Source organism: Schistocerca americana, chromosome 3 (genome assembly GCF_021461395.2).
Source record: "Schistocerca americana isolate TAMUIC-IGC-003095 chromosome 3, iqSchAmer2.1, whole genome shotgun sequence".
Classification (NCBI taxonomy): Eukaryota; Metazoa; Arthropoda; class Insecta; order Orthoptera; family Acrididae; genus Schistocerca; species Schistocerca americana.
The window spans coordinates 670,896,604-671,040,782 of NC_060121.1; the positions used below are offsets into that span (position 1 = coordinate 670,896,604).

The window sequence follows — 144,179 nt, forward strand, 5'->3', positions numbered from 1 at the left end:
TGTGTATTCTTTGTCATTCTCCTAGGTGCCAGCAAGTGTATTAACCAGTTAAATAGCTCCTAGAAGTTCGGAGGAACTCTTGCAGGTTGAACTCGAGCACCCAAAAAGTGTCTTCGAACTGAATTTTATTTGCAGGACGTTGCACAGACATTGGTACGCGATTTAAAAAAAAAGAAAAAAAGAACGAGGGTGATATTTTCAACAGCATTGCTGTCTTACGTGGGAACGTTTTTCTCGAAGATAGGACAGATCCTTGAGAAACACAGTATGACAATCCTAATTCGTCCTCCCACGGCGACAACTACCCTACAAGGTTCTAGCAATAGTATGTGTCCCAGATTCCTAATGGGAGCTGTGGCATGTTCACTTGCAGGAAAGTCAACACCAACTATTTCTGAACGTTGTAGCGACCATCAACGGCACATATATTTGCTACAATCAAACATGTTATGTGTGAAGGAACATTGCACAGATATGTGCTACTTTATGGCTTACAGCCACTTGAAAATTTTCTTCTGTCTCTAATTTTTTCTTGGGTATATCAATGATCTTAGATCAGTAATATTATCATATGCCAAATTTCTTTTGCTTCCAGGAGATACAAACATTTCAATAACTAGCAAATCAAGTATAGTCTTAGAAAAATATGTTAATGAAATTTTCATGAGCATTAATAAGTGTTTCCTAACCAATTGTTTGTCACTAAACTTAAAAAAGAAACACATAACATGCAGTTCAGAAACTGTAACGGATTTCTCACCTGTACATGCCTAAAATATTGCGAAACACATACAGATGTTAGTCTGTCTTGCATTCTTGGGATTACAGCTTCATAATAAATTCGAGTTTAAGGTAAGAGGGCAAGAGAGAGACCTAAAGCAAGGTGGATTGACTCAACAGAGACGAGTTTATGAAAAATCTGGTCTGAAACAGAACAGTAGTAGAAGAAGGATTTTGGAACGACAGAGGACAGTGGAGAATTAACTTTAATGTCCCAGTCTGGTGTGATGCTGGATAAAGGAGAAACGAAGACGACGACGACGAATAAATTCAGCTGGTAAGAGCACATCACAGAACTGTTGAAGCGCCTATTTGCAATGCGAATGTCGTCAAACCTAGGTGATATGAAAATGACAATGCTAGCATACTATCCGTACTTTCATTTCACAACGTCGTACGAATTTGTTTTATTTATTTACAACATGCCGCAACTCAATATTTGTAATTCCAAATGCCTATGTACTGCGTGTGTGTGTTGTATGGTGGTGATAATAAGAGAAGGGAGAGGGTGAGACTCGGTACCGGCACATCAAAGGGGCCACCAAGCTTAATCTCACTATCCGATGGACGGATCACCGTCAACAGTGTCACATACGCTCAAATTCTGATGATCAGGATCTTTACTCCACCGCCTCTCCTCACCTTGCCGACCAAATAGTGGCAGCGAAAATTTTCCCACCACCAGGATTCTAACCAGCTTACCGCTTGGTCGAGTGTCACTGCACAAGCGTGAGTTAGCGGTCTTGGCCACCGAGATTGGTTTCAGGTGACTGTGTTTTTGGGGTAACACATAGAACCAAGCAAAAGTTTATGGGTCTAAAAAGGTGTAATAAAAATTATTTGTGGCGAGAATTCAAGAACATCCAGCAGGTGCCCTTTTCAGGAAACTAGAGACATTAACTACTACTTCCCAATTATTTATTCCTCAATGAAATTTGCCATTAAATTTTTTTCGTACCATCAGCTCCATCCACGGGATCAGTACTACAAATATGAAATATCTTCACAAAGATTTAAATTCACTTACTTTGGTCCAAAAAGGTGTCCGTTGTTCGGGAACGCACATTCTAAATAACTTGCTAGCGCCCATACAAAGTTTAACTGCTAATAAAGTTCATTTAAAGAGGCGACTAAAGGATATATTGGTGGTCAGCTCCTTCTGCTCCGCTCATGAATTTCGTAGTAGAACCAACTGACGTGTGTATGTCACTAATAACATCAAATAACTCGACTGTTAATACAACATGACTTTTGCACAATTCAGTGCAGTAATACGATCATTATAAATAAGTTACTTAAAAATAATTTTATGTTTGATGGTGCACGGCTACACTATCCTAAGAAATATCACATGCACCCGTGCATATTGAATATATACGTGTTTTATGACAAAACTGCTAATTCCCTTTTAGATTAAAATATGTTTAATTTTTTTGCTCATTCCACATCCATGAAATTACTTCACTTAGGGTCAGTGGAAGATAGATCAGCATATTCATTTTTCATTGTAAATATTTATTTGTAAATGCGAAAATCTTAGGTTAGGCTTTACCGTGCCTCAGTGTGTGTTGTGTTACGATTTTTTGGAGGAACTTGTTGCACTGTCTCCAATGGTCACAGGTTCCTTTCATTATCGAAACACATTACGAGTATACTGTCATATTTTGTAAACAAATATTTGTTAACGAAATTTAACATTATACATGTGATGTGCTCCGACAGTGAAAAGAACCTGTGACCTCTGGAGACAGTGCCATAAGTTCCTCCCAAAAATTGCAGCACAACACAAACGCACATACAAACACACACACACACACACACACACACATACACACACACACACACACAAACACACACACGCCATAATAACAAATGTAAATCGACCTAATGATGGAGGTTTAAGCCTTTGAAACAGGTCGTGAAGATGAATATTTATTGTGTATTCTTTTTTTCTGATGTTTAGTGTTCTTGAGGATCTCATTATAATAGGTTTACTGGAACGAAACTTACATGTGATCTAATCTTAGCTCCCACATCATAGTTCTATGAGACTGTATTTACGGAAGCAGTGGAATTTCGATTAGCAGAGCATGTAATAAATCGTGAGAGGTAATTTAATTTCGACATGGAAAGGTGTCTGACACTTGCCAAAAATAGACTACAAAGAAGTAGCCAAGTATTGTCATCACCGACACATAACGTCATAACTGGACTATTTTAGTCAATTCTTGACCTGCCATAACGAGTGTGTATCTACTCGGTATTCGGAGGGGAGAATCAGTCTTCACGAGCATCTTGTTGGGAAGCGATGTCAAAATGACGTGTCTTCCGTAAAACTCGATGCGAGCATGGAACTCGATAGCAGTCAATAAAAGCTGCATCGAAGATTTATCACAGACACATCACTTTGGTGCAATTAGTTGTAACTGAATTTACCTTTCTGCAATTTTTTCCACATAGATATAGGAAACTTTGTAATTTGTAAGGTAGTCGAATTAAATAGGGTGATGCTGCGGGAATTAGATTAGGAAATGAGACGCTTAAAGTAGTAAACGAGTTTTGCTATTTGGGGAGCAAAATAACTGATAATGGTCGAAGTAGAGAGGATATCAAATGTAGACTGGCAATGGCAAGGAAAGCGTTTCTGAAGAAGAGAAATTAGTTGACATCGAGTATAGATTTAAGTGTCAGGAAGTCGTTTCTGAAAGTATCTGCAGCCATGTATGGAAGTGAAACGTGGACGGTAAACAGTTTGGACAAGAAGAGAATAGAAGCTTTCGAAATGTAGTGCTACAGAAGACTGCTGAAAATTAGATGGGTAGATCACATAACTAATGGGGAGGTACTGAACAGAAGTGGAGAGAAATTTGTGGCACAACTCTACTAGAAGAAGGGATCGGTTGGTAAGGCATATACTGAGGCATCAAGGGATCACCAATTTAGTATTGGAGGGCAGCGTGGAGGGTAACAATCGTAGAGGGATACCAAGAGATGAATACACTAAACAGATTCAGAAGGATGTAGGTAGCAGTAGATACTGGGAGATGAAGAAGCTTGCACAGGATAGAGTAGCATGGAGAGCTGCATCAAACTAGTCTCTGGACTGAAGACCACAACAACAAGGTAGTTTTAGTAAAAATGAAGTCTTGTTGAAAAATATTACTTAAATAACCCATATATACGAAAAATATGGCTGATTTTTGACAACCATTTTTTCGGTTACTACAGTATTTTCTGTTGTGGTCAGAGTAAGTATTTTTGAGAAGTTTTGAACGTTAAACGAATTGTCGAATCTCTTTGTAGGCTACGCTTACGTTCTTTGTTAAAGTTGAAACTACATATTTTGAATTACTGTACACTGATACGAAGTATAGTGCACTTAATACAGTAGTTTCTACCAAACGAACCAATAATTGTTGTTTCTTTCGTGTGTCCCTCCACACTTTTTCGAGCTGGGATATCCCGCGATCGTCAGCCGGCATTGAGTCACAGCATTGTTCAATAAATCTAAGGGTAACTTAAAACAAGAACAATACTTGTACTGTAGGTTCTGTGTTACACTGCAATCAGTACTTATTGAAAGTCTTAATATAGGTTTGCCTATACCGCACATTGTCTACTTAGGGTGTCAGAATTTAATTGCAAGCATATTTCTGTAATTTCGTGGTCCGTGATTTCTTGGGAATCGTCAGTGACAATGAATTTATCCATCTCGCTCGTATCCATGGACAGAGGCAGGGAGCGACGGGTGGACGGTGTGGAGGAAGCAAATTATGACGTATATCCAGTTTCCATGGGTATTAGAAACGTGTGCTTTCTCTTTTCTTTTCTTTTCCATTTAACCAGACTGAGCCAAAGCAACGCGAGGTGGGAAAGCTAGTTATTTATAAACCAAATCCCAAATTACAAACTCATCATGAGAACCCTCCTAATATTAGTATTTACAATATAGTGAGTTCTAGATGGGGGGTGGGGAGAAGAAAGAAGAGATTGGAATACATTCAATAAATAATGAATGAATTTGGAAGCCTCTGCTACTATGAGATGAAGAGTTTGGCACGGGGAAGAATTCATGTTGGACGACATGAAACCAATCAGAAGACGGATGGGAAAAGTAACCTCCTGATTTGAAGTGTTACACCTATCATTGTAAATAGTAACAACTCAATACGGTACAGATTACGTTCCTGTTGCGGGTTGTTGAATAATATGTTGCGCTGGAAACGTGCAAGCCATGTCTGAGCTGTATTATGCAAAGTGATTAGGAACTAATGTGTGGTGCTGTATCGTCTCAGACATCATGGACTTTGAAGAAGGAAGAAAGAACAGAGCTTTCTGGCTATGACAAGGTCATAGAAATCCTACAAGTACATCCCTGGGGAGAGAATTAGACGTGGTGTTATCAAAGGAACTATTCCTGTATTAGCTGTAAGCGATCTAGCGAAATCAAAGGAAATCTAAGTGTGGATTGCTGAACCCAGATCCATCTTAATGTGAGCACAATGCTTAAACCATTTCTCCAGTTTCGTCTGCTGCCTACAATGGATTATTCTGGATACTCCAAACTGCCCGCCTTGGAAAGCAACCAATACAACAGAGAGTTGAAGCACGTGAAATCGAAAGCTTGATTAAACACATTTAGTGAGAGAGGTTGGAGGAGGAGATGGGTGGAGAGATGGGGAGGAGAAAATAAAAAGGGAAAGGAAAGAAGAGATGGACAAAACAACGACATTGCTTATCAACATGTCCCAATAATTATGCGAGTTTCTTCCCCCTGACAGTTCCACAACTGAACCTGCCAAATGAGTCAGCGATTTCTTCACGATGCCTCTGATAGGCATCTAATGGATGAAATATAGGCATGCATAAGAGCTACCCAGAATAACAGTGCGCTGCAACTCATGAGAAACGTGTTGTATTCTGTGCTGCAACGTCTAGAGTTTTAGTTTGTAAGTATCGCCAAATATTAATTTGGTCTTCTAAGTTTTCTTTGTACGTTTAATAAAACATTTATTAAAAATCAAGTACACCGTATTTTTCACTGATTTCTCAGTTATGTCACAATTTTCGGGATTATCAGTGACTGATACAGCCTGTAGGTCATTTGTAATTGTCTTAGTGGTATTTTGCTAAGCTATGTTTTTGTATCTCCTAATCAGTGTTTTCTTTTTCGTTTGTGTCACAGGGAAGACACGAGGTTCAGCAAGTGCATGATGTACAACGTGACTGGCGCAGGTGACTTCACCAATGCTTCAACTGTTCCGTGCCAGCAAGGCTGGGATTACGACGACACGTGGTACACGCTGACAGCTGCGTCACAGATGAACTGGGTCTGTGATCAAAGTCACGTCGTCAGTAACGTCCTATTCTACGCACAGATTATCGGAGCCATACTGGGGTTATTCGTCGGATACATAGGCGACTTGTAAGAAAGTACTCACACTATAGTATATCTAAGGTAGCAGAAAAATTGTAGGATCACATACTTCTATTGAATGGGAAAAATTCAATGCTTTCTGACGGACATAAAGGACGAGCCAAAAACATTCGTCGATAACTGGAATAGAGAGGTTATGATTAAAATATGTTGTTACTCTAGTTCTTTTTCGACTGTAATACTGCTACGGTCAAAATCTGTCTTCACCTTATCCACAGGATAGATTTCGCTTGAATGAGTGATACAGATGACGTACTCTGATTTTTTGGTAAAGAATTGAATACTGAAGGAGTCTGTAATAACCTAACTATGAAACTGAATATTGTAATTCAACAGACTGTGTGGAACAAATTAAGGAATGACGTTGGAGGTTCCACACAACCATCTTGACAGTTAAATATTCACCGATGTGTTGGCAAGGAGTTCATGTTGACTCTATTAAAATTTTGAAATAATCAGATATTTTAATTGCAAAGTCCTATGAATAACTTAGATGACCAAGTCAAAACTTAAAAAGGCTAACACTAAAAACGAAGTCAACACCGCAGAGAGAAATCAGATTCACTGTTAGAGACTGCACGAAGCTGATCAACAGCAGAAAATTATAATTATATAGTTTATTTAGGTGTTTCAGTCAGAATATAAAAGTAAATGCTACGACTAACACAAGAATTAAATTTTCAGTTCCTGTTATTTTTTGCTATAGAATTTATTGATGTCCATACTTTTGTTGTTTGTCTATTCCACACTAACGAAAAAACTCATGATAGTGACAAAAACTAGCTCGTATGATAACAATACGACGCTGTCACAAAGCCACAAAGAGATTACCAAAAATGATCATGTCCATCGAAGGCTACGTTCGTGAATCTATAACCATGTAGTTGCTGTTGTTGTGGTCTTCAACCTGAAGATTAGTACGATGTAGATCTCCATGCTATTCTATTCTGTGCAAGCCTCTTCATATCCGAATGACTACTGCAACCTACATCCTTCTGAATCTGCTTACCGTATTCATCTCTTGATCTCTCTCTCTCTGTCTCTCTCTCTCTCTCTATGATTTTTAGGCCCCATACTTCGCTCCAATACTGAATTAGTGAGCCTTTGATATCTCATATGTGTCCTCGATTTGTGCTACAAATTTCTTGTGTCTCCAAGTCTATTCAATACCTTCTCATTAGTTACATGATCTACCCATTTAATATTTAGCATTCTTTTGTAGCATCACATTTCAAAACGCTCTACTGTCTACACTGTTTACTTTTCATATTTCAGTTCCAAACATGGATACATTCCAGACAAATAAATTCAAAAAAGAGTTCCTAACGCTTAAATCTATATTCGATGTTAAATTCCTTTCCTTCACAAAGTTCTTTTGCTATCCTAATAGCAAAACTCATCTACTACAAGTGTCTCGTTTTCTAAACTAATTCCCTCAGCATTACCTGGTTGAATTCGACTACATTTCGTTATCGTTGTATTACGTTTGTAGATGTAAATCTTGTATCCTCCTTTCAAGAGAGTGTCCATTCCGTTGAACAGTTCGTGCAACAGTTCATGCTCTTCGACTCTTGTGTCTGCAGTATGGTTTCTGTACAAGTTGTATGTAGCTATTGTCTTCCTACGTTGCCCCTGATACCTTCACAATATCAAAGAGATCATTCTGGTCGAGGCTGTCAAAGGCTTTCTCTGAATCTACAAATGCTACAAACGGAAGTTTACCTTTCCTTAATCTATCTTCTAAGATAAGTCTTAGGGTCAGTATTGCATCGCATGTTCTTACATTTCTCCGCAATCTAATCTGGCCTTACCCGTGGTCGGCTTCTACCAGTTTCTGCATTCGTCTGTAAAGATTTCATGCCAGCATTTTGCAACCATCACTTATTAAACTAGTAGTTCAATAATTTTCACACCTGTCAGTACCTGCTTTCTTCTTGAAGTCTGAGGATATTTGACTTATCCCATACACCTTGCACACCAGACGGAAGAATTTTTCCATGGTGCTCCCCTAAGGCTGTCAAGGCTATCAGTACACAAAATTCATTTATAATGTTGTCTTGCGATCAGTGACAGACATTAAAAACAGTTGAACATAGCAAAAGCTAGACAGCTAAGGCGCACATTAATGAGCGATCGGTTTCAACATGTGCTATGCAGAATCCAAGGACGCAAGAGAACAGTGGTCCACCCAGAACACAACACGGTTGACGATACACCGTGTATATTAGGTATCATCATATCAGGCACTCACCCAAATTGAAAAGTGCGCGGCTCTGTGATCTGTTGCTACTGCCTGGTGCCACAATTTACTGTTTGGTCACATACGATCACTTTGAACAGGAAAAGTCTCTGTGACGGTCATCCAGCTCCAGCACCTGACCAAAATGGAGTAACTCCCGACAAGATAGCTCACTTTCTTCTATGAAAAAGAGTGAAAAGAGTAAAAATCCAGTTCAATATGAGTAATGAGTAATTAAGTAAACGTCGTCGCCACTCCATACAGTACTGAAGCGTTAAGAAGATCGATCCACAGTTGAAGGAACACAAAGATGCTGTCTTGAATGGTACCATTACTGAACAAATAAAGCAGCTTGGTCCTGCAGACCTAAAATGGATTGTGTTATTATTGAGCTGTTATATTAATATCACGCACATCCCGAAACTCTGGGGAAAGCCAAGGTGGTAGCCCTACTAAAACTAAGAAAAGAACCTACAAATCCTCAAAACTTCAGGCCTGTGTCACTTCCGTGTCAATTCTGCAAAACACTTGCAAGAACAGTTCTTGATAGAATTACTGGCACAACAGAGGCGCAAATCATTCTAGAACAAGAAGAAGTTATGCCTGGTAAATCATGTTATCGCCAAATACTCAATCTCACCCAATACCTGTAGGATGACTTTGAACGAAAGCAGGTAACTGACGTTGCTGATGCAGATCTTCTGGCTGCCTATAATGCTATCAATCACCAACATCTGTTCATTAAGTTTCATAACATGGTTAAGGACTTGCGAATGACAAAATTAGTGGAATGTCACCTTCAAAATAGATGTTTTCATGTGACGCTACAGGAGAGGAATAGCTGCTGGAGAAGGCAAAAGAGTGGTCTGCTCCAAGACAGTGTCCTGTCACCAGTTTGATACAACATCTATATAACAGTTTATGCAAGTCGATGACACTATCGTGACCGTACAATTAAAAATATTAAAGAAAGTGGAAGGGAGTTTAATGCAGACACTCTATGACTTAGCCGTCTAGTACAGAGAAAATATCCTCAAGAAAAATCACTGTAAAACTTATGTGCGTGCGTTCTATCTTAGAAATAAAAGTGATGTGGCAGACCGAGGAGTTCAACGGTGGCGCCTCGTCGGTAGATTTGCGTAACCAGCTTGGCGAGAGTCCGACATTGCGGAGGCACAGTGGAAACGTTAGGGGTAAAGTATGTGCGAGGGACAGTACCACCCAAAAACTTAACAGCACGAAATGCGAAGCTCAGCCTCAATTCTCAGAACATCGGCTTTCCCACTTTGTTTCTCTCCAGCATAGTATGCAACCCTACACACAGCAAAGTCTATAGCAGAAAAAAGTCGCGGCACCAAATAGTAGTCGTGCAACATAAACGAAAGTTGGTAGCCGTGTTTCTACAGCTGAAAGATGATGTCTATTCAGAGTTTGCGCCTGTCGCATAAGAGTGTCGCTAGTAGCGCCACTACGAGATTGAAGATCAGGGTTGCTTTAAGTACACGCTGTAACGACCATAAGCGTTAGTTACCTGTGAGACTGGAAGTTGTGAGTTGACGTTAGTCAAGAATGTCTTTATGGTGACGAGGAAGACATTAACAACACTTCACTGAAGTTGAACGAGGTCGTGTAATAGGGTTACGAGAAACTGGAGGTTCCTTCTGTGATACTGCGGAGACTCAGCCGGAATGTAGCAACTACAAATGATTGATGGTAGTAGCGATCATGAGTACGTACGGTCACAAGAAGACTGGGCGCCAGATGGCAACATAGCACTGCAGACAGGGAAGACTATCGTGACGCATTGCCTTGCATCTGCAGCAGCAACCTTAGCAGAAGTTGGCAACCCAGTGACACAACGAACTCTTACAAACCGGTTACTTCAAGAAGAGCTCCGAGACAGACCCATTGTAGCGCGCATTCCACTGACCGCCATTTGAGATTTCAGTAGTTTCAAGCGAGAACTTGCTGGAGGACAGGGGGTAGGTCTATTGTGTTTTCTGATGAAAGCTGGTTCCTCGTCGGAGCCAGTGATCGCCGTGTGTTGGTTAGAAGGAAACCAGGTGAAAGGCTACAACCAACCTGTCTGCGCACTGGACGTACATCTGGAGCTGTGTTCTGGGATGGGATTTCGTGTCACAGCAGGAGCGCTCTCGTGGCTGCTCCACGCACTGTGACTGCAAATTTGTACGTCAGTCCAGTGATTCAACCCGTTGCGCTGCCATTCATGAACAGCTTTCCAGGGGGTGTTTTCCAACAGGATAAGGCTCGTCCAGATACGCTGTTGTAACCCAACATTCTCTACAGAGTATCGACGTATTTCCATGGCCTGCTCGATCATCAGACGATAATCGGACGGCACTCCAGCGTCATTCAAAAACAGAATTAACCGTCCCTGTGTTGATCAAGTATAACAGGCCTTTAATTCCATCCCACAGATATTCGATACCTACACAATACAATGCATGCACATTTGTATGCTTCCCTTCATCATTCTGACGGTTACACCTGTTATGTACTAGCATTTCAAATTTTCATTAGCTCATCTCATGCGTACATTAACCTATGATCTTGCAATGGTAGTCATCTAAACATGACACTTAGACAAATATGTTCCCGAAATTTCATTACTCTATACTAATATTTTTTTGGTGCTGCGATTTTTTTATGTCGGTGTATTCCGTGGCAGTTAATGAGACAGTGTGCGTAGTGTCTGGCTGCCCGCGTGCAATACGTCGAGAAAAGTTATGGAAAAACTGTATTAGACGCATATAAAGCCTAAAGAATAACTGGCTGCTGGGAATCATCTATCGTTTCTGACATGGAGGCCGCTTAAGCGCTGAAGAACTGGCATCACACAGTGCAATAACATCCAGCAAAAATTGGGATTTGAAGAGTGAAACTCATTGGAGTGTGGTGCAATACAATATCATCAACATCTAATGATATGCACAAAAGCAGGCAAACCTTGCACAGTGAGAGACCTTATCATAGCAAATGACAAAGCTATCGACGTGGCTGAGTATTGGACACGTGCAGTAAAGTTTCTGATATACACACATAAAGTAAATAAGTAAATTATTTTCTGGTGTTAGTTTATTCTCTGTAATTAGAACCATGTGTCGTAGGTGCATTTGAATAACGAGCTCCCTAGTTAACTTTGTTAACTTCCACAGAGCACGTGAGAGATTCGTAAAAAACAGTTCTCTGAAACCGAAAGTTGGGTAAGATAAAATTGTTCTCATTTATCACTCTGGACGCACAAGTGGTAGAGCCCGCGAAAGGCAAAGGTCCCGAGTTCGAGTCTCGGTCCGGCACACAGTTTTAATCTGCCAGGAAGTTTCATTCGGTACACATGATGCAAGGTGACTGACGTTTTCGAACTACAGTTCCTACCAACCATCCAGTATATTTAGTAGTCTATTTTGTGTCAGTCTAAAGGTCAATAAGAAATTTGAAAGTGGATCTTCCTGCACTACAGTGTGATATTAGTATTATTAGTATCATTTGTGTATCTCTTCTACAAAGATACTAGGCATGTCTTGGTATTACAGTTTAAGAACAACACAAATACAGACATTTACAGATTTACAGCTCCAGAATGACAAGGGTGGGACAGGTCGTCGGCTATGACCATGACATCCTGGAATTTGCCTGTAGCGATTTAGGTAAAGCACGGAAAACCTCAATTCTGATTGCTGGATGATGATTCCTTTAACCTCCTTTGATAATTTATTGCACAGTTTTACTCCTTGATAAAAAATGCTGTTTTCAGTTTTATATTAGTTTTTCTTAGTATATGCAAGTACAATCTTGTTCCACAGCCATACACTGAGCTGTTTGTACAGTAATTATAAATGTTATTTTTGATGTGTACAGCCAATTAGTAAATATATTTTAATGGTGCACTTAACATCCCCAGTGTTTTGAACAGATCTTTACAATGTGCTCGACTTCTATTTTCGATTATTATTCTTATGGCCCTTATCTGCAGTTCGAAAACTGTGTTCATATTTTATGCATTTGTTCCATAGAAAACAATGCCATAGCTCAGGATTGAGTCTACATACGAACAGAATGTATCTAAAAGACATTGGTTGTTCTACATTGATGACATGGCTCAAAGGGGATAACATGCTCATGACATCCTGTTTTCAGGTATCTTTGTGTGTTCACACTACTTTAATTGACAATCAGCACTGATTTATAAATTCTGCATTTGTTATAACCTATGGAGATGCCATATAAATTTAATTTAACAATTTCGTATTTCCTCAATAAACACAATGGATGGAATTTGCTTTCTTTCTGTTCAATGTCATCTTATTGCATAGTGGTCAATTGTAAAAAGTTTTGAAGATTTAATTTGCTTTCTCTGCAAGAAGTTCTCTTATTTTCTAAGTGGCTATGATATTTTTATCATCAACCCAGAGAATTTTTTTATCATGACTAACGCTACTGGGAATGTCATTGACGTGTAACAGAAATACTATTGGTTCTAAAACGCTACCCCAAGGAAGTCCTATAGTAATGTGTTGTGTCTTTGATACACGCTTTACTAAAAATTTAGATTTATTTCAGGTATGTGTTATCTCTACTCTTTATACACTATCTGCTTTTTGCGATCAGTATCAGTGAGTAGGTACCCTCTTAGTTCTAACACTTCTGGATTATTTAGTGGAATCTTATGGTCAACAGTATCAAAAGCCTTAACCAGATCTAAAAATATGCATGTGACACACTCATCTTTGTTGGCAGCATCAGGTACCACTTTTGTGAATTTCATCGCTTTAGAAACCAAACTGTGGTTTACTTAAAAGGTTGTATTTATTCAAGCAGTTCATTAATCTGTCTTTGAAAATTGATTCCATTAGTTTTGGGAGTGGTAACAGTGGAGAAATTGGGTGGTAATCATCTATGTCTTCCCCATGGTCTTTCTTTAACAGGGGTAACACTCTGCCTGTTTTAAATACTCCGGAAATTCCTAGTGTGAAGGATTCGTTTGTTATGTTAAGGGAGCTTGTGTACTCTATGTATTCTTTCAGTACACATATTGGTACTTCTTCTGAGCCTATTCACATTTCATTTTTTAATTATTATGTAATGTTACTGATTTCATGCTCTGTGAAAGGTAGTAACATCATAGTAATTAGTGTATAATTATTTACAGGTGTTACACTCAGTTTGGGAGATTTTTGATGTATCTTCTCTGCAATCCTTGAAAAATACTCATTTACACTGCCAGGTGGCGTGAATGATTTATTGCTTTTTAATATGTTATTATGTCTTTGTTTTTCTCTCTCTGTTTCCTTTTTATGACAGAACATTCTGCTTTGCCTTCCCTTTATTCTCTGCAGTGTGTATTATTCTGTCATTAAACGCCTTGTTTGCAGCAATCAGCGCCTTCCTATAAATCTTTCTGCACCTATGATAGAAACTTAAGAACTATCGCTCATTATTACTCTTTTTCTTGAAATGAGGACCCACTTGTTTTTGTGAGACATTGATGCTGATGAGGATAGTGTCAGAAGTGTCTTTTCAAAGTTCAATTTAATAATATTGAGAATTCAGAGAATTTCACATTTATTTTGGTTTCTCTGTTCTCTTCATACCAGCTATTAGTTTCATGTATGACTTTTTGTTTATACCTTCACTCAAAATTATGTTGACTTTTGTACTTGAGACTCTATCTAAAACCTCTGTTGAGTTGTTAAAACAGTGTCCACACTACCACTGGCAGATCAGTATATACACAAAAGGATTCATTTCGTGGTGTTTCAGGCTCTATTAATTAAATAGCTGATAGTTCAATACGTTTGTCTTCACTTACTGTACTAAGGTCATATCTCGATCTGAACTGTGTTGCCTTTCTGATATAAATGCATGATCATCTGTCTTTAGAAGTAGTCACACAGTGAGAGTTTGCTCTTTCATACAGTGACAGTGCTACATGTTGGATTTCTGCGTCTCTACACCAATGCTCAGTGACAACGAACTACTGTGCCGTTCGAAGACTGGAGTTCAGTTTCCCCATCCCTGTGCAGTTCTCCAATCAAGATTTCTTGTAATTAAGAAGAGCTACAATATTTAAAAGGTGATTAATGTCTTGTAAAGCTTGACTTCTTTGTCTTGTGTGTACAGTTTTGGCCGCAGACCACAAATAATTCTCTGTGTGGCAGCCATAGTGGCAAGCAGATTAGTGCTGGTGTTGACACCCTCAGTGATGGTACTGTTTATCTTGGCGCAATCTTTGGCGGCAGGCGTGACTGGGCCGTTCTTTGAGTCGGCAGCATCCATAGGTAAGTCACCAATGACCATCCAACTGTACTGCAGCACTTATTATTACATGCTAATCTATAATAATTGTTGCACTCAAATATTATGACTTACAGCTCACAGTTTCTTATGCTGTCAGCGGTGTGGTGTGTTCCTTTAAAATGAAATACATGCATGCTAAACTTTTACCATTCATTACTGAGACTTCAAATTAAATTCTATTCAGTACCAGAATTGTATTTTCGTTTCCCATGTTACTGCCATTACGCCTCGCTTGTTTTTTGTAGTGGTTTTCATTCCAAGGAGTCGTCTGAGGCAACTCTTCATGCATCTCTATCCTGTGCAAGGCTGTTCGTCTCTAAATGAGAGTTACAACCCACATCATTTTGAATCTACTTACTCTAATCATCTCTTGGTCTCCCTCTACGGTTTTTACGTCCCCACGCTTCCTTCAATACTAAACTGGTGATTCTTTGATGTCTCAGAATATGTCCTAATAACCTATCCCCTCTTGTATTTAAGTTATATCACAGTTTTCGTTTCTCCCCAATCCTACTCGGTACCTCCTCATTAGTTACGCGATCTATCCATCTAATCTTCAGCATACTTCTGTACCACCACAATTCAAAAGATTCTGTTCTCTTCTTATATAAACTGTGTATCGTCCAAGAATTACTTCAGTACTTTGCTACACTCCAGAAAAATGCTTCTAGAAGAGACTTCTTAACATTTAAATCTATATTCGATATTAACAAATTTCTCTTTTTCGGAAACGATTTCCTTGACATTGCGAGTCTACATTTCATATTCCCTCTATTTTGGATATTGTCAGTTATTTTACCGTCCAAACAGCAAAACCCTTTTACTACTTAAAGTGTCTCGTTTTCTAATCTAATTTCCTCAGTATCGACTGATTTAAATCGACTAAATTCCGTTACCCTTGTTTAGCTTTCGCTGATGTGCATCTTATTTTTTCTTTTGCGATACTGTCTGTTCCACTCGTCTTTCAAGCCATTTGCTGTCTCTGAGAGAATTATAATGTCTCTGGCAAATCTCCAAGTTTTCCTTTCTTCGCCTGATTTTAATTCCTTCTCCAGATTTTGCTTTAGTTTCCTCTGCAGGCTGCTCAATCTAAATATTGAATAAGATCAGCGATAGGCAACAACTCTGTCACTTCTTTCTCAACCAATGGTTCCCTTTCATGCTCCTCAACTCAACTCAACTGTCATCTAGTTTCTGCACAATTTGTAAATAATCTTTCACTCCCAGTGTTTTACGTCTGCTACCTTAAGAATTTCAAAGAGTGTATTCTCATCAAAATTATCAAAAGCTTTCCTAAGTCTACAGATGGTATAAACGTCGGTTTCAATTTTCCTAACCTGTTTTCCAACAGAAGCCGTAGCGTCAGTATTGCCTTATACGTTCGTACATTTTTCCGGGATCCAAACCATTCTACCCTGAGATCATATTGTGGAAATAATTCGTGTTAGTATTTCACAACCATGATTTCATAAACTGATAATTTGCCATTTCTTTTAGTACTCAGCAGATGCTTGCTTTGAAATTGAAATTAACTCTCTATAAAGCTATCGATAAGTACTTCTCACAGGAGAAGAGAAAATGGGTTATGCATGGCTGTGTGAGTAGCCGCCATCTTGTTGCGCAAGGCGGGTGACCTTGAACGGGACTTAGTCGCTAGCGAGGCAGCAGCGGAGGATCGCGCAAAGTTTTAAATAGGCGCGATCCGCTGCTAGAGAGAGTTTCTGGTGCTACAGACAACGCAGGAGGAATTGGCGAGGAAATGGCAAAGATATTCGCACAACAGCAGAAAGATTTTGAAGCTATCATAGAAACTAATAAGAAACTCTAAACTAGTGAGTAAGTGTGAAAATTATAATGTTGTGTAGTGGAGTACAACAAAAAGCTAGATTAACTAAAGGTATAGCAATTCACATAAATAGAAAACAGAGGTCATAAAAATAGAAAGAGAAACCTTAACTCTGACAGCAGTTTATGCACTGGCGAAAGAAAACATTTAGGAGTCAGTTACTTTTTATTACACTCTACAAAAAATTAAGGATCAATGTAGTCAAGGAGATCAAGTTATTCTATTTGGTGACCCTAATGCAAATGCAGGAAGCAATCCTATACCAAATGTTGTGGGCTATACAGAGAAGCAACTTGTAATCAGAAAGAGCAGTTACTTAGAGATTTTTCTAGTTGTAATGATTTAAAAATAACTAATAAAGTACATTTTCAAAAATTTTTTATTCACAATTGTACTTGGATCAGTAGAGAATAAAGATCAGTTACAGATTATGTAGAGATGGACAGAAGAATACTAGGACAAGTAAAAGATACAGTAGTATACAGATCTTTTGACATAGATGCTTATCTCTATCTTGTGATGTGTCAAATTGACACTTTTACTAAATGAAAATCTGTTACTACACAGAAGCAAAAAGAGGTCTGTAAAGTATATTTGCTTCAGTATGAACAAATTAATGGCGTACATCAGAAAAGATGTATAACATTTAGCTACCCTGGAAACCACTGAAGAAGATGAAGGGTATCTGTCGTTGAAAGACCTGGTTGTGGATCGGTGGTCGTGATGCAGGTGGCCATAAAAATGAGGTATCAATTAACATGGAAGATGGTAAGACGGTATTTGGATATGGATGATAGCAAAACCTTTGATATTTAAATGAACTGAGCTGCCTAATCTGCATATTTACAATAACTGAATAAATATTAAATAAATAACTTGGCACAACACCTACCAGTAGGCTGTAAATAGAAGTTTGCGAGGGAATACGTACGCATGTGCTCTGGTAAAAATTTCACGTTTATTGAAGAACAGCTGAACAAACTAATAAACTAAACAACTAATAAATGGTAGCTGGTTGCTGTTATTCATAGCATACACGGCTGAGTTACAAAGTTAGATTTACAACTGAGTCTTGAAGACCCAAGCATTTATAGTTAATAATTAATTATGGAAACGTCAAAGGAATATTTCAATAGTGACATTCACGCACATACACACATATAATAGATATTTAGGAAAAATATAAGAATAATGTACAACTTCACCAGCATGTCACAGTGATTGGCAAACGGTCGTTGCCTTGGCTTGAGTGCACGAAGCAAGAGAACAAGAATTCATCGATAAGAATAAACTGTAATAGTTGCCCCATAGAAGAAATTCTTGGAAGTTTTACCCAGAGAATCAGTAACTGTGATGTGTAACAAGTCTCACAGTCGTCAAAAAAAAAAAAAAAAAAAAAATATGCATGAAATGCGTGGTAAAATTCAGAATAGCTGACCAAATTGGACAGAATACATTACTGTGAGTCACAATCTGCAAACTTAAAGCTCTCAGATCCGTACTTAACACGTGCTGAGACAACGAAGACATGCAGAAACTGGAATCCGAGCTGAAATCGAAATTAGCGATGTTTCAGAAATCTGTTCAATTACACTATACACTTGGGATCACCAACGAACTAAATCAGACTGAACCGAGAAGATACATCACGGCCCAACATGTTTAACAGAGGCAGAGCAGAACAATGGTTAACACGCATGGCCAAGTGTAACGTTCCGAAATTAACCAGAAAAATTCCGTATAACGCTCAACATGCAATGAGCGATGAGGGCAAGCAGTTAATTTTGACTGGAGCGGAAATCTACAAAAATGAGATAATGAATTAATTATGAATGGGCACACTCGCACTTAGTCAGTGTCACCCGTCTCGCGTCTCCCGGAACACTGCCAAATGAACTATTTTGGAACACATGCATCCTGTTCCTCCGGAACCTACTGTGTGGTGCCAACCAGTACAAGAGCTTCACCCAAGGCGAACGGAAACTCTTTGCTACCTGGTACATGCTTTATAGGGTTGGTTATTCTGCCACAGTGGCAGAAAACTTTTACTATCACAAATCTAGGTACTGAAATTTACCTTGTGCACTCTCATTCATGCTTTCCATTCATCAGGTGAGAGGAGGAAAGGGTGTATATACTGACATGTATTGAATATGAGCGTGCAGCTCCGATGATTTCCAAAAATCTTATTAAAATGTAATGTGAAATGAAGGTAATGTACCTTGTGGCCACTATAGACACACTCAGCTGCTCTGTCTTTTTTATGTAGTTTACAGTTTGCGCCCAGAATTGATCCGCCAGAAGTCGTTACATTACGTTAAATGTTAAACAGAATGGTGAAGAGGCTCATGTAGAGACTCTTCAGAGAACAGATACATATTGAAAAAGCAATTAAAAATATTGGAAAAAGAGAATTGTGAAAGAAAAAGAGGTATCGCCAAAGTTGTGGATTACCAATTTGGACAGTAGAAATTGCAGGAAGAATACAAGGAAAATAACCAACACATAAAAAATATCATTCAAAGTCTACCGTCGAAAATAATCAAATCTATGAACAGAAAAGGAATTACCGAAATTGACAGTGAAGAGAACGCATAAGAAAAGATGGGATACATACAATTGTAATACAGAGCATAATTTTGGTGGCCATCAGCATATAGCATATAAAGCTTTCAAAACTTTATGTAAGATATAAAAGCATAAAATTCTACATCTACATCTACATACATACTCCGCAATCCACCATAAGGTGCGTGGCGGAGGGTAACTCGTACCACAACTAGCATCTTCTCTCCCTGTCCCACTCCCAAACAGAACGAGGGAAAAATGACTGCCTATATGCCTCTGTACGAGCCCTAACCTCTCTTATCTTACCTTTGTGGTCTTTCCGCGAAATGTAAGTTGGTGGTAGTAAAATTGCTCTGCAGTCAGCCCCAAATGCTGGTTCTCTAAATTTCCTCAGTAGCGATTCACGGAAAGAACGCCTCCTTTCTTCTAGAGACTCCCACCCAAGTTCTTGTGGAAAACATGTTCAATTGGCGAGATGCTGGCGTCAGACAGAGAGGAGTTTAATCAGTGTATTATCTGTAGGCCTACAGCTGAGGACTGTATCTATCGCTGTTTGACATCGATGTTCCCTACAGCCGCCTCCCCTTTATTGCTCGACAATTCCCCTGCAGCCCAGGTAATAGAGATCAATATACGCTACCCCAACTGATGGATATTGTTTCTCTGTTCTAAGTACACGTCAACAGTGTCGTGAATAAAAACCACCACTCCTAATCAACGACTGATAATGGAACATGTATACCGGGTTTTGTGAAAATTCATTGTCATAACATCACTACCGCAAAAACTGATCCCATAAGATTGCAGACGGGTGGCAGTTGCGGCTGTGTCCTCCTTGACGGACCATCATGAACTGACCATCTTAGAAACAGTCTTATCCTGCCCTCCATCACCCATCATCTCTGTCTCTCCTCACGGTGTGTAGGAATAAAGGCCTTTTCTATCTTTCTGTTGATGGTGCACAAAGAGATCCTTCTGGTGGCACTGGTATATTGTCTCCAGTCTGCAGAAATCACTCACAGATAGACAAAAGGCAAGAACATAATGATTCACCAACCTGTTAAATGCGTTTTTCGGAAAGACTGGACCGCTCTGAAACAACAACCGAAATTACGGAGAATTCTCCGAATCACTTTTTGAACGTCCACTGCTTGGAGAACAGGCAGTTGCCTCCACCGCCTCTGCCAGCCACAATCTCCACCCCACCATATCTGGAGGCGGAATTTTCAGTCAACTGCGGACTACCGCCCTTCTGCATGTGGATGAGCGACGCGCAGTCCACCTTGAGGTGACGGTCCAAGCAATGGTCCTTCGCCAATAGAAAAGGATGTAAAGCCAACTAAACAATACGAGATAAACGAGAGCTGCCCAAAGTACAGATTGTTTGTTCATGTAAAATGTAACAACAACGCACCGACCCACACGCCGCTCCCTGAACGAAGCACAGGTGCCTCCAGGGTCTACACACACACACACACACACACACACACACACACATACTGGACTGTCGCTCACTCTGCCCCCTAGCAAGCGCCACCCGTACTGAATCTGAAAACACTTCACTGTGACAATTGTAGTTAATGCCAATTCAACTCCTATAAGTGAGCATCTATTAAAAAGAAAACACAATCGTGACGTTAATAAATGTCTTCTTTCCACGAAAATAGGTGAGTCCATTTTCTTTTAGTTTTATGAGGAAAATTAATATAGTTTTTATGTTCAAGTCCAGGATACAATGCACGTCTCATTGTTTTGCGACGTCCAACGAAGTGAAAAAAAAAACCTACAGCACCACCGCCGATTACAGGTGTGCAGACTGCAGAGGCCTATACATGACGTCCGCTATTTTGCTGTGGAAACTAACAATCATTGCAGAATGTCCTCATTATTTCTAAATCGCCATCGGCGTAAAGAAAAAGCGAGAAATTAAAGAATGGTTCAAATGGCTCTGAGCACTATGGAACTTAACATCTGAGGTCATCAGTCCCCTAGAACTTAGAACTACTTAAACCTAACCAACCTAAAGACATTACACATACCCATGCCCCAGGCAGGATACGAACCTGCGACCTTAGCGGTCGCGCGCTTCCAGACTGAAGCGCCTAGAACCGCTCGGCCACATCGGCCGGCTGAGAAATTAAACTCCAAGGAAAAAACGTCTATGTTAAGCAATGTCTTTCAACCTGATTGACAAATTACACAACCTGAAAGCATCTCTCGCGTTCCAATCAGTGTCTGTAAGTAAACTGAAATGCAAGTGTGTATTACAAAAATTTCAGACATGTGAAACAACTTTATAGATTACAGCCTTTCACGTTATTTGCTCACATGTCGTAGAAAACACAATCATTTTAATTTTGACAACAACAAGTCATAATTCAAGAGAACGTTGGTGTTCTGTACACTATGGAAGGTCTTATTTTACCAGTGTGGTGCTATATCACACTGACGTTTACGAAACAAATCGTGAGAGCCTGTCTAGTAATAGAATCTCCTATAAGATTTTACTACAGCTCCCTGTTCCAGTGTATCAAAAGCAGGTACTGGCTGCATGCTTTCATTTGACATTTTCCCTTCATAACTCCCTTTCTGCTGACCTGTATGTAAAGTTTGTATCACACATCAGACAACCAATCGCAATAGCAGCAGGCTCTTGCATGCTGGTTTTGTAAGCAATTTGACCATCATAGCCTGTTTCGTGCAATCTACTCGTATGTTGGGAAAAACATTATCATTTCGAGGTTCCTAAATGAGCTATAATTCAAGTGGTGTATACTTTATAATTAGACATTGCGAAGTATGAAATAACATAGAACTTGTTGTAACACCTATTTTTAAAATGCAATCGTGACGAGAATAATAAAAACAGTCATAATTCCATGAGAATAGATACTGCTGATTTCTATTAGTTTTATGAGCAAAATCGATTCGTACATAGCCACGAGCAAGACTGAACCACCTGAAGATGTGGGACAGTTGCTCCGAGGAAATATTGTGGAATTTGCACAACGTGATCCGGCGGCAAACCCGCGAATACTATTTACAGAATCGATTCAGTTTTGAGAGAAGTACGAGGGTCACTCCAAAAGAAATGCACACTATTTTTGTAAAAATACAGTTTTCATTCTGCAAGTGTGAAAGTTTTACAGTGTGTAGATACATCCTTCCCGCTTGTTTTCAAACTTAGTTCAACCTGTTCCCGTTAGTGGCGCCGTCACAGCACGTCTTCAAGATGGTTGCTACACTTGACGTTCGTCAGGAGCAACGTGCTGTCATAGAATTCCTGTGCTGTGAAAACGAGACAGTGGAAAACATCCACAAGAGGTTGAAAACGGTGTATGGAGATGCTGCTGTCGATCGCAGTACAGGTAGTCGGTGGGCAAGCAGGTTACGTGATGAAAGCGGTTCCCAGGATGATGACAGTGGCTCACAAAGAAAGGAAAAGAAAAAAAAAAAGGTATGCAGTGAATTTTTGAAACAGTACGAGAATGCTGGAGATGAATTACTTGGAAGAATCGTAACAGGCGATGAAACATGGTTCAATGGTTCAAATGGCTCTGAGCAGTATGGGACTTAACTACTGTGGTCATCAGTCCCCTAGAACTTAGAACTACTTAAACCTAACTAACCTAAGAACATCACACACATCCATGCCTGAGGCAGGATTCGAACCTGCGACCGAAGCAGTCGCGCGGTTCCGGAACGCGCGCCTAGAACCGCTAGACACCGCTGCCGGCGATGAAACATGGCTCCATCATTTTTCACCAGAGACGAAGACGCAATCAATGGAGTGGCATCATACAAATTCACCCAAGAAAAAAATTCAAAACCACACCTTCTGCTCGAAAAGTTTTTTGATTCCGAAGGACTCTTGCTTGTGGACATCATGCCAAGTGGAACCACCATAAATTCTGATGCATATGTGAGGACACTGAAGAAACTTCAAGCTCGACTGAGTCGTGTTCGACCACATCGGCAAAAGCAGGATGTTTTGCTGTTGCACGACAATGCACGGCCACATGTCAGTCAAAAAACCATGGAAGCGATCACAAAACTCGGATGGACAACACTGAAACACCCGCCTTAAAGTCCTGACCTAGCGCCATGTGACTATCATCTCTTTGGAAAACTGAAAGACTCTCTTCGTGGAACTAGGTTTGAAGATGATGACTACCTTGTGCACGCTGCAAACAGTGGCTCCAACAGGTTGGTCCAGAATTTTACCGTGCGGGTATGCAGGCCGTGGCTCCGAGATGGCGTAAGGAAGTTGAGAGGGCTGGAAATTATGTGGAGAAATGAAAGTATTGTTCCTAAATGATGTATCTACACACTGTAAAACTTTCAAACATGTAGAATGAAAAATAGTGTGCATTTCTTTTGGAGTGACCCTCGTATATGCGTCCAAAGTTTAACCAGTTATCCCTCTCCTTGTAATACGACCTCCTATAAGATTTTACCGCATCTCTTTCTTATGATGTATAGAAAAACAAATACCATCTGCATGTTGACACAGAACATATTACATACCAAGAGTATGCTGGTGTACAATGCTGTAGTCATACACTGCTTGTATTTGTTACAGCTGAAAAACAAGGCATTAAACTGCTTATGAAGGAACAATACAGGAAGCTTCTCTTGTGATTGATAGTCTGTTGGAAAAAGCTTTACGCAGGTCTGTGCCAGTGACTTTGACCACTGGCCACCTTCTCTAGTGGAATGACATTACATATAAATGTGTCATTCCACTAGAGAAGGTGGCCAATGGTCAAAGTCACTGGCACAGACCTGCGTAAAGCTTCGTCCAACAGACTATCAGTCACAAGAGAAGCTACCTGTATTGTTCCTTCATAAGCAGTTTAATGCCTTGTTTTTCAGCTGTAACAAATACAAGCAGTGTATGACTACAGCTTTGTACACCAGCATACTCTTTGTTTTTCTATCATGAATTCGAGGACTGTGTCAGGTGCTAAACTGACATTAATATGTGTTGATCCATTGGCTCTCACAGAAAGCTTAACATTGCATGGTGTAAATTATACAGCTACTACAACACACAGGTTGTTAGAAATAAAACACAGAGGCGATGTTTCTCATTTTCAAAAATGTGGAAGGCATCGATGACAACATATGGAAACTAGAAGAATTTATAGTATTGTTGAGCATTTCCAACAGCTATCTGAAGTTGAAGACCTATACAGTTAATCTCTTCTCCTATAATGATGTGTAGCAGATGTCTCGGTGTTCTGTTTCAAAAAGCATTGTTTCCTCATTTTGCAGTCATGTACATGATTACTATTTCAGTGTTGACCATCGTTGAAACGTGCTATTCACAACACACATGAGGTAGCAGAAATAAAAAAGAATGCTGTTATCTTACTGGTGAAAAAGAAAATGTGGAGGGCATCAAAGCATATGGAAATAGGACAAGTGTGCAGGATTGAGGAATGCTTCCAAACAACTGTCTGAAGGTGATGACCTTTACATTTAATCCCATGTTTCACAGTGACAAGTAGCAGGTACACAGTGTTCTGTCAAGACTCTCTGCTTCTCAGCCAAGTGGTGTTAGTTAATCATTATGTGGTAATCAACAGAGTAGCAATGGATGGCGGGGATTCGAAAGACATCGTTGATATGGGATGATGCACTGTAACATGCACAGCAGTTGATAGCGCAATCAGTTTTAGCAAATTTTACCAGTTGTTCTGTAATTTGAACGCCAGACAATGACTCAGTGGACTGCTTCCCAGTTTCTTTATCGTCACTAAATCACCCCTCCACTACTTTGCATGTACCATATATTAGATTACTAATGCAGGTAGATGACTACGCCGTATGCTCTTTCAGTCAAATACATCACATATTAGATTGTGAATGCAGATTGACGACTGCGTATAATGTCAATTTGGTCATACACACCAGAGTATACCAGTTGTTCCGAAATTTCAGTGAGACAGCAGAGTGCTTCCTAGTGTCAGTATCATCGCTAAATCACCTCTCCACTATTCTGCAGTTACCACATACTAGATTGCGAGTGCAGATAGATGACTGTGCAGTGGATCCAGTCAGTCAGTCATATACTCCAAAGTACACCAGACAGTGTCCTACACTGATGCAATTACGTTATCTACATATTTCCAGCACATAAATCATAGTGCAGAATTTACTATTACGACTGGCGACTCACCCGTATGGATGGGCGTCACAGTGTATTTTCGCATTTGTAAGACAAAGTTGGAGATTGACAGATCCCTAACACATTGTCCTTGACCAATCCTCCCTGCAACATGGTCGACAATTTAATATGCACCTGACCAGAATCACAAGGGTTCTACAGCACGTGAAGGAACAGGGCGAGTTGTATCCGTAACTGCTTTTCAGTGAAGACTAGTCCGCACTAATCTTACCCACAGCACCCATGCAAATGCAAAAATTGTTCAAATGGCTCTAAGCACTATGGGACTTAACATCGGAGGTCATCAGTCCACTAGACTTAGAACTACTTAAACCTAATTAACCTAAGGAAATCACACACATCCATGCCCGAGGCAGAATTCGAACCTGCGAGCGCAGCAGCAGTGCGGTTCCCGACTGAACCGCCTAGAACCGCTCGATCACAGCGGCCGGACATGCAAATGCACAAGATCTTTCCAGATGTGTGCATTTCGTGGAGGGTGCACACTTATCAGTGTATAGTAGACATGGGAGTGTTGTGGTGATATAACAGGCTGTTAAGAAGAAAGGTGCATTTTATCCTAGATGGAGCTCCAGATAGGTGGAGTTTGAAACATTTCACGTAAATTAACTATGCTATCGACTCTGAATTATTATTCCACTGTCTAGAGTCACTACCAGGAAGGTACTGGCATTGGAGAATGATCGTAGATCATAAACACACACTCCTATGGCTACACAGTTCTGCAACTAAAAATGGTATATTGTTACAGCCATATGGTTTCTGAAGTATTAGTCATGAAGAATGCAACTCTCTTAATACTCTAATGTAGGATATATTTGTCAAACATCACAAATACAACCACCCTACAAGTTTCCTACCCCAGTTACTAACGTTTCAAACTTTAAAACTATAAAACTACTTCCTTCTACACTATTCTGGTGTCCTAGGAAGACATCCTCGATGTGTTCCACCAACTCGAGCTGCTTATAAACCAACTAGAAGGAAGTCAAGAGACTACTGTTCTGTCTATTAAGAAATTAATGGATTTTATACTTCTTTTTAAGTCATAAACGTACATACCTTCAATCACACTTTCCGCATCAGTCATGTCTGTTATTAGTCATAGTTCCGGTTTTGATGGTTGTGGCTATGTCTCACCAGGAAATAGGGAGAGGAAAAACCGACTGGATATTTTCGATAGCTGATATATTGAGACACCACCCACGCCCTGCTGCACGAAAATGCACACTGACAGAGTAACCACCACAATCAGTAGCCAACGGAGATGTATCTGTGTTATTGCTATTTACAGTAGCATCACCAGAGCTCTAATAGCATTCTTCTAGCACAACTAAGCCCTGGTCTGATGTTAGGTAATTTTGCTTACTTGTAGGATTATACGGCAATTCCGTCCTAAAACCACATCTTTCGAGTACACCATCCTCGACTGTTAAAGGTGATATACATGGTATCGGCCCACTCTCTACAGAACACTCCAGGGAATGGCATAAGTCTGATAAACGCCAGCACAACCCTGGGACAAAAAAAATTCCCACCAAAATTCGAAATTCCCGCCAAAACTAAAAGCTTCCTCCAAAATTCAAAATTCCCACCAGTAGAGTAGGTGGAGAAGTGTGAGGGAGAAGGGGGCACACAAGCAGACTGAGAAAAAACATGACGTCACCTGGGGTGTGGGTGGATAGGGGTAATTAATTGATTGATTTAATTAATTTGCATATCAATTTGATAACATAATTGGGGTGGTGCCCCAAACTCTATTATTACTGACAACTTGTGCCCTTTTCTCGACAGCTACATGTTCAATAATGACAGTTATCTTGTGAACCGAGTGTCTGGAGTAAGAAATTGCTGCTGGTAGTAATTAAAGAGGAAGCCGAAAGAGGGAAAAAAAAACGAAACATGCCCATCAACTTAAATCTGAGGCAAGCTGCATAAAAATAAAATTTAGAAAAGACTGCGGGAACTGTAAATCTCGCCAAAATAGTTAATTCGACCAGGCCAAAATTTTAATGAAAGTTGAAATTCTACGATTTAAAACAGCACTAAGTTAACATTCAGGTTTATGACTGTCTTCAATATTTTTTGTAGGAACTTCTACAAAGATCCTGATAGGATCATGTTCACATTACCATGCAATCACAAAGGAGGTCGTTTCAATTGCTGTAATATACCAGCACATTTCTTACTAACGCCAAACATGAAGTATTCGGAGTTCTAAACAAAAGTGAAGAGCATCGACCCATTCCACTGATGACACATGTTTCTTTGCTAAAGAGATGCCACCCAAGAACTGATAGCAGGAAGCCAACAGCAATGATAGTTAAGTATAACGTTCCAGTGAATAAATATTTGGAACAAGTGTGTGCAAAATTTTTTCCAATGCTGTTTGAATTCGGGAGACTGCTCTAAATGCTATTGCTTAACCAAATGGGTGGTGAAGGCTGTAAAGAACGCATAGGGGGCGATCACAAGAAAGAGAGGGTGAATCCCTGTAACTCAACAACCCTATGCTTTGATATGCAGCAGATTCGAGTCTTCCCAAAACTATCACTCAGTGAGGCATATTATTCACGTCCAATAAACTGTCACACTCTCTTTGCAACAGATTCAGATAATAAAAATTCAGACTTCTAAATTTGGACAGAAAATCAAGCTGGCAAAAGTTATGTTGAGGTTCTTTGTAATAATCTGGAAAAGTTTGAGTTCCCTATCGAGAACGACAGATTGAGGCTTTTTACAGATGTTTGTGGATGGGAAAATAAGAGTTCCCTTGTGGTACATGCTTTGAATTCTTTGTACTTAGGAAAGCTCTGCAACAGCCTATGAACATAACACTGTTTTTACAGTAAGAGACCGCTCCGTTCTTTCTGCTGACAAACTCTTTGGAGTTTTGGAGACACATCTTCGAAAAAAAAGTGAGAAACTGACACCCAAAAACTGCCATAGTATATATAAATTTGTAAGTTCAGTTCACGTTTTAGATGAGGTTTGGAGTGTGAGGGACTACAAAGCACTCAGTAAACATTTTAAAAACATGGACGGTGTCAATGATATCGAACGAATCGTGTTACAGAAGTGGGTCAACGATGAAAATGTCAGGGTCAAAATAAAAATGGAACCAACTTATCGCTGTAATGATTCATCCAAGATGTTCAGCTCCATTCCAAAAAGGGGAAAACAATGTGCTGTGTTGCTGAACCGTAAGTAATTTCACTGTGCAGTAGAATGAGTGAAGCAAAGAAGACTCATGTTAATAATTCACTTCATAAACGTTTTGGGGATGATAGGAACAGCATAGGAGATTTAGATTTCTTGCTAACATCATCGGTGCTGTTACTTTTGTAACTGGCAGTGGGAAAGATGTTTGTATGTCAGCTGGTAGTAGCTTGGAAGAAGGAGGACGACTATTCCAAATCTGAAGAGAAACCAACAGGATGGCCATTCTGAAGATTCTGTAAATCGAAATTTTTTACCAGAAAGACATTGTGAATTACTCGTGGATATAAAGTAATTAAAGTAAAAATATTTATTTGTAATAAAAAGGTTTTTAGAGTCAATTGGAAGCAAAAGGGACATTATGAACACGCTACAATCAGAATTTTTTGTGAAAACTTAAATTTTCTGTTAGCAGAAAATTTTGTTCTATAATAATAACAAAAATTAATGCTTGGATTTCCGTTTATATCATTAATCGTTTTTATTTGAATATTTTTCAAATTATTGGAAAAAAGACTATTTAGTCCAACACATTTTCATTAAATTTGAAGAAGACTCTCGCAAATTGTTGCAAATTGGCTTTGCTTTTTCATGTATCGAGAAGTAAGATACAAACACAACTACTTCACATTTCAAAACTTGTGAAAAATTTTCCAGGTTAGGAGTAATCAGTTGTTTGCTTCTTGAGTAAAATTTGTATTTTTATTGCATATAAAACCATTTTAAACGGCGCTACCGATGTACGAAAGGAGAATTAAATAAATGATTAAATCACACAGGGGTAAGCTTACTTGACTCAGCATATAAGTTTTATTCAAGAATTTGAAACACAATACCGAAAACCAAAGAAGAACGTTACCTGTCTTAAGAAGTGACGATCAATGACTGGTGCAATTTTTATTTCAAGGCAGCTTATTGAAAAACAGAGAGAGTTTAACAAAGACACTCATATTGCTTTTATTGATTTCGAGAAAGCCTTTGTTAATGTTATTAGAGAAAAGTAACAAGGACTAACGGAGTACAAATGATAGTTTACAACTAATGTAAGCCATCAAAAGTTTGTACATAAGTTGTTGTTGTTGTAGCCTTCAGTCCAGGGACTGGTCTGATGCAGCTCTCCATGCTGCTCTATCCTGTGCAAGCTTCTTCATCTCCCAGTACTTACTGTAACCTGCATTCTTCTGAATCTGCTTAGCGTGTTCATCTTTTGGTCTCCCTCTACGATTTTTGCCCTCCACTCTGACCTCCATTACTAAATTGGTGACCCGTTGATGCCTCAGAACATGTCCTTCGAACCGATCCCTTCTTCTAGTCAAGTTGTGCCATAAATTTCTCTTCTCCCCTATTCTATTCAATACCTCCTCATTAATTATGTGATCTACTGATCTAATCTTGAGCATTCTTCTGTAGCATCACATTTAGAAAGCTTCAATTCTCTTCTAGTCTAAACTATTTATCGTCCATGTTTCACTTCCATACATGGCTACACTCCATACAAATACTTTCAGAAACAACTTCCTGACACTTAAATCTATACTCGATGTTAACAAATTTCTGTTCTTCAGAAACGCTTTCGTAGCCATCGCCAGTCTACATTTTATATCCTCTCTACTTCGACCATCATCAGTTATTTTGGTCCCCAAACAGCAAAACTCCTTTACTACTTAAAGTGTCTCATTTCCTAGTCTAATTCCCTCAGCATCACCTGACTTAATTCGACTACATCTCATTATCCTCGTTTTGCTTTTGTTGATGTTCGTCTTATATCCACCTTTCAAGACACTGTCCATTCCGTTCAACTGCTCTTCCAAGTCCTTTGCTGTCTCTGGCAGAATTACAATGTCATCGGCAAACCTCAAAGTTTTTATTTCTTCTCCATGGATTTTAATTCCTACTGCGAATTTTTCTTTGTTTCCTTTACCGCTTTCTCAATAGGGAGATTGAATAACATCGGGGACAGGCTACAACCCTGTCTCACTCCCTTCCCAACCACTGCTTCCCTTTCATGTCCCTCGACTCTTATAACTGCCATCTGGTTTCTGTACAAATTGTAAATAGCCTTTCGCTCCATGTATTTTACTCCTGCCACCTTCAGAATTTGAAAGAGAGTATTCCAGTCAACATTTCCAAAGGCTTTCTCTAAGTCTACAAATGCTAGAAATGTAGGTTTGCCTTTCCTTAATCTGACTTCTAAGATAAGTCGTAAGGTCAGTTTTGCCTCACGTGCTGCAATATTTCCACGGAATCCAAACTGATCTTCCCCGAGGTCGGCCTTTACCGGATTTTCCATTCTTCTGTATTGATTTCGCGTTAATATTTTGCAGGCGTGAATTATTAAACCGAAATTTCGGTAGTTTTCACACCTGTTAACATCTGCTTTCTTTGGGATTGGAATTATTATATTCTTCTTGAAGTCTGAGGATATTTCGCATGTCTCGTACATCTTGCTCACCAGTTGGTAGAGTTTTGTCAGGACTGGATCTCCCAAAGCTATCAGTAGTTCTTATGGAATCCTGTCTACTTCTGGGGCCTTGTTTCGAATTAGGTCTTTCAGTACTCTGTCAAATTCTTCACGCAGTATCATATCGTCCATTTCTTCATTTTTCGTCCTCTTCCATTTCCACAATATAGCCCTCAAGCGCTTTCTCGTTGCATTAACCCATATATACTCCTTCCACATTTCTGCTTTCCCTTCTTTGCTTAGAAATGGTTTTCCATCGGAGCTCTTTATATTCATGCAAGTGGTTTTCTTTTGTCCAAAGATCTCTTCAATTTTCATGTAGACAGTACCTATCCTATCCCTAGTGATATAAGCCTCTACATCCTTACATTTGTCCTGTAGCCATTCCTGCTTAGCGATTTTGCGTTTCCTGTCGATCTCATTTTTGAGATGTTTGTATTCCTTTTTGCCTACTTCATTTAGTGCATTTTTATATTTTCTGCTATCATTAATTAATTTCAATATTTCTTCTGTTACCCAAGGATTTCTACTAGCCCTTGTCTTTTTACCTACTTGCTGCCTTCACTACTTCGTCCCTCAAAGCTACCCATTATTCTTCTACTGTATTTCTATCCCCCATTCCTATCAATCGTTCTCTTATGCTCTGCCTGAAACTCTGTACAACCTCTTGTTTAGTCGGTTTATCCAGGTTCCATCTCCTTAAATTCCCAACATTTTGCAGTATCTTCAGTTTTAGTGTACAGTTCATAACCGTTAGATTGTAGTAAGAGTCCACATCTGCCCCTGGAAATGTCTTACAATTTAAAACCTTGTGCCTAAATTGTTATATAATCTATCTAAAACCTTCCAGTATCTCCAGGATTCTTTCAAGTATACAACTTTCTTTCATGATTCTTGAACCAAGTATTAGCTATGATTACGTTATGCTCTGTGCCAAATTCTTCCAGGCGGCTTCCTCTTCCATTTCTTACCCCTAATCCATATTCACCTACTACGTTTCCTTCTCTTCCTTTTCCCACCATCGAATTCGAGTCACCCATGACTATTAAATTTTCGTCTTCCTTCACTATCTGAATAATTTCTTTTATCTCATCATACATTTCATCAAACTCTTCGTCATCATGTGGAGCTAGTTGGCATATAAACTTGTACTACTGTGGTAGTCGTGGGCTTCGTGTCTATCTTGGCCACAATAATGCGTTCACTATGCTGTTTGTAGTAGCTTAACCGCACTCCAATTTTTTTATTCATTATTAAATCTACTCCAGCATTACCCCTATTTGATTTTGTATTTATAACCCTGTATTCACCTGACCAGAAGTCTTGTTACTCCTGCCACCGAACTTCACTAAATCCCACTATATCTAAATTTAACCTGTCAATTTCCCTTTTTAAATTTTCTAACGTGCCCTATTAACGGATCTGACATTCCACTCTCCGGTCCGTAGAATGCCAGTTTTCTTTCTCCTGATAACGACATCCTCTTGAGTAGTCCCCGAACGGAGATCCGAATGGGGGACTATTTTACCTCCAGAATATTTTACCCAAGAGGATTTAACCATACAGTAAAGCTGCCTGCCCTCGGAAAAAATTACGGCTGTAGTTAGCAGCACAGCAAGGCCATTTTGATTCGTGTTACAATGCCAGATCAGTCAATCATCCAGACTGTTGCCCCTGCAATTACTGAAAAGATTGCTGTCCCTCTTATTGAACCACACGTTTGTCTGGCCTCTCAGATACCTCTCGGTTGTGGTTGCACCCACGGTACATCTATCTGTATGGCTGAGGCACGCAAGCCTCCCCACCAACGGCAAGTTCCATGATTCAACATCTTAGATATGAAAAGCATATATATAAACATTTAAAAATAAATAAAGCCCTAAAACAAGGATGTAAGTTATTTTCTACGCTGTTCAATATTTACACTGACGATGCTGTTTGTACATGGAATTCTAGGATAAAAGTTGGGGTGCAACTAAATAACTAGGTATAGATAAAATCACTCATGTATATTTATGACTTTACGCTGTTTTTTATGAGAATATGGGTTATGAAAAGGAATTTATGAACTAAATAAGATGTGTACAGAATATGTCTTTTAGGAAATCTAAGTCAATGACATTTTGTGAACCATATTCAGTCGGAACTAGGATAGTAGTCAATGACAACAACAAAAAATACAACTGCTAGAACTCTCCAAGCATCTTTGGTGTAAAATATCATAAAAATACGATGTTAATATGCAGAACGAGATGAATCGATTTGGCAATATCCATGGAACAATTAGTAAAAATTTATAGCATAGAACACAGAATGAAATGAAAAGCAACAGAATTTTTTTGAAAGAGTCACTTTCCTAACCATATTATATGGACGTTACTTGTAGTTATTAAATAAAAGAGAAGATAAATACGTAGTAGAAGTGATATTTCTTAGAGAAGCGAAAGGATGTGAAAGGATATATGAAATACGAAATGAAGGTATTATAAACTACTTGAAAATCTGGAAAGCGAAAAAAAAAATCGTGGATGAAAACAAAAAGAAATGGAATGCACATCTATAAGGAATAGATGCATAGAGACGACCACGTCTCGGAAGGAACTTTAAACCAAAAAGGAAAAATCCTGGCAGAGAAGAAACAAATGAGAACTGTAGTGCTACCTTGTTCCGACCAGTGTGGATTTTTAAAAAGATTTAGAATTAGAAGTAAAATGTTCGCAAAAGTAGGTCACATCACGATTACGACAGCAAGAGAATAATATAATCATGAAAATGTAAGCTTTAGAATTAATAATGAGATGAAGTAAAATTTTCCTGCTTCATTTAATATCTTAAATTGATTAAATTCTTGTTATCTCCATGAAACTAAAACAATATGCACAGACGTCGCTGTTGGAGTGCCGATAAGTTTGGAACCACAAAACCGCATTTTATGTAAGGTTTCAATGCAACTTGGTTGGTTGGTTTGGGGGATTCAAGGGACCAGACTGCGACGGTCTTCGGTCCCTTCAATGCAAGGAATGCATGATAATAGCAACAATGAACGGACTTCTTTAACATTATAAACTGCAGGATCGATGATGTACACTGACATTTGTAACGATGATGCCCTTATGGGAAGTGATTTGATCGTTGCGTCACCATAGAGATCTCTTCAAACTAATTAACAGGCTGGTTGGTTGGTTGGCTGGTTTGGGGAAGGAGACCAGACAGCGTGGTCATCGGTCTCATCGGATTAGGGAAGGATTGGGAAGGAAGTCGGCAGTGCCCTTTCAGAGGAACCATCCCGGCATTTGCCTGGTGTGATTTAGGGAAATCACGGAAAACCTAAATCAGGATGGCCGGACGCGGGATTGAACCGTCGTCCTCCCGAATGCGAGTCCAGTGTCTAACCACTGCGCCACCCCACTCGGTAATTAACAGGCTGGAAATACATGAAAGGTTTTGGATTAGTGGAGGTTGGTGCCGGTTACACTGCTTTCAATGAAATATAGAGCATTTTTAAAGATTTAGTTATTATTTCATTAGTAATTATGATGACAAAAAATACAGAATTTTATCATCTGGAAGATCTAACAGGAAGAAGAACAAGCTTTTGCATTTTGAAAGAATAGAAAAAAATGAACATTCCACACTTAGCTGAATATGCACAAGAGATAAACTTTCTGTACAGCAAATTAATTCTTTGATATTGAGCTACAGTGATTTCTTACATAACTGTAACAGATTATAATTGGCCTAATACGGAAACTGCAGAAGAAAGAGAAGAAGATGATTTTCGCATATACTGCATCAGTTTTTGAAATTTGTTCTTTCTTCATAATCCTCTCAGGTTCACGTTCATACACTTATTATCGTTTCATTTGTTGTAGCATGGCGAGATAAGGTGATTGCTATCGTTCATGGCTTTACATTCGCGTACTTATACCTTTCATCAAATCTTTCAGTGCCTCTACTGTTATCGTTAAAGTAGTTTATCACCCCCTTTGTATCTTTGGGGCTTAATTACTCGTCTCAACTAATGTCAGAGTTCTTACCCATAACATTTCATACGCTAATCACTGTAAGCCAGTTTCTCGCTGTCTTGCTGCATAGTGTGTTTTTCTCATTTAACTTCTTTGCTGTATACATCACTAATAAAACCCTAAACCTTTCAAAAGCAGCTTGATATAGTTTTAATTACTAATTCTTAAATACTTACCTAACATGTTGCAACCATGTTGTTGTTGTTATGATCTTCGGTCCGAAAACTGGCTTGCTGCGGCTCTCCACGCTTGTCTGTCCTGAGTTGGCCTCTTCATTTTTAAATAACTACAGCAACCCACATCAGTTTAAACCTGCTTATTGTATTCAGCTTAAGTTTTCCTTTACAATTTTTACCACACCCTCCCGCAGACTCATCTATTCATATCACAAGGGTATTTTCTTTTAGTCAGTCTGTAGCATAAATTACTTTTTTCCAGTTAGTTTCAGTACCGTTTACTCATCTAATCTTCAGTATCCTTCGGTAGCATCACATTTCAAAACTCTCTGTTCTTTTCCTTTCTGAACTGCTCATCGTCCACATTTCACTTCTGTACAACCACACTCCGAACAGATATCTTTAAGAAATACTTCCTAACACGAAGTTTTCACTAGGAATTAGCAAATTAGTCTTTCTCATAAATGTATGTCTTGAAATTGGCTACCTAACTTTTATATCCTCTCTCTTTGGCCATCATCATGTATTTCTCTGGCCGTATAATAGCACTCAGTTATGACTTCTAGTTTTTTATTTACTAATCTAATTCCCACGCCATCACCTATTTTAATTCGAGTGCATTACACTATACTTGTTTTAGTTTTGCCGATTTTCGTCTTATAATTTATTTTCATGGGACTATCCATTCCAACTAAATGTCTGTTCGAACTCTTTTACCGTCTGTGACAGAATTAGAGCCTCATCGACAGACTTCAAAGTGTTTATTTATTCTGACTGAACTTTAATTTCCTTTTCGTATTTCTCCTTGATTTCCTTAACTGCCTGCTCAATGTACACATTGAGTACCGTTGAAGTTAGTCTAGAAACATATCTCACTTCCTTGTCAGTTAGTGTTTACGTGTTACCACCTTCAACAGTCTGCTCCTCGTGCAAGTTGCAGATAGCGTTTCTCTCCCAGTATTTTATCACCGCTACTTTTAAAATTTCAGGGAGTGCAATTCAGTCACCATTGTCAAAAGGTTTCTATAAATTTACAAATGATATTGAAGTTGGATTGCCTTGGCAATACTGCATGCGGTTGATCATTGTGAATTCTGTTGTCGCAAATAATTACGTAAATAAGAGATTAGAAGCTATTTTAAATGTTTTTTATGTTATACATATAAGTGTCGTTACAGATGTGCAAAAGTTAGTGCTACGTTGACCAAGTTAAAACGGTATAAAGAGTATATTGTTCTTATCCTGCTTGCGAACATAGTTTTTGGCTTAATTTTAGCAGCGACTATTTTATGAAAAGAGTAACATAAGTTTTCTTTTCATCACAGTTATTTTCTATTGTGGTATCTCGTATTACAGCGTTAACCCCTTATAAGTCATGGTACAATAGTGTACTCTACGGTAGCAAATACTACAGTAGTGTGTACAATGGTGTACTCTACTGTACCGAAAGGCCTGACAGACATAATCTGTTTTAAACAAGTAGTACATTGTGGTGCCACGTCCTATATTGTATCAAAAACATTAATCAGCGCCGGCCGAAGTGGCCGTGCGGTTAAAGGCGCTGCAGTCTGGAACCGCAAGACCGCTACGGTCGCAGGTTCGAATCCTGCCTCGGGCATGGATGTTTGTGATGTCCTTAGGTTAGTTAGGTTTAACTAGTTCTATGTTCTAGGGGACTAATGACCTCGGCAGTTGAGTCCCATAGTGCTCAGAGCCATTTGAACCATTAATCAGACATGTGTGTTGAGTGTGAATGTTGCCCCAGATTAAATAGGCAGAGAGATTTTTGCAAAAGTTGTTGGTTATGGTTTCAATGTGAGGCTTGCAGCGGGAAAGATGTGGGGTCTGAGTTGGGTACTGTCAAGTGGGGGGTGGGGGGGGGGGGTGCCCCAGGGATCAGTGTTGGGGCCACTCCCTGTTCCTTATTTATATAAATGATATGCCCTTTAGTATTATGGGTAACTCTAAAATATTTCTGTTTGCTGATGACACTAGCTTGGTAGTAAAGGATGAGGTGTGCAACCTTGCCTCGGTTTCAAATAGTGCAGTACATGACCTAAGCTCATGGTTTGTAGAAAATAAACTAACGCTAAATCACAGTAAGATTCAGTTTTTACAGTTTCTAACACACAATTCAACAAAATATTTTAATATTTTTTTTGGGATCAAAAATTTGAAAACATCTCTCACACCGGCCTGATTTAGCTTCACTGATCAGGATAGTAAAAAACATGCGTATATTAAGGGAATTTTCATTCACAATGTAGTGAAATAGAAGTGGATAGTTCCTGTGAGTTATTATGGGTGGAGGTTACACTCAACAACCGAGCTAGGTTAATAATTGGCTCCTTTTACCGAACTCCAGACTCAGCAGCATTAGTGGCAGAACAACTGAGAGAAAATTTGGAATACATTTCACATAAATTTTCTCAGCATGTTATAGTCTTAGGTGGAGATTTCAATTTACCAGATATAGACTGGGACACTCAGATGTTTAGGACGGGTGGTAGGGACAGAGCATCGAGTGACATTATACTGAGTGCACTATCCGAAAATTACCTCGAGCAATTAAACAGAGAACCGACTCGTGAAGATAACATCTTGGACCTACTGATAACAAACAGACCCGAACTTTTCGACTCTGTATGTACAGAACAGGGAATCAGTGATCATAAGGCCGTTGCAGCATCCCTGAATATGGAAGTTAGTAGGAATATAAAAAAAGGGAAGAAGATTTATCTGTTTAGCAAGAGTAATAGAAGGCAGATTTCAGACTGCCTAACAGATCAAAACGAAAATTTTTGTTCCGACACTGACAATGTTGAGTGTTTATGGAAAAAGTTCAAGGCAATCGTAAAATGCGTTTTAGACAGGTACGTGCCGAGTAAAACTATGAGGGACGGGAAAAACCCACCGTGGTACAACAACAAAGTTAGGAAACTATTGCGAAAGCAAAGAGAGCTTCACTTTAAGTTTAAACGCAGCCAAAACCTCTCAGACAAACAGAAGCTAAACGATGTCAAAGTTAGCGTAAGGTGGGCTATGCGTGAAGCGTTCAGTGAATTCGAAAGTAAAATTCTATGTACCGACTTGACAGAAAATCCAAGGAAGTTCTGGTCTTACGTTAAATCAGTAAGTGGCTCGAAACAGCATATCCAGACACTCCGGGATGATGATGGCATTGAAACAGAGGATGACACGCGTAAAGCTGAAATACTAAACACCTTTTTCCAAAGCTGTTTCACAGAGGAAGACCGCACTGCAGTTCCTTCTCTAAATCCTCGCACAAACGAAAAAATGGCCGACATCGAAATAAGTGTCCAAGGAACAGAAAAGCAACTGGAATCACTCAACAGAGGTAAGTCCACTGGACCTGACGGGATATCAATTCGATTCTACACTGAGTACGCGAAAGAACTTGCCCCCCTTCTAACAGCCGTGTACCGCAAGTCTCTAGAGGAACGTAAGGTTCCAAATGATTGGAAAAGAGCACAGGTAGTCCCAGTCTTCAAGAAGGGTCGTCGAGCAGATGCGCAAAACTATAGACCTATATCTCTGACGTCGATCTGTTGTAGAATTTTAGAACATGTTTTTTGCTCGAGTATCATGTCGTTTTTGGAAACCCAGAATCTACTATGTAGGAATCAACATGGACTCCGGAAACAGCGATCGTGTGAGACCCAACTCACTTTATTTGTTCATGAGACCCAGAAAATATTAGATACAGGCCCCCAGGTAGATGCTATTTTTCTTGACTTCCGGAAGGCGTTCGATACAGTTCCGCACTGTCGCCTGATAAACAAAGTAAGAGCCTGTGTGGCTGGATTGAAGAGTTTTTAGCAAACAGAACACAGCATGTTGGTATCAATGGAGAGACGTCTACAGACGTTAAAGTAACCTCTGGCGTGCCACAGGGGAGTGTTATGGGACCATTGCTTTTCACAATATATATATAAATGACCTAGTAGATAGTGTCGGAAGTCCCATGCGGCTTTTCGCGAATGATGCTGTAGTATACAGAGAAGTTGCAGCATTAGAAAATTGTTGCGAAATGCAGGAAGATCTGCAGGGGATAGGCACTTGGTGCAGGGAGTGGCAACTGACCCTTAACATAGACAAATGTAATGTATTGCGAATACATAGAAAGAAGGATCCTTTATTGTATGATTATATGATAGCGGAACAAACACTGGTAGCAGTTACTTCTGTAAAATATCTGGGAGTATGCGTGCGGAACGATTTGAAGTGGAATGATCATATAAAATTAATTGTTGGTAAGGCGGGTACCAGGTTGAGATTCATTGGGAGAGTCCTTAGAAAATGCAGTCCATCAACGAAGGAGGTGGCTTACAATACACTCGTTCGACCTATACTTGAGTATTGCTCATCAGTGTGGGATCCGTACCAGATCGGGTTGACGGAGGAGATAGAGAAGATCCAAAGAAGAGCGGCGCGTTTCGTCACAGGGTTATTTGGTAACCGTGATAGCGTTACGGAGATGTTTAACAAACTCAAGTGGCAAACTCTGCAAGAGAAGCGCTCTGCATCGCGGTGTAGCTTGCTCGCCAGGTTTCGAGAGGGTGCGTTTCTGGATGAGGTATCGAATATATTGCTTCCCCCTACTTATACCTCCCGAGGAGATCACGAATGTAAAATTAGGTAGATTAGAGCGCGCATGGAGGCTTTCAGACAGTCGTTCTTCCCGCGAACCATACGCGACTGGAACAGGAAAGGGAGGTAATGACAGTGGCACGTAAAGTGCCCTCCGCCACACACCGTTGGGTGGCTTGCGGAGTATAAATGTAGATGTAGATGTGGATGAAAGCAGGCTTATCACATTCACACAGTTCAATACTGTTCTATCCTGATTAAATTGAGCTTAACTTAAATTCCATAAGGCAGTGAAGCAATTTCGAAGTCTCGGTGCGACGAATATTGTCAGTCAATCTCCTGAAAACATTTGTAATAATTATTAACTTTCGGTGATCACATGGGGAAGACCGGAGATCTGCTGGTAAGATCGTGTTAGCCTATTTTTTTGAAGTAATAAACTGGATATCTTGAGCATACAAAACGGCATGTTCGTCCAGTGTAAATCAGGCGATCCCCACTGATCCAGTGCTACACAGCGTAGTAAGCAGACACTGTCAATAATGATCAGTTAAATAATACGCGAACACACTTGCTTTGGTTTAGTTCATGTATTAAATTCCTTCTCATACAGAATCTCATCAAGATGGCGACTACCTCAACAATACATACATATACATCCTCCTTCTTTCACGGCTAATCCACAAGATCCTTCATTCTTTTCATAAGAGAAAACATAGATAGCAGAGAAGCTATTCCACGGAGTAAATGGACGCTCCAAGGAATAATAGGGCTTGAAACTACTTTGCATTGATAATCATCGTATACTAAAGGTTAGGAATCGGTAAGATAAGAAGAGATATTTCGAGATATGTACTGAGTTATATAATTTATAAAATTTCTGAAAATATCGCGGAGAGACCGCTTTTTAATTTCACAGAACGGGCATATGATTAGTGAAACTGAACAGTTCAAATATCTAGGTGTTCAGATAGATAGTAAGCTGTCGTGGAAAGCCCACGTTCAGGATCATGTTCAAAGACTTAATACTGCCGTTTTTACTATTCGAACGATATCAGAAGTGAGTGATCGTTCGACACGAAAGTTAGTCCGCTTATTTTCATTCGCTTATGTCGTATGGTATTGTATTTTGGGGTAACTCTTCCCATTCTGAAAGGATATTTCTTGCTCAGAAACGGGTGGTTCTTGCAATAAGTAGTGTAAGTTCACGAACGTCTTGTCGACCCTGTTCACGTGTCTTGGTATTTTGACATTGGCCTCTCAATATATATATTCCTTACTGTCATTTCTTGTTAACAATATTAGCTTATTCCCAAGAACAAGCAGCTTTCACTCGGTTAATACTCGGCAGAAATCAAACCCGCATTTGGATCGGACTTCCTTAACTCTTGTGCAAAAAGGTGTGCAGTACACTGCTGCATCCATTTTCAATAAGCTACCACTCGATTTCAAAAAACTTAGCAGTAATCCACGCGCTTTCAAATCGAAACTGAAGAGTTGCCTCATGGGTCACCCCGTCTATTCTGTCGAGGAATTCCTCGAAAAATTAAGCTGATTCTTATTGTATTGTTGACTGCGTTTACTTAAGCTTATGCCGGCCACGGTGGCCGAGCGGTTCTAGGCGCTTCAGTCCGGAACCGCGCGACCACTACGGTCGCAGGTTCGAATCCTGCCTCGGGCATGGATGTGTGTGATGTCCTTAGGTTTAAGTAGTTCTAAGTCTAGGGGACTGATGACCACAGATGTTAAGTCCCATAGTGCTCAGAACCATTTGAACTTAAGCTTATGGGCTGACTTTTTTCTGGTTCATACACATTTATTTTTATCTGGTATTCCATGACCTTGGAGATTTGCTCCTCAATTTGGTCCTACGGAACTTGACGTGTAAATAAAAATAAATAAAAAAATATCCTTGGAGGCCATGTCCACCCCTACATGCAGTTTGTTTTCCTCAGCACGCTTGATTGGAAGACCATGAGGATGAGTTTACCGTACTCCCCTGACCGTCTAACTCCGCGGATTTATACCCAATCGAGAATCTGTGGAACAACCTCGATCAGGTTGTACGCGTCATAGGTCCTTAGCCAAGAAGTCCAGTGCAGCAGACCGCCGCAATAGAGTAGGCATGGTTCCACATCCCTGTCTCTACCTTCCAGAAACGTATAGTCTCTTCCTCCACGTCCGCGTTGCAAAAGGTGATTACTCAGAATTTTGACAGGTGGTCACATTAATGTACATGGACCGTATATGTAGAAAGTGACCTACAAATGAAAGGCGAAACCAGAAAGACTCATCAGCCATCAAGTATTACTACGTTCACTCGTCAGGAACACTACAAAATTTCGTGCTACGAATGGTATTATGTGCTTCAAATGCAAGATAAGTTGCTGTGTGCGTACTAGCCACAGGCAGAAAATCTGGGTATGCACGAAACGTAATGGTAACTTAAGCCAAAAACCAACAAACGTAGTCGGCCGGTGTGGCCGTGCGGTTAAAGGCTCTTTAGTCTGGAACCGCTACGGTCGCAGGTTCGAATCCTGCCTCGGGCATGGATGTGTGTGATGTCCTTAGGTTAGTTAGGTTTAATTAGTTCTAAGTTCTAGGCGACTGATGACCTCAGAAGTTAAGTCGCATAGTGCTCAGAGCCATTTGAACCATTTTTGCCAACAAACGAAAATTGCACCAATGAGATCATTATTGTGTTAACTGATGAAGTCATCTATCTAAAACATAAATGTAAAGTGATAGTTAAGCAACAAGAAGATAGTGAAGTGAGACTGTATGGTATGTTTGACGTACAGAAGAAGAAAGTGAACACTGCATCAATTTAAAATACTGCTTGGTGAACTGAAGTTTCTAACAAATTCTGGAAAACTGTAAAATCCGGAATTAGGTGCAGCTATTGCAAAAAAGACTTCATTGTTCCTCTGGAACGTGGATCCCTTAGTGAAAAATGACAGGAAGTTTGCTCCGTAGCGGGTGACGACTGCAAGTACAGATCTCCAACTAACTGTCTAACGCTAAACAGCTACCTAAGCTGTCCACTAACTTAGAAAGAAATAGGACTGGCCTATTATATACCGTGATGATATGAGCAACAGTGTTGTAAAAAGCCCGAAATGTAATAATCACCATCAGAAACCAATTCTCGAAAAACACAGTACTGGGAGAGAGACCATCGAGAATATACTCAGAATATTCAGGATGATCTGATGCAGACTGATAAATATGTCAACACGGTGCAAGGGAATATAACGGCAAAGGAATCCATATACTTGGCAGCAGTCATGGTAGAGTCATTTTATAATTATTGCAGGAACCTCTGGGTAGAAGAAACAAAGTTATTGGTGTAATTAAGCTAAATGCTGAACTCAGTAACATTACAAGTGATATAAGCTCCTTTTTCATTTTCATTTTTTCAAGCTCCTTTGGGAAGGATGTTGATAAAGGAGACCATATAACAATAATAATAGTAGTTGAAGCTGCAACAACAGGTATAGAGCTGAGGAGATACTCCTATATCTAACATTGCTAAGAAAACAATACACACCAATATGAATGTAATTTCACTCTTTCTGTGTTTTGATAGGCTGTGGGTGGAACATTCCATGAAACGTGTTAATGAAGAGCTCAGCAGAGCTCTGTGGCAATCAGGCCAGTTACACTTTGAAGTTGATGCAATGTGTAGCGTTACTCATATTTTGGCGAGCTGATCAGCGGCCCAGTATTGGTACGAGGCAATATGAGTTCGGTGTACGGCTGAACGCTAGCGTGCCCAGGTCTCAGGGCGCGCCACAGCGGCTCCAGCTTTCGGCTAGGTTACGGGTACGATCGAGTCAAGATGCTTAGACAAGGAGCAGATGGTCAGAAATGGGGGAATGGGGGAAATCCCTAAGCTGGGAATCTGGACGGCTGATACTCGCATGGCCTTTGTGCAGGGGATGCCCCAAGAAATGTTGGAGTCCCAGACAGTCTTAGAGATGGCTAAGTTCTAGGACGATGAAGAAGGACAAATGTACCAATTTGAGGTAATGGTCCCTGTACCGGAAAGCAACGAATCGGAACTTATAGGTGAAAACCTTTCTTATTTTTCTAATAGTGGAATACATACACGGTCACTGTTGTTGCTGAGACTGTAGGGTAGGCAACATTCAGAGGTGGTAGTATGGACCGAAAAGCGCAGATGTGTTTCACAGTAGCTAAGTTGAACAATTGCCCATAGCTCATCAGGTACGCATTTTAGAGCCCATGTTTACTGGACAGTTTTTCCTTGTCTTGGGCCATACTAGGACGTTTGTAATATCATCACAGAATCACTCTGCATATAGATACGTTTGCAGGGGCAGGTGCCTATAACTTTGACTCCCTGTAGCGTCTCTGGAAGATGTTTCTGGACCTGGGTTCCTGTGTAAAACTTGATCTAATAAGTCCCCTCTACAACCTCCAGAAGTATGTAGCATGAATTGTGAGACACCCTGTAGCGTTATCACGAAGGCCAAAAATATGCTCTAGGCCAGCTAATTAAGAAGTCAAACAATAAAACAAGAACCCAATGGAAAATTATAAAATGTGAAACAAACAGGGAAGAAATATCAAAAGAGTCATGGGTATCATAGTTCATAGAAAGTAGGACAGAACACAATCTGAAAAGGACAGCCGCCTCTGAATTCGATAAATTTTTCTTCTCTATAGCGAAAAACATAGGAACCCAATACACTCAGCCTCCCTCAAAGCCATTAAACTACCTAATCTTAATCAACATACACCATCAGTGACGTTGCACCTGAAATCCATAGCACCCAATGAATTAATAAACGCCATCAGATCCCTAAAAAACCACCAACTCTTCTGGGTACGATGAAATACCTACCAGGGTACTAAATTATGTAGCGACTATATATATATATATATATATATATATATATATATATATATACGGGGGTCACTCCAAAAGAAACGCACACTATTTTTTTTAAAATCCATCTTTTATTCTACATGTTTGAAAGTTTTGCAGTGTGTAGATACATCCTTTAGTAACAATATTTTCATTTCTCGACATAATTTCCATCCCTCTCAACTGCCTTACGTCATCTTGGAACCAGCGCCTGTATACCCGCACGGTAAAATTCTGGACCAACCTGTTGGAGCCACTGTTTGGCGGCGTGCACAAGGTAGTCATCTTCAAACCTTGTTCAACGAAGAGCGCCTTTCAGTTTCCCAAAGAGATTATTGTCACATGGAGCCAGGTCAGGACTGCAAGGCGGGTGTTTCAGTGTCGTTCATCCGAGTTTTTTGATCGCTTCCATGGTTTTTTGACTGACATGTAGCCGTGCATTCCCGTGCAACAGCAAAACACCCTGCTTTTGCCAATGTGGTCGAACACGACTCAGTCGAGCTTGAAGTTGCATCAGAATTTATGGTGGTTCCACTTGACATGATGTCCACAATCAAGAGTCCTTCGGAATCGAAAAACACCGTAGCCGTAACTTTTCCACCAGGAGGGTTGGTTTTGGATTTTTTTCTTGGGTGAATTTGCATGATACCACTCCATTGATTGCCTCTTCGTCTCTGGTGAAAAATGATGGAGCCATGTTTCATAATCTGTCACAATTCTTCCAAGAAATTCATATCCACCATTCTCGTACTGTTCCAAAAGTTCGCTGCATGCCGTTTTCCTTGTTTCTTTGTGAGCCACTGTGAACATTCTGGGAACCCATCTGACACTAAACTTTTTTGACGCCAACACTTTCAGTATTCTGCAAACACTTCCTTCCCCTATCCGAACGTAGCGTGACAATTCGTTCACTGTGAAGCATCTGTCAGCAGTCACCAATTCGTTAACTTTTTGCACACTGTCTGGAGTGTGTGCAGTACGAGGCCTGCCGCTGCGAGGACAATCCTCAATATTGCCGTGCCCGCTTTCATCATGTAACCTACTTGCCCACCGACTATGTGTACTGCGATCGACAGCAGCATCTCCATATACCTTTTTCAACCTCTTGTGGATGTTTCCCACTGTCTCGTTTTCACAGCACAGGAATTCTATGATAGCACGTTGCTTCTGACGAACGTTAAATGTAGCAGCCATCTTGAAGACATGCTGTGACGGCGCGACGCACTTGAACAGGTTAACTAAGTTTGAAAACAAGCGGGAAGGATGTATCTACACACTGTAAAACTTTCACACATGCAGAATGAAAACTGTAGTTTTACAAAAATAGTGTGCATTTCTTTTGAAAAAATGCCTCTGAGCACTGTGGGACTTAACTTCTGTGATCATCAGTCCCCTAGAACTTAGAACTACTTAAACCTAACTAACCTAAGGACATCACACACATCCATGCCCGAGGCAGGATTCGAACCTGCGACCGTAGCAGTCCCGCGGTTCCGGACTGCGCGCCTAGAACCACTAGACCACCGCGGCCGGCTGCATTTCTTTTGAAGTGACCCTCGTATATAAATATCCCAGTTTGGCTCTGTTAAAAATATCCAAACTAATATTAATCTACCATGCCAACAAAGAAAAAAAAGGTAGAAAATTTGAAATTCTTTGGTTTGCATATTGATGAAAACTTAAAGTGGAAGAAAAAATGTAGTAGACCCGAGGAAAACGTTTAGGTTCGGCAACTTTTGCAATAAGCGTAACTGCCAATTTTGGGGATACAGAAATCAGTAATTTACATATTTTCCATATTTTCGTTCACAGGTGTCCTGTGGGATAATATTCTGGGGTAACTTCTCATTAGACGAAAATTATTCATTTCACAAAAGAAATTAAATATAGTTATGTATTTGATTCACTGTCATACATCTTGCAGGCATCTCTTTAAGCACCTGAGAATACTAAGCACAGCATCACAGTACATTTATTCACTTATGAAACTTTTTATGTGCGCTCGATCTGAGTTTGAGAGTAACAGAGATCTTCAGAAGTACAAGACTAAAAGGAAAAAGTATCACCGTTATCCTTTAATGAATGAAGCTTCTTGACAATCTACCCATGAAAATAAAATGACAGATAAAGAATGTGCTGCCAACTGTTAATTAAAGATGTTTCTCCAGAACTGCTTTGCGTGTTCCCAAATATTACCAGAGCCCAAACTTGTGTTCACTACAGCCGGCTTCTCCATTCCCACCTAAATAATTCGTTAATTCATGTCGCTACTTTTCAACCATGACTTATTAAACAGATAATTCGGCAGTATTCACACCTGTCAGCTCCTGCCGCTTTTAGAAGTAAGATCACTACTTTCGTCTTGATGCCTGAGGGTATTTCACCTCTCTCGTAATATATCATACGCAACAGGGTGAATATAATTTTCATGACTGGCTCTCTCAAGGATCTCCGTAACTCTGACATAATGTCGTACACTCCAAGAGACCTTTTCCAGGTAGTTCTTTAAGTGCTCTGTCAAATACTTCTTCCAGTATCATATCACTCATCTCACATTCATGTTATCGTCTCAGTTATCTGTAATAGTCTCTTCATTTTCTTAAGTTGATTTCCCTTGTATAGCCCTACTGTATGTTCTTTCCACCTCTCAGTTTCTCCTTCCTTGATTATTACTGGCTTGCCATCTGAGCTTTTGATATTTATGCAGCTGCTTCTCTTTTCTTCAAAGGCCTCTTTTATTTTCCTATTGTCGGCATGTATCTTTTCTCTAGTGATGCATTTTCCTGCAGTCTTAAAACCATCCACTAGCCATACATGCTTAGCTACTTTGCACTTTCGGCCAATTTCATTTTCTAGACGTCTGTACCCTCTTTCATGTGCTTCACCTGCAGCAGTGTTCGGTTCTTTTCCTGTCGTCGGGAATTCAGTAAATCCCGCGTTATCCAATTGTTTCTACTGGGTCCTGTCTGTTTACCAATTTAGGCCTCTCCTGTCCTCACATTTCATCTCTGAAAGCTACTCCTTCATCTTCAATTGTATTTCTTTGTCCTGTTCCAGTTACATGTTGCCTAACGCTGTCAAAAACCTCTGATTCCTCCAATATATTAGACTACTTAAAAGCCAAAGGTGTTACTTAGTAAATTAGGGAGTGATTTAAGCAAAGTACAAAACAGGAATGGTGTACCATCAATAAATTCAATGCACATCTATAAATTATGAAAAATTTTGACAACTAAAATACAAAGGAATGGTGTACCATAAATAAGTTCAATTCACATCTATAAATTATGAAAAATTTTAACAACTAAAATGCAAGGACGGAGAGGGAAAGTCCCACCATCGACAAGTTCATCGCAGCCACCAGAGGTCGCTTCCTTTCATGGCGCTCTGTCTTGCAGCCTTCAGTCGCCGGTGTACGGTGGACTAGTGCAGAAGGGCCGTACGTAGGCAGTCTCACCGTCTCCACACTAGACAATAAGCGTCGGAATCACTCTGGTTTCTGCATATCATAGTATCTCATTTGAACACACGACGAAGTATGCGATCACTCGAGAACTCCTCAAAAATGCTAGAAAACTCGTTCTGATTAGTTCGCACTGTCCATTTGAAACCTGTTCTGGAGAGGAAGTTTTGGTACTAAAGATTTCATTTTCCTCTAACAAGTCGAGAAATCTTAAATTAGTTGCTGTATGTATGTTGACATTTTGGCGCTCCTTTCTATGTTTCTTATAGTGTTTATTTTCGGCACTGTGTGTACAATAAGCTGCTTTATATTGGTGATTTGTGTGTTCTTCAAAACTTATTTTAAATCACAGTCTGTCTGACATACACTGATAAGCCGAAACGCTATGGCCACTGCACACCGCAACGTTGGATGCCACCTGGTGGCCGTGCGGAATGGCCGCGCGGTTTGAGGCGCCATGTGACGGATTGCGCGGCCCCTCCCGCCGGAGGTTCGAATCCACCCTTGGGTATGGGAGTGTGTGTTGTTCTTAGCATAAGTTAGTTTAACTTAGCTTAAGTAGTGTGTAACTCTATGGCCCTATGGCCTCAGCAGTTTGGTCCCTTAGGAATTCACATACATTTGAGCATCTGAGCCACCTGGTGGCGTTGTGGGCATATAAGCGGATCAGACACGGACGGGGGATCACCGTGACGAAGATGTGGGCTGCAAATTGGGAAAATTCATTGACACAAGCGACTTTGACAAAGGAGAGATTATTATTACGCAGAGTCTTGTGAACAAGTATCTCGAAAGCGGCGAAGCTGTCGAGGGTTCTCGTGGTTCTGTCGCAAGCATCTAGGGAAAGAGGTAGAGGGCCACTGAAACAAGGCAAGTGGAACTACCACTGGGCGCTAAATGGTTGGACGTCCACGACTCTTCACAGAACGCAGAGTTGGTGGCTTGTGTGCCCTACAAAGTTGGATAGATGGTGATCTGTGTCATCTCTGCCGAAAGAGCATAATGCTGGTGCCCGCACAAGCGTTTCAGAGTACAACGTTCATCGTACTTCGTTGAACCCCGCAGCAGACCATCCTTACGTGTTCACATGTTGTAATCTGAAAGTATTACCGAGTGAGGTGGCCCATTGGTTACCAAACTGGACTCGCATTCGGGAGGACGATAGTTCAAATCCCCGTTCGGCCATCCTGATTTAGGTTTTCCATGATTTCCCTAATTCGCTGCAGCAAATGCCGGGATGGTTCCTTTGAAAATGCACGGCCGCTTTCCTTCCCCAATGCTACGCGCGTTGCCGAAAATAAACGCTCCACATCAAACGTAGAATGGAACGTGAAAGTGCTGCATACAGCAACTAAAGGATGATTACGCGAAAAATTAGGGGAAATTGAAATCTTTGGTTGCAAAACGTTCTATCTGGAAGGAATTTTAAACGAAATGTGCGAATGTAGTCATGATAAGTATTTTAACATTTTTGAAGAGCTGGCCCAGTGATATGACACTTTTACATCGTGTGCTAAAATGTGGTACGATGATATGTTGAAACAAGAGTGATTCTGACGCTTAGTGCCTTGGGTGAAGAGAGGAAAAAGGCGAGACGGCTTTCGAACGATACTTCTGCACTACTCCACCATACATTGGCGACTGAAGGCAGCAAAGAGACACAGCGCGACGAAAGGAAGAGACCCCTGGTGGTTGCAATGAATTCATCAGTGGCGCAACGTTCTATTCCTGTCCTTCTGTACTTTGTATTGTAGTTGATAAATTTCTTCGTGCAATGAACTTACTGATTGTACAATATTCCTTTTTTTGTGCCTTACATGTAATTTGCTAACTTACTTCCTAAGTTATTGTGGGTAGGCTTTCATTATCATTTAGTAGCTTGCTCATTGGAATAATTGTTTTATTTTCTCAGCTAATCTGACGAAACTTCATTACTTTTAGTTGTTGAACTCGTTTATTGACATATGTCATTTTGCTAACACTTCCTGTGGGTATTTTGTTTAACTTTCTTGGTTCATCGGCGAAAAATGTTGTTATGTAGTTCTGTTTACAGTGGTGCCTTCTAACAGGTGTTCGGTTTGCTTTATCTTAATTAGCAGCAGTAGAGAACACACAATAGTTTTAATGACTCAGTACTGTTTGTACAACAGGTAATGTGTTATAATCTGTCATGATATTTATTGATATGTTGTCTGTCAGCTTCTTTTCCTTTTGTTTTATACATGTTGCAAGTATCTAGATCTTTTTATGAACAATGTTTTTTCTCTCTATTTTTGGTCCGTGGGAGATTACTACACAATCGAAACTGGTCATATCATTTTAGAGAAATAAAGTTTAAATTCAAAATTAAGATCGGTTTCCCATACTCTTGAACATATCAAGCCTTATGAAGAGGATATAATCAGAGTATCTAATTTCTACTTTTAATACTTAAATGAATCTGTGATGAGTCATCTGCAGTTTGAGTATTCCGAGAGCCGCATGAGACTTGAAAGCCTACACGAACAAGCGAATAAATATCAGCATGTTCACGGTATCGTACCTGTGTGGCCGGCGGAGATTGCGTTGTCCCATTATCGTAGGTGTAATGAAGTACACAATGTAAGGCAAATTGTAGTGTGTCCCTCAAAACTTTTCACCTAACTTCTGTGACGATTCACGGCTTAAAAATGACTAATTAATGACGCTTATTCAGTAGTTGAAAACTGATTTCATAATCGTTTGTTTTCAAGCATATCCTTGGTATCTTTCAGGAGTGGAGCTGACAGACATCCAACACCGGTCGTCAGTGAATCGCAACTCGTGGGTTGCAATGTGTTTGGGAGTAGTTGTTGCTGGTATGTTGGCCTGGATGTTCCGCAATTGGAACCATTTTCTTCTGTTCACTGCGTTTTGCTGTTGTCTCGTGCTTTTGTTTATCAGGTAAAACCCTAATGTCATGGGCATCTGCAATTTGCAGCTAACATTTATGCAACCTTTAATTTGTTTCTAACAAGTAAGGATAAACGTTCGTAGGATTTCTAAAATAATTAACTAATTCAACACATTAATTCGTAACTAGCGATTGATGAAAACTTAGTTGTATTTCTAGCAATCGTACGTGTAAATATGTGTATTTCTCAAGATTTCAGTGAAAAATAAGTAAGAGCTTCTAACAGAAGGAATGGGCTGCAAATATTTTTCAGTTTTTTAAAATTTCATATCAGTAGAGGATTTATCAACTTGTGCACTGCAAGGTAACAAAGCACTGATTGATCATGTTTTCAGAGGCATTGTTCAGACTGTGATTACTGTTAAATCACTGTTTTACCACAACAAGGTCAGGGTTTCATGCACTGTCAGTGACTTATCAAGTACCTCGCGTGATAAATAATTAAAAACTCGTTTCATTTATTAGTGGGCCTACCATCGTCGACTGAGCTAGAGAGTGTCTGTACCTTTTGGCGCAACTGTTGCGTTATCTGCCTTAGACCGCTACTTGTTGTTTCGTCAACTAACACTGTATCTGATTGTACTGACGTTGTAAAGAAGTTTTGGCCACACTAATTCCTACCTTTTAAATCCGTCTACAGTCCATCTGTACGTATCATACATGGTTGCGGATTAATATTCCTTTTTTCAAACCAGTGCACTGAGCAAGAATAAACGGCACTGTAAAAGGAAGTTAGATTTCAGTTTGCATACTCTCATAATAGTTTCATCTAACAGTGTTTGAACAGAGAATCAAATTAAATGAAAAATTTATTGCACATTAAATATTGATAATGACATAAAGTATTTTCCATAGTTAGTAACTAAATCACATTACGTTTTTCTTTACTGAAATTTCTGTCCGTAAAAAGTTAAAATACTTGTCGTTCGTCTCGCAGATTAATACAAAATATTCGTTAATCACTTACCGATATTCATTTCACGTCGTCCTACAAGTCGCCATTGCCACCTCTAAACGTTCATAGGAAAAAGCGTTTTCTCCTTGCGATTGCTCAAAGAGTCCGCCACTGGCTTTTAATACCTCTGGTTCCTGTGCTGTCCTGTGTTAGCAAATACAGTAATTGTCGTTCTATGTTGTTTCAGCGTTCACAGATCTCGTTGCTCCACCTCATACTTTCCATATTAGAAAAAAGAAAGCTTTAGAATTTTAATTGCGGGTTGGCATACACTCGTCATTCATTTCTCAGGAAAAATTAAATGGAACTAATTTTTACGCAATAATTACATATGTCAGGGCAAAGTATCGTCTGACAGATGGGGTCATTAGGAGAGGAGCACAAGCTCAGATTGAGCAAATATAGAATATGAAATCGTCTGTGTCCTTTCTTCAAGGTATTTGCCTTGAGCGACTGACGCAACCCTAGGAACACCTAAATTTTTATGTGTGATAATCAATTAATCTGAGCCGTGCTGGCCGCTGCTTATGCCTTGGTTTAAACCTTGACTGTTACTCTGCTTTTGGTTTCCCGTGGTTATTGCGGTTATGCCGTGGTTCTTCCTCTTTCTACGTGTGGCAGCAGTGGTGTGTATCGATATTCGCACCTTGTACTATCTTTGGTCTGGTGCTTAAAGTTTCCGGGTAACCGGTGTGTGGCAGTCGGTCGGTTGCTCAGCGAGGAAATATCCGCGCGGTGCAGTCGGCAGGGTTCACTGGCGGTCCCTACGTAGTGTCGGAGTGTGTGTGAGCTGTTCCGATTGCTACGAGGTTCGTGGCTCACCGACCCAGGACATTAAAGGTGAGTGGTGTGATTTAATTATCAAAGCCAGTTTGTTCACATTGTGCCGTTGGTTTTCATGGTTGGCTGTTGGGGGTATTCCCGTGAGCAACAGGCAGTGTTCGAGTTGGCGAAAGTTGGCCACCATCCAGTGAAGTTTAACTGTATTTTGGTTAGTTGAAGTATAAGTGCACCAGTGGTATTTTCTGCCTGGTGGCCGTTAGCGTTCTGGTTACCTGCCATGGCCGCTGACGTAAGACTCAGGCAGTATCCTTTCCTCACCATGCTGCTGCTGTCCTACATGTGTGTGTAGTTTCGACAGCTTATGCATACTTAGTTGTGGGCGGCTACGCCTTTTACGTTTTGGCATTGGAGTTCCTTGTGCACTCGTCTTGTCGGTGGGTCCGTTGACTGTCTCTCGGTTGGGTCGCCGGCGGATCGGATATAGTTGGGCCGACTACCTTACTGCCTACTGCTGCTGGCTGTACTGCCGTTTCTTCTTTGTGTTTGATTGTGTGTTTTAATGGCTCATAGCCGATGGTTTGAATTTGTATGCTTTTAGTTGGGTTTTAAATAATGGGCCTTCAGCTGTCTTAAAATTAAAATTCCTTACTTGCTAAGTCTTAGATTGTTTTGCCCTTCAGCTTCATTCAATATATTTTTATTCTGGATAAAGCTTTGGGACTTCTGCCTTTTGAAAATTTATTGTAGTTGTGTTTTTCAATCATGAGCCTTCAGCCGCCTTAAAATTTAAATTCCTTACTTGTTAAATGTTAGATTGTTTGGGCCTTCAGCCTCATTTGAAATATTATTTAAGGGTAAAACCTTGCGCTTTCTGCGTTTTGAAAATTTATTGTAGTTGTGTTTTAAATCATGAGCCTTTCAGCCATTTTAAAAATTAAAGAGGTTGTGCCCTTAAGCCATAAGATTGTGTGACATATTCAGTCGATAGTGAAGCTCGGTGATTTGCGCTGTAATGTTTGGACGACTAAATAAAGTTATACGTGTTCGAGTGCAACTGACAGGTGTTCATTTTTTGCCCCTTTCTACAAATCCAACTACCTGTTCTGTCCTGCAGATTTAACCAGGTGTTTCATAATCTATAAAAATGATAGTATCATAATTAAATTATATTATTAAGCTGTAACTGGCAAATCACAAGTTTTAACCATCGTTATGCGTTTGAAAATGTAACAGCATAATTGGGTTAAATGCTTCAGTTGAAGGAGCAAGAGGACATACAACGTGTTTCTGTGATGACGTTGCAAGTTTTCAAGGATGACGCAGAAAATCTGACGTATCATTTGACGATAACGAACCCTGGTCTGGAAACGAATGAATCAGAAGTTCCGAAGATAAACGTCCTGAGGGATTACCCCTGTTAGTCATGTAGGAGCACCTACGAATCAATGTTCGTATGATGTAACAAACTGATTTATCATTTATGGGGATGATAACAATATACAGTAGACAAACTTGACCAAAATGTAGGCACAGAGCGAATGTGGTTTGGGATGAGGAATTCCGCTGACCCATATCAGATGGCTTGATCTTCGTACATATATGTGGCTCGACAACCGAGATTTAGTTTGGAACTGTATACTATGACGAGACTGGACGGTAGTTTGTCTTACACATGAATTGCCTGGATTGCTTACTATTTTGTGAAAACTGTCTTTCAAATAACATGATCCAAAAATAACACATATCAAAACAAAACTCTATCGTCCTAAATCCCACTGAATATGCCTTAAAATAAGAAAAGGCGCAACGCATTTGGGAGAAATAAATTAAATTCGCAGCAAGAAAAGGTGGTTTTATTTACAAAACAAATAAAGAGATGATAGTATTTATTACTACCACTTACTTTAATTTCGTAGTATCATTAATACTATGTGTGTCATAGGACTTTTGCCAGCAAACGCCAATGATTCTTATGGCAACAGTAGTTTTGATGATTGTGACTAAGATGGGATTCTGTTTCGCCTGCTAGGCGAAGACATAGCACAAGATGAGGAAGATAATATATCTCTTCCATTCATTCCAAAAAAGCGTAATGAGCAGCCAAGTGTAACCTTTTCATTCCCGAAACTCTTCCTCTAAGTAGTGAAAAATTGGCGTTCTTCTTTTCCTGAACCAAGGGTGCCAAATGATTTTCACCCATGGTCTCTCATCATATATATATATATATATATATATATATATATATATATATATATATATATATATATATGTCTTACGGTGGTGTTCTGAGAGCCACAAAGAAGCTGAAAATCCATTCGTATCTCATTAAGTTGTGCATTAGCTTCGAGAACCTGACAGAGGAAAAGCACTACATTACTGTGAGTGGTTTTTGCGTTTTATTCTCAACAGCGCTCGGTTGTTGAATGCGTTTTAGATTCTGATGACGCATAATCTCATCTAAGTGTCTATTTAAACAGTCACCTCACGTTTTGCATGCTGCGTGAGTTCTTTGGTGGACACATTATTTCACGTGGCGTATGGCCGCCTAGATCCTCAGATCTATCTCTCCGCCAAGTTCTTTCTTTGGAAGCATCTGAAGGATAACGTCTATAAGAACAAGCATCACACAGTCAACCAACTGAAGCACAATATCGAAGACAGATACTCCGCATGAGTGTAGCGACCATCCGAAAAGTATCAGCTAAAGAAGAAATGTGTTGAAGCATGTATTGCAGCAAAAGGGGGATATTTCCAGCACATATTGCGAAAAATATATATTTTAAGTATATACGCTGTAAAGTTATTAATAAAGATTTGAATTTTTTGAATTTAGAGGTGCATAACTTCTGGCTCGCCCTGTATATCTCTGTAAGGCAAACAAACTGAGGTATATTATATAAGGCATCCAACTAACACGAAGGAGAATGCGCAAGTTAAAATGCATGTAAGTAACACAATGTTAACTAATAATAATCGCATGTGGCTCAATAAACGCACTTCGACGACTTGCGTGTTCTAATCTACTGCAGTTATCCAAATGAGAAACCGGGGACCTTTAATGTAAAATTCGAACCACGTAACGTTCTCGGTTTATTGACCAGGCTGATCGGCTCCTATAGTGGATGGTGGAACTGGGTGCATCGTGGTCAGGACTGCGGAACACCACTATCCAAGGCAAGGATTGCAGAGGAGTGGTGAGTGGATGCTTATTAGACTCCCAACGGTGGGACGTCATAGACAGTATTGGAAAAACATTCTAGTAAACGTGTCCCAGGAATTTTGCAAGCAAACGTCAATGACTCTTATGACATCAGTACTTTTGATGATTGTGACCAAGTTAGGATTCTGTTTCGCCTGTTAGGCGCCGACATAGCATAAAAGGAGGAAGAAAATATATCTATTCCATTCATTCCTAAAAAGCAAAATGAGCAGCCAAGTGTAAGCTTCTAGTAAAATCATTAGACGATCAATTCCAATTACAAAATGATCTAGAGAGAATTTCTGTATGGTGCGAAAAGTGGCAACTGCCACTAAACAAAGGGAAGTGTGAGGTCATCCACAGGGGTACTAAAAGAAATCCGATAAATTTTGGGTATACCATAAATCACACAAATCTAAGAGCTGTCAATTTGACTAAATACATAGGAATTACAATTACAAGCAACTTAAATTGGAAAGACCACATAGATAATATTGTGGGGAAGGCGAAACAAAGACTGCGCTTTGTTGGCAGAACACTTAGAAGATGCGACAAACCCACTGAAGAGACATCCTACATTACACTTGTCCGTCCTCTGCCGGAATATTGCTGAGCGGTGTGGGATCATTACCAGGTAGGATTGACGGAGGACACTGAAAAAGTGCAAAGAAGGGCAGCCCGTTACGTGTTATCAGGCAACAGAAGTGAGAGTGTCACTGATATGATACGCGAGTTGGGGTGGCAGTCACTGAAACAAAGGCGGTGTTCTTTGCGGCGAGATCTATTTACGAAATTTCAATCACCAACTTACTCTTCCGAATGCGAAAATATTTTGTTGACACCAACCTGCGTAGGGAGAAATGATCATCATAATAAAATAAGAGAAATCAGAGCTCGAACGGATGGCTTTAGGTGTTCCTTTTTCCCACGCGCCATTCGAGAATGGAATGGTAGAAAAGTAGCATAAAAATGGTTCGATGAACCCTCTGCCAGGCACTTAAGTGTGAATTGCAGAGTAACCATGTAGATGTAGATGTATTACTCAAAGTATATCCAAGATGTCGCTGTTCCAGAATGCCAGCAACCACGGGACATACACAGTGCACGCCCTGTTGCAGAAGGCGCTGCAATCAGTACGCGGCCTACGACCACGGTAGGCCTCCAAGTGGTGACGTCACCGGCAGTGCCAGGAGGATGGGAACAATGCGTCGAATGTGCTAAGCAAAGGCCGCCAACAACTCCGAGCGGGGTTGGATTAGGCATGCGAGATCACGCTGGTAACACCGCGCCGGAGCGGCAGCTCACAACAGCAGGGTCGTTCAAAGCAGAGCCAGGCAGCAAAAAGTTGTCACTCAAAGGCGAAAGGAGACTAGTGGCTGCACGTTCCCGGACGGGAACTAGAGACCTCCAGCGTGGGAGGCGGCAGCACTTGAAACAGGTGCTTCAGGTGGCCCGTTGCTTGTAGAGCGATAAGTCCACAGCTAGCAAAGGGCAGCGTTCGGAGGTGGGTGGGTGGGGGGGGGGGCTGTTTGAACCATGTCGACTCGTAGACTGTTGACCTATGGACTGATGTAGGCCCCTCCTCGTCAGTGTTGACTTGCAGATTTCAATGACAGGTGTTAAATGGTTCTGGCCCAACCATTCTTTGATTCTGCATCGGTTCTGAGCATGTGAGCCACAAGAAGTCGATGTATCGCATGGGAGATAAACGGACCATCGACGCTGCAATGGTTTTGCCTTCCTGCTGCGTCATTGATATTTCCACTCTGGCTGCGTCTTGCGATGTAGTATTCGTCTGGTGTCGTAGCACAGTTCTTGTTGTTCCAGCAGGTAGCCCGCGATGCAGTAGCTTCTGATCAGCTCTGAGCTGGCACGTTTATGCGACCCCTTGCATTAGCCGAGAGAGATATCTTAATTTTTCTTTAGCCGTACCAAGGACATCATTTTACGGCGCAACTCCGTACATCGTTGTGAGAAGACTGGATTAAAGGCACACCGAAAATTTCCGCCATCTGACTGGGATTCAACCCATTCTTAAAACAAAAAGTAATTTCTCCTTCTCTGAAATCCTATATGTCTCTCTTTGTTATAAAAATGAAATTTACGCCTCTGTATAAAAGCGAACAATTCTTATATCTTGTCTGAATTGTATCACTTGTACAGAAGCTGAAGTTTCAGTTTTTTTTTTCTTTTTACTGCCTTCATTCTACTTCCAGTGTTGTCAATTGCATTTAAAATACAGGCAACATAATGAGTAATGCACTAATCATAATTACAAAATAAAAAGTATAGGGCTCAGCAATTTATAAGGTGGTCTTAATGTCTGAGATGTAGGAGTACCGAGCTCTTGCGTAGTTTCCAAACTTGTTTTGCTAATTTCATTTTATCTGCTGTTCACGACGTAATGTTGCTAGTTCACACTTCAGTTCCGTGAAACTCAGTGTATCTCACGCTACCACATAGTGTACAAATTGGCCCGTAAGCCACATTAACATACTACTTCTTTCAACAGGGTATCGCATTGAGGTTGGAGTTACAACTTCTTGTATCTGGTCCTATTGCGTTTCTGCCCTCAGTAGTGGCGCAAGATGCGTCACTCCTAGATTCTGCTTGCTTGGTGACATGTGAATCGTGTACAATTCTATCCTCGCCATTACATTTGGCGCAAATGAGCGAATCCGTAAAAAGGTTAGAGTCCAACTTTCTGCGCACTTTAATCGTTACATTGACAACTTTATACCATTCTGCCCTAACATCTGATGCAAGTTGATTGTTCTGGACGTTCTTAAATACTTCACGGAAACCGAAATGAGAGTATTTAGCTTCAATTCAGTTAGGGACAACTTTTATTAATACGGCAGTGTCAGATCTTCTTTGCGTTGCAAATTTTGTCTTCTTTTGTTACGTAGTTGTTTTCGAGTATGACGGTTCTGAGAAAGATGAGCACTGAATGTACAGGGTGACACTTACTGAACTGTAAGAAAACAAACATAAATTAGTTACAAACTACAGTGTGAACACACTTTATTCAACGTTTAGACATCGCTACAAATATTCGTGCTTATATTAAGTTATGTTCGATATGCCTACCACCACTGGCGATCATGTGGCGTGGACTAAAAGCGAAATTCTGCATGACCGGCTGATGTATCGGAATATCGACGCTGTCGATGACCTCCTGAATGGCTGTTTTCAGCTCAGCAATGGTTTTGCGGTTATTGCTCTACATCTTGTCTTTAATATAGCCCCCAAGTAGGAGTCGCATGTGTTCAGATCCGGAGAATTTGGCAGTCAATCATGAAAAATTGATTGTAAATCTGAGGATAAAAGAAGTGCTTTCCTTCATGGAAATTAAGGTCTAGAAATTTACATAAAGATTACAGGAGATTTTAATGTAGAATGAGGTACTGTAGGTAAGCTAGACATAACAGTTTTTGATTTAACCCTCGTAATACCAAGGGCAGGGGCGAGGACCGCATTTCGTGCCCAGCTTTTGAAAAAGTTCTAATATATGTTTTCATATTTTAAAACTTTGATAGAAATATTTATTCTTACATGAATTCTTGTACCAGATTCCAGTAATGTTTCAAATTTTTTTCGATTAAACTTAGTTCAGGAATTTGTGTCTTAGTAGTAGACATCAGTTTTCACAGTGAATGTCATATTCAATATTTTCAGGCTCAGAACATTACTTAGACATTAAAGTTTCTTTAAGAAGCATGTCGTGGCTGAAATTCAACAGCAGTTAACGAAATTCGCATCTGTAAAAAAAATTGTGGTAGTCGTAGACTAGTGAGTAGTACATGTTGTTGAAAGTTCATTGATGTTGCTAAGAGCGTGCTAAACTATACTTCCAGTACCTGGACTTTACTTGCACATCAGTATCTCCTTAAAAAGTATGTTGTTAATAGAAGTCAATAATAATCAACAAACAACTTTTTTTAGATTTTGTTTTATGGTGGGTATAAAGGAAGTTCCCCTCACCCCTCCCCCCCCCCCCATTTGGTAATGTGCATTATGAAAAGTGCGCCGGTATTGCTAGGAATAAAGTAAGATACAATACCTTGGAATTTAATGTTTGACACGTTTGTTACAGAGTAAGGTTTTGTTCAAAGTAGTGCTGATGGATGTCTATACAATTGTGGAAACTTAAATACTAAGTTTTATGTTATTTTAGGTAATGGGAAGATGAAAATTGAAGAATTAAAATCAGCTTTTAGAAGGTAACTTTAAAATCAAACATTTGGAATGGGAATTAAGACAGATAAGAGGGAGCATAAATTAATTTTAAGTCAGAAAACTTATTTGAAAAATCTGTTAAAGAGGTTTGGTATGAATGAATGCAATCAATAGAACTGAATTTTATAGAAGTGAAGGGTGATAAAAGATTGCATGAGGAAGTGCCTTACAGAGAATCTATAAGATGTTTGCTTTATGTAAATCAAAAAACATGGCCTGATTTAAGTTATGCTACCAATTACTTCAGTAGTTATCAAAGCAGTTCAAAGGCATCATATTGGTAAGGTTCACACAGAATACTGCGATACATAAACGCGAATGTAGATAATGGAATACTTTATAAAAAAGGAGACAACAACGAAACTAAAGTAGCTTATGGTGATGCTTATTGAGCCAGTAGTTCAGATAGAAAATCAACATCAGGTTATGCTATCAGGATGTTAGGTAATACTGTAAGTTGGGGAGCTAAACAACAAAGTATTGTAACATTGTTTTCTACAGAACGAAAAGTTTTATCACTTGCAACTTGTGTTGCACAATATATGTGATTTTAGAAGCTGGTTCAAGACCTAAAAACTTATAAAATCGAAAAAAACTGCAATTTATGAAGACAATTAAGCTTGTATTGTCTATCTTTGTAAATGGGATCATAATATATTTAAACACGTACATGTTAGGACCTATGTTTCAGAAGGAAAATAGACACAAAGTACGTTGCTACAGAAAATCAGTTAGCTGCCATTTTTACAAAATCCTTGCGCAAACAAACATTTGAAAACTTTCCACAACGATTTGGAATATAAAAAGTTTTCGACCAGCATTATATAGAATTTAGGTGGAGTAATGATCATCAGTTCTAAATCGAGCGCATTATGATCTCTTAGAAATGCATTAATGTTGATGTGAACAATCTTTAACACGTTCTACTTGGAGTATATGTTTACATATATGTTGTTGTAATGTTCATCAAATATTTTATGATTTCTTTATTTTATTCAGTGAACAAATCGGTTAAAAACAAATGTTTGGTTGCAACCGCACTCTGCTAACAGTTTACTCACAAGATCCTATTATTGGAATAGTTTTGTTGAATATGAAGCGGTAAAGGAGATTGAAGTGACAGTACATTTATCTTGTTGTTGTTGTTGTTGTCTTCAGTCTTGAGACTGGTTTCATGCAGCTCTCCACGCTACTCTATCCTGTGCAAGCTTCTTCATCTCTCAGTACCTAGTACAGCCTACATCCTTCTGAATCTGCTTAGTGTATTCATCTCTTGGTCTCCCTCTACGATTTTTACACTCCAGGCTGCCCTGCAATACTAGACTGTTGATCCCTCATGTCCCAGAACATGTCCTACCAACCGATCCCTTGTTCTTGTCAAGTTGTGCCACTAACTCCTCTTCTGCCCAATTCTGTTCAATACTTCCCCATTAGTTATGTGATCTACCCATCTAATCTTCAGCATTCTTCTGTAGCACCACATTTCGAAAGCTTCTATTCTCTTCTTGTCTAAACTATTTATCGTCCACGTTTCACTTCCATCCATGGCTACACTCCATACAAATACTCTCAGAAACGACTTCCTGACACTTAAATCTATACTCGATGTTAACAAATTTCTCTTCTTCAGAAACGCTTTCCTTGCCATTGCCAGTCTACATGTTATATCTTCTCTACTTCGACCATCATCAGTTATTTTGCTCCCCAAATAGCAAAACTCCTTTACTACTTGAAGTGTCACATTTCCTAATCTAATTCCCTCAGCATCACCCAACTTAATTCGACTATATTGCATGATCCTCGTTAAACTTTTGTTGATGTTCATCTTATACCCCCCTTTCAAGACACTGTCCATTCCGTTCAACTGCTCTTCCAAGTCCTTTGCTGTCTCTGACAGAATTACAATGTCATCAGCGAACCTAAAAGTTTTTTTTTGCTACAGAAGAATGCTGAAGATTAGATGAGTAGATCACATAACTAATGAGGAGTATTGAACAGATTGGGGAGAAGAGGTGTTTGTCGCACAACTTGACTACAAGAAGGGACCGGTTGGTAGGGCATGTTCTGAGGTATCAAGGGGTCACAAATTTAGCGTTGGAGGGCAGCGTGGAGGGTAAAAATCGTAGAGGGAGACTAAGAGATGAATACACTAGGCAGATTCAGAATGATGTAGGTTGCAGTAAGTACTGGAAGATGAAGAGGCTTCCACAGGATAGAGTAGCATGGAGAGCTGCATCAAACCAGTCTCAGGACTGAAGACCACAACAACAACAACATTTTGCAGCTGTGACTTATTAAACTGATAGTTCGGTAATTTTCACATCTGTCAACACCTGCTTTCTTTGGGATTGGAACTATTATATTCTTCTTGAAGTCTGAGGGTATTTCGCCTGTCTCGTACATCTTGCTCACCAGATTTTAGAGTTTTGTCAGGACTGGCTCTCCCAAGGCTGTCAGTAGCTCTAATGGAATGTTGTCTACTCCTGGGGCCTTGTTTCGACTAAGGTCTTTCAGTGCTCTGTCAAACTCTTCGTGCAGTATTGTATCTCCCATTTCATCTTCATCTGCATCCTCTTCCATTTCCATACTATTGTCCTCAAGTACATCGCCCTTGTATAGACCCTCTATATACTCCATCCACCTTTCTGCTTTCCCTTCTTTGCTTAGAACTGGGTTTCCATCTAAGCTCTTGATATTCATGCAAGTGGTTCTCTTTTCTCCAAAGGTCTCTTTAATTTTCCTGTAGGCAGTATCTATCTTACCCCTAGTGAGATAAGCCTCTACATCCTTACATTTTTCCTCTAGCCATCCCTGCATAGCCATTTTGCACTTCCTGTCTATATCATTTTTGAGACGTTTGTATTCCTTTTTGCCTGCTTCATTTACTGCATTTTTATATTTTCATCTTTCATCAATTAAATTTGATATTTCTTCTGTCACCCAAGGGTTTCCACTAGCCCTCGTCTTTTTACTTATTTGATCGTCTGCTACCTTCACTATTTCATCCCTCAAAGCTACCCACTCTTCTTCTACTGTACTTCTTTCCCCCATTCCTGTCAATTGTTCCCTTATGCTCTCCCTGAAACTCTGCATAACCTCTGGTTCTATCACTTTATCCAGGTCCCATCTCCTTAAAGTCCCACCTTTTTGCAGTTTCTTCAGTTTTAATCTACAGCTCATAGCAAATAGATTGTGGTCAGAGTCCACATCTGCCCCTGGAAATGTCTTATAATTTAAAACCTGATTCCTAAATCTCTATCTTACCATTATATAATCTATCTGATACCTTTTAGTATATTCGTGTGAAATTAAAGACAATACTGGTTGTCAAATATAACCGAAGCTTACATTTAGCCGCCAGCAACAATGAATTTAGAAGTAATAGAGAAATGAATATATAATTCGCTGCATTACAATTCGTTAACTCTGGTGAGGATTACCATCGTGATAAGCAACTGGCATTTACAAGAGTCAACAAGTTGTTATTAAATTAGATCTGAATATCTTAAGCTACATCGATCTGCTAATACATATCAGTAAAACATCTCTGTTCAGCTACTCTTTGCATAACAGTTACACCAAACATTGCTTGTCCACGTATTCTCTTTCAATAGCAAACAGCTAACGATCAGCATACATCAGATACAGCAGAACTTCTAGCATTTGGTTATTTATATGTATGTATTTTTTGTGTTCTTTGTCTTGTAAAGCCGTATGAAAGTGTATGAGTTTGTTGCGTTGCTCATCTCAGGCAAGCGTAAGAGGCAAGTTAGCTGCTAACTAAATGCTTAGATCTATGCAGTAGGATTTGAATGTTCTTGTATTAAGCAAAATCTGTCAAAAGGAACGTGGTACATCAAGTTTATTTTAGGTCACTTAGCTATTGTTGTGGAAATGTTGTGTGCCGAAGTATTATATATGTGTATGAACTTTTCGCAAGCTCTTATTCTCAGAGCCTTATGAACAGCGTGGAGAACGTATTTGTTACACATACATTTGTCAATTATAGTTGGAGATATCGTAGATTACGTCAGTGAGCTCAACTAACTTTTGTAGAACTGTCTTAACTAAAGCAAGTAGTCGCAGTTAGGGGTTCTATGAATCACAGAAGGCAGAGAAGAAGCTAGTCCAATTTTCATCTACAACTACATCGATACTCCGCAATGGACGTTACCATTCATGGTGATTTTCTTTCCTGTTCCACTCGAAAATAGAACGAGGGAGAAACTACTGTCTATATGCCTCCGTATGAGCCCTAATTTCTCGTATCTTGTCTTCATGGTCCTTATGCGCAATGTATTTTGGGGGTAACAGAATCGTTCTGTAGTCAGCCCATAATGCCACTTCTCTAATTTATCTCAATAGCTTTCCTCGAAAAGAACGTCGCCTTCGCTCCAGGGGTTCATATCTCAGCTTCCAAAGCATGTATGTAACACCTGCGTATTTTTGTAACCTACCGGATGTTTTCCTTTAATGAGACGTGGTAAGGATCCCAAACACTTGCGCAGTGCTCAAGAATAGGTAGTGATAGCATTGTATATCCATTCTTCTTTATAGATGAACGACACTGCCCTACAATTCTCCCAAGAAACCAAAGTCGACTATTCACCTTTCCTACCACAATCCTCACATGTTCGTTCCTTTCCATATCGCTTTTGCAACGTTACACCCACATTTAAACGACGTAACAGTGTCAAGTAGGACATTAATAATGCTGTTTCGAACATTATGGGTTTGTTTTACCTACTCATTAGCATTAACACACAATTTTATAAATTTTTGAACTAGGTGTCATTCGTCACACCAACGAGAAATTTTGAGTAAGTCATCTTGTATACTCCTACAGTCACTCAACGTCCATGACTTATTGTACATCACAACATCATCAGCAAACAACTGAAGATTGCTGCCCACCCTGTCCGCCAAATCATTTATGTATATAGTGAATAGTAGCGGTCCTATCGCATTTCCCTGGGACACTCCTGACGATACCCTAGTCTCTGATGAAAACTCGCCGTCGAGGACAACTGGCTTCTATAACTTGAGAAGTCTTCGATCCACTTACAAACAGTACCTTCACTCACATTCTGCAATGAGCACCGCGTAAAACGCTTTCCGGAAATCTAGAAACAATCTTCTTTATATTTAAAAAGGGAAATGGATAGGTTACAGTTAGATATAGTGGGAATTAATGAAGTTTGGTGGCAGGAGAAACAAGACTTCTGGTCAGGTGAATACATGATTACAAATACAAAATCAAATAGGCGTAATGCATGAGTAGGTCTAATAATGAATAAAAAATAGGACCACGGCTAAGCTACTACGAACAGTATAGTGAACGCATTATTGTAGCCACGATAGACACGAAGCCCACGCCTACCACAGCAGTACAAGTATATATGCCAACTAGCTCCGCAGATGGCGACGAGATTGAAGAACTGCGTGACGAGATTAAAGAAGTTATTCATATAGTGAAGGGAGACGAAAATTTAATAGTCACGGGGAACTGGAATTCGATATTAGGAAAAGGAATAGAAGAAAAAGTAAAAGGTGAATATGGAATGTGGGTAAGAAATGAAAGAGGAAGCCGCCTGGTACTATTTTGCACGGAGAATAAATTAATCATAGCTAATATTTGGTTTAAGAAAAAAATTGGAAATTTGTGGTAAGGCCTTATCGGACCAAACTGCTGTGGTCATCACTCCCTAAGCTTACACACTATTTAATCTAACTTAGACTAATTTACGCTAAGGACGACACACACACACCCATGACAGAGGGAGTCCTCGAATCTCCAACGGGGCGGTACGTGGTGATACTGACTACAGGAAAATTAAAGAGATCTTTGGACAAAAAAGAACCACTTTTATTACTGTCAAGAACTGGGATGGAAAACTACTTCTAAGAAGGAAACGAAGAAAGGTGGAAGGAGTATATAGAGGGTTTCTGCAACGGGAATGCACTCGAGGACAATATTATGGAAATGGAAGAGGACGTAAATGAAGATGAAATGATGGATATGTTATTGTGTGAAGAGTTTGGTAGAGCACTGAAAGACCTAAATCGAGACAGGGCACCGGGAGAAGACAACATTTCATTTGAACTACTGATAGCCTTGGGAGACCCAGTCCTGACAATAATCTACTATCTGGTGAGCAAGATGTATAAGACGGGTGAAACACCCTCATATTTCAAGAAGAGTATAATAATTCAAATCCCAAAGAAAGCAGGTGTTGACAGATGTGAAAATTGCCGAACTATCAGTTAAATAAGTCACGGTTGTAAAACACTAACACGAATTATTTACAGACAAATGGAAAATCTGGTAGAAGCTGACCTCCGGGAAGATCAGTTTTGATTTCGAAGAAATGTTGGAACACGTGAGGCAATACTGACCCTACGAATTATCTTAGAAGATAGATTAAGGAAAGGGAAACCTACGTTTCTAGCATTTGTAGACTTAGAGAAAGCTTTTGACAATGCTGACTGGAATACTCTCTTTGAAATTCTGAAGTTGGCAGGGGTCAAACATTGGGAGCGAAAGGCTATTTAGAAATTGTACGGAAACCACATGGCAGTTATAAGAGGCGAGGGGCATGAAAGGGAAGCGGTGGTTGGGAGGGGAGTAAGACAGAGTTGTAGCCTATCCCCGATGTTATTCAATCTGTATGGTGAGCAAGCAGTAAAAGAGTAAAGGAAACAAAAGAAAATTTGGAGTAGGAATTAAAATCCACGGTGAAGAAGCAAAAACTTTGACGTTAGCCAATGACATTGTAATATCTGTCGGAGACAGCAAAGGACCTGGAAAACCAGTTGAACGGAATGGACAGTGTCTTGAGAGGAGGATATAAGATGAATATCAACAAAAGCAAATAGAGGATAATGGAATGTAATCAAATTAATTCAGTTGATGCTGAGGGAATTAGTTTAGGAAATGAGACACTTAGAGCAGTAAATGAGTTCTGCTGTTTGGGAAGCAAACTAACTGATAATGGCTGAAATAGAGAGGATATAAAATGTAGAGTGGTAATGGCAAGGAAAGCATTTCTGAAAAAGAGAAATCTGTCATCATCGAGCATAAATTTAAGTGTCAGAAAGTCTTATCTGAAGGTATTTGTATGGAGCGTAGCCATGTATGGAAGTGAAACATGGAGTATAAATAATTTAGACAAGAAGAGACTGGAATCTTTCTAAATGTGGTGCTACAGAAGAATGCTGAAGATTAGATGGGTAGATCACGTAACTAATGTGGAGGTACTGAACAGAATTGGGGAGAAAAGAAATTTCTAGCACAACTTGACTAAAAGAAGTGATCGATTGGTAGGACATGTTCTGAGGCATCAAGGGATCACCAGCTTAGTATTGAAGGGCAGCATGGAGGGTAAAAATCTTACACGGAGACCAAGAGATGAATACACAAAACAGATTCATAAGGATGTAAGTTGCAGTAGTTACTTGGATATGAAGAAGCTTGCACAGAATAGAGGAGCATGGGAGCTGCATCAAACCAGTCTCTGGACTGAAGACCACCACAACAACAACAGTTACCAAGCAATCGTCGTACAGTTTCCATTGATATCCATGCCGCATGTGCAATTGCTCCGTCACGTTGAAATCAACTCTTGGCAGAAAACTGTTGCAGCTCATTCGCAACAAAACTTTCCATCATGGGAACATACCAAACAGACATTACATTTGTTGCGCGTGCATCATTATCTTCAGAAAGGTTGGGGCGTAAAAGCCACTCGATTACATGGCGCAGGATAAAGTAACCTTGCTCCTGTGCAATGGATGCTCGTGTAGCTAAAGTGGATGTTGCTGAGACGAACAGCAAAAATTCTCTCTATTGACAATGTCAGTGAGGTGGAAATGAACTTCGTCCAACATCCACATGTTGTTAATGGAACTGTCGTCGTGGTGCAAGCATTTTGTATACGCATTAGCGGATCGTTAGGATGAAGTTGCTGAATGATCTGCAACTTGTGAGGATGGAAGTTTAAATGCACTTTCATTATTCGCTGAATGCTCGAACGATGCAACTTTAGAGACTCAGTGTGTCTAACGGAGCGCTGTGCGCTTCTTACGAAAGCAGTCCGCACAAACTCGATATTGTCTCCTGTACAAGTGCATCTACATCTACATCTACATCTACATCCATACTCCGCAAGCCACCTGACGGTGTGTGGCGGAGGGTACCTTGAGTACCTCTATCGGTTCTCCCTTCTATTCCAGTCTCATATTGTTCGTGGAAAGAAGGATTGTCGGTATGCCTCTGTGTGGGCTCTAATCTCTCTGATTTTATCCTCATGGTCTCTTCGCGAGATATACGTAGGTGGGAGCAATATACTGCTTGACTCTTCGGTGAAGGTATGTTCTCGAAACTTCAACAAAAGCCCATACCGAGCTACTGAGCGTCTCTTCTGCAGAGTCTTCCACTGGAGTTTATCTATCATCTCCGTAACGCTTTTGCGATTACTAAATGATCCTGTAACGAAGCGCGCTGCTCTCCGTTGGATCTTCTCTATATCTTCTATCAACCCTATCTGGTACGGATCCCACACTGCTGAGCAGTATTCAAGCAGTGGGCGAACAAGCGTACTGTAAGCTACTTCCTTTGTTTTCGGATTGCATTTCCTTAGGATTCTTCCAATGAATCTCAGTCTGGCATCTGCTTTACCGACGATCAACATTATATGATCATTCCATTTTAAATCACTCCTAATGCGTACTCCCAGATAATTTATGGTATTAACTGCTTCCAGTTGCTGACCTGCTATTTTGTAGCTAAATGATAAAGGATCTATCTTTCTGTGTATTCGCAGCACATTACACTTGTCTACATTGAGATTCAATTGCCATTCCCTGCACCATGCGTCAATTCGCTGCAGATCCTCCTGCATTTCAGTACAATTTTCCATTGTTACAACCTCTCGATACACCACAGCATCATCCGCAAAAAGCCTCAGTGAACTTCCGATGTCATCCACAAGGTCATTTATGTATATTGTGAATAGCAACGGTCCTATGGCACTCCCCTGCGGCACACCTGAAATCACTCTTACTTAGGAAGACTTCTCTCCATTGAGAATGACATGCTGCGTCCTGTTATCTAGGAACTCCTCAATCCAATCACACAATTGGTCTGATAGTCCATATGCTCTTACTTTGTTCATTAAACGACTGTGGGGAACTGTATCGAACGCCTTGCGGAAGTCAAGAAACACAGCATCTACCCGTGTCTATGGTTCCGGATCTCTCTTCAGATGGCTTCTTCAGTGCTGAATCCGTTGCTTCAAAATTTCGGACGCAAGTGTTGATTGCATGCGATGAAGGAGCACTACCATGTGGTTGAAATAACGCCGAAATTCTCTACGGGCGTCCTCCAAACTTCCATTCTTGTTGTAGGCTATTAATGTAAAGGCACGCTGCACGCCATTCCATTGCTTCACGTTCACTGGTTGCTAAGTGGCAAGGCTGTGCGAGCAGCATTCTATTGGCATTCGGCGTCTCCTGCTTCGCAGCTCTGCCACAACACATTCCAAAATTCCCATTCTTTTGAGTCACTTGTACAAGAGGACTTAGACAAAATTTCTAGTTGGTGTGATGAACGGCACCTAGCTCTAAATGGAGAAAAATGTAGGTTAATGTGTATGAGCAAGAGAAACAAACCCGTAATGTTCGGACACAGCATTAGTATTGTCCTCTTTGATATAGTCACTTCCTTTAAATATCGGCGTGTGACGCTGCAAGTCGGTATGAGATGGGACGAGCATGTGAGGATTGTGGAAGGAAAGGCGACTGGTCGACTTCGGTTTGCTGGGAGAATTTTAGAAAGGTGTGCTTCTCCTGTAAAGGAGACCGCATATAAGACGCTGGTGCAACACGTTCTTGAGTGCTATTCGATTGTTTTGGCTACGTTCTAGGTCGTTTTAAAGGAAGACATGGAAGCTAGTTAGAGACTTGATTTGTTACCGGTAGATTCGAACAACACGCATGTGTTATGGACATGCTTCGGTACTTCAAATGGGAATCCCTGGAGGAAAGGCGACATTCTTTTAGAAAATCGGCATTGGAAGCTGACGTCACACCGATTCCACCGCTACCAACGTACATTTCACATAAGGACCACGAAGACAAAATGAGGACCACGAATACAAGATACCAGAAACTAGGGCTCATACACAGGCATACAGACAGTCGCTTTTCCCTCGGTTTTCCTGCCAGTGGAACTGGCAAGTAAACGATCGGTAGTGTTTCAGGGAATCCTCCACCTCACACCGTACGGTGGCTCTCGGAATACGCATATAAATGAAGATGAGAATGCTGTGTCGTCCGAACAAGACACAGCCAGGGCAAAAGCACCACAGGTGCGAAGTCATGAGCTGGTTCCAGTGTCATAGAGACTCGCCACTTGCGCGAGTTCCACCAGTGCCACAGGCGGCGCTGAGGATTCAGATATCGACTTCGCTTCGGCCAGTTGCAGGCCGAGTACAATCCGCCAATGACCGAATGACCACAGACAGAAGCCTCCTCGGAAGATAGAAGAGTAGCTCTCGCCTACTTGGTTTTAGATCATCGTCCAGGGCTGACTTATACAGGGAACGTCGTTTAGTGAACTCTTAGAAGTGAACAGACGGTTGTTGTAAATGGCATTTGCTATTTACTGTGAAGTTTGCCTACGATTACTTGCACTTAACTGTTGAGTGCCTTTTTTGTGTTATATTACAAGCATTGATGCAGATCTCATTATTCAAAAAGTCGCTAAGATAAGTGAACCTTTTTAACTAATTTGTGTGAAATTTTACTGATTTGTTGCAGAGATGTTACTAATTTATTGGACTGTTGTAGAACCTTCGTTCTCCTATCCTGTTACCTGACCCTGGGGCATAGGTGCGTGTTAGTGGCAGGGTGAAATTGTCTTAGCGGTGTACTGCACCAGAGGCCGTTTCACGAACACCCAATCTCGGCCTACCGTAACAACAGTGGTAACTTGGCCTCCACGGCAGTAGCAACAAAGGGTTAAAAAAATTGGCGATGAGGACTTTCAAATCTGGTGACGAAATTTACAAAACTGGCATCGAGGGTTTACAAAAAGTAGATGTAGACATAGATGTAAATGCTGCAGTACTGTGGTGGAGAGATATGAACGTGTACGTGGACTGTTGGCACATTCCTGCAAACTAACAAAAGATGAACGAAGTATTAACGAAATAGTTTTGTTTTTTAACTTGACAGTTAAAAATTTGTAGCTACTTCTCTTAGAATAACTAGCCACTGCTTCTAAATTACACTACTGGCCATTAAAATTGCTACACCAAGAAGAAATGGAGATGATAAACGGGTATTCATTGGACAAATATATTCTACTAGAACTGACATGTGATTACATTTTCAGGCGTTTTGGGTGCATATATGCTAATAAATCAGTAGCCAGAACAACCACCTCTGGCCCTAATAACGGCCTTGACACGCCTGGGCATTGACTCAAACAGAGCTTGAATGGCGTGTACAGGTACAGCTGCCCATGCAGCTTCAACACGATACCACAGTTCATCAAGAGTAGTGACTGGCGTATTGTGACGAGCCAATTGCTCGGCCACCATTGACCAGACGTTTTCAGTTGGTGAGAGATCTGGAGAATGTGCTGGCCAGGGAAGCAGTCGAACATTTTCTGCATCCAGAAAGGCCCGTACAGGACCTGCAACATGCGGTCGTGCATTATCCTGCTGAAATGTAGGGTTTCGCACGGATCGAATGGAGGGTAGAGCCACGGGACGTGACACGTCTGAAATGTAACGTCCACTGTTCAAAGTGGCGTCAATGCGAACAAGAGGTGACCGAGACATGTAACCACTGGCACCCTATACCATCACGCCAGGTGATACGCCAGTATGGCGATGACGAATACATGTTTCCAATGTGCGTTCACCGCGATGTCGCCATACACGTGTGCGACCATCATGATGCTGTAAACAGAACCTGGATTCATCCGAAAACATCACGTTTTGGCATTCCTGCACCCTGGTTCATCGCTGAGTACACCATCGCAGGCGCTCATGTCTGTGATGCAGCGTCAAGGATAACTGCAGCCATGGTCTCCGAGCTGATAGTCCATTCTGCTGCAAACGTCGTCGAACTGTTCGTGCAGATGGTTGTTGTCTTCCAAACGTCCCCATCTGTTGACTCTGGCATCAAGACATGGCTGCACGATCCGTTACATACATGCGGATAAGATGCCTTTCGATTCGACTGCTAGTGATACGAGGCCGTTGGGATCCAGCACGGCGTTCCGTATTACCCTCCGGAACCCACCGACTCCATATTCTGCTAAGAGTCATTGGATCTCGACCAACGCCAGCAGCAACGTCGCGATACGATAAACCGCAATCGCGATAGGCTGCAATCCGACCTTTACCAAAGTCGGAATCGTGATGGTACGCATTTCTCTTCCTTACACGAGGCATCACAACAACGTTTCACTAGGCCACGCCAGTCAACTGCTGTTTGTGTATGAGAAATCGGTTGGAAACTTTCCTCATGTTAGCACGTTGTAGGAGTCGCCACCGGCGCCAACCTTGTTTGTGAATGCTCTGAAAAGCTAATCATTTGCATTTTACAGCATCTTCTTCCTGTCGGTTAAATTTCGCGTCTGTAGCACGTCATCTTCGTGGTGTAGCAATTTTATTGGCCAGTAGTGTACTATTTGTGGGTAGCGTCTGCTTGTGCAGCACCGCTACACCACTTGGATTGCGAGGCGCACCCGCCACCGCAACTTTCCCGTTTCGTTCTCCTCTCCAGGTGGTTGCCGGAGTCCCCGCGCTGGCTGGCGTACAGGGGGCGTGAGCAGGAGGCGCTGAGCGTGCTGCGTCGGATCGCCACCACCAACGGCTCGACTGTGCCTCCGTTCACCGCACAGGTGCTGCGTAGGCTGGCCAGGACCAGCGGCGAGAGGAGGGGATTCCTCAGCATCTTCAGTAGTTGGAATTTTTTCAAAAATACCTCGATTCTACTTGTTTCCAGGTGACTGTCAAACCTAAACTCAATATCATCTCTTTAAAGCAGTTTGAATGTTGTGCTGTTTGAGACTCTCCAGACGTAATAACTACTTTATTGGTTCGCGACTGTCGTGTCGGATAATGTTGTGGAAGCTGTACAATACTTCAATGAGACAGCTGTTCGTCATTTTCAGGTGCTTACTGACGTGTTGCTGCAGTGGCTGGCCAGTATGTAGGCTGATTCATTAGAAAAGCCTAGGCGCCAAGAGGTGCGCTGTAACTTCAGAGTAAACGAATCATAGAGCACGGCGACATCCAGTGTCCCCTGCCGGAGAAACGGGCCACGGTTTTCGCATGCGCAGAGAGGGCGGACAAAGTGTTATCGCCGGTTAAGTGTGCTGACATCTAATCCCCGTTTGTGTTGATTCAGAGTCGTTCGTCTACAGCCGACGATGCCTTGTTAACGTTAGTGCTAGTTTCCAAGCCTTGCTGAGCTGAAATCCTGTGTCTCTATTATTCAGGTCGTTACTTACACATATTTCGACTGCGTCTTTAATGATGGAGTTCCAGTACGCGGAAGCAGAACAAAGAAACTATGTCCCTCCGTTGTTCGTGCTATGTCCCGTTTCAAGACAGTTTTCAGCAACAGCAGACTTTCGTGGTTGATCTAGTTTAGTGCGACATCTCTGTTCAGCGCGTCTATACGTAACACTGTGATACTTATGACCAATGTATGATTTCCACACCGGCACGGGATTTCATATATTCCTGATCTCCTTAGACCTACAATAGGTTGCCTTCAGCAGAATATAGCATTGTTTGTAGTCGCACTGGACGGCGGAAGACACATTTAATTTGATGCTTCTTCAACAGGCTACCAAACTTAAAAGTACCCGGCAGCAACATAGGGCAGAAAAACCGTCCTCGTGGAGTTCTCCGATTCTTCTTTCTGTTCTTGAGCTTTAGTGCGTGCAGGTTGAAATGTATTACGAATCTGTTTATGAGAGTACCCGTTTTCCACAAACAAAGAGCGAAGATGGATAAGCTCTGCTGATGAGCTCCCTCTAGCCCTATTAAGGAGAGTTCGTAACACGCCACTGCGTTGAGATAGGGGACGGCAGCTCGTATGTCGCAGTATAGGTCAGTGTCAGTTGGTATGAGACATACTGTGAATCCAGAAACCATCTTCTTTTTTGCGGATCAATACATCTAAGAACGAGACATCTCCATTTTTATACACTTCCAAGGTGAAGCAAATGCTCGGCTGAACGGATTTAAGCTGTCCCAGAAATGCAGGAAGCCTTGCTGCCCCATGTGGCCATAGTAAAAAGGTCTTGTCCACATATCTCCAGAAACATTTAGGTTTCAACATCGCAGACTGAAGTGTTCTTCCTCGAAGCCTTCTATACAGAGGTTAGCTACTATGGGAGACAAAGGACTACCCAGAGCAACACCGCCAGTATACCCAAACTATTGCTCCTTAGGTAAAAAATAAGTCGAGGTTAGCACATGTTTCAACAGATGTAAGATGTCCTCCTTCAACTAAGCTCCCGTAAGTTTTAATGAATCCACCACAGGTACTCGAATGAACAGTGAGACGATGTCGAAACTCGCCAATACATCTACTGGTTCGAGACGAAAAGTCTTCAGTCGCTCTATAAAGTTCGAATGTAAAGTTAACATTTTACTACCAAAGGGCTCAGAGGAGAAGGGAGATGTTTTGACAGGCAAGATGTTGGGGCTCCTATATTACTCACAATGGGGCGAAGCGGAACCCCTTCGTTATGGATCTTAAGGAACCCATAAAGTCATGGTGGAACTGGCGCTTGTACTCTTAAGCTCTTTCTAAGATGTTCAGGGAACTGGCTGGATTTGAGGAAGGCGGTTGCCTTCCGTTGTACTGCGTCAGTTGGATCCTTCCGGAAACGACGATACACGGAGTCCTGCAGTAAATACGTCCCTAGTGAAGTAAGACGTTTGCCGCAGACAAAATAACAATAGCGTTTCGCTTGTCAGCAGGTAATATCACTGTTTCTGTGTACTCTCTTAAGGAACGGAGAGCTCCCCTTTCTTCGGTGTCTAAGTTCTGCTTGGGTGTGGGAATCCTAGTTACGGCCCTGCAAGTCTCTCGCCTTATTTCTTCAGCAGTCTCACTGGGAAGTTTCAAGACATCTTGTTCAATGGAACTGATGAAACCCCTTGATAGGCGAAGTCTGTCACTACCAGCATCATATTCTCCGTCCCTATCAAGACTACTCCCTGCTCCATCTACTATCACTACCTGATTGTAAAATTCCTTTATAACTCCCTTACACTGTCAGTCACCTGAGCCAACCCTGCACTAGGCTTCACAATGCTAGTGACCTGGTACTCACTCCTGAACACTTCCTTCAACTGATGGCCCGCACCTCTACTGTGTGAACTACCTAACAGCAGAACCTTCTTCTTTCTGTAAGACTTTGCAAATGACCTAGGCCTCCTAACTGATGATGACTGCTGCATCTTTCCTACACCTTCAGCAACAAGAGGCTCGTCTCCACTCAACTCTGACAGTTGGTCAAATCTATTGCATATACGCAAAGTGCAACTGTCTCAATACCTCCTCCTCGTAGCTGCGTTCTTCCCAACTGCCAGTTCCCATTCCCCAGCGCCCTTCACCGTCCTGGACCTATCTAGTTCCTCCTTTGTGTATTGTAACTGCACCTGAAAGGCACCGATCTCACGCTCCTGCTCCACTGTCAACTTATTTCTGCTGCAGAGTCTGCATTTCCAGGAGAGGATCTCGATAGAACGCCCACTTGCTTCCCCATTGAATTCCACCCAACGAAAATCCCACACCGTAACCCACTACTTACAAACCTTCGACAGAACCCACACATCTCACTCATGGTAAAATTTTACAGTTACTAAAAAACTAAACGTCTACGTTACTCAAGTTCAGTTACACCAGTAGAACTATTTATAGCACTAACAACAGCGTTCTCGAAATTCTCTCTTTACTAAGAAAGCAAAAACTTTATTAATACTACTAAACCTCAGATAATACCAATACCAACAAAACTTCACAAAATTTACTAGCTAAAACGTAAAATTCAAGCGCCCACTGGAAAACTCTACGAAGTTAAAACAGTGAACGAAAATGTTACTGAAATATTTCTCTAGAAACAATAAGAAACGTCAGCTGAGAAGAACCGCACGAACTTTACTAAACAATTTTAATGCACAGTAAACTCTAAAGAATACAGCGAGCGAACTTTTATTTCTTCACAAACAGCACGAAACGCCGTTGAAACTATTAAATTTAATAACTGTATAACAGTGCACGAACAGCTTAGTCAGCACTTAGTTTTATAATCGCTACAGCTGCAACCGGACCCTCCGAAATGTAAACACACTACTTTGGCGTGAGTCAATAACACAGAAAAAAGACTGAGATTAACGAAAATTCACAAATGTATTACTTCTACAGCAAATATTAACACAAACAAACTTTAAAGTAAGCAATTGAAGACTAAAACTTTATAAAATATTGACGAGCAATTTCAACAGCAGTCCAGCAGACGTGACGTCACACCAGAGATCCGATATGAAATATGCACCCTGTCTTCTAGTAGGGTGTACGATACCCCAATTAAAGGATCCAACTATTTCCTATGGCCTGTGTCATTGTGTTATCTTGTTGCGTGGAACTGCTCCCATTTCAATGTATAGAGGAACATCATCTATTATTGTTAATACATCGTTTGAATAAGTGATGTATACAGACAATCGGTTGCGTAAAGTTTATTGTAACGAGCCTTCACCAGGTTCCAATACTGGTAGTGGTTTCTCCTCCAGAAGGAATACTCTTTTATAATGGCCTCGCTTTCACACTGTGTAATATTTGATTTATTTAAGACAGTTCAATGCATATTACACTGAAGTATTATTGCTTCAATTATATTATCCATACGATTAAGCGTTTATCACACTCTTAGCGCCCAGGAGGTGACGTGCTCTATCCACTGTTATACCAGTGATATACAACAGTAAACTGAAGTACATTGAATAAGAATGGTACTTGCATGACTTATTCGACGTTAAAATTAATAGCATACTATATGAGCTGAAACGCTCAAGCCAAAAGGCAGAAAACAGATTAAGCCCCCGGCCGGTGTGGCCGAGTGGTTCTAGGCGCTTCAGTCTGGAACCGCGCCATTGCTACGGTCGCAGGTTCGAATCCTGCCTCGGGCATGGATGTGTGTGATGTCCTTAGGTTAGTTAGGTTTAAGTATTTCTAAGTTCTTGGGGACTGATGACCTCAGATGTTAAGTCCCATAGTGCTCAGAGCCATTTGAACCATTTTTTTTTCTTTTAGATTAAGTCCCCTGTGATAAACGGCAAGAATTACACCACAGGTACAGCATATTACAAGAGCAGACATGGAGCTAAACGTGTGGCAAATACTTATAATGCCAAGTAAACGTAGGATAGAGCACTTCATCTCCTGGGCGCTAATAGTATGATATACGCTTAACCGTATGGATAATGTAATTGAAGTAATAATACTTCAGAGTATTATGCATTGAACTGTCATAAATAAATCAAATAGTACACAGTGTGAAAGCAAGGCCATTATGAAAGAGAACACAAAAGGAACAAAACATTTTTATAAAATACAATATGTAGCACAAAGTGAATAAAATGTTAACTAAAAAAATTTGTGCTGACGAAAAATAATAAAATGTGCAATAGTAGCACTTTAACAGGATACTGCAATGTACAAAAAAGAAAAATGTTCTTCATCCAAAACCTGTGTGACCAGAATAAAGTTCTGTCTAGCTTTTTATGCCCAAGGAAATGCAGAGTCCATTAAATAATGGGAAAAAAACTTTCCGAAATGGAAGTGAAGTGAAACGTAAGCCAAAACGTAAGACAGTTGCGAGCAACGGCTTAAAAAACATTGCAGAATTTTTTATTTCTCAACTGTGGTTGTTCATTTAAAATGAGACCATCTTTACTGACGATAAGTCTAAAAAAATCAAGTCCCTTCAAAATATCAGATTCCACCCTATCTTCTCTCTATTTAGAATTGTCGTTTCGTCTACTACTTTTGGGCAGTATCCCAATATTAACGAATGCTCCACGGCAGAAAAGTTATGAACATTGGTACCGTTCATTACTAACAGGTGATCATTGTACGTTATGTTAAACGTCCTACTGGTCTGTCCGACATAAAATACCAGACATGTACTATAAGCAATTTTGTAAACTCCTGACTACATAAAGGATCTTTTGCAGCTTTTAAATTGTGGATATAATTTTTTTGTAAAATGTTGTTGGTGGAGAAAGGAAGTTTGAATTCATTTTTGTTAACCAATAGACGCTGAATCCTATACTATGAGTTACCTAAGTAACGTACCCAAATATATTTTCCTTTATCAATATTCCCATTTCGACAGTTATCTAGTCACCCATTTATTAGTTCTCACTTTGAAAATTTTTTCCTCTTACGAGGGTTCATAACTGTTGTTACAGGCTACTTTTTAAATTAATTAATTTCTTTCTTCAGTTTAACTGATGATAAATGTATGACTGCAGACCGATGACTCGCTGAATGAAAGAACGTTGTCTTGTGGGACTGAGGATGACTTGAATCAGAAGGTACTATTAGATCGGTGCTTGTTGCTTTACAGAAAATTTCAGAAGTTATTCTATCATCTATTATGGTCAAAGTGACTTTCATTTTAGAACTTCCAAGTGAAACTAATTTTCCCATGAAGATTATTAAATGTTTCAAGGAGTTAGTCTACTTCATCGTTAGTTCCATTGTTAATAATCGAAATATCTTCCAAGTACCTAGAATAGCACTGAATGCCTAATTCTGTGGAAGCTTAACTTTTTTAAAAAAAAAAAACAGTTTGGTGATTTTATGAAAATATCTGCTAGAATACCCACTAACGGATTGCCCATTGCAAGGCCATTTGGTTGTTGAAACAGTTTTCCATGAAACTGGAAGTAATTGTATTTAATTACTACTTTTAGTAAATATATAAGATCTGTAATTTGTTCATCCATTAGACTACTTTTTTTTAAACACACAGATTTTTCTCCACAATTTCCGCAGCTGTTTGAATTGTTATATTGCAATTTAGTAATATCGAAAGACATTAATTTAGTCTCTTGTGTTCATTTCACATATGTGGTTTTATTCATCTAGACTTGACAACCAGCTACTGAACACTTATTTTGAAAAACGTAGGCTTTAAGTTTTTGATCCTTCCATGAGAAAACATGACTAATTCATGGCATCCACTGCTCGTAGAATTTACAGCCAGATGAACGGGCTGATCTATTTTATGAACCTTGAACTGAGAATGTAGCTTAGGAACCTGCAGATTCATGTTAATCGATTCTTTGAAAAGGTTTTAATAGGCGTTTGATGGCACCTGAGCACACCTAATTTCTTCATGTAAGACCCTCTTTCACTTCGAAAACATTATTTGGCTCAAAGTATTTTAAAGTTTTGGAGACATAGTCATCTCTACTGGCAATAACTACAGCATTGGCTTTATCAAATTTTGTTACACAGGCTTCATTTTGCTCATTTTAAGCATTAATATTTTTAATTACTTCCAAATCATTATTTCGTGAAAACAGACCATGAAATTAATTTTTACTAAAACTTTCACAAACATCATGAGCTATTCATATCCTGTTGAGAATTTTCCATTATGATTCTACCAGGTCCAGAGGTAGCAATCTTGAAGGTAGAAGTCATCTGGCATATGGCAGGCAGCACAACGCAGGGGCTGCATTATTGCTGATTCATGTAACTGAATCACATATGGGCTTGAAAGCCAGATTATTTATTACTGTCCATCTGAGGTAATAACTTATGTCTTTTGAGGACGACTGAATGTGTCAAAATGGCTCTGAGCACTATGGGACTTAACATCTATGGTCATCAGTCCCCTGGAACTTAGAACTACTTAAACCTAACTAACCTAAGGACAGCACACAACACCCAGCCATCACGAGGCAGAGAAAATCCCTGACCCCACCGGGAATCGAACCCGGGCGTGGGACTGAATGTGTCCTCAACTTCTGGAATGGCATTAATTTCCACACCTTGGTGTCACAACTGTGGCTTTCTGTGCTTCAGTTTGGTGCTTCATCTCAGTGAACCAGTGGGCCAGTGGACCAGTATGTGTTTTTGTAGAACATTTACAAGTTCTTGCGCCACCGTGCTGTGCTGTCAGAATGACGTCCTGGTCTCTCCTTCGTGGGGTGATGTTGCTGAATTAACGACGCTGGCTGCTCGCAACAGGGACGTGAAACAATAGCTTCTGGGTTATGCTAAATTATTTGCATTATTGCCTCTCTTTCAGTTTCTCATTCTGTTTGCTGCATGGCATACTGTCCTGGCTTAGTGGTGGCTGGAGAAAAGCTTAAGAGGAATTTTGCATGTGTGCAACAAAAATTGTCTGTAACGGCTATTATGTCACAGTAGTTACTCAGGACGTCGATTATACAGCGCTCTGGAACTGTGAACGTTTAGTAATATCTTGATTTCTTCATTACGTCCCTTAATCTTGCGTTTACTGCTAGAGCTAGTATTTTCTAGTTAGCGTTCATCAAGATTATCACCGTAGTGGATTCACTGGTTTTTGTTTCTTTCTTTGGGTGCTGTCCCGCGCCAACGCGGGGTCCGCCTTGTTATTAGGGATTTGGAAGGGTTAGTTGCAGAGGGTAGCCGGATGACCTTCCTGCCACCAACCCAAACCCCCCGGAATGTAAGTAATGTACCGCAGCTGTCTGCCTCTAGTGTAAGCCGTGAAATAGTGCGTACATGTTCAAATGTCTGTGAGTCGTGTAACCTATGCGGAATGTGGAGACCAGCCCGGTATTCACCTAGTGGGATGTGGAAAACCGCCTAAAAACCATATCTAGGATGGCCAGCACACTGGACCTCGTCGTTAATCCGCCAGGTGGATTCGATCCGGGACTGGCCAGCCTATCTGAGTCCAGGAAGCAGCGCATTAGCGCTCTCGGCTACTCTGGTGGGTGTGAAGGATTTAGTGGTTCTTGATGGGTATTTCTTGGATATGAATATGATAAGCTCCTCATGGTAGCTTGGGGGAAGCTGTTTAACATTTCATGCGTCATTTAATATGTTAATTAACTTTTCTTTCAATATGTCGTAATATGTTTGTTTTGGCCTTCTTTGCAAAGACTGGTTTGATACAGCTCTCCATAGTAGTCTGTCCTGTGGAAGTCCCAGCATCTACGCTTAACTCAAGCTTTGGTCGCAATATAACATTATTACCCTCTCTCACTTTATCTTCCAGTACCAAATTAACAATTCCGTAATGCCTCCTATCAACTGATCTCGTCTTTCACATCTACATGTCCATCTACATCAATACTCTCCAATACATCTTGCAGAATCGTTCTCCAGTCACCTTCAAATGCCAGTTCTCTAAATTTTCTCAACAATATTCTTCGAAAAGAACCTGACCTTCTCTCCAGGGATTTCCATTTGAGTTCTTGAAGCTTCTCCATAACACTTGCATGTTATTCAAACCTACCTCCTCTGAAATGATTCGATATGTTCCTTTAATCTGACGTGGTATGTTTCCCAAACACTCAAGCAGTACCGAAAAATAGGTCGCACTAGCGCCCTAAATGCAGTCTCGTGCCGGCCGGAGTGACCGTGCGGTTCTAGGCGCTACAGTCTGGAACCGAGCGACCGCTACGGTCGCAGGTTCGAATCCTGCCTCGGGCATGGATGTGTGTGATGTCCTTAGTTAGTTAGGTTTAATTAGTTCTAAGTTCTAGGCGACTGATGACCTCAGAGGTTAAGTCGCATAGTGCTCAGAGCCATTTTGCGGTCTCGTTTACAGATGAAACACGCTTTCCTAGAATGCTCCCAATAAACCGAAGTCGATTAATCATTTTTCCTAACACAATTCTCACATGCTCATTCCATTTCATATCTCTAGCAACCTTACGCCCAGACATTTAAAAAACGTTTCCATGTCAAGCAAGATGTATCTGAGCATTACAGGTTTGTTTTTCTTACTCATCCACATTAGCTTACATTTTTCTACATTTAGAGCTGGCTGCCATTCATCACACCAAATAGCAATTTTTATCTAACAAGTAAGTCGTTTTGTATCATCCTACAGTCACTCAACTTCGACACCTTACCTTACACCACAGCATCATCAGCAAGCAACTATAAATTGCTGCCCACTATATCCGCCAAATCATTTATGTATGCAGAGTATAATAGCGATCCTGTCGCACTACCGTGGGGCATTCCTGGGTATACTCGTGTCTCTGATGAACACTCGTCGAAGACAGCATACTGGGTTCTTCAACACACTCGCGTAGCTACTAACCTTATTTAACAGCCTGCAATGGGGCACCACGTCAGACACTTTCTGGCAATTTAGAAATATGGTCTCTGCCTGTTCTTCATCCATAGTTCGCAGTGTATCATGTGAGAAAAGGGCAAACTGAGTTTCGCACAAGCGATGCTTTCTAAAACCATGCTAATCTGTGGACATAAGCTGCTCGCTCTCAAGAAAATTTATTGTATTCGAATTGAAAATATGTTCAAGGATTCTGCAGAAAACTGATGTCAGGGGTTTTAGTGTTTCATTTTTCGGGTGCGGTTCTTTCTCCCTGCTTATACACAGGCGTCACCTACGCTTTTTCCCAGTCGCCCGGGACGTTGTACTGTCCCAGAAGTTCGTCTAGTCGTGCAATAATGTTTTTTTTCCCCTCCACAATTCGATTCAGTAACTAATTTGTTATTGGATCTACCCATCCAATCTTCAGCACCTTTGAAGCACCGTATTTCATAACCTTCTATCCTCACCTTGTGTGAACAGCTTATTGTTCACTTTCACACCTGTACAAGGCGCCGAGACAAATACTTACAGAGAAGACTTCACTTCCTATCACTGACATATTCATCTTTTTCAGAAAATATTTTCTTGGTACTTAACATTTTCCATTTTATATCCTCTCCGGTTACCATCAGTTATTTACTGCCCTAATAGCAAAACTCATTCACTACTTCTAGTATGATATGACAAATGCCACAAACGGAACACTATGGAACATTCTTTTAGCCAACATTAACCCTCGCCATATCAAGGAGAGGCGGGGAGAGGGGAGGGGGAGGTTATTTTATGCCCACATTTTGAAAATATTCTAATCTAGTCCCGTACTTTGTAATTTAAAATTTTGAAAAAGGTTATTGTGTTTAATCATTTCTTATAACAGATTCCGTAATTGTTATGAATTTTTTGGTAAAACGTAATCAAAAAATTTAAGTCGTAGTGCTGAATGAAATTTTTCACAGCTAACGTCACTATCATAACTTCAAGCTCAGACCCTTCTTACACATCTAAACATCGCTAAAAAGTATGTTGCGAATAAAACTCAACGACAATTAAAGAAATTTGTGTTCTTGAAAATGTTTGTACGATGATGATAATGTCCCTTTCCTCCCTGTGTGCACATAATGGGGAATGGGTTGGTGTTGTTAAGATCGTGGTTAAAGATATTTTCGATTTCAAGACCCTATTTACACGTCAGTACCTATGTATCAAAGGTTTTGTTAACAATGGAATTAGTTTATTTTTTAATTTTTTGTGGTGGGCACAAAGTCCTCCTGCCCACGGTGGTACGCGTTTTCCAAAAAGACGTTGGTATTGCTAGGGTTAAGTGACTACTTCGTGATCACGCACAATACTTCGCTTTCTTCCAACTGTGTTATTTATTTGAGTGTTGCTGATTAGCTTAGTCCTGTCTATTGAATCGTGTGTAAGTCCTGGAAGCAATGATCTTGTATTCAAAAACGTAGCGTCCATGTGGTGATCGAACTTGGGATCCAGTGGGATCATGAAAAGGGTGTATTAATAAAATAGTATTAGCTAGTCTAATTTAATTCGTGAAGAGAGGAAAGTAATCTAAAACTTCATTATTTTATTGCACTAGACTGTAAGTAATGATTGACCCGTCCGTTACCAGCCCAAAATTTTCCTGAGAAACCGGCTAATAATTTGAAGGATCAACCTACAAATAAACAATAATGTACTGAATAATCAAAAGTCTAAATTTATTGCTCGTAATATGACTAACTCTTTTGCATAAGATCTAGATCGCTGTTTACGTATATGCCACGTAAACCTGAACTTCTACTGCAGTGGGAGGTATATTTCGTAATCCAAAATCGCTAAAATTTCTCGTAATCCGGAAGTATTACGTTATACAACACCAGCATTGTTTTTGTGATACAACATCGACTGTAGTAGCAACAAGTCGTAAGCAGTAGAGGTACCTTATAACGACCCACACTCCTGCCTCGCTGCCTTTAGCTTCGCTCCCACTCCTAAATAAATCCAAACTTACTTTTTCTCAAATTGATCTCCCAGGTTATAAAATATTCCTTCAGGAATTTTACCCCACTGGTCGCTCAGAGTTGGATAATTTAATCTGTTGAACATTGCTGCTTCAATTTTCCTCCCACCGGCCAGTCACACTGGGCTTGTCAAAATAGACAGCGAACCTAGTGCTGGTGTCCCTCATGGACCTTTGGGTATTACAGATATATTGAGACTGTGGTGATTTTTGTTTCTTGTATCTTATGTCAGTGTTTGTGTTCTCATAGATATTTGGGTTTTACACATTTAGTTCAGCTGTTGTGATCTCGTCTGTTCCCGTATCTCTGAAATGCTGCTCAGCTATCTCTATCTGTTGTGCAGATGCTGTGGATCTACGACAGCCTCACAATTCGCACTTGCTTCAAAAAACGGTTTGGTGTCACAGAACTCTCTGAACGACTCAACACGTTTAGTCCAAGGCCTCTGTGGGATACGTCCGCCAGAGGCGTAACTCTAGAAACTACCGTTTATGTTATCTTGTTGAACTTGAACTCGCTTGCAATTTCTCCTCCTCTCAAGTACGATCGACCTTTGTGACGTGTTATACCGTATGCGATAAGACATAACATATGTTACTACACTGGGATGGACATGTTTAGACCTAGCGGAAGGTGCTTACTAGTGGGTGCTGTGATGACAGTGATATTCAGTGGACGTAGCTTTTGTCATTAAGTTGCATTTCTTCGATTGGACTCTGAGCTTTAGGTGTTTAATGCAGGTGTTTTATAGTAAAAGGAAAGAGCGTGATACTCACATTCTCTTAACAGTTACTTGACCTTTTGTGCTGCAGTTCCTAAAGCAAAGATCTTTCGTCGTGGCCTGTAGAAAATTGGATCGATAAGTTGTGCTGTCTTGCTCAGAGCCACGACATGAATGAGTCGAACGTGTCTCAGTTGTACTACGGTAGATCCCGTCTGAAAATGTCAATCTACAAGTAATCACCAAGCTACCGCAAGAATGAAATCAAATTATATCTTCATTCATTGAAATTTTGTGGAAAGCATGCCACTAATATTAAAAGTTGTAATAGTAGCAAAAGGAGACCCTGCCCTCTACTAGTTTAATCATCGTCATCTTTTGAAAGTTCTGGAATGTCTGGCTGTATACGTTTTGCCACATATTTTTTTTTTTTTTTGTCTCCGTTACACTATCGTTGATTACTTCCTTAGTTACAGATACGCAGGTCGTGCGTGATAGTAACATAGGTCGTCTGTGTGCAGGTCAATAGTCGCTCTGACGGTGTATTCTATGCTGCTGAGCGTGGGCATCCTCGACGTGCATCCCTTCATCACGGTGTCAGTACAGGGCGTGGCGCAGCTCTTGGCGATACTCGTGGTGCACTGCTACGTCTCTCGCATGGGCCGTCGCTGGTCCTCCGTGGCAGCCCTGCTGCTGTCTGGCTTCGTGAGTGCTGCCATAGTACTGCTTCTCTACGGTGAGCCATGTGTTATATTTTGTTGTGAAAGAGCGTTTATCACAGTGTCAGAATTTTTATATTTGAGGAAACAAGTATTTGGATTATTATTATTCCCGAACTGACGCAGACGAACAAAATTGTCGTCTCTGTTTCAGTCGTGCAGACATGGTTTATATATCGCCGAACCTAGTTACTTTCTTGAGGACATAAGGGTATTTCCTCTTAGTTTCTCCTCTCGCACTTAGATTTCCTTCAGTGTCTGTAATTGATTTCCATATATATTGTTTGGTGAGCTACTTCGGAAATGAACAACAATTAGGTGAAGTTGATGAAGTAAGATTTTATCTGAAACACTTTTTATTAATGAAGAGTGCAACTTCCGTTTATACATCGCATATATAAACGTACATCCTGAATATTTCTGTGTGCCACAACTACACTCTGAAATTACTGGAGAAGAGAGTAGCTACATTTACATCTTCACCAGGCTGTGGCTCACGCAGTAGTGACGTGTTTGGCCTTTTTATTTGCTGCGCTTTCTGAAAGATTTACTTTGAGTCAGAGATAAACTTTATGTTATTTCTTTAACACACTGACGCTGTTTCAGTATACGGTTGCAGTATTCATGTGCTGTACAGTAATCTATACTCTCATAGAATATAGAAGTACAGAAGAATATACAGTAACACGGTAGAGCAGGTATGCAATTGGAATTAGTGGCTAAATTCGACCTCGAACTTGTTTCGTTGGATTCCCACAGTCCACTTGATGATGCTGCCATTGGAAACCACCAATAGGCGGCACTGTAACCGGTGGCCATCTTCCTCTACTAGTTCAATATCTGGTGTCAAAATACCTTCCACAGCCTTCTCCTCCAATCATAGCCCACTATTTTATCGTCGATTAAAGTGAAACAGCCTATCACGACATACGCCAGAGCTGGCCGTCTTGTTCTCTGTACCCAACTCGGTGACGAATGAAATTGAATATTTGTACACCACCTGATGGAGGGCGCAATGTAATCTCAAATTAACTGTGTCTATATTTTCTGTATTATTTATCAAAATGTGTAAAGATATTCACAATACTGTTGTAAGTTACAGGTTATAGTGGACTTGACTCCTAAACACGACCGTAGGCTCGTTTCATTCCATATCTACAAAATGTATGCATTATGTTTCAGAAATATGTATTGACATTACTGGTGTATCCTGCACAAATTTTCACTTTGCTGTGGTGTGTATGGCAATACGTAATCTCCTATCTTCAAAATTGTACATATGTTCTCCTGCAGAGCTCGCGAGACTAGCACTTCGGGACGAAGGGATAATGCGAAGACTTAGCTTAGCCCCAGACTGAATTTTCAGTCTGCAGCGGACCGTGTACTGATGTGAAACTTCCTGGAAGATTAGTTTTAATCTTCCAGCAAGTATCAGAGCACATTTCACTGTAGAGTGCAAGTTCGGTCTGGAAACAATCCCCCAGACTATGCCATGTCTTCTCAGTGGTTCTAGTCCTGCAAGGTGAGATGGAAAACTTCTGTGAAGTTTGAAAGATAGAAGTTGAGATAATGATGGAAGTACATCTGTGAGGGTGAGTCGTGATTCGTGCTTGGATAGTTTCGTCGGTACAGCAATTACCCATGAACGACAAAGTTCTCAGATTCAAGTTGTGGTGTGGAATACAGTTTTAATCTACTAGCAAGTTTCTCTGCTGGTGTAGCTTACAGATTAAGATACATTCGATGCCCAAACCATTACTCTGGACTCAAACATTAAGTGCTAGAATGTTATTTTCACATCCAAACTGTCGTTATTATTGCTCTATACAGTACAAAACACATGCGGCTAAAATAACATGCTAATCAGCAAGGCAGTAATAGTTGATAGTTCCTCTTAGCGCGAAATGATGCTATGTTATTAGTAGTATAGAAAAAAAACTTCAATCACCTAAAGAAGCAGCATTTTAGGGAAAATACGCTAGAAAAGTGTAATTAACGTTACTGACTGCCTTATGAAGCTTCTTTTATAACTTTTTAGCTTGGGACTCCTTGAGGCTATGTTTCAATAGTGCTATAAATGTGAACGTTCGAGGAAGGCTGCGCCAGTATGGTGGAAAGGTTCTCTAAAATTTTTGCAGACTGCATTTGCTTTCCTTTACCCCATGAATTACTAGATAATACCGTGATATATAGGATCGTAGCTTCAGACGTCACATTTACCAATACTTCGGAACTACAAACAGTACTGAAAATGGCACGCTTTGTAGATATCTTTACTGCAGTGTATCACTTAATCAGCATCTTTCTGTAATTCGAAAAGCGCGACATACGATATGTTGCCTTAGATCAAAATGGGAACTGCTCGGTTTACTTCTGTCAAAGACATTCCACATTCTTTTAGCTGTGTTACTACGATTGACAACGTTACACAGAGAAGAGAGTTCGATCTCAGGCCACGAACGACAATTCGATTTTGCACCAAAATAAAAAAAAAACACTTTAAAGAAACTAAACATTGTTGTTGTTGTGGTCTTCAGTCCTGAAACTGGTTTTATGTAGCTCTTCATGCTACCCTATCCTGTGCAAGCTTCTTCATCTCCCAGTACTTACTGCAACCTACGTCCTTCTGAATCTGCTTAGTGTATTCACCTCTTGGTCTCCCTCTACGATTTTTACCCTCCACGCTGCCCTCCAATGCTAAATTTGTGATCCCATGATGCCTCACAACATGTCCCACCAACCGGTCCCTTCTTTTTGTCAATTTGTGCCACAAAGTCCTCTTCTACCCAATTCTATTCAATACTTCATCATTAGTTATGTGATCTACCCATCTAATCTTCAGCATTGTTCTGTAGCACCACATTTCGGAAGCTTCAATTCTCTTCTTGTCCAAACTATTTATCGTCCATGTTTCACTTCCATACATGGCTACACTCCATACAAATGCTTTCAGAACTATACATTATCTGTACTATTTTTCTATAACAGCACAAAACAAGAGTGGCTCACTTATTGACACTACTGATCTACGTTATGGGTTAAAGTTCACTTGTTGGGCACTGACGTAGGATATTCCACAGTGGAAACTACATGAAACTTCGACGACATAACAAACAGAGCAGTGGTTTTAAAATATTATTTTATTACATTCGCATAGATAAGAAACGAGGGCTGCGCTGGTTTTAACTACCCACTTTCAACCACATTTCAAAGTCAGCTAAACTTTACAGTGACAAGTAATAACTTTATTTTGAAGTATAAAACGTTTGTCATCTTCCGTTGATAATGCTAACTCCTCCTGTTGTACAATGGAAAAATGTATGCAACCTGTACCGAATTTCATATTCAACAGTCGATTCATCAACATTATTTCACATTACTTTGTCTAGGCGGAAATGAGGCTTACTATGCTTTCAGTTAACTTTCAACGAGTTATTAAAGTCAGTCAAACGTTATACGACCCCATGTTATGCTATTAACTTTATCTCGGAGTACAAAAAATTTGTTAGGAGAATTTCATGCGTTTGTAAAAACTTCCACAGCAATAATTTAGAGAAGCGTCTTGCCGAGAACCCCAGAAAATTCTGCTCCTGCGTAATATCACCAAATGTGTCGAAGGTTTCTGTCCAGTCGCTCGTCGTCAACTCTAGTGTGGTATTAGAAGTTAATAAAAGGAAAGATGAAGTCTTAAGTAGGCGTTTAAAAAAGCATTCAGGCAGGAGGGTCATATAGACAGACCATCGTTTGGCCGTCGCACAGATTTCCGTATCGAGGACATAGAAATAGCTATCCGTGGCGTTGAGATCTGAAAGAGTTGAAAGCAAATAGTTCACCACTTCTGGGCGAAATGCCAGTACGGTTTTACAGAGATTACGCTGCAGAATTGGCCCCTTATTTGGCTCACATTTATCGGAAATCTCTTGCCCAGCACCAAGTCCCAACTGACTGGAAAACAGCGAAGAGGATTCCTGTATGTAAGAAAGGTAAAAGGACGGACCTACAAAATTACAGGCCCATATCCTTGGTATGCCGTAGAATTCTTGAGGATTTTCTCACTCGAATATAATAAGCGTTTGGATTTAGATTCAAAAATGGTTCAAATGGCTCTGAGCACTATGGGACTTAACATCTGAGGTCATCAGTCCACCTAGAACTTAGAACTACTTAAACCTAACGAACCTAAGGACATCACACACATCCATGCCCGAGGCAGGATTCGGACCTGCGACCGTAGCGGTCGCGCGGTTACAGACTGTAGCGCCTAGAACCGCTCGGCCACATCGGCCGGCTTTGGCTTTCGAAAGCATTGCTTGTGCGAGACAGATTTACCTGTTCTCAGACGAAACCCTGCGAACAATGGATGAAGGGCAATAGGTTGATTACATATTCGTAGATTTCTGGAAAGGATTTGACCGGTGCCCCGTTGTAAACTGTTAACAGAGGTCCGAGCATATGGAATAGGCCCTCACATATGTTAACCTCTCGAACACTCCTTAAGTAACAGAATCCAGTAGTTGTCCTCGACGGTGAGTGTTCATCAGAGACAACGGCGTCGACACCAGTGCCCCAGGTAAGTGTAATTGTTCTCTATAGACGTGAACGATGTGATGGATACGGTAAGCAGTAATCTGCAACTGCTTGCTCATCGCACTGGAGAATGTGATAAAATGTCGTCGTAGTGTGACTGTAGTAGGATACAGGACGACTTAGACAGAAAGTCTGTTTGGTTTGATGAAAGGCTGCTTGCTCTAAATTTAGAAGAATGTAATTTAATGCTGATAAGGAGAAAAAACAATCCTGTGACGTTCGAATACAGTATTAGTGGCGTGCTGCTTCACACAGTCACGTCGATTAAATATCTAGGTGTAACGTTGCAGAGGAATATGAAAAGCAACGAGCACTTAATGATGGTAGCAGGGAAGGCGAATCGTCGACTTTGGATTATTGCGATAATCTTATGGAAGTGTAGCTCATATACAAAGGAGATCGCGTGTAGAACAGTTCTGCGATCCATTTTTGAGCACTGCTCGAGTGTTTGAGATCACCGCAAAGTCTGTGTAAAAGAAAGACATCCTATCAGTTCAGAAACGCGCTGTTAAATTTGTTACTGGTTGGTTCAATCAACACGCGAATCTCACGCGGATGCCTCGTGAACTCAAATCGGATTCCATGGAGGGAAGTCTACGTTCATTTCGTGAAACACTGTTGTCAAAGTTTAGAATGACAGCTAAACGATTCTACTGCGCCAGTTACGTTTTGCGTAAGGACCGGAAAGACAAGAGAAATTAGGCCTCATACGGAGGCATGTAGGCAGTAGTTTTTCCCTCGCTCCATTCGCAAGCGGAACAGGTAAAGAAACGAGTAGTAGTGGTACTAGGGAACCTCCGCCATGCGCCTTATGATGACTTGCGAAGTAGGTATGTATATGCAGACGCATATTTATCATCTACAGTTGATAATGCTAAGCTATGCTATTACACGGCCGCCACTACATGACACTTTGATCAAATAACATTATGTACAGTAGTTTTAACATCTAAATTTAACACACATTTGTGTAGATAAGATACTTTTAGCTAACAAATTTCAACTACTTTTTAAAACCAACCAAACATTGTAGTGAACCCCTGCTAGGGTATGAGCTTTACTTTGCAGTAAAAACGGTTGGCCATTTCCTGCTGACATTGCTGAATTAAGCTGTCTGAGACCCAGAACAAAGATCGGGATTAACTTTAGGAAAATACGTGGAAGGGTGACCCAACTTGATGCGTTATTTATGATTCCCAAACAAATTTTCTAATTTAATAACAAATCTATGACAAGCCAACTAACAGTTACCAAGATTCTTGCCAAATACATACAGATAGTCAAGGTTTTTAAATTAAAATCACGATGCATAAGGACATTTGCATTATACATAAAATTATAAAGGGTACTCTAAGAACATCTCAACTGTGCAATACAATGGTGGCCCGGTCACAAGCAGTTGATTAAATAAACATGCAGCGGCACTCTGCCCCCGCGACTAGCATCACAGCTGTGGGCTAATCTCACAACAGGGCTTGAATGTAAGTTCAACAGACTTTAAATAAAATGTACTGAAATGCATACATCTCCACTGGTTATTCCGGTCTTATGTAGGCAAGTTACGGTAAAAACAGAAGTAAACAGCTGTACTTCACCGATTGGCCACATGCGTGTTACGCATAAATCAAGTTAATTAGTTAAACTAAGTACCGGGCCCCATAAACACATTTAAAATGATAATGATAAATAAACCCTCTTTTCAAGCAATCAAGAAACTCAGTGATCAGTTTACCCAAAGTCTTTCATCACACGCCCACAATGACCTTACAATAATAGAAACAGTGAGTAAACTACTTCCTAACCTGGCGTCACCCCAACTGCAGCACGATATCAAAATAATGACAGTAAACTACTCAGCTTGAGTCTGAAGCGGGAGATCCACAGAAGCGCGTCTGACCCGCCAACATCTAGGCCTTGTGAGATGACGAGAAAGCCGCCGAAGATGAAGAAAAATGCGTCCATGCCTCCGGACCAACAGGACAGCAATGCGTCATCCGCTGCCGATACAAAGCTGTGAATATATACCAAACAACGAACAACAAACAAGTTTGACAGAAATTAACATACACAGCAATACTTTAACGGCCAATTAAAGATTGTTTTCAAGGAAACCATTAAAACTTCAGTATGGGAATGCGCCGGTCATAGCATTCCAAGTGGACCTTCCTAGAAATGACAAGAAACAATGTAGAAACTCATCATAAAAAAATATTACGTAATAATTCAAAGAAGATCAAATAAGTCAAAGTATACCTCTCCTTGACAGCTAAACTCATGGTAGCAACGATCAACGCAGCAGGAAAACGCCTGTCGCAACGCTCAACGGTTTCAGCTTAGGGACTAATTGACAATGAAATTTGGATACCCACAAAATGGTAGACCGTAGGTTAAAATGTACAACTATAACCCGAAAGGCTCATCAGCTCAGTAAGAGTGTGCAAATACGAATGCACACACACTCACATGACACACACGTGCATACCTTTAGGCTGAGTGCCAAATAAGATCTACAACAAACAGAAGTTACGATCAGTAGTATCAAATACTCAATGATAAACTATGGTTTCAAGTAACAGATTAAAATATCAAAGTACTAGCTTGTCGCTTACAGAAATCTCCAGAGTGACACACACTATCCCAAAAGAGGTCACTGAAAGGCATTATGGAACTGGATTTCTGGCCAGCTCACACCGGGGCAGAATTAACAGTCTTTAAGTACAGTACTTAATGAACAGTCTTCGTACACAATTTCGAATAAATGCCAAAGAGTTCAATAACTTTAGGACTCTAGGTAGGCGTCGGATAATACTGCCCTCCTGCTCGTAGCTGCTAACAAGTTGTCTTATACATCTCGGCGTATTTAGCACACGATGACTGACTGACGTTCTTCGTAATCAGGTTGCACACGATGAGCGCCTCTCCTCACCAGCTAGCTCATGGTAGCAACCGTTAACGCAGAAGGAAAACGTTGGCCGCAACGGTCAACGGTTTCAAGTCGCTGCAATCGCCAGGATGCCGAGCACTCAAGCACACCCGTCCTATTCCGTGTCCCACACACCACTCACTACCACTCATCCCCAGACGGAACACATCACCAAGGAAAGATGTTACGACGAGGGCCAGAATCGATGGAACAAATGGAGCCAGTAGGATCGCGCGCGCCTTCACAGCAGCCGCCTAGGCTCAGTGTCGCATAGTGCAAGCCGGCATCAATACACTTAGACACTCTCCTATAGAGTCCGACATACCACCCATTCTGTAATTAAAAATCTTGTAATTGTGACATAAAGCCATGCAGTAAGAATGCGACATGTTTATTCTACAATTGGAGCTCTTCCACATGAAACTGTCTATTCCTGCTCCATTTCGTTGTTCACAACACATTGCTCTTTTCTTGGCATTCTTGTAAACAGAAATCATCGTCTGATCTATAGTAGTGAGACATCTCTATTTTGTTAAAAATTCCAATAAAATTTTGCGTTAGATACAGATCCATCAAGACGAAGTTGTTGGAGTATCCCCAGGCAGTTCATCAGAAGAACTTACCACTTACATACGACCTGATGTATGTGCAGCCCTCAACACTGTAATAATAAAACTAAGACACATGTCAGTTTGAATATGTCAGCAAGTCTCAAATTGTAGGAGACGTTACTGACTAAGGATATACACAAATCTCAGCATAATCCCGCTCACGTCATATACATGCAGTGAGAAGAGAGCTGGAGGACAGGAGGGAGGCTGCAGTTAACATAAACCACAAAATTTTGTCGGAATTTTAAAAAAATGAGAAAGTCTCCCTGAGTTGGGTAAATGCAGTCACTTTCGCATTTGTTCAACAATTCCTCCTAAACCCCCTGATCGATTTAAACCAAATTTGGTACATTTACTATATAGTGTATGCAAAGTAATACTGTGAAGGTAAGAATCACCCACATCCCACATGGCCAGGAGAAGGGGTGAAAAAGTGTTAGTAATATCTGACATCAAAATGACGGCATGTTGTACTGGTAGTATCAGAATGTGTTCCACTGGACATGTGTGTGGACAGAGACAGCTGAGTAGAGAGAGGGGGATGCGGAACTGGATAGTGAGCGTAGGAAGATGAAATGGACACAGGAAGGGGAGAGAAGGAGATGGACAGATACAGGCAGAACTAGGATTTGGACATAGAGAGGTGGAAGGAGATGGACAGAGAGAGGGGGGATATCGACACAGTGAAGGAAATGTATGGACAGAGAGGTGGAGGATATGTGAACAGAGGGGGGAAGGAGAGTGAGGGGGAGGAGGGGGTGCACAGACAGAGAGAGAAAGGAGGGGATCAACAGAGAGGGAAAGACGAGCCGATAGACAGTGGCTGATGTCATGTACAGAGAGAGGGGGTGGAAGCAGAAGAGGAAGAGTGAGAGGAGGATACAGGTATACAGAGGATGGGGAAGGAGAATTAATGTTTAGAAAGGAAGAGGGGGATGAGGAGATGGACATAGAGAGGGGGAGGATGTGAAAATGGGTGAAGAGGTAGTGGAGAGAGCTAAGGGATACGGACACAGAGACAAAAAGGGGGAGCAGGAGGTGGGTAGGAAGTGTGGGTGGAGGAGGTAGACAGGGTGAGCAGGGGGAAGAAGGGTATAGACAGAGTGGGCGAAGGTTGTATGGACTGAGACTAGGGCGAGGAGGAGATGAACAGAGAAGGAGGTGTAGGACATGTGCAGAGAAAGGGGAAAGGTAGATAGAGAGAGGGGAGATAGGCAGAAAGGGAGGAGGAGGAGGTGGATGGGTGGGGTGGGGATGAGGAGACGGACAGATATTGAGAAGATAGGAGGAGATGGGCTGAGTGGGGGGCAAGAGAAGGAAAGAAAGTGAGGGGAAGGATTGTCCAGACAGAAAGAGGGGGCAAGACAGAGTGGGTGGATGAGGAGATGAACAGAGAGGAGGGAGAAGGTGACAGAGAGAGGGGGGAGGGGATGAGCAGAGGTAGATGGAGATGGACAGAGAGCAAGGTGGGATGGATAGAGAGAGCGTGGATATAGAGAGTGGGAGGAGGAGATGGGCCAATGGTGGTGGGAGAGTATGTGTGAAAATTAGGGGTGGAGGAAGAGATGTTCAGAGAAAAGGGGGTGGGCTGGACACAATGAGGAATGAGGAAATGAGGAGGGAGAGATGTAGACAGCAGGAGGAAGATGGGGAGGGGTAGCGGACAGGTTGGGAAAGGAAGAGTGGGGAGAAGGAGACAGACATAGTCAGGACAAGGATATGGAAAGAGATGTGGGAGGTGGAGATGAACAAAGAGGTGCAAGATATGTATGGGGAAAGGCAGGAGGAGGAGATGGACAGAGATACAAGGAGGAAGAGATGTGTGCAATATATGTGTTGTGTGCCTCTGCAGGTGAAGCCGTGGGTTAAAGGTTACTCAATAACTAATCCTAGCAATATATGTTCTGAAAATACTTGTACAAGAAAGAACTGGCAGGAATGGTCTCATAGAACTTGTCAAGTAACAAAATAAACAATACGCTGAGAAATTACGAAGAGACAGAACAATGTTTTTGTCAGTGTCATGGATGGAAGTAGCAATACTGGAGCACCATCGTTGTACACAGGTTTCAAGTTTCTGTAAAACTACAATACTCGTTGAGTTGCAGTTAAAATTGGGGCTTGTATCTTAGAAATTTTAAACATACATCAAATATTTTAGTAAAAATAATCAGTCGAGATCGCTAACGATGTTTCATTTCATTACTGATGACCAAACAGCTGACGACTGATTCCTCCCAGCATATTCCGGAGGTCTGTTCGTAGTCTATGGGGTCAGCAATAGTGTCACCCTTTGGTCTGAAGATGATTTACTAAGACTGTAACCAGAAATGAAATAAAACTCCATTTGCTATTATCTTGCTATTATATTCATTAAAATTCTTGCTATTATCTTCATTACAATAAGATACAGATCGCTGTTGTTCCTAACATGCTTTAAAATTTTTTCAATAAAACGGACAAAATTTGAGCAAAGTGTGTCATATGGGAAAGCTGCGAACGATTCCTAAAAACTAAATAACACGAACTTTCTTTCAGCTTTTATTTACTGAAACAGTACACTGAATTAGATGACGTTCCTTATAAAAGAGATTTTAAATTGTGTTACGTCCTTTTTAAATATCCAGAGACAGTTTCAGTTTCACGGAAATCTGTTTAAGTGAAGTTACAATCATTACAGAGAAAGATAACATTAAGTACTGTGTGGAGTTGATTAGGTGCATGCCTCTCTCAGTAGCTTCCCAAGGAATGTATCTCACATCAAGGGAAACGGCTAAGTGCTGATTTAACTATTCCTCGTCCTCCATCGCGGTTGTGACTGTGTCGAGTGATATGGATTCTACAGGAAGAAAATTTCAAACCTCTCTGTAGTTCATCCTATGTCGAAGGGGTACAAAATTCTTACATTATGCACGTAAAGTCGTACGAAAATATTCAGTAAGAATCCGAAGAATTTGTATACTTCTTTGTCATAGAACTGATCTTTATTTAATAATTTCAGTGAGTATTTTACCTTCGGCCTTGTCATTGAATTGGTGTTCTGTCGCTCAACAACCGACGCTGCCCGACTACAACTGCTACGTAGAAAATGTATTTTTCTCCATTTCTTGGATTTTGAACTACCATTTTCTTTTGTTTGTATATCCACTAATTCCCGTGGCGACCTTAAGGCGAGCTTTTCCATTCTTATGCTAATAACTCACTTTTCTACTGAGCTGGTGATACGAGGGGCATTTACTAAGTAATGCAATGCATATTTTTCTGAAAGCAGTTTGGTTTTATTCACAATTTCAATACACCATTTTATTGCCCACGCTTTTGACTACAGAACCCTATTTTTCAACATGATCTACCTTTACTGCGACAGCCTTACGACACCTTACTCGGATAGCCTGCATGGCCGCATGGTATCACTCTATCAGTCGACGTCAGAGCCAACGTTTTGCTGCTACAGTAACCTCCCCATCATTCAAGCACTCCTTCCCACGGAGTGCATCCTTCGTTTGGCCAAACAGATGGAAGTTGGAAGTTACGAGATCCGGGCTGTAGGAGGGATGAGGAAGAACAGTCAAACGAATTTTTGTGAGGGGCTCTCGAGTGCGCAGTTTCTTCAATTTCCTGGGTGTGTAAGAGTACACTTCAGAGCTGATCATTGTGCCATGAGGGAGGACACCAAACAGGAAAACACCCTTTAAAAACCTACTGAGATATACACACAAGAAAAACGCTACCTATATCTACATCTACATCTACATGGATACTCTGCAAATCACATTTAAGTGCCTGGCAGAGGGTTCATCGAACCACCTTCACAATACTCTATTATCCCAATCTCGTGTATCGCGCGGAAAGAATGAACACCTATTTCTTTCCGTACGAGCTCTGAATTCCCTTATTTTATCTTGGTGATTGTTCCTCCCTATGTAAGTCGGTGTCAACAAAAATTTTTCGCATTAGGAGGAGAAAGTTGGTGATTTAAATTTCGTGAGAAGATTCCATCGGAACGAAAAACGCCTTTCTTTTAATGATGTCCATCCCAAATCCTGTATCATTTCTGTGACACTCTCTCCCATATTTCGCGATAATATAAAACGTGCTGCCTTTCTTTGAACTTTTTCGACGTACTCCATCAGTCCTATCTGGTAAGGATCCCATACTGCTCAGCAGTATTCTAAAAGAGGACCGACAAGCGTAGTGTAGGCAGTCTCCTTAGTATATCTGTTACATTTTCTGAGTGTCCTGCCAATAAAACGAAGTCTTTGGTTAGCCTTCCCCACAACATTTTCTATGTGTTCCTTCCAATTTAAATGGTTCGTAGGTATTTATTTGAATTTACGGCTTTTAGATTTGACTGATTTATCGTGTAACCGAAGTTTAACGCGTTCCTTTTAGCACTCATGTGGATGACCCCACACTTTTCGTTATTTAAGGTCAACTGCCACTTTTCGCGCCATCCCGATATTTCTTCGAAGTCGTTTTGCAGTTTGTTTTGATCCTCTGATGACTTTATTAGTCGATGAACAACCGAAGACGGGTGCTCAGGTTGTCTCCCAAATCGTTTATATAGATAAGGAACAGCAAAGGGCCTATAACACTACCTTGGGGAACGCCAGAAACCACTTCCGTTTTACTCGATGACTTTCCGTCAATTACTACGAACTGTGACCTCTCAGACAGGAAATCACATATCCAGTCACATAACTGAGACGATATTCCATAAGCACGCAATTTCACTACGAGCCGCTTGTGTGGTATAGTTTTCAAAGCCTTCCGGAAATCCAGAAATACGGAATCGATCTGAAGTCCCTTGTCAATAGCACTCAGCACTTCATGTGAATAAACAGCTAGTTGTGTTTCACAATAACGATGTTTTCTAAACCCATGTTGACTGTGTGTCAATAGACAGTTTTCTTCGAGGTAATTCATTATGTTCGAACACAATAAATGTTCTAAAATCCTGCTGCCTATCGACGTCAACGATATTGGCCTGTAATATAGTGGACTACTACTACTACCTTTCTTGAATATTGGTGTGACCTGTGCAACTTTCCAATCTTTGGGTACGGATCTTTCGTCTACCGAACGGTTGTATATCATGGAGCTAATGCATCAACACACTCCGAAAGGAACCTAAATCGTATACATTCTGGACCTGAAGACTTGCTTTAATTAAGAATTTAAGGTGCTTCACTACTCCGAGGATATTTACTTCTACGTTACTCAACTTGGCAGCTGTTCTCGATTCGAATTCTGGAATATTTACTTCGTCTTCCTTTGTGAAGGCATTTCGGAAGGCTGTGTTTAGGAACTCTGCTTTGGCAGCACTGTCTTCGATAGTATCTCCATTGCTATCGTGCAGAGAAGGCATTGATTGTTTCTTGCCGCTAACATACTTCACATATGACCAGAATCTCTTTGGATTTTCTGCCAGGTTTCAAGACAAAGTTTCGTTGTGAAAACTATTACAGACATCTCGCATTGAAGTCCGCGCTAAATTTCGAGCTTCTGTAAAAGATCGCCAATCTTGGGGATTTTGCGTCTGTTTAAATTTGGCATGTTTGTTTCGTTGTTTCTGCAACAGTTTTGTAACCAGTTTTGTTTACCAAGGAGGATCAGCTCCGTCGTTTGTTAATTTATTTGGTATAAATCTCTCAATTGCTGCGAATGCTATTTCTTTGAATTTAAGCCACATCTGGTCTACACTTATATTATGAATTTGGAATGCGTGGAGATTATCTCTCAGGAAGGCGTCAAGTGAACTTTTATCTGCTTTTTTGAATAGGTATATTTTTCGATTATTTTTCGAGGATTTGGGGATTACAATATTCAGTCTTGCTACGACAGCCCTGTCTTTACTAATCCCTGAATCGGTTTTGATGCTCGTTATTAACTCAGGATTATTTGTTGCTAAGAGGTCAAGTGTGTTTTCACAACAGTTTACTATTCGCGTGGGCTCATGAACTAACTGCTCGAAATAATTTTCAGAGAATGCGTTTAGCACAATTTCGGATGATATTTTATGCGTACCCCCGGAATTAAACATGTATTTTCGCCAACATATCGTGGGTAAATTAAAGTCACCACCAAGTATTATCGTATGAGTCGGGTACGTGTTTGAAATCGAACCCAAGTTTTCTTTGAACCTTTCAGGAACTGTATCATCTGAATTGGGAGGTCGGTAAAAGGATCCAATTATTATTTTGTTCCGGTTGCCAACAATCACCTCTGCCCACACTAACTCACAGGAAGTATCTACTTCAATTTCGCGACAAGTTATACTACTTCTGTCAGCAACAAACACGCCTCCGCCAACCGTGTTTAGCCTATCCTTTCGGAACACCGTTAGGTTCTTCGCAAAAATTTCGGCTGAGCTTATATCCAGCTTTAGCCAGCTTTCAGTGCCTATAACGATTTGAGCATCAGTGCTTTCTATTAGCGCTTGGAGCTCTGGTACTTTCCCAACACAGCTACGACAATTTACAACTGTTATACCAATTGTTTCTTTTTGTACGTTGTTCCTGTGTTCAGCCTGCACCCTTTGTGACTGAAGCCCTTTTTGTGTTTTCCCGATACCCTCTAACCTAAAAAACCGCCCACTCGACGCCACACAGCACCTACTACCCGTGTAGCCGCCTCATGCGTACTGTGGACACCTGACCTATTCAGCGGAACTCGAAACCCTACCACCTTTTGACGCAAGTCGAGGAATCTGCAGTCTACACGGTCGCATAACCGTCTGAGCCTCTTATTCAGCCCCTCCACTCGGCTCTGTACCAGAGGTCCGCAATCGGTCCTGTCGACTATGCTGCAAATGGTCAGCTCTGCTTTCATCTTGCAGGCAAGACTGGCAGCCTTTACCACTTCTGCTAGCAGCTGGAAACGAGAGAGAATCTCTTCTGATCCAAAGTGACACACATCATTGGTACCCACGTGAGCCACCACCTGCAGTTGGCTGCACCCTGTGCTCTCCATGGCATCCAGGAGGACGCTTTCCACATCTGGAAGACTCCACCCCGTATGCATACGGAGTGCACATTGGATTTCTTACCCTTCTTGTCAGCCAAGTCCCTAAGAGACCCCATAACGCCCCTAACGTTGGAGCTCCCAACTACTAATGATCCCACCCTCAGTGATTGCCCGGATCTTGAAGGCTGAGTGGTTCCCTTGAAACAGGACAGGCGACAGCATCTGACTCAGCGACAGTGTCAGCCACAGACAGGACCTGGAACCTGTCTGTCCGACAAACCGGGGAGGCCTTATGTGGGACCTCCTGGGAAGTCTTTCGCCACCTACTTCGCCCCGGGGCGACCTCCCACTCGACCACAGGTGAGGGGTCAGCCTCAGTGCGAGCAGTAACTGGGTTGGCCACCGGTGAGGATCGATCGGAGGACTCTGACATGTTGGGCGTCCGTTGGATCCCCACGGCCGGCCCACAACAGTGGTGCCCTTCCACTGCAGCCTCAAGCTGTGTAACTGAAGCCATCACAGCCTGAAGCTGAGAGCTAAGTGTCATCAACTCAACTCGCATCCGCACACAACAATCGCAGGTCCTGTGCATACTAAACACCGTGGAAAACTAAACTACACAGATAAACGGACTATCGGCACGTGCTGCGCAACTTTATTGTAGAACCTGACGAAAGTGCACGAACTATGTCTAGTGATACGTAGATCTTCAAAAACCTAACTACCGAATCACTCAGGTGAAACTAAATAATTTGGCCCTGATTTGGAACTTGTAATATGTTACAAAATCGGTTTACTTTCCGACGCAAACGGAAAACGCGACAACTGTGGCTATTAGATATTAAATTTACACGCAGAAACTCAAGAAACTAAACTATTAAAGCACACAGATGATATAGTAAAATTAGCTCCTGGTTAGGAACTCGTAAATGACAAATGCGGTTACTTGCCTGTTGCTGCGTCTGTTTCGGTCGGCTACTGCTGCCTGACTATACATGGCCCCTTCCAGTAATAAAGAGTGCAGTCGCACCAGTAGTGATAATCAAGGCGGAAAATGATAAACCCATCCAGAATAATGATTCAAAGGTTTCAGACCACTGACATCAAACATTAGCTACAAGGTAATGAAATGCTTATTACCGCCAAGAATCAGAATGCACAACACAAAAAAGTAATCAAAAGTACAGTGGGTGAAGATAAACTCTGCACGTAACAAACATCACAAATAATCTTTGACAAAATGTGTGACAGGAATGGGAATGGGAATGAATCCCCTTACTTCCCATTGATAGAATTGCTATTTACGGTCTGATTGTGCTGGCCGGGTTGACTGAGCGGTTCTAGGCGCTACAGTCTGGAACCGCGCGACCGCTACGGCCGCAGGTTCGCCTCGGGCATGGATGTGTGTGATGTCCTTAGGTTATTTAGGTTTAAGCAGTTCTAAGTTCTAGGGGACTGATGACCTCAAATGTTAAGTCCCATAATGCTCAGAGCCATTTGAACCATACACTCCCTCCACCATCTATGCAACAGAGATTCAGACAATCGGAGCTCTTCCAGCAAAAACGAGGCAGCTCTATGATTACTTTTGACCTCATCAACCACTTCGTCAATGAAATTGAGTTTCACCATTTTCAGTGGGAAACTCATCTTGCTGGTATGAATGTGTGATGTCACTCACATAATTTTTTCCCCAGGGCAACGTCCTGCATTGGCTCACAGAAAAAGAGGCTGAGAGATGCGGCGCCAGTCTGGTATGTGAGAGGCAAGTTTGTTGTGTGGCCTGCCCGGCGTCACGACAGATTCTTCGAAGAGCCACCTTCACTCTGCCTTTTGTAGCTTACGACCAGCCTCGACTCAAAGGAGACAGGAATTATTGCCTGCCATAAAACTAACTCACGCAGATATGCTGGTTATGTTCACAAACCAAAGTTAGCCTCTTACTAAAATTCATTCTTATTTCCCGTGTATGAGGACATAATAGTTGATAAATAATTGCTTAAAAATAGCTGAAAATAAAGTCTGAGAAGTGAAATGGAGGCTGTCGGAAAGAACAACTGCGTTTCCGATGCACAGGCAACTAGCACAGATGGTCTTTCGTCGCTTTTTGTGGACTTCTGTTACGCGGCGAGGAATCCGGCAGGTACCGCGCCTTTGAGTGGAGGAGTGTGTAGTGTGTCAACACTACCAGCAGAGACGTCCAGTTGTGCAACATGGTCTTTGGTTGTGATTTGTCGATAATCTTGAATGGGAGTGTTCCAAAATTGCAGGAGCTGTATATGGCCGGCCGGGAAACGGGAGGTAAGACAGGTTTGCAATACCTTGTTATGATGATTCAGACGCCTCACCCAGCGTTTCATGTGACGTGTTTTTGTTCACTGCCAGGTCTCCGTAGACATTCTGCAAGCGCCTATGAATATCCGCGACATTCTGATTTTCCGCCACAAGAAAATCTGTGCTTGGAATGCACCTCCATTACAGACGCCATTTTGAAGGCTGATACCTATCGGAAATTCAGAAACTAGCCTATAGGCGCTGAAGCGGGAATATTCGACGATGTCCCACGATAAATTCTGCATTTTTTCTACCGAAACTGACGGAGAAAAAATGTGAACGCCCCTGATAATACATCACTAGCTTCTCAGGAGCAGCAGCTCGGTCTAGCTGCGAATCTTTACATAACTTATCTTGAGACTGTTTCGTTTCCTTGTACTTTATTGTCATAAAAAATCTCTTATTTTCATTTTTTAATGAAGCTTCATGTTTCTAAGGAATATACTACCAATATCGGACGACCTTCTCGTATAGCTGCTAACAGCATGGTAACTTACGAGAAAGGACGGTGAACCGACACGAATCGAATCTGCGCAGTGGATTTACGAGCATGGCTTAACACTAGCTAGCCTCAGTATGCTTCTTAGGCGGTTTCCCACTCTTGTTTAGAGAAATGCTGGGATGGTTGCCATTTTCCGTCTCAGACAATGCGATAAACGAGCAGTTAAAAAACGATCACACACACACACAACGGAGTTTATATAATTCACAGAGAAGTTCTACATTCGACTTCCCACTCTTAGGTAACTGTCGACTGTGGCGTCAAGAGAGACATCCGGCGGTATAGTTAAAAAAATAAATTTGACAGAAACTGCTTACAGTGGAAATTGGCCTACACGGCGTAAATTTCAACGGAAGGAAGATAAAGACTAGTAGTAAAATTATACGCATGAATTGTTCCTAGTAGTTATTTTATGGTGTTGGAAACGGATTTAATTTTCCCGCTCTGACCAGTTCCGTGTGCTGCGCCTTTACAGTTCGTGCTCCTGGGATCGCGGTCATGGCGGCGCTCGCCGCACTACAGTTCGTCGCAACAGCCGCAGGTGCGACAGCGAACCTGCAGAGCTTAGAAGTGCACCCGACGTGTGTGCGCCAGATCACAACTAGCCTCGAGATGGCTGCCATCGGCCTCGTGATTTCGCTGATGCCTTACGTCATATTTATGGTAAGTAGATCAATGATAAACGCTAAACTTTGGTTTTCTATCGCAGATTGCACTGCAGATTTAGGGAGGAGATGACAAAATAGACAGTTATCATTTTCTTCATCTTCTTACATCTGTCGTGAAGTATTCTCTAATGTGACAAACAGCGCAAACCTAAAATCTCTAGGTTGAGGAAACATGGATGTTGTGCAAAGAATATAACACATACTGTTTATTCTTACTGTGGAGTAAAGTAAATACAGCGTCGTTGGGCTAATGCAATATTAAAAATGTAATTAATACAGGGTGGGGCAAATAAAAGAGTCCTGGAGAACAGAGTTCCAGGGTAAAAAGGGACACAGCAAAGGAAATACGGTACTAACCTGACTATAACATATGCCGAACGCGATCTCCTTTCATCCCTTGGTACTTCTGGGCCGTATTCAACAAGTTGCCAAAGGCGGATCGAAGCTGGACTGCTGGAATTTCTGCAGTTCCATCTGAAATGTTCTGCTGCAGTTCTTGAAGACTATGAAGACTGTTGCGATACACCTTAGACTCGAGGGCTCCCCACACAAAGTAGCCGCACTCTGACAGATCAGGTGACCTGGTGGCCAACTATGGCCGCGACTAGACTGACCTCTGATAAAACTCTGTCTGGCGCGAAAATAGTGTAAGTGTGCTTCTAGGTTCGGCCGGCTGTATGGACAGTTGCTCCATCCTGTCGGAAGTAGCTGTAGGTCTTCTCCTCCTCCATTAATGCTGCCACAAATGGTTTCAAAATGTTGGTAAAGTAACGCACCGAAGTCAGCGACTGATCAAGAAGATGGGGCCAATAATGGAGTGAGCGGACACTGCACACCAAACCACAACTTTCTGATAATGCAATGATGTTTCGTGGAAGTTACGCGGATTCTCCTCTTCCCAGAACGTGTGGTTTTGTGAGTTGACATAACCACTCAGGTGAACCCAGGCTTCATCAGACATAAAGAACAGATCTATGTCCTAGCCATTCATTGTCATCTCAATGAACAGCCGCTCACAAAACTGGAGGCGCTGTGGAGCATCTTCTGGCCTTAATGCATGAGCAACAGACACTCGGTAGGGAAGCATGTGAAGTCCACGGGAAGCATTCATAAGCATGATCGGCGTGATATGCCAGTCTCCTGCGACAGGCGTCGGATTGGTTTGGTACAACTCCGATGCATTTTCTGGTGAACTGCAGCCACATCTTGTGGTGTCTGGACACGTTTCGGAATGGTTTTTGACTTGTCCAAAACAGACTATACCTGATGCCATTTTCGAACTACGCCTTGCATGGAACTCTTTGTTGGCACTTTAACACCATGAAACTTCTCAACAAACGACTGACCACACCGTTTCCTCGACGTTGTTGTCACGTAACTTTCCACAACAAACACCCACTGCTCCACTGTGAGCACCATCATCCACTTTGCACTGATCTACTCACATTGACGCAGCCCGCACTATGCTCTGAACCGTTGTGGATCAGTGGCGGGCGCACACCTGATGTGCGGGTCACGGGTTGTGGTTATATTGCACACATTCACGTCTAATCGTATCCACTCGTTCGGGCAACTTTCATTTGTCCCACCCTGTAAATAGTGGTTTGTCATAATAAATTTCTTATTTGCGATTCTTTAATGAAGCTACTTGTCTCGTCCTATCCAGGAAAGGTATGTGGAACACTGTGAGCACACCTGACTCTTACAGCCGAATAAATCGGCTGCGGCAGAGCACTGCTGCTATGCCAGTATTTTTTTGGGGGGGTGGGGGGCTCTTTGGTGAAAGAAGCAGTTTAAATTGGTCTGGTGAAAAATTTAACTAACAAAGATGACGATTTCTACGATTTCAATCTAGACAAATCACGGAATGTGGCACTGTCTTCAATAAAAACTCAGTGACTTCATTAGAGTGCAGCTAACAAAGACACATAGATATCCCAACATGGATCGACCGCATAGCCACAGGTTCCATTTATGCATATTGTTTGCGGGAGATCAACGTCTCTTGCAGTTATCAACGTCTCTTGCAGTTGTGTTTTATGTGGTTTTAAGCGAAGTTTCGGTGATTACATTGTAATTCTGTCAGAGACAGCAAAGGACCTGGAAAAGTAGTTGAACGGAATGGACAGTGTCTTTGAAGGAGGATATAAGATGAACATCAACAAAAGCAAAACGAGGATAATGGAATGTCGTGGAATTAAATCGGTTGATGCTGAGGGAATTAGATTGGGAAGTGAGACACTTAAAACAGTAAATGAGTTTTTCTATTTGGGGAGCAAACTAACTGATGATGATAGAAGTAGAGAGGATGTAAAATGCAGACTGGCAATGGCAAGGAAAGCGTTTCTGAAGGAGAGTATAGACTTAAGTGTCAGAAAGTCGTTTCTGAAAGTATTTGTATGGAGTGTAGCCATGTATGGAAGTGAAACGTGGACGATAAATAGCTTAGATAAGAAGAGAAGCTTTCTAAATGTGACGCTACAGAACAATGCTGAAGATTAGATGGTAGATCACATAACTAATGAGGAGGTATTGAATAGAATTGAGGAGAAGAGAAATTTGTGGCACAACTTGACTAGAAGAAGGGATCAGTTAGTAGGACATGTTCTGAGGCATCGAGCGATCACCAGTTTAGTGTTGATGGGCAGCGTGGAGGGTAAAAATCGTAGAGGGAGGCCAAGAGATGAATACACTAAGCAGATTCAGAAGGATGTAGGTTGCAGTAGGTACTGGGAGATGAAGAAGCTTGCACAGGATAAAGTAGCATGGAGAGCTGCATCAAACCAGTCTGTGGACTGAAGACCACAACAACAACAACAACACCAAGAACAAGAACAAGCGAAGGAACAAGTACTGCAGTGTACTGCAGCTTCCGTTGGTACACTCTGAAGATGGACGGATGATATACGGCTGAAATGTTAGAAAAAGAAAAAATAAAATTTATGCGGCTGCGCTCTAAAAATTTAGTGGATGAGCTAAGTAAGCTTCGTGGTATACATTTAAAATAGTAAGTACCATGTGTATAGCTAAAACATACAAGCTCAGTCTATGAATAAACACACTGGACTCATAATTTGTTTCTTCATAGAGCGAGCATAATACTTACAATTTTAAATGTAATCGACGAAATTTACGTAGCTCATTTTTATGACCTTATCATCTTTATATAATACATTGTTACATCCTACTTGATACGATTAACATACTGTGCACTCAGGTCTGTACACGCTTAATACGTACCGAAGTTATTTACTTCATTTAAGTGAAATATTGTCATCAGTGACGTGAATAAAACATATAAATATATTCTTGGATCACTGGAAAATCTTACTGCTACAGTGTCGCAACTATTAGTGACACACATTCGATACTCACAAGCTTCTTATCAGATAAAATGCGAGTACTCGCATCAATAGACGATACGCTACTCAAAAAATGGTTCAAATGGCTCTGAGCACTATGGGACTCAACTGCTGTGGTCATAAGTCCCCTAGAACTTAGAACTACTTAAACCTAACTAACCTAAGGACAGACCCAACACCCAGCCATCACGAGGCAGAGAAAATCCGTGACCCCGCCGGGAATCGAACCCGGGAACCCGGGCGTGGGAAGCGAGAACACTACCGCACGACCACGAGATGCGGGCGATACGCTACTGTCAAAAACAAAATAACTAGGGATGAAAAAGAAATCAGTCGATTCTCTTATTTTTTGAGTTATCAGTCTTCTGGCTGGTTTTATGCGGCCTGCCAAGAATTCCTCTCCAGCGCAGACTTTTCCATCTCAGAGTAGCACTTCCAATCTACGTCCTCAGTTATTTGCTGGATGCACTTCAATCTCTGTCTTCCCAACATATTTTATTCTCTGCAGTGTCATCTAGTACCATGGAGGTTATACCCTAATGTCTTTACAGATGTCCTATCATCCTGTCCCTTTTTCTACTCAGTGTTTTCCCTATATTCCTTTCATCGATGATTCTGTGGAGAACATTTTCATTTCTCATCTTATCAAACCATATAATTTTTAACATTCTTCCGTAGCACCACATCTCATATGTTTCGATTTTATTCTGTTCTGGTTTGTCCACTGTCCGTGATTCACTACTATGAAATGCTGTTCTCCAAACATGCATTCTCAGAAATATCGTTTCAAATTAAGGCCTATGTTTGATACTACTAGAAATCTTTTGGACAGAAATGCCTTCTTTGCCTCGAGAGTCTGGCTTTTATGTCCTCATTGCTTAGTCCATCATGGGCTATTTTGCTTGCAATATTGCTGAGTACGTTAATTTCATCTACCAATTTTGATGTTGAGCTTCCCGCTGGTCTCTTTTCTGCTGTTTCTCATAATTTTCGTCTTTTTCCACTACACTTTCAATCCACATTCTGTATGTATTAGACAATACATTCCATTCAACACATCCATCTCCATTTTCACAGAAATTTGCTATGTGATCAGCAAGTCTTATCATTGAAATCCTTTCACTCTGATTTTTAATCTCAACCTAGAACCTTTCTTTTATTTCCGTCATTGCTTCTTAGATGCGTAGATTGAACAGTAGAGGCAAAAGACTGCATCCCGGTCATACACACATTTTAATCCGAGATCCTCGTTCTAGCTCATCCAGTCCTATTATTTCTTCTTGGTTCTTTTAAATAGCATATTTTAAACGTATTTCCCTATAGCTTACTGCTATATTCCTCAAAATTTCGAACATATTTCCTCATATTACGTAGTCTAACGCTTTTATGAAGTGAAAAAATTCTAACAGTGTGTCTTTATTTTTCTTCAGTCTCGCTTTCATTATTAAACAAACGACAGAACCGCTTCTCTGATACCCTTACTTTCCTAGAGCGAAACTGATCGTCACCTAACATATCCTCAATTTTCTTTTCCCTTCTTATGTATATTATTCTTGTCAGCACTTTGGTTACATGAGCAGTTAAGTCGATTGTCCGATTATTCTCGCACTTATCGGCCCTTGCTATCTCCAGAATTGTGTGGATGATGTTATTCCGAAAGTACGTTGCTAGTCTCATGTATTCCACTCATCAACTTCAACAGTCGCTTACATGACATTTTCCCTAATAATTTTAGGAAATCCGATGGAATGTTATCTATCGCTTTTGCCACATTTGATCTGTGATCTTCCAAATGTCTTTTTAATTCTTATACTATATGCCCTATCTCTTCCATATGAGTTCAAAATTCTTCTCCTATCACGTCATCAATTACCCTGCAATGGGCCGGCAGTTTACTCTTTCCACCTATCCGCTTTATCCTCTGGGCTTAGCAGTGGAATTCGCAAGGCACTCTTGACGTTGGTACCCTTGCTTTCCATTGCATCGAAGGTTGTTTTGACTTATACATATGCCGATTCAGTTCTTTCGAAGATCGTTACGTTTTCGATATCTTTTCATGTACTCGTGGTATCCCCGCACTCCCGATTTATTCCATTCCTTAGTGATTTGTACTCCTGCCTTTCCCTCAGCGTTTTTGTACTTCCTTCTTTCGTCGATAAATTGAAGTATTTCCTCGGATACTCAAGGTTTCTTCACAGTTACCTTCTTGTACCTTTGTTTGTCTGTCCAGCATCTGTGATTCGTCTTCTTAGAGATGTTTACTCCCTATCAACTGAACTGCCTAATGTGTTTCTCCTTGTCGCATTATCCACATCCTTATCTAATGTTTACTCCCCATCAACTGAACTGCCTAATGTGTTTCTCCTTGTCGCATTATCCACATCCTTATCTAACTTTAACCTTCATTATTGAATACTTCAGTATCTCTCAGCTTTCCGCATTGATGCATTCAGATGACTCTCTTATACTTCAGTCTTTCCCTCATCATTACTGACTTATGACCTGAGCCTGTATCTGAACTTGGATACACATTGAAATCGAGTATCTGATTTCGGAATCTCTACCTCACCACGATGTAATAAAGCTGGAAATTTTCCGCATGTCCAGGCCTTCTTCAGTGATACCTCCCGCTCTTGAGATTCTTGAACATCCCCAGCATACGGTCTTCTGCTGGTGCTAAAACGTTAGAAACGCTTTTCTTGTATTATTAGGAATATACATTTCATTTGATTCGAGAGAAAAAATAAATTATGTATTAAGACGAATTACACCTGAAGATGGACCCACAGGGTCCGAAATGCATTGTGTACTGAATAAAACACGAAAATTTGTGACTGAAGGCGCTTTTTAATTCATACCTCGAGTGAAACCATATCGTGCAGTACAACCAAAGTCACCAGCAAACTCACAGGCACATCATAACAGATGTAGAGCACAGTCATCCAGCGAATTGTTGGCAGGCGCTCCACATCTCTAATTTATTTTCTGAATTATACATGGAAACTGATGTGCACTTGCTAGAATTGTGTCCGGGCATATACATTGCGTATCTGGCCATCATTTACACTGTGCCAGAGCTTACGTTGGATGTAACGTTAAAAATATACATTTCAACATCAAACTCTTGACCAGTGTTAAGATGATGATTTTTCCAAATGCGAAATTTGAAGTTTTTTTGCCAGTGTGTACACGGTTATCCCAAGGTGAATAGCCTGTGAATGAATGAGGAGGAGTACAGACCATCTGACGATTTGAATTACATCTTTTACTTGGGTGTCAAGAATCTCTATAGTCACGGAATGCAACAAACTCTGCCATTTGGAGGGTTTTGATGGCTGTCCAAAGAGAAAATCGGGAGACTGAAAAAAAAAAAAATACCAACTGAGTGGCTGCAGATGCTGGTGTCAGATATGCCCTGGAGGCAGACCTGGTACATCACAGCAATTTGTAAGATGCACACAGTGACCTACCCCTGGGACTGGAATGGCTGGTCCTTTGAAATGGTTCCATCCCCAAGTTGATAATTACACTCAAGATCAAGCAGAAACACAATCTTCATTATAGAAACCTCCAGGAATGTCTCAAGTTGGCGATGAGATATATTAGATTCACTTGTGGCATCTCCTTCAGTCAGCATCCTTAGCTGAACGAGTAGACTGATATTAAAACTGAAAACAGAACATGTGATTTTGGAAAGAATTTTATACAGTAATGAATAATTCTTCCTGCAGCGAAACCATGAAGAATGTTAGGAACTACTGTGAAATTCATTTAGTTTACTGGTGGAATGGGCATTGTGGTGCAAGAAATCACATCACCAAGCGAAATTACAAATGGGTCATCGCCTGCAATGATGGACTAGTCACTTTGGAGGTGGCCAAGGTTTCAGTGCAGCCTATCTGATTTGGTATATGTATTCTGAAGCTCTCCAAACTCCCCATGTACCATTATCAGTTTGCAAAAAAGTACTTTGCTGACATGAAGTTAATTTATATGGATGCAGAGTGCATTAAACTTTGCAGTCCATACGAAGTTATTAGATACTGCGCTGAGGGATTCAACACATTCAACACATCTGCTTGTGCAACTGATAATCCCTATGGCAGAACACCTCAGAATAAGAAGATTATTGGGATGGTGACAGACGAGGTGAATGGGTCACAGATTGTGTGACTCAGTTTGTGTGACTCGGTTTCAGTGTGTACTGTATAGTTGCTGTTGCCACCCTAAGGTGGGCTGCAATGATGATGAATCTCCACATATCTTGCCAAGTAGTCTTTCGGACCTGCCCCGATGAACCATGGACCTTGCCGTTGGTGGGGAGGCTTGTGTGCCTCAGAGATACAAATGGCCATACCATAGATGCAACCACAACGGAGGGGTATCTGTTGAGAGGCCAGATCAACGTGTGGTTCCTGAAGAGGGGCAGCAGCCTTTTCAGTAGTTGGAGGGGCAACAGTCTCGATGACTGACTGATTTGGCCTCGTAACACTAACCAAAACGGCCTTGCTGTGCTGGTACTGCGAATGGCTGAAAGCAAAGGGAAACTACAGCCGTAATTTTTCCCGAGGGCATGCAGCTTTACTGTATGGTTAAATGATGATCGCGTCCTCTTGGGTAAAATATTCCGGAGGTAAAATAGTCCCCCACTCGGATCTCCGGGCGGGAACTACTCAAGAGGACGTCGTTATCAGGAGAAAGAAAACTAGCATTCTACGGATCGGAGCGTGGAAAGTCAGATCCCTTAATCGGGCAGGTAGGTTAGAAAATTTAAAAATCGAAATGGGTAGGTTAAAGTTAGATATCGTGGGAATTAGTGAAGTTACGTGGAAGGAGGAACAAGACTTTTGCTCAGGTGTATACAGGGTTATAAATACAAAATAAAATAGGGGTAATGCAGGAGTAGGTTTAATAATGAATAAAAAAATAGGAGTGCGGGTAAGCTACTACAAACAGCATAGTGAACGCATTATTGTGGCCAAGATAGACACGAAGCCCACACCTACTACAGTAGTACAAGTTTATATGCCCACTAGCTCTGCAGATGATGAAGAAATTGATGATGAGATAAAAGAAGTTATTCAGGTAGGGAAGGGAGACGAAAATTTAGTAGTCATGGGTGACTGGAATTCGAGAGTAGGAAAAGGGAGAGAAGGAAACATAGTAGGGGAACTTAGATGGGGGGTAAGAAATGAAAGAGGAAGCCGTCTGGTAGAATTTTGCACAGAGCATAACTTAATCATAGCTAATACTTGGTTCCAGAATCATAAAAGAAGGTTGTATACATGGAAGAATCCTGGAGATACTAGAAGGTATCAGATAGATTATGTAATGGAAAGACAGAGATTTAGGAACCAGGTTTTAAATAGTAAGACATTTCCAGGGGCGGATGTGGACTCTGACCACAATCTATTGGTTATGAACTGTAGATTAAAACTGAAGAAACTGCAAAAAGGTGGGAATTTAAGGAGATGGGACCTGGATAAACTGAAAGAAACAGAGGTTGTACAGAGTTACAGGGAGAGCATAAGGGAACAATTGACAGGAATGGATCAAAGAAATGCAGTACAAGAAGAATGGGCAGCTTTGAGGGATGAAGTAGTGAAGGCAGCAGAGGATCAAGTAGGTAAAAAGACGAGAGCTATTTGTAACCCTCGGGTAACAGAAGAAATATTGAATTTAATTGATGAAAGGAGAAAATATAAAAATGCAGTAAATGAAGAAGGCAAAAAGGAATACAAACATCTCAAAAATGAGATCGGCAGGAAGGGCAAAATGGCTAAGCAGGGCTGGCTAGAGGACTAATGTAAGGCTGTAGAGGCTTATCTCACTAGGGTAAGATAGATACTGCCTACAGGAAAATTAAAGAGGCCTTTGGAGAAAAGAGAACCACTTGTATGAATATCAAGAGCTCAGATGGAAACCCAGTTCTAAGCAAAGAAGGGAAAGCAGAAAGGTAGAAGGAGAATATAGAGGGTCTATACAAGGGCGATGTACTTGAGGACAATATTATGGAAATGGAAGAGGATGCAGATGAAGATGAAATGGGAGATACGATACTGCGTGAAGAGTTTGACAGAGCACTGAAAGACCTGAGTCGAAACATGGCCCCAGGAGTAGATAACATTCCATTAGAACTACTGACGGCCTAGGGAGAGCCACTCCTGACAAAACTCTACCATCTGGTGAGCAAGATGTATGAAATAGGCGAAATAACCTCAGACTTCAAGAAGTGTATAATAATTGCAATCCCAAACAAAGCAGGTGTTGACAGATGTGAAAATTACCGAACTATCTGTTTAATAAGTCATAGCTGCAAAGTACTAACACGAATTCTTTACAGACAACTGGAAAAACTTGTAGAAGCCGACAGTCTTTCGGCCATGAGGCCATAAGATAAGTATTGCACTGCAGCTGAAAGTTGGCCTGTTTTGCCATGATGCTTCATCTGTGCAGATGGGTTCAGAAAAATCCCATTCTAACACTATTCACGTGAGAGTGGTTGAGGTGGCACACTATGTGTGTGTGTGTGTGTGTGTGTGTGTGTGTGTGTGTGTGTGTGTGTGTGCGTGCGTGTGTGTGCATGTTTATTTGCTTCTTTATTTTTCAGCTGTGGCTGCTAGTCCCCATACAGTGTGAATACTGTAAAAAAAAATCGATGGTAGTATTACTAGTATGATGTACCTCTGCATAAAAGCTATCTTGTTTTTCAAACTTTTTTATTGTAAATATAACAACTGTGAAAAAATGTATTTTCAATGCTAATAAACTATAAGTTAATTTGTTATATCAGTGTTATTACTTGTAAATGGCCCTGATCCTGTCACTATGAAAATTATATATATATATATATATATATATATATATATATATATATATATATATTCAGTTATGTACTGTTGTCCAAATAATTGTTTTATATATGCTCTGAATTTGGCCTGAATTGCATTCAGACTGTTAAGTGTAATCACATTCACAGGCATTCCTTCAGTAACTTCAGCATCCACTGATTTTATGCTTAAAAGGCTTTTAGATGCATATTTCGGTGCTGAATGACTAGAAGGATTTATGCACCTGTTATATTTGTTTTATATTCGCACTGTGCTCAGGCAAATAGTCAACAAAATCACATAATTCAGCTCTAATAAATGGACGCCAGCATTTCAGTCTGCCTGCCAGTCAGTAAAGCATTGTATAGGTCGTTTACAACTGGTGTGGCAGTCATTAAAACAAAGGCGTTCTTCGCTGCAGCAGGGTCTTCTCATTAAATTTTCTATGATCAACTTTCTCCTCAGATTGTGAAAACATTTTGTTGTCACCCACCTATATATGGAGAAGTGATCATCATAATAAAATGAGAGAAATCAGAGCACGCATGGAAGAGTTTAAGTGTTATTTTCTTCCGATGCTGCTCAAGAGTGGACCAGTAGAGAAGTAGCTTAAATGTGGTTCGATCAACCCTCTGCCAGGCATTTAATTGTGAATTTTACAGTAATCATGTAGATAGAGGTGTTGATTTAGATGTTTAAATTCACCAAGCTTGACAGTGTAATGTATATAACTGCCACCTCAGATTTTAGCTCTAGCACTGGCTCTCAATGCTATCGACCACTGATGGCTCACCCTTTAATATAATGATATTAATAAGAGTTGTCATCTTTCCCTCTATGAACCCTATCATACTGGATAGATGGTCCTATTTGTACCATGCATACTACACTCTAGCACCAAGATGTTGAATGTTCTCTATTTCAGTCACTGCATTAGAGTCACTGTAGGGTGCTAGGTCTACTTTCACATGTTTAGATCCACTTGCAGTCACATTGTACATATTGATGAACAGCGGCATTCTGCTAGTACTTATTTGATACTTGAGTTCCAACTGTAGCTGTGCTACAGAATAGTTGAATGACACCGGTATTCTACTAGTACTTATTTGATAGTTTAGTTCCAACTGTAGCTGTGCTACAGAATTGTTGAATGACAGTCATTCTGATAGGTCAGGAAGACATTATGTGGAGACTGACTGCCGTTCCTGCTGCTGCTGTGGTGGTTCAGGCAGGAACACTTGCATGTCCTCATCTGCAACAGCAATAACAAAGCCCTAAGTGTAATGCAAAGCACACAGACTAATAATAGTAATTAGAGATGGATGAAAAAAATACTTGCTAATAGTCTTCTTCCTCTCAGCTGATCGCTGCTACCGAAATGTTTCGTACTGGTCATTTCACTACAAAGTGGAGACAGGATGGAGCTCAAGAAATCGTATTATAAAAACTAAAATTGCTTGAGGGATGAGGGCCTCAGCATTCACGCCATTGGCAAGAACGTCAGTGATCCAGGGCTCAGCAGCGATCGACCGACTCGTATTGACATCATCAAACAAATACGATGCCGATGCCCTGGGGTTGGTAGAGGGGTGGGGAGAGCGGTCGGAGGTGGAGGGATTTCTCGGAAATAAGAAAGTAGAAGGGAATTCCGGAATACTGATGCTGACCTCATCGTTGCTGAAATGACCTCTTATTCGCAGTTATCTAGGCCCTGCAGTGATCCTCTGCTCTCATGAACCTTCGCCTAGTGGTCATGCGACTGCTTTACATCTGGCGAACAAGCTGGTATATTTCCAGACTGACTATTGCACAACGGGGTCTGTGTATTATCCTGTTATATACTATATATAGCATCTGTCTGCAATATGGTCGACCATTCGCATGCTACATCTCGTAACACGAGCATCAGACTTCATGTATTAGTATACTGTTGGTAGCACGTAACACACGTCATTTCTCCTGTAATCAGTACACTCGAATTCCGTGTCATGAAGAAGCTATCTACATTTTTTTATGGACATGTTCAAAGTCTCGTTGATTCGCCGCAATTACGTGCAAAAAAATTTTTGTCGCAACCGACAATGACTTAAGCAAATACATATTTAGATCAAGCTGTTTATCACGTGGTTTACCCGAAACATGTGGATTTGTGATGATTACTGATGAAATCCTCTTAGCGTTGCTATTTCACTGAAGAATATTTCAGGTTAAAAGAAAAACCTATCTTTCGGATCATATGTGTGTAGAGTGCAGTGCAAACTTTCCTGTTTGTATGCTTTTTGCCTGATGCAAAAATGTTTGTTGTTTGTAGGGAGGATCAGTGGACCAGCGACTGCCATTCGCCATCATTGGGGGAGTCAATGTCCTGGCTGCATTCCTCATGTCTTTCTTACCGGAATCAGCGCTGCGGAAGTTACCTGAGACGTTGCAGGAAGCTGCAGTTTTTGGGAAAGAGCAGCCCTACTGGAGCTGGAAGCCTAAGCCCGCGGCCTCTTTCCTTGCAGAAGAACAGAAATGCTTAAGATCTACTGCAGGCAGACCTTTCCGGGGAGTTTTTTCTTCTCACAGTGATGGCTGCTTCACTTGCCGCTGCAAGTGGTACAAGAATGGTACTGCTACGGCAAGATAGTCGACAGATCTTAGCATCACCACTAACACGCGTGTTTCTAGTTTAGTATTATTGAGGAAGATATTTTTGTAATATAAATTTTCCTTCCGACGATTGCTCGGCTTATGCAACATTGGAGACGTCATAGAGGAAACTGCGAAGTGTTAATTCATTTGACTACTTTTTCAATAAAATTATTTCTCATTTAACATCTTTGACATCGATATTATTACTGTCTTAGAAATGGTGCAAATTCTCCTAATTATTTCTTATCGTTAATTTCAGGTGTCAGAGATTAACCTGAGTATATAGCCTTCATTAACAGTTTTACGCCACTGAGGTTACAGAATATTTGTGTAGATTCACGAAAAGCTGCATATTCCCACTTTTCCAGATTAGATTAAATCTCAGCAGTTCCCATCCTAAGCATAAGGAACTACGGACAGTTGAAATAATAAAAGCCTAAAGCTGTTAATGAATTTAATAGGCAGGTAAGTATGATATGTTACACTTGTATAAAGGAAATGCTGCTTTGGATTCCGAGCGACAGGTAACAAAAAGTAAGAGTAACTTGACAGAATGCTTTGATATAATTTTTTCTGTGAAGGGCGAGGCAATTTAATACACCAAAACAGGTAGTGTCGTCAGCATATTTGAGGCATTAGGTGGACCTGGATGTTTGAGAATATCTAAAGTAAAGACGATGGTTGAAGCGCGCCAGCAGCAGGGTAAAATCCGCAGGAGCTGTTTCTCTTTTTGGGATGTGCAGGCCGGTTATCTGGCTCTGTGTTATTCGGCTACCTCTTTGATTGCCCTCTGGGCACTCTGGTAGCAGTTGCCGTCTGATGCTCTCTGCACCATAGAAGCCTGTATTGGCTCTAACACTAGATCTCTGCCGAGTTCGGATAATACCAACACCATATCAAATCTTTTATTCATTAGTAAAGACGAACTGCAACACTTAGCATAGAGTGGAGTGCATGTAATTACTTGGAACCCTGTGCAAAAGTATGTATTTGTCAGTCAGGCAGAGCTGTTGCTGACAGATTATCTGAAAATGAGAGAAGCTGGAGATTAAACAAGAAAGAGTCAACCTTTGCTGGTCATCTTTCAATAGAAAACCACTCATATGGCACAGAGTGTGAAGTTTCTCATTCTGATGAGGAAAGTAGAAAGATGACCTTATTTGACATATTGGAAATCAACATACATGTGACACAAATGCCAAACTCAATTTCCTTTTGCCCTCTGTTAAATTAAGTTCCAGTTACACAATAACTAGATTACAATTGTAAATTCTTCTTAATATGTTATTTGTTGTTTCGCTTTTCTAATTATTTTTGGCACAATCGCTTTTTTATGATGCAATCATAGCCGGTTTTGGCCTTCAAATGGCATCCTTAGATTCTATGGGCGGCGTCTGATGAACAGTTTTCCATGTGAGTTGACAACGCATGAACATTTGTTCTTCAAATGCCGCCCAGTTACGATTGTACTATAAAAAGGTGACTGTGTCGATAATAATTAAAAATAATAACTTACAGTAAATAAGTCAGCGTCTCTGTAAACGGAAGTCGCTTTTTCCAAAAGTTGATGGTTGATGTTTCTTTTTTATGTAGATATTTCTGTAGAAGATGAAAGAATTAAATACTTCCCTATACAAATACTGCATGCCGTCATTTTTGTATCTTTTGTATATTCTGTATAAATAATATCTGTGTAAGACATACGTCATATTCTTCCGTGTTTGCGACACTCAGTTATCACGTGGCGATGGCCTGAGAAGGCGGCAGTCAGTTGGAGAACAAATTAATATAGTTTTACAGAACGTTTGGAACAGAACAATATTCCTCAGTAAAATATTGTTGGCACAATTACAAGCCTAAGGAAAAATAGGTCTTGCTGCGGCATCGTCGGTAACAGCAGCCACTTCATTACTCGGTGGTAAAACTGTTCATAAAATGTTTATAATCCCATTATATTTTGATATTAGTGAACACAGTGAATGCCTTTTCCCCACTACGTGTTTGTTGCTTAATAATGTGGGACGCGTGCACCATGATTAGTCGTAAGGCGGTACAGATGATTGACAAATTTATAGAGATATTCGACAACATCAACGCATGTATGGCGCTACATCTCTTTTTTTTTAGGCTATTTGTAGCAGACATTACCAGTTGTTCACCGGGAACAAAGGGGCGATGAGGTAAGGGCATGCTTGAAGAGCTCAAGTCTGTGGCGTCACATCACGAGGATGCACTTTACAGTGAACATGCGCCACCGGAGCCTACACGAATGCACAGGAGTTTCCTGATATATTCTTTAAAATTAGTGAGGGCACATATCCGGAAGAAGATGGCCAAACTGTTATTATTATCTTGTTCTGTCAAGCACCGACGAGAAATTCATTTAGAATGAATTGAATGAGATTATTTACTGTTTCCACAGCATTCACCATCTCACTTATTCTAGAATAAAAGTGCTTCACGATCTCATCATACACAACTAGTGAGCGCGCACGGCTGCTACTACCTTTCATGCCAACGTTCTCTTGCATTCTCAACGAGGTTTTGTATTACTTTTTTGCAACGGAGCCCATAAGCACAGTTCAAACGACGAGATAATTATCGACTGTACTCCATATACACATCAATGAAAATACGTACACATGCCCTAGGTCTCATATTAAATTTTAGCAGTTAAGACCCCATAAGCCCCACGATTCAGACCCCGCTGTCTACGGGAGCCGGCACGTTAGTTCAGCTTCTTCGGTCAAGGGTAGCTGCTCTCTGTAATAAAAAAAAACTGAGTTAATGGAACAAGGCTGAACTTGAACAAGTGTCATAGGACGTCCGCTCCGAACAAATAGAACGATCAATTACGAACAAAAATGAGATTTACAAAAAAAGGGGGTAGCGTCTTTGATTAGTAATCAAAGCGTCATCGGTCCCGGATTCGAAACCCGCCACCTCCTAAATTTTGATTAATAATCGGCATTGGCTGCCGAAGACTTCCAGCGTCATCCTCATACTGCCAACTGCCTTGTCAAACAGGGCGGAGGAGCCAACGGAGGTTCAGGGCACTCTCTTGTCTTCGGGTGGGGAACTGCTCCTAAAACTGGAAGAATCAGCAATGATCAACAGCATGAGGATGCAAAAGACAATGGAAACCACTGCATTAAAGACACATTACGTGTGTCCATAGGACATGAGGCCTACAATTGAAAAACTGTCATGATAATCTCTCCATTCGCATAGGATTCCGGAATAGTCCCCCATTCGGATCTCCGGGAGGGAACAGCCAGGAGGAATATGACCATGAGAAAAAGACTGAATAATAACGAAAGCCACTTGTGAGAGGGAGTACTGAAAAGTAATGCCTCCGAATTATTTTATGTGAATATACTTAAAGCTTTTTAAATAAAAGAAACGATATTAACATTCTGAAAGCAGTATACACATTGCGAAAATATCAGATCACATTATACATTTCTGTTCTTCATGTCTACATATTAACTTCTCAACATAGGCGACCAACACATTTCTCCCAACAAGAAACCCTTTTGGTGATACCGTCACTGTAGAATGTCTGACTTCATTAACGGAGCTCCAACCTTACCTCTGCTTGCACCATCAATATCAAAGTGGAGTTCTCGAAGGTGTTCATTAAATTTTGGAAAGAGATGAAAGATGGATAGCACGAAACCGTGCAGGATGACCGCTTACAGTGAAACCAAGGTATCGTATTATTGCAAATGCCCTAGCAGTTGTGTGTAGACTGGCATTGTCATGACGGCGGATAGGGTGCTTCATGTGTGGATGGACTCTTCGAATTTTAAACTCATTTACAGTACGCTGTTTCCCACGCACCGACATAGTTACATTACACGTCTCCGTAATTAGGAGCCCACTAACGTCAGAGGACTACGAGTATGTTGGCATGAAGAATGAAGGTAAAGGATGTTGTAACAACTGATTTATTTAAAGAGCTTTAACCTTCATCACATGAAAAATTCCGAGTCTTACCTTACGACACACCCTCATACATTTTTTTGTTTTAGAGATTTTATGATGACCATTACTTCTACTTGTGTGGTGAGGGTCATATTAATATTACTGAAGTTATTTGAAATGATTGGTCTGAGACATTCCATAGAAACATTTACTAAAGCTGACATTTCTTTTTTTTCCATGAGCTTACAGTTTTTGGAAATTTGTGGTAAGTTCCCAAGAGACCAAACAGCTGAGGTCATCGATCCCTGGCCTTAAACACTACATAAACTAACTTAAACTCACTGACGCTAAGTACAACACACACGCCCATGCCTGAGGGAGGACTCGAACCTCCGACGTGGGGAGCCCCAAGAGTTTATTAAACAGTTTTGCAACGCTGCACGCACCTCCTCCTCAACTCTGAGTCTGCCAATCTTCGCTACATTCCACATTGTCTTTATTTTGGTATCTGATGTAGCTATATATTTCTCAGAATGCATTTGCCTCGGTGTCATATTAACTTAGTATCAGCTCTTTGTAGTGTACCTGGCCGTTGTGGGTCAAGTCGTATTCCGCTATATGAAGAATCGTCGCGTCAGCTAAAGACACTCGCGATGTTTAAGTAAAATATGGTGGCCAAATATCGACAGACCTACTACACGTACCGTATCTGTTCCTACAGCGAGGGTGTACGAGAAAAGATGCGCACGGAAGCCAGGAGAATGCTGACTACTTGCTGGATGTCTGGTATGCAGTCCATGGACCCAGAAGACGTGCACAGAATAGGTGGGATTCTGGAATCTCACTGGAAAAAAAACAAATAATTCTTTTTACTGTAATGTAAGAAAGCTTTCTGGTATTACGTTTAGATCGGAGGCGCTCTTTGTTTGAGGTCTCATAGAGTAAGACCGTATTAGCGTTATGTTAATGATCTGAATTGAAAATGCAGTTATGCAATGCACATCTGGAAATGGATGATTGAAAGTAACGATACGTGTTCACTCGACGTTTGAGAGTTTGGCATAAGTCGTTAGTCGGAAAGTTTCAGAAACTTCCTGCAGCAGAGAAGACACATCGGACAAGCCCACATGGGTATGGCACAGCTTAGCTGGTCCACAATATTCTACACGGTGACCGGAATTATATACGAGTCAGATTCATAAAAAAGAGTTAATCCTTCAACAGAACCCTGTAACGTACGGTACAGGAAACAAGTGAAATAGTACCAGGCGACACCAAACGAAATTGGACCAACTAACACAACCGAAATCAAAATCAATATTTTATTTTTTCTCGGTACCTTGTAATCAACTATAGCGTCAGTATCAGAGATATTCCTGACACAGACAAAATTTCCAGTTTTTCCTGTGTGTTACCCTTATTACTCGAGTAATCCATGGCTTTTTTGTAGGCGTTTGTTTAATCTGATATCCGTTGTGGAAAAACATATTTCAGATGAGGTAAGGAATGATGATTTAATGTCTTGTCTTTTCATTCATGTCAGGAGCACTCTTTCATGTGTTTCCTCAAATAATCAATTTTTGCTTTGATGGCTACAGTCCTCAGCTCAGATTTTGTAGATTTTATATCCTGAAAAATATGAATGATTAATATAAGGAACGATATGTCAAGATCTGAGCATCAATGACTTCTTTGTTTTTTTGCTGTTAATTAGGACTTCAAGGTGATATATGAACAATTAAAATTACCGGCAAGTTCTTGGCATACTCATACTACTATGAAGGATTTTTACGTAGTTATTTTTCTGCCTCATATACTTCCATACGTTGCTTCAAGAATACCATTTTGATCCATATTTGCAAATTTTTGAAGATTTGTGATGAATGTCGCAGTTTATCTCTCAGTTTCCGCTCTACAGAAGTGAGCTGCTGACATAATTCTATAACACTTATCTATAGCAGTGGATGCTGATGTTCAGGGACATAGATTATGACGATTGTGTTTGACTACGCTAATTTATTTATTTTATTTTTTATTTAATGGCCTTCACTGCACCACTCCAGTCAGTTATAAAAAGGGTTTGTACAAGCTGCTGTTATTCAATAATACAATTCAAATCCCTCTGTCTTCGTCTGAGATCTCTTTTCCTGTAGTCGTTTCACTGATGTTCATTTGTAGACTGGTCTGTTTGCCTTGCAGCATTCTAGTTTTCTCTATTTCTTTTTTAGGTCATATAGTCTTACATCTTCCTTAATTGTGTGATGCACTTAATGGTGCTCTTACTAGTCCATAATTTTTCTATTATTCCTTTACTAATTCTGTTTTCATCAGAGGTCCAAAGAATGAGATACGTTTCATCCTGATTGTGCTCATGAGTGGTTCCATTTTCTCGTATACTGTTTCATTTGAGGCTATTTCCCAATGTGTCTCTACTTGGTGTTGGTTATTTGTGCATGTCCTAATTACTCTTTTTTGTCTTTAGTAACTTATCAGTTTTGCCTGTTTTAGTTGTTTTCAGTTGCATGTGTTATTTCTGTTAGTGAAATTATTTTATAATACATATAATGAATGTTAGGACATCAGTCGCTTTTTATTTAAGACCCAAATATCGAGCTCTTTCAGTCACAGACCATCTTCATGGATTCTATACAAAGATACAAGAAAATACATGTAGCATACAGGAAATGTTACAAAATCTTTTCCAAGAATGTACAAAACATACCTGAATACTTGCAGGGTTAAAGCAGTCTCGGCCACAACATCACATGTCATTACTCAAATAATGTCTCATAAGTAGAGCATGCCATGAATTCCAGTACAACATACAGCACTTTTAAAATCAAAAATACTAATAACCTGCATAGATAGAGCAGTACTAAAGAGAATATCAGAGGTATAAATGCTATAATTGGACAAATGCTATAATTGAGGAGTTGGTCAAAGATCTTTACAAAGTATTTTCGTCGTATGGTACAAAAATGTCTCAACGATAAGCTTCTTATTGAATGCAGAGGACTGGACTATGATTGGCGAACATCTTTGGTATAGTGCACACGTAAACAGAAGAACAAAGTTGCTATACCCAAACATAGAATAACATCGATCGTACAATATAAGCCAGAAATCATTACAAAAATCTTATGTTATACATCAGCCTAATCCCTGCATACATTCAATGAAATGTGTACATACAAACGTCAATTATTTCTAAATGAAATAAAAATAGTATCCATCACATTAAAACAAGTGAAAATACGCCGTCCAGAAATCGGCTGAAATGTTTCTCAGTATTCATATAGACCTAAGATACAGTAATGAATCATTATTGTGAAATGTCGAGAACTTCAGGAAGAAAACATCACATGTAAATAAAGTTCAGTTAAAGTGCTTAATTAGAAGCCTAATATATCTGTTACACTGGTACCATAAGATAGGGGGGAGGGGAAATAATCACAGTGTAACTAACTATGCGTCTTAAGCTGGGAGGTTTTTCATACCTCCTAATAATGCAGTGTTAATAATCCAATGTTACGTCATGTACATTTTTTGCTGTCAGACTCACTATTAATGTACTCTCTCTAATCCTTCATTGTTCTTTTTAATGACATAAATATCATGGCTGATATTCCCCTTTTAGTTTATGACGTATGTATGTAATTGTGTACCCTATTAATATTGTTATATAGGTCTCTGGTGTTGAACAGTAGTACAGTATTAATTTGTCGCTTTCACTGTAATATATCCAGAAGTAGTTAGATTTCGTTATGAATCCGTTGTATAGCACTCAGCAATTTGAAGAGTTACATTATAACTGATATTCCTGTAAGCCAATCTTTCATTGAAGGTACCAATCTACAGTAGCCTATAATTGATTAGTTCATATTTCATAAAGTGTATGTAGCTTCGTGTCTTAAACACTCAACAATTCTATTTTTAACTTTCATTATGTTTGATATGAACATCTGGTCAATAAGTTGTCTTTTGTGAGAGAAGTATGTTCTTACTCTCAAAATGTAGTTCTCATGTTTGTGAGCAATGATTCATGTGTTTCTTTTCTAAATAAAATTGTTGTTGTCAAATGCTATTATGTGCATAACCTTCATGTATTGACTCGAAATGCATATATAAATGACGTCATGTGAAAACATGGTCCTTATAGGCAGCCGGCCAGTGTGGCCGAGCGGTTCTAGGCGCTTCAGTCTGGAACCGCGCGAACACTACGGTCGCAGGTTCGAATCCTGCCTCGGGCATGTATGTGTGTGATGTCCTTAGTTAGGTTTAAGTAGTTCTAACTAAACAATATTTAAATATGATGTTTCCCTCTAAGAGTTTGTGGCACAACTTGACTGGAAGAAGAAATTGGTTGGTGAGACACGTTCTGAGACATCAAGAGATCACGAATTTAGTACTTGAGGGAAGTATGGAGGGATTAAAATCGTAGAGAAAGAGAGAGAGAGTAAGAGACCAAGAGACGATAAGCAGATTCAAAAGAAGGTAGATTGCAGTAGTTATCTGGAGATCAAGAGCCTCGCACAGAACGGAATAGCGTGGAGAGCTGCATCAAATCAGTCTTTGGACTGAGGAACAGAACAGCGACAGTTGCATAATTTAGATGCATAAGCCTTTGAAGAATACGAGGAAGTAGAGAGTGACGTCATTTCAGTTTTTGAGTTCATGGAGAATTTTTGACGCCCAGAGTGACAGGGTTACTGAAAATAATTAGTGATTCGGACATAGGGCACTGTCATTGGCTATTTGGGAAATTAACTAATGCCTGAAATGTGCGTTCTTCCGCCATTTTATGAGAACGTCATGTATGTTGCGTTGTCAGTAGACATTTTACTATGAATTTTTCAGTCTGTCTTTCCTAGCACAAATGATTTGCTTAGTCTTTGTTATAGTGATGAAAATTCATACCTTAAAGCCGTCACTTCGTTAGTACACCTAGGCTCAATGTTAATAGACGTATAACACAATTCAATAGTATTCTGAAAAGTTCTTTGCACACTTGGGCAGTACTACTCGCGTCATCGTCAATGTGCAGTGCGTGTTCTACTTTTAGCACACCAAATGATGCAAGGAAAGATTTCACTCTGCTTTCAAAAGCACCTTCTGTGAGTGGTTATGCAATGACGTGGTCAGCATCGTGTTGCCAGAGGACTTACGGCATCGATAAGGCACGTTCTCTGAGCTGTCACTTCTTTTTTACGTTCTCTAGCCACAACTGAGACAATAGCACAAAGGCTCGGTGACAGCTGTTTTTTGAAACACTGATAGTGTAAACGAAGAACTTTGGTGAAAGACACCGAGTTACAATCCGTTGTGGAAGACAGTGAAATGTCCAAAAATGCCACTATATACACGGCAGAGTTAATACATTTCGTTTAGGCTCGTTGTACTTCTACCGTACGTCAGAGGTAATGTTCTTTGAAATGGGTGATAATGAAGAGTTTGATCTGTCAACTGTTGCGACGGTGAAGACGTTAAGCCCCTCCGAAGCTACACATGAGCTTTCTGTCACAGAATATGGCTGCAGGTTTACTTCCAACAGCTGCACAGCATCTTCACCACAAGTAAGTGTTCTTGTTTCAACAAACAACTGAATGTCGCATACTACATTAATTATTGCTAGTAGAGTTTTCTGGGCCATTGGAAACGTACATCAAACTCTTCTGCGCTGGTTCCTATCCCGATCAGCCAGACCATCATGACCACCAACGTAATATCGATCTAAACCCATCCATGCGATAGCACCGTCACCTGGTGAGGAATGACTGCTAGTCTCACACACGTACAGTGCATCTAGTGTCCGTGAGCATGTTGTTCGTGTGTAGAATGGGGAAGACACGTGAGATATCTGAGTTTGACTGAAGACAGACTGCGATATCCCGGAGGCTCGGCACGAGCATTTAGGAAACTGCACGACTTGTCGTGTGTTCGAAGAGTGCTGCGGTGAGTGTCTTGAACACGCGGCGAAACAAAGGTGAAGCCAGTGCAGACGTCGTGGGTTCAAATGGCTCTGAGCACTATGGGACTTAACTGCTGTGGTCATCAGTCCCCTAGAACTTAGAACTACTTAAACCTAACTAACCTAAGGACGTAAAACACATCCATGCCCGAGGCAGGATTCGAACCTGCGACCGCAGCGGTCACGCGGTTCCAGACTGTAGCGCCTAGACGCCGTGGGGCTGGGTGGCCACCCCACATTATAGATGTCGGACGTCGTAGGCTGGGTGGACTGGTAAAACAGAACAGGCGGCGAGCTATCGCGGAACAAACATTATACTTTAATGTGGCCAGAATACAAGTGTGTCTGAACACACAGTACACCGAATACCTTTAACGATAATCCTCCGCAACTGACAACCCGTGAATGTGCCAATATTGACATCGCGTCATCGACAGCTACGAATTAATGGGCACATGACCATCGGCACTAGTCATTGGCACAGTGGCATAGCGTTGCATGGTCTGATCAATCCTGATACCTTCTTCATCTTGCCGATGGATAGGCGCGAATCCGTCGTCTTCCAGGGGAACAGTTCTTTGACACCTGTAATGCAGGACGAAGACAAGCTGGCGTCGGCTCAGTTATGCACTGGGAACATTCACGCGGGCGTCCACGGGTCCAGTGGACCTCGTGGCGGCCAAAGAGTATGGTACACTGGTTGCAGACCACGTACACCCCTTCGTGACGAACATGTTTTCCGACGGCAGTCACATTTTTCATTAAGATAATGCGATGTGTGACAAGGCCAGGAGTGTGACGGAATGGTTCGAGGAAGACAGTGGCGAATTCCTGGTGATGTGGTGGCATCCCAGCTCGTCAGAACGTCATAGGCGATTGTTGTGGAAGGTAACAAACATTGTTGTAGGTCATAAAGAGGAAGACCAAACATGAAGCCAACTACAGAAGCGTCAGGGTAAGGTCTCAGAGTATCTCTCACTAATGTTAGTAGGACACTACCTATACTTTAAATAGGGAGCTGTCTCAAATAACATATTTAAAAAAAAGCAAGAAATGAAATTCAGACGAAAAATTGGGATGATACACCAGTTCTGGTGATCTATTCATTGCCATTAACAACTCGACAATGTCTACAGAGATAAATTTCAAGTCAGATTATGAGATAATCTGGGTGAAAGGAAGCGCCTAAGATGCGTCAAAATTGTATTGAGTAGGAACAAATAATTTTTTGATGCTACGCTAATCATATTTTCCGGGGATTATGCAGAGCAGTAGTTGAAACATCCCACACATGGGGAAAACCTGTTGGATCTGTTGACAATGAACATTGCCGATATTTTAGATTCAGTAAATGCAGAGAGAGTAAATCAACGACTATTCAACAGTTGTAACATCAATCACGTTAGCGGTCAAAAAAAAAAAAAAAGGAAGTAATAATTTTTGCTTAATGAAGGAAATAAGGAAGTATTTAGAAACTATTGAGTAACTAACTGCAAATGTCAAACTTCAGACGTCTAACTTTGGGGAAGGAAATGTGAGCAACGTACACCACTAGTCCAGAAACATTCGGATAGGAAGGATATAGCATGATCAAATGACACTATCGGAAAAGCCTTGCGAAGAAAGAGGCATGGCATTGTAAAGCGATATGAAATGGAAGGAGCACGTAAGGACGGTAGAAGAGAAGGTGAATGGTCAAATGGTTCAAATGGCTCTAAGCACTGTGGGACTTAACATGTGAGGTCATCAGTCCCCTAGAACTTAGAACTACTTGAACCTAACTAACCTAACGACATCACACACGTCCATGCCCGAGGCAGGATTCGAACCTGCGACCGTAGCGGTCGCGTGGTTCCAGACTGTAGCGCCTAGAACCGATCGGCCACTCCCTCGCGGAAAATGCTGCAAAACATATTAGTTCCACTTTTTGCCACCAGGTAAAAATATGCCGCTCTAGGCAGTCAGAATATGAAAAGTTTTCTGTTTTTAAATTGTATGCTGTTTGTCGCTTTGGGTGCATTTTTTTTTCTTTTTTGAAGTGACTGTTGGTGTAAGGAGTGAAGAAGTTTGAAGTTATCCGAACGAAACGCAATGGCGATTGAGAAGAAAGACTGTGCACTGCTTGGATGGTTGTTTTATCAGACCGACAGCAACATCAGCACTGTATTGCGGGAAGATAGCTGACAGAAAAATCTGCAAAGAGACTATCTGTCATTAAATTGTCTAAAGAGAATCACCAAGAAAATTGAAAAAAAAAAAAAAACAGACGAATTAGGTGGAGCAGCTGGGAGAGGCAGGTGGCCTATTCCCATGGCAGTTGTTGAAGTTGCTGTAACTATAGCCAGCTGTGCAGCACATGCCTCAAATTCTGCAACCTGTTCTAATGCTGTCACAGGAATTGTACTCCCTGGTCAACTGATCAAAAGATTTTGCTTCGCACTGCTATCCCCACACCAAACGATGCCCCAAGATAGGCTGCAACGTGGTGACATTGTTTTCTGGGACGCGTGAGAGTGAATGGCGTGTGCCTGAGGAACACTCTTTCGACGGATGAGGTACATTTTACTCTGCATTGTGCCGTGAATCCACATAACTTTCGCATATGGGATTCTACTCCGTCACATGGTGTGCAGGAGCATTCACTGCATATATATTATGTGCCTCTGTGGAGCGGTTTCACAAGATCCTTCATTTTCAATACGGTTTTTTTTCCGAGGAGATACCTCATGGTCCTGTTAGGTGTACAGCAACATCTGCACGTTACAAGGACCTCCTTGTGCAACACTCGAATCAGCTCTGCAAGAGCGCAACTCTGTCCACACCTCTGTTTTCACGCAAGATGGAGGGCCAACACATGTCGCTGGCCAGGTGAGGGATCAGCTTCGAGAAACCTTCATTAACGGCCACATCATGCCTAGGCAATGTCAAGATATGTGGACTTGCAAAACATCCGACGTAGATCCATGTAAATTCTCCTTATGTAAATATATGAAAGATCGTGTGCATCAGGGATGTATCCGAACTCTTTCTGATCTGATGAATGGCTTACGACGAAATATCGCTCTGATTACAGAGAATATGCTGCGAGAAACTATCGAACATGCAGTGTTACGGATACAGCGTGTTTGTGAGTGAGTAGATCGTACTGAGCACATGTTGTAACCTGTGACCATATCCTAATAAACGTACCAGAACCACCGCTATCACTTGATTTGTTGTACCTCCCCTTTTCCTGCACCCAAGCCACATTCTAATTGCTTACAGCCCACATTTTCTCCTGATAGCAGAAAGTGGAACAATTATTTTTTCACCATACTTCGCTAGTGCACCGATTAATGGACAACGTATGATGTTTCAGCGTCCTGCTATGTATAGAGTCTGCACTGCAGCACTCGGAACTCTGTCAGTTTTATTATAACCATCTGGTATCATGGCAAAAGTATCCGAATGACGTCAACTGCGTTTCGCCTGATTTGTACGGAATCCACACAACATAACTGTCTTACAGGTCCTCCAACCTCGTTTCGGTGCGGTAGTTTGACCATGCAGAAGGTTACTACACCACTAAACAAATTTACTCTGCATGACAAACAGTGTAGATGCAAATTAAAAACACGATAAGGAAAATATCTCGAACCAGGTTATTAGAGATGACATAGTCCTCAACGCTTGTAACTTAAAATTTATTACAATAAATAACATTTCAAAAAACAAGTTTCAGTTTGCAAGTAGATTACGAAAATTTTTGTGCCGCTCTGGCACCACGGACTTTAGCTTGTTTGCTTACCATTTATTTTCTTAAATATGGTCTCAGTCACAAATAACGAAGTGTGCACGTGTTAAAACTTGAAAGAACGTGCGTAATGTTTTTGCTGGACTTGGGTTAACTAAGCACAGAATATATTGTTCACCATAATAGATTGTTAAATAAGCACAATCAAATTTAGACATCGAAATTTTATGGAAACATTTGTGCCATGTATGGGTAATTGCACCGAAGAAATCACTTCGAAAATATTTTTCTCCTTTCAAGTAGGATCGTTTTCACATGAACTGTTTCTCGCATAAAGAAGAACAAACGAGCTTTAACGGATGCCGTTTTTATAATTCACCATTAACGTGTGCTCGCTTACAGGCAAATGTGATGAACTATGACCATTTAACATTCATGAGACACTTGCATTAAGTGGACAATGTTTAGGAAAACAGAAAGGAATAGTGAATAGCGTTAAACATCCCATTACCAACCAAGTCATTAGGGGCGAAGCAGAACTTAGGGTTGGGAAGGATGGGGCAGGAAAGCAACTGTGCCCTTCCAAAGGAAATACCCCAGCACTTGCTACAGTACATTTGAATAGTTAAAGGAAAACATCTGTCTGGATACCCAGACTGAGATCTGTATCGCTTTATGTTAATTTATAAAAAGAAAATTATGGCTGCCTATAACCGAAAATATCTGAAGAAAATGCCAGTGTGAGCCCACAAAATGTAGTTTTATGCATCTCTTGGCACTAAGAGAATGTGAGTGTGGGATGGAACTTCTATGCATCTTCTTGCTAATAGGACAGTTTGCATACAGTTTGTGACCCGATTTGTTCATACTAACATTGAGAATTATTGAATGTGATCATTAGAGCAGACATCCTCGGTAAATACTACGGTACTTACAGCTTCATCTTAGTGGACAACACTAATAACACTTCCGTTTGATCTTGCACACCACTGTAAAGCTTAAATAGCCTGAGCCCACATTTACTTGTCTCTTGTTACTACTGGTCACTGGCGCTTGTTTAACTAAAAATAGCCGCGCAGGATTAGCCGAGCGGTCTTGGGCGCTGCAGTCATGGACTATGTGGCTGATCCCGGCGGAGGTTCGAGTCCTCCATCGGGCATGGGTGTGTATGTTTGTCCTTAGGATAATTTCGGTTAATTAGTGTGTAAGCTTAGGGACTGATGACCTTAGCAGTTAAGTTCCATAAGATTTCACACACAATACAAAACTAAAAATATTGTCGGCCACATACATAGCCCAAACCAGAAAATCCAACAATGATGGAGACTATAGACATTACTGCTGACTTCACAGTGGAATAGCTGAAAAAATAAAAATAAAAAACTGAAAGTCAATGAATTCAGGTTATGAGAGATTGATGAAATCAGTCAAATACTTCGAGATCAAGCCTAACTTGTTGTTTCTAAGTTGTCCCTACACGGCGAAAAAATTCCAAATATATGTCACTGAAGACCTCTTCATGTTGTTGCAGACATTTACCGTGGTAACTTGAGTTCACGGTAAAGAGTGTCTGCCAGCCACAGTAATTATCACTGCAATACCGGAGTGATGCACCATGGGATCTCACTACTCGAGGCAGTTACATCGTTATAAGAAAAATTTATCAGTAGACCCGGATCAAATCCCAAGTTTCAAATTCATACTACTAAACTGGAAACACACCGCTTCCAATCTCCACACCGAATAGTACTCTGAAATTTCATTGGAAACCTCAGAATTGATATAGTTTCAGAAAGAAAATCAAAAAGAGACAATAAAATACGAGCAGTGCATACACCACAGGACATGAAGCAGTTCAGTTCCTAAGGAAGCAATATGGTTTTACCATACTTTAACGAACCTCATATCGCATGATGTGGTGGCTAATTTCCATAACATTTAGTTTCTCAGACAAACATTTGGGACATGCAGGGATTGGCCGAGCTATATTCCTGATCCACAAAGAATGGAAGAATTCTTTGGTCCGTGTAGAGGCGTGGAATTACATCAGAATTCTCTGGAAACTTTATCTTTGCTGCGCTTTTCGATAAATTTGCAGGGTGCTAATTAGAAATTATGTAGAGACTTGGAAGCGGTACGTGTTTTTAAATCAGGAGTATTTGAAGGTAGTCTGACTGCTACAGAGATGACAATACATAAGTAGTAGGGCAACAGAGGCATCATCGCAATTGTAAGTGTGGATTGCCTACGTCAGGGGCAATTATGCACTCAGGGGCACACCTATTGTTCTATTTTGATTGACAGGTTATGACCCACTGGGAATAAACCTTCCTTTTGACTGACTGGTCCTTAACCTATTGTTACCTCACCCTTCCCTCTCTCCCTCCTCCACCAACCTGTCAGGAAACCTCCAACCCTCCCCCGTCCTTCTCACTGATAGAGTCACACTTTCAGGCCTGAGTTATTCGAACAGCCACCTCTCATTCTATAATTTGATTGAATACTTAATTAAATGGATCAATTAATTAATCCCTCCCCTTCTGTTAAACCACCCAGTACTCCCCTCCCCTCTCCACCACTCCTAGCTGGAAATTGGCGGCACTGTGGTGGAGAGGAAGGAACTTATGACAAGAAATTCAATTACATAGCAGAGGGTATATTCTTTATTTATAAGAAACTCACTTTGTAGGGGCTTGATATCTCTTGCTAATCGTTCTCTGCTGTTTGGGAAGATGCAGGTCTTGTAAAGAAAAAAATAAATCGATGGCTTCATTTTTATTCTGATCGTGCAGGGAATACCATCATGAAACACCCATCACAAGTAATTACACTGTTAAAAATCTTTCGATTAGAAGCATGCACCACCTCCGTCATCCCATTGGGCCACCCACGCAGGCTGCAGGCTGCCTGTAGTCAGGGTGCACCGTAGAGGGCCTCAGAAGCAGCTGCGCCAAGCACAGGTGTCCACTCAGGCCCTGCGACTGACAGATCGGATGTCACTCTAATCTCCGAACAAAAACATCCGAGAAATTCTCGTCGAAACATGTGCTTTTTCTCTATTTGTCTTTCTGTAACATGTCACTGCCGGGTCTGCACGTGATATAGCAACGAAAGAAACACCAAGTGAAGAGTCAAATCCGTGGTGTCCCCGCAGCAATTGCCTATACCTGCCAGGTGGCATGTCACTGATATTAAATTGGTAGCCTAATTAATTAAATTGATCAGGCGAGTCACTTTGCATGGCGAGTAATTTTTCATTTTCACTAGTCAGGTTACACTAACCAGGTTGTTCAAATGGGAATCCCTGGTGGGAACACGAAGTTCTTTTTGAAGAACACTATTGAGAACCGACATTTGAAGCTGAACACAGAAGGATTCTACCGCTGGCAATCACGCTATTACAAAACACGAACACAACGACTATGTTACCGTCACCCCACTTAAAAAGCGGTATTGGTTTTACAGGCACACACAAGAGTCGCTGATAGTGTAACGATTTCTGATAGAAATGCTGTGTGCAATTTGGAATCGTGTCTCTACATTCAATCGCATACTTGCATTGGATCCTATGGAGACATCTTTTATTGATTACAGCCACTGGTGAATAATATTCATGCCACTCTCGTATCTCGAAATGAGCCACCTATTTCGAACCTATGTGTTACAGCAAAACTCCAATGTAATTTTAGACATCCCCTCTGCATATTGTAACTGTTCCTCAGTCTCTGCACCAGCCTCCCTGCAGCTTCGTCCATGTGATCGTGGCAATTTAAGTCAGAAGTGAACGGAAGTCGGAGAGCGCTATATCCACCACTTTCTGCAATACGTGTATAAACAAGTTGAGCTGAGTTAATGCAACATACAGTCTTTTGACCACTCGGTGGAAATGGGAACATGTTGTCATAGCTCTGCCAACGGTGTATGATGTGTAAGGGCAACACCGAAACGAAGCTTTCTCCTGCAACACGAGGTAGTATTAAAGACAGTATGAACAGTCACGTTGGTGTTTCTTATTGGGTAAATTGTGAGGACTCATACAGGAACTGAAAGAAGGACAGGGATTTTGCTACTGCATGGCGATGCGCTTCCAAACTACATACAGCTACTACTGTCCGAAGGAGATCTGCATCCCTCAGGGAAGATTTACATCTGTCACCCAAACATTCTGTCATTGTTATTCTGTACCATCCTACAGAGAAAAACTACGGTCTGTAAAAGCTCCCCTAACTTCACCCGTCAGAGAACTCGATAAGATTTTTGCCGCATCTCTCTCTTCTGATATATCGAAAATAGTTACCATATGCGTGCTGGCATTGAGCATAAGTGGTGATCCTATTAAATATACAGGTATTGATCTAGTGGAGCAGGTGTGCAGTGATCAAAGGCACTTGCACAGACCAGTCATCGTCAGTACTGTGGTAGGAGTACCATATCCCACAGACTACAGTATCAGCCACAAGAGAAGGTCCCAGTTTTGTCGCCTGATACAGTGATTTTTCTATTGTAACACGCTTGGTACACTCACTTTTTTTCCCGCCACAACTTCAAGGACTGTATCAGGTTCTAAACTGACATTAACACGTTTTGATCCATTGGCTCTCACAGAAAACTGGACATCGCACAGTGTAAATCATATTGCTACAGCTCCCACAACAAACACACACACTGGATGACTGAAATAAAAGACAGTCACAACATAAGGAAACGGGAAGAGTTCCATGGCATTGTGGAGCGTTTCCAAACTGCTGTCAAAAGTTGATCGGCGACCTCCGCATTTAATCTCATCTTTCACAGTGGCGGTATAGCTGATGACTCTGTGTTCCATTTCGATTGATTCCTCATAATGCAGCCATGTGCGTGATCACTGTTCCGGTGCTAGCCACCCCCAGAAGGTGTTGCCCCTCCATCAAGACTCTTTCTCAATCTCAAACAAGCGACGTCAGTAAATTATTATGTGGTAGTCAACAATGCACCAGTGGATGGATGGGACGGAAAAGACACCACCGATATATTGTAATAAGCATCACAGTTGACAGTGCGATCAAGGTGAGTAATTTTACCAGTCTTTTACAACGCCGACCAGTGACACGGTAGCATGCTTCTCAATTTCTGTATCGTCGGTAAACCACCCATCCTCTACTTTGCGAGTACCATTGCAGACGTATATTGATGGCTGTGCAGTATGCCTATTCATTGTCAATTCTCGAACACATAAACCAAAGTATACCAGACAGCGATCTACTCACTCATCGATCACAGTGTGTAGTTTATTATTACGATTGCCCATGTATCCCTCTGCAGATGGAGTCACAGAGCACTCTTAGGATAAAGTTGGAGACTGAAAGAGCTCCTCGCGTTATGTTTGACCAATGTTCCCTCCAGCACGGTCACTGATTTAATCTGCAGCTGGCCAGAAGCAGACTGCTACATTCCACGTTTTGTGAAGGGACAGAGCAAACTGAGTCCGTAACTGATCTCCCCTACCCTTCCAAGAGCACAATATTTCTCCAGATGCGCACATGTCGAGGAGGTTAGATCCCCTTATCGGTGTGAAGTAGTAGATATGACAGTTTTGTGATGATATAGTAGATGGTTAAGAATAGGAAACGGGTGGTTTTTATGCATGATGGAGCTCCAGACGTAAATCAACTGCGTTATCAATTCTAAAGTATTGTTCAGGTGCCTGGGATCAGTACCAAGATGGTATTGGTAAGAAAGAATATAAAGACATGCACTCCTAAGACTACACGTTTCTGCACTTAAAACACGCTATAATGTTAGAGCAGTGCGGTTTCTGACCTACTAGTCGTGTGGAATGCAACGCTATTACTATCCCAATGTAAGAAATATATTTCCAGCGCGTAACATACGTTCTCCTTGCAGGTTCCTCAACGATAAATTATGGCAACAAACTTTACAATGAAAAAAAGAAAACTACTTCCGTGAAACATCGACTCTTTGTGATACATTCACAATATAGCTTTGCAGAGGTGTATAGCCCCCATTGTTCACATCCGACCACGATTCGGAAATTGTACTATTCTCGCATCACTCCTATAAAATGATCGTTAGTAACGGAGAATGCCTCTTACAAGGAAACAGACAAACGCATATCAGCGGTGTTTGACATGTGAAACTGCACGAGCCGGCCGCGGTGGCCGTGCGGTTCTGGGCGCTTCAGTCCGGAACCGCGTGCCTGCTACGGTCGCAGGTTCGAATCCTGCCTCGGGCATGGATGTGTGTGATGTGCTTAGGTTAGTTAGGTTCAAGTAGTTCTAAGTTCTAGGGGACTGATGACCTAAGATGTTAAGTCCCATAGTGCTCAGAGCCATTTGAACCATAAAACAGCACGTCATGCCGCCACTAACACCGTAAACAGGACATCTGCCAAGCACATGTATACACGGGGATTCCAGTACCTCAAAACACGTGTCGCTAACTTAGAATCACCATAGTTATGAAACTGAAGATTCGATTTTATGCCCAAGATGCGGCAGGGGGACAGAGTACGTCGCACATATCTTTGTACACCTAGAGGAATGTGTCGAAACAGAATGGTCATGTCTCATCGCACATGAGATGGAAGTCGTTTGATGATCGACAAGTTTGCTGTTTATGATTGTAAGCAGACAGTGCTCTAAGACACACACAGAACACGCTGTTGTATACGAGTCGAACGCAGGTTCTGCCACACAACTGAAGTGTACCAAGAGAACAACGTATAAAATGGTCAAATGACCTGCAGCAACGTCACCCTCTCTCTCTCTCTCTCTCTCCCTCTCTCTCTCTCTCTCTCTCTCTCTAGAATCCATCATCAGTTCACCATGAAATCGTACGATTACAACTCCATCTGAAACGCTCAATCAGCGTCATCCTTTAACGCAGATGAAAGTAAGTTTAGATGTAGATCGTTCTCTTTTTTCCATGAAAGCATCAAAGACAGCAATCAACGCGCGTGTATCGCCTCAATAGATATGCAGTAGAATATTGCCTCGGCGAAAAAAATTGACTTTTCCCTGCTTCCCGGCGCTTCCATGTCAACGTTTTCTCGTATTACTCTTGCTGTCACATACTCGTTCCCATGTACAAGAACTGTTCTGCACCAAGCAGAAGACATGCAAGTACTCCCTCAATTTACCAGCATTTCTGCGAAATTTCTCTCAATTTACACGTATTTTCCGCAATTTTTCGTTATTTTACCGATTTTAAGTCACTTCTCCCCGTACGATTATGACATCATTTCCCGTTCCGTATTGTAAAATAACTTGTAAATGTACACTCCTGGAAATTGAAATAAGAACACCGTGAATTCATTGTCCCAGGAAGGGGAAACTTTATTGACACATTCCTGGGGTCAGATACATCACATGATCACACTGACAGAACCACAGGCACATAGACACAGGCAACAGAGCATGCACAATGTCGGCGCTAGTACAGTGTATATCCACCTTTCGCAGCAATGCAGGCTGCTATTCTCCCATGGAGACGATCGTAGAGATGCTGGATGTAGTCCTGCGGAACGGCTTGCCATGCCATTTCCACCTGGCGCCTCAGTTGGACCAGCGTTCGTGCTGGACGTGCAGACCGCGTGAGACGACGCTTCATCCAGTCCCAAACATGCTCAATGGGGGACAGATCCGGAGATCTTGCTGGCCAGGGTAGTTGACGTACACCTTCTAGAGCACGTTGGGTGGCACGGGATACATGCGGACGTGCATTGTCCTGTTGGAACAGCAAGTTCCCTTGCCGGTCTAGGAATGGTAGAACGATGGGTTCGATGACGGTTTGGATGTACCGTGCACTATTCAGTGTCCCCTCGACGATCACCAGTGGTGTACGGCCAGTGTAGGAGATCGCTCCCCACACCATGATGCCGGGTGTTGGCCCTGTGTGCCTCGGTCGTATGCAGTCCTGATTGTGGCGCTCACCTGCACGGCGCCAAACACGCATACGACCATCATTGGCACCAAGGCAGAAGCGACTCTCATCGCTGAAGACGACACGTCTCCATTCGTCCCTCCATTCACACCTGTCGCGACACCACTGGAGGCGGGCTGCACGATGTTGGGGCGTGAGCGGAAGACGGCCTAACGGTGTGCGGGACCGTAGCCCAGCTTCATGGAGACGGTTGCGAATGGTCCTCGCCGATACCCCAGGAGCAACAGTGTCCCTAATTTGCTGGGAAGTGGCGGTGCGGTCCCCTACGGCACTGCGTAGGATCCTACGGTCTTGGCGTGCATCCGTGCGTCGCTGCGGTCCGGTCCCAGGTCGACGGGCACGTGCACCTTCCGCCGACCACTGGCGACTACATCGATGTACTGTGGAGACCTCACGCCCCACGTGTTGAGCAATTCGGCGGTACGTCCACCCGGCCTCCCGCATGCCCACTATACGCCCTCGCTCAAAGTCCGTCAACTGCACATACGGTTCACGTCCACGCTGTCGCGGCCTGCTACCAGTGTTAAAGACTGCGATGGAGCTCCGTATGCCACGGCAAACTGGCTGACACTGACGGCGGCGGTGCACAAATGCTGCGCAGCTAGCGCCATTCGACGGCCAACACCGCGGTTCCTGGTGTGTCCACTGTGCCTTGCGTGTGATCATTGCTTGTACAGCCCTCTCGCAGTGTCCGGAGCAAGTATGGTGGGTCTGACACACCGGTGTCAATGTGTTCTTTTTTCCATTTCCAGGAGTGTAGTACAGATGCCAACACCTAGCGCAAATGTACTATTTTATGGTCGGGTGGCATAGTATAGCACTGTACTCGAATGCATCCAGTCACCTCCAGTCACATAGCCTACAGTTGCAATGTTTACTGGATGTTTGCGTCGCAGAAGCTCCCATGACCCAGACCAGACCCGAGCGAGCATTCGAATATGGATACCCCGCTGGTGGATCCAACTTCGAAAATAGAACACATCTCCGAATGGCAGATCCATCTTCAACCTCTATCCCAGATGTGGTTATTGTGGATCTGCATCCCAACATCGCTCTGGATATTATACGTGGCGGATTCACCTTCAAACCCTATCATAGACGTGGCAACTGTGGATCCGCTTCCCAATATCGCTCCGGATTTTAACGCGCGGCGTTCCTTGTTGATGACTGCTGTTAGGGTTAGGTAGGACACGTTCAACGACCTCTCCTTGTACCCCCTCTTGTTCAGGAGCAAACTAATTGTGTGTGAACTGTCTTCATCATTTTGGTGGTAGTGCTGGTTGTTCCAGCCCCCTGTTCGGTGTGGGCGGTTGCTGTTCTGTCTGTCGACACCTGAGGTTCCATCTTTGTTTGCATGTCCTTCTATGGAGTTGCTTCTCTTCTGGCAGATGTTGTATCGGTGATCAAGCCCACGTTTTCTTTCAGTCGTGCTCTGTTCATCCAGCAAGTATTCCAATTCTCGCAGGATATTTTTGAAGGATTCAATATCGTTAGCACATTTGCCAACCAATATTTTGTTGGTGGTGTGGTAGGCGCTTCATATGGCAGAAGCGGATTATTTCGGCATCTGTACACTGGTCAAGGAACTGGTTCTTTTTGACCAGAGCTTCGAAGAATTTGACAGGACTCCTAAATCCTGAGGCGATCAGATCCTTGTAAACAAGATCTCATGTTTAATGCGTATCTGCGTCTTGGTAGACCAATAGTTTGCCCAGAACCCAACCCTGAATTCCTTCTGTAATGAGCATGTTACCGTGATCAAATGCATTCATTTGCGACGCTTCCCTCGAGATGCCCACGTACAAAATCTAGTTTACAGTCGAGTGGCCACTGTGGAGAGGTCAAACTGATAAATGAAGATCTTCGGTTGTAGGGTATTCTCGCTGTCTCTGTAGTTCTGGAATTTTCTGAAGGACACAAAATGCCTAAAATCGAACGTATCGTTCATACGTCGGCGTAATGATGCTTCTGACGTTCTGTCTGATACTGACTCCGAAATCTTAATGCCTACGTCGCTTACTACAGGACTCGCCATATAGCTGAGGTGCTCGTTAGTTCGGCGTAGTGGTATGCAGTTGTTTATACCACTTGTTCTATCGTCTCGTGATATTTGTTCCATGTGCTCCCATAATTTAATAAAGTCATTCGAAATTTCGTCACTGCGAACGATGCGTTTCATGTTTGCCTAATGTGTTTCTTGCTTTATCTCGCGACCTTGGTCTCTTAACGTCTTGATCGCACCGTGAGCCTTCTTCGCGTCTCTGATCGCTGTTGTTGCTACCTGTTCACTTCCGATTTGATCTTCTCGGTCACTATTTGTGCCCTCTGTTCTTTTCTCTTCACTGGCCTGCCTTCCGCTCCTTTTTCACTGTTTTTCCCTTTCGTCGGCTTCTCTTTCCTCATTTTATAGTATTTTCTTGAATTCTTCTTCCCCCTCTACTGTCCTTGATTCCATTTTCTTCAAGAACGTGAACAAATCGTTCCCACTTTGTTCCTTTGCCACCCTATAGTTGCGTGAGGAGGTGCGTGAACTTGATCGTGAGGTTGGTCGGCTAGGCATGCCTGAATTTGCTGTATTCTAGTCCTCGTCGTGCGGCCTGTCTTCTAGATCATTCTCGCGTCGTTTTGCGATCATCATCCTCGTCTACGCCATCATATCCGTGGTGGGCATCAGCCTCAGCTTCGATCTGTTACCACTCAATTGCATGGTCAGCCCACTAATTACGCAAGAATTCATCACTCCTTACACATGAACGGTAGGTATGAGGTGCAACGAACGTGCTTAGGAGATAGTATCGAATTGCGCCTACGCAGATTTCGCAAATAAGGTACCCAAAAAGAAGAAATACACTACTGGCCATTAAAATTGCTACACCACGAAGATGACGTGCTACAGACGCTAAATTCAACCGACATGAAGAAGATGCTGTGATATGCAAATTATTAGCTTTTCAGAGCATTCACATAAGGCTGGCGCCGGTGGAGACACCTACAATCTGCTGACATGAAGAAACTTTCCAACCGGTTCTGATACACAAACGGCAGTTGACCGGCGTTGCCTAGTGAAATGTTGTTGCGATGCCTCGTGTATGGAGGAGAAATGCGTACCATCACGTTTCCGACTTTGATAAAGGTCGTATTGTAGCCTAGCGGGTTTGTGGTTTATCGTATCGCGACATTTCTGCTCGCGTTGGTCGAGATCCAATGACTGTTAGCAGAATATGGAATCGGTGGGTTCAGTAGGGTAATACGGAACGCTGTGCTGGATCCAACGGAATCGTATCACTAGCAGTCGAGATGACACGCATCTGATCCGCATGGCTGTGACGGCTCGTGCAGCCACGTCTCGATCCCTGTCAACAGATGGGGACGTTTGCAAGACAACAACCATCTGCACGAACGGTTCGACGACGCTTGCAACAGAATGGACTATCAGCTCGGAGACCGTGGCTGCGGTTACTATTGACGCTGCATCACAGACAGGAGCGCCTGCGATGGTGTACTCAATGACGAACCTGGGTGCACGAGTGGCAAAACTTATTTTTTTCGGATGAATCCAGGTTCTGTTTACAGCATCATTATGGCCGCATCCGTGTTTGGCACATTGGAAGCGTGTATTCGTCATCGCCATACTGGCGTATCACCCGGCGTGATGGTATGGGGTGCCATTGGTTACACGTCTCGGTCACCTCTTGTTCGCATTGACAGCACTTTGAACAGTGGACGTTACATTTCAGATGTGTTACGACCCGTAGCTCTACCCTTCATTCGAACCCTGCAAAACACTACATTTCAGCAGGATAATGCACGACCGCATGTTGCAGGTCCTGTACGGGCCTTTCTGGATACAGAAAATGTTCGACTGCTGCCCTGGACAGCACATTCTCCAGATCTCTCACCAATTGAAAACGTCTGGTCAATGGTGGCCGAGCAACTGGCTCGTCACAATACGCCAGTCACTACTCTTGATGAACTGTGGTATCGTGTTGAAGCTGCATGCGCAGCTGTACCTGTACGCGCCATCCAAGCTCTGTTTGACTCAATGCCCAGGCGTATCAAGGGCATTATTACGGCCAGAGGTGGTTGTTCTGGGTACTGATTTCTCAGGATCTATGCACCTAAATTTCATGAAAATGTAAGCACATGTCAGTTCTAGTATAATATATTTGTCCAATGAATACCCGTTTATCATCTGCATTTCTTCTTGGTGTAGCAATGTTAATGGCCAGTAGTGTACATAGTCCTGCACATTAACGCTCACACCGCTGGTTAATAGGACAAAATATATCATGTAGGAAAGGGATGCCTCATTGCCTCCGATTCCATTTAAAATTACTGCAATCCTATCATCATTTTATTATTATTATTATATACGTCACTATGGCCCAAAAATTCTACGTGCCCCCACAACATTTAAGCAAAAAAAACCGGAATATGTATTTTTATACATTTATCGTTCAGACCCCTTCACATCTGTTCCTCTTCTTTCGACATCCCCTTGAGCTTGCTCAGTACCTTCTCTATCCACGTCTACCTGTTCTGATCCTGCACCCATGACTATATCCTCCAAGCTAACGTTTACCTCTGCATGCACGAGCGCTCTTACGCCCTTCATGTCTGTCTTATTGTACTCCATATTCGCTGTTGTGTCAAATTCTACTAAAGCTTTCTATCCACACATCTGTGACACAACAGATTTCCCCGCAACTGATAATCTTAAAGGTACGTAGGTACCATAAATGGAGGACGATCACAATATCCTTCCAAATCACAATGGCGGAAAAGCGCCGATATATGACTTACAGACGTGGTGTAGGACCCACGGTCTCGAAGCGCCTCACATAAAAAAGGACCATATAACATGCTTTTTATCAGTTAGACCAAAATCACAGTTAGAGGAACGCGAATAAAACTCATTGACCTACACTTCAAATATTTCGGCTACCAGTCTTCGTGTTGCCAGCCGGGATAGTCGCGTCTTGGAAGCGCGAGCTTCCCAAG

At 41.2% G+C, this 144,179-nt stretch overlaps 1 protein-coding gene across 1 annotated transcript; it reads left to right on the plus strand.

Annotated features, from left to right (window-relative positions):
- Positions 1-51,042: 51,042 nt before the first annotated feature.
- On the plus strand, positions 51,043-117,604 carry LOC124606305 (solute carrier family 22 member 5-like). Its single transcript, XM_047138287.1, has 5 exons — positions 51,043-51,152; positions 73,137-73,358; positions 85,995-86,209; positions 104,591-104,778; positions 117,287-117,604. Exons 1-5 carry the CDS (start codon positions 51,043-51,045, stop codon positions 117,602-117,604), a joined length of 1,053 nt encoding a protein of 350 aa, XP_046994243.1.
- The last annotated feature ends 26,575 nt before the right edge of the window (positions 117,605-144,179 follow it).

Excerpts from the sequence above, each read along its gene's own strand:
- LOC124606305 (XM_047138287.1), top strand. The coding sequence starts at position 51,043 with ATGTGTTTGGGAGTAGTTGTTGCTGGTATGTTGGCCTGGATGTTCCGC. Across the intron at positions 73,359-85,994 it reads TCGATTCTACTTGTTTCCAG|GTCAATAGTCGCTCTGACGG; the intron begins GTGACTGTCAAA and ends GTCTGTGTGCAG. Across the intron at positions 104,779-117,286 it reads TGCCTTACGTCATATTTATG|GGAGGATCAGTGGACCAGCG; the intron begins GTAAGTAGATCA and ends TGTTGTTTGTAG.